The sequence below is a fragment of the Strongylocentrotus purpuratus genome, unplaced genomic scaffold (genome assembly GCF_000002235.5).
Source record: "Strongylocentrotus purpuratus isolate Spur 01 unplaced genomic scaffold, Spur_5.0 spur5_scaffold_16, whole genome shotgun sequence".
Classification (NCBI taxonomy): Eukaryota; Metazoa; Echinodermata; class Echinoidea; order Camarodonta; family Strongylocentrotidae; genus Strongylocentrotus; species Strongylocentrotus purpuratus.
Window position 1 is genome coordinate 2,579,323 of NW_022145601.1, and position 144,179 is coordinate 2,723,501.

At 37.8% G+C, this 144,179-nt stretch overlaps 6 protein-coding genes and 2 long non-coding RNA genes across 8 annotated transcripts; 1 reads left to right on the top strand and 7 right to left on the bottom strand.

Annotated features, from left to right (window-relative positions):
• Nucleotides 1-9,175: 9,175 nt before the first annotated feature.
• On the bottom strand, nucleotides 9,176-20,606 carry LOC115924452. The gene is made up of 5 exons (XM_030986531.1): nucleotides 20,427-20,606; nucleotides 19,802-20,038; nucleotides 19,454-19,480; nucleotides 10,394-10,556; nucleotides 9,176-9,631 (listed from the first exon to the last, which is right to left on the bottom strand). The coding sequence occupies exons 1-5, from the start codon at nucleotides 20,506-20,508 to the stop codon at nucleotides 9,382-9,384; spliced, it is 759 nt and encodes a 252-aa protein (XP_030842391.1). The 5' UTR covers nucleotides 20,509-20,606; the 3' UTR covers nucleotides 9,176-9,381.
• A 316-nt stretch (nucleotides 20,607-20,922) lies between these two features.
• Nucleotides 20,923-39,388, bottom strand: LOC115924803 (contactin-associated protein 1-like). Its single transcript, XM_030987646.1, has 7 exons — nucleotides 39,363-39,388; nucleotides 38,933-39,051; nucleotides 38,363-38,473; nucleotides 37,836-37,964; nucleotides 35,999-36,156; nucleotides 21,086-21,206; nucleotides 20,923-20,954 (listed from the first exon to the last, which is right to left on the bottom strand). The coding sequence occupies exons 1-7, from the start codon at nucleotides 39,386-39,388 to the stop codon at nucleotides 20,923-20,925; spliced, it is 696 nt and encodes a 231-aa protein (XP_030843506.1).
• Nucleotides 39,389-39,531: 143 nt separating this feature from the next.
• Nucleotides 39,532-44,189, bottom strand: LOC115924763. Its single transcript, XR_004064425.1, has 3 exons — nucleotides 44,092-44,189; nucleotides 42,308-42,334; nucleotides 39,532-39,715 (listed from the first exon to the last, which is right to left on the bottom strand). It is a non-coding gene; the product is annotated as an uncharacterized LOC115924763 (long non-coding RNA).
• Nucleotides 44,190-45,218: 1,029 nt separating this feature from the next.
• LOC115924804 (contactin-associated protein 1-like) lies at nucleotides 45,219-64,365 on the bottom strand. The gene is made up of 9 exons (XM_030987647.1): nucleotides 64,336-64,365; nucleotides 63,689-63,719; nucleotides 58,053-58,242; nucleotides 57,461-57,579; nucleotides 56,891-57,001; nucleotides 56,369-56,497; nucleotides 54,496-54,653; nucleotides 45,383-45,503; nucleotides 45,219-45,250 (listed from the first exon to the last, which is right to left on the bottom strand). The coding sequence occupies exons 1-9, from the start codon at nucleotides 64,363-64,365 to the stop codon at nucleotides 45,219-45,221; spliced, it is 921 nt and encodes a 306-aa protein (XP_030843507.1).
• Nucleotides 64,366-65,514: 1,149 nt separating this feature from the next.
• LOC115924805 (contactin-associated protein 1-like) lies at nucleotides 65,515-78,507 on the bottom strand. The gene is made up of 5 exons (XM_030987648.1): nucleotides 78,417-78,507; nucleotides 77,355-77,465; nucleotides 76,811-76,939; nucleotides 74,882-75,039; nucleotides 65,515-65,679 (listed from the first exon to the last, which is right to left on the bottom strand). Exons 1-5 carry the CDS (start codon nucleotides 78,505-78,507, stop codon nucleotides 65,515-65,517), a joined length of 654 nt encoding a protein of 217 aa, XP_030843508.1.
• Nucleotides 78,508-88,944: 10,437 nt separating this feature from the next.
• Nucleotides 88,945-90,125, top strand: LOC115924453. Its single transcript, XR_004064310.1, has 3 exons — nucleotides 88,945-89,015; nucleotides 89,610-89,696; nucleotides 89,977-90,125. It is a non-coding gene; the product is annotated as an uncharacterized LOC115924453 (long non-coding RNA).
• A 3,236-nt stretch (nucleotides 90,126-93,361) lies between these two features.
• Nucleotides 93,362-99,945, bottom strand: LOC100892096 (contactin-associated protein 1-like). The gene is made up of 6 exons (XM_030987649.1): nucleotides 99,854-99,945; nucleotides 98,719-98,837; nucleotides 98,150-98,260; nucleotides 97,560-97,688; nucleotides 97,277-97,434; nucleotides 93,362-93,583 (listed from the first exon to the last, which is right to left on the bottom strand). Exons 1-6 carry the CDS (start codon nucleotides 99,943-99,945, stop codon nucleotides 93,362-93,364), a joined length of 831 nt encoding a protein of 276 aa, XP_030843509.1.
• Nucleotides 99,946-116,520: 16,575 nt separating this feature from the next.
• LOC105441346 lies at nucleotides 116,521-117,967 on the bottom strand. Its single transcript, XM_030987577.1, has 2 exons — nucleotides 117,669-117,967; nucleotides 116,521-116,938 (listed from the first exon to the last, which is right to left on the bottom strand). The coding sequence occupies exons 1-2, from the start codon at nucleotides 117,829-117,831 to the stop codon at nucleotides 116,532-116,534; spliced, it is 570 nt and encodes a 189-aa protein (XP_030843437.1). The 5' UTR covers nucleotides 117,832-117,967; the 3' UTR covers nucleotides 116,521-116,531.
• Between the last annotated feature and the right edge of the window lie 26,212 nt (nucleotides 117,968-144,179).

Here is a 144,179-nt window from a genome sequence, read left to right on the forward strand (position 1 = left end):
ACTGTGTGGAAAGCTTTTACTGCTTTGTCGATCTGGCGTAGGGTAGCATACTGTTGCGTAGGCATGTAGCGTAGTGTTGCGTAAAAAGGCGTACTTTCTGCGTCAAGTTTCTACGCCGAAAGTACGCAAAAAAAATTAAACATGTCGAATTGTTTTCGTTCATCTTGCGTACCCCTTTCCGTCCCTCAGCATATAGTAACGCAGGCCAGCGTAGTTGGTACGCAACACTACGCAACTCTACGTATTGACCCCACGCCAATTAGTGACCCGCAAGTGTCACAAATAAAGTATTAAAAATATGCTCATCTGACCCTAATTAAACGCCTAAAACCCCCGAGCTTTCGGGGGTTTATGGCCCCTTGCAACCCGTGGACCCCACGCCTATATTCAACTCAGGACCCGCGGAAATCGCGGGATTCTAGAGGGGGGCGCAGGCAAAAAAATTAAGTTTTTCATTTCGGGGGCTCTATTTCAAATTTTTGGGAAATTTTCGTGGGCTACTTTTTGAACTTTCGGGGGCTCTTTTTTCTGGGGCTACTTTTTCATTAATTCATAAAAGGATAGGCCTACACTTTGTTGAGATTGTTTAGTAGGCTAAGGTTTCAGGCTTCCTACTTCATAATTGCCTATTTAAAAAAAAAAAAAAAAAAATTCTAGTTCAATAACTAAGTTTTCATGCATTGATTTGATGCAAGAACTGTAACAAAATAGACCCTAGATTGTGATTATTTCTGACTATGAATTTCGATAATCATTTTTCAAAGTAAAATTTTCACAAGAAAATCAGACAGTCGTTTAAAAACGTAGACATTAGTAATACTTTTACTAATTCTAAGCTCAGGTTTCGTAAATCTATTCACGAAACTATATTGAAATCGCGGCAATAATCATGCAAACCAACAGATAACAATTTCAAAGTGTCAAATCTCTTCGACTCGAGCTCAGCTCAGCTGAACTCACACACACTACAGCGTAACTTCATGAAGCTCGAACACCGGCGCCGCAGGCGTCGGACGCCTGCGGTGCGGGGTGCCGGTGTTGGAGCTTCCCGGAGTTACGCTGCACTGTGTGTACTGTATTTGTGTTGACTGAAGGCAGCTTGCGACTGAACTGTCAGTCCAATGGTTTTCTTGGGAAAACTTTCCTTTAGAAAATGATAATCAAAATTCAGTATACATGGCCGTAGTAATCACAAAATAAGCTTTGATTTCATACCTCCATTCAAGAAAACTATATAAAAATCGCGGCAATCATGATGGAAATATGTCTCTAAGTTTGGACGTCGACGGGAATTAGCCCCGTGTATCTCTCTGGCTTATGGGGCCCGTACAAAGCAGACCCTATAGCAAGAAGGATTACTCGGGGGGTAATCCCGCCCTTTGCATAGAGCATTTCATACGCAACATAATGTGAGTTGCTCGTCGTCTGTCGTGTCTCTCTTTGATACGGATGTAATGTTGAATATGCATGAGGTATCTCTGTCGCATATCCTGCATTATGCATATCGCGTCTGTTTTCGCCCTGGACGTCGACACGGAGGAGGACCTCGGGCGGAGTATAGCCAATTCCACAGAGTAGACTCTCCCGCGGACGATGGCACCGGGCACGGGTACCCCGAGGGGAGGGTTCAGGAGGAGATAGCTGCACCAACTTCGGTCGGCGATCTCATTAAAAAACAATAGAATACAAAGGCTCGCCGAGACGTCGCGCCCCCCGCGGAGCCTTAGCGTATTATTATTATAGATAGCCCTAGAATCATCATAACTAGAGGAATAATGTGATATGAATAATAATTATAACGTTCGTAGACCTATGATTTTATAAATTTGCATTCAATCATATAATATGGATAGTTACTGTAGCGCACACATCATATGACAATAACTGTACAAACTAAAATAACTATAGGCTACTTTTAAATAAGTTATTGTGATCTAAAAGGACAGTAAGTATTGCTGCATCGTCTAATAAAAAAGCAGGTTCATCAGACTGATTGTATTTGATACGAGTCTGTAAATTTATTATACACATGATACATACATACTTGATTATATCAAGCATAATTAATATTACATTTAATTAATTAATTTTTAATTAATTTGATATGTGTCGGGGCCGGGGCCATCATCAACTCATCACACGCATTGAAAATCATCAATCTCAAGATTTATTTAACTTTATTTTGAATTTCAGGCCCTGTTTGCATTATAAGAAATTATGTTCTGGAAAATTATTCCCTCGCCTCCCTCCCGTCATCTCCGTCAGCGTATAGCAACAGATCTGTGTAGGTTCCTGAACCCATAATCCCGGTTTAGGAGACCGATCTGAGTGGCGGATCTAGGGGGGGGGGGCCCTCCCCTCGAGAAAAAAACGTGTAAAAACACGTTAGTTATTTTATTTTTGGAGATGGCCCCCCTAGCATTCAAGAGGGGGGGGGTGCGATTTTTCAAATTTTCGAGGGCTCATAAAAAAAATAGGGCTCAGTCCCCACTGAGCGAATTATCGGCCGGCGCGATTTTCAATTTTTTGGGAACAAAAAAAGAAAAGAAAAGTAGTGCTCACTACCCCCCCCCCCCTCCCGTACTGAGCGAATTATCGGCCGGCAGGATATTCTCATGCTAATACCAAATTATTCGGCAACCATAATATCTGCATACTATAGGGCTATACTTTGTAATAAAACACTGTAATAACTGCATATCAACTAATAGGTACATATTTTCAAATTTTAGATATAAACGATTAGTAGGCTATTCAAAATATATTTTTATCATATTCTACAAAACGGCATAATATGAAGTATAGTAAGCTTGGCTATATAGTATCATATCCTGCATCAAAAATTTGTTGGCTTTTGATTCAATTTCAATTTATCTATTCATCATCCATAAAAATTATAACAAATATTGACAATATTTGACGATGCATAACAATAATAACAATAGATGAAAGGATACCTTCAAAAAAAAGCACGGGGCTTGTACAATAGAAGGCACCTGAACAAAGTTAAATAATACATTTATAATTGCAAAATAATTCACCCAGCCACAAAACACAATAGTCACACACAAAAATGCGCCGACACACAAACACACACACACACACACACAGAGAGACACACCCTCACTCACAAACTAACTAACTACTAACCGAAATGTAACGCAAACAATCTTTTGAAAATCATTGTTGGAGTACATCAAGTATTGTAACTGTTAACGAAATGCTGGTTAAGTTTACGTTTGAATACATTGAGTGTGGTTGCATCGGAAGTACAATTTTCAATTTCGTTTAAAATTTTGGGACCAGTATACCGAATGGATCTTATATCTAACGAATTTTGAGGTTTTGGCAGTCGAAATTTCATTGAATTGTGGGTAAAATGTGAATGAATATCTGAATTTAGCTGAAACATATCATGAAACGAAAGTGGAAGAGTATTGTTTATATATCGATACATGAAAATACCAACAAGATATTTATATATGTCAAAAATGTTTAAAAGATTTAACGAATGAAAAATAGGACTAGAATGGGCAAGATAATGCGAAAGAGTACAAATTCGAATAGCTTGTTTCTGTTTCTTAAAAATACTTACTAATCTGGTTTTACACGCTGAACCCCATACAATATTACCATACATGAGATACGGCAAGATAAGAGTATTGTATAATAGAATTAATATATGTGGGGGTACTGTATATTTCAATTTATATAAAATTCCAATGGTTTTACTTATTTTATTACAGACATGTCTGACATGAAAATCCCATTTTAGATAACAATCAACATGTATACCAAGGAAATTATGACAGTCGACGAAATCAATCAACTCTCCGTCCAATTGTACTTTGGGTAAAGCGATACTCCGTGAATTGTTCAAACAAAAATATATACATTTAGTTTTTTTAACATTGAGACATAGCTTGTTTGTTCTTAACCATTCAACAACCTTGATAAGTTCTGTATTTGTTTGACATATTAAGTCATTCTGATTATAATTTGAGGCAATCAAACAAGTATCATCTGCGTATTGAATAAAGTGAAACAATTTTGAAACACAATATAAATCATTAACATATAATAGGAACAATAGAGGACCTAGAATTGATCCTTGAGGAATACCTGTTTTGATCAAAAGTTTTTTAGAAATATGAGTTTTATACATTGTACATTGATTTCTGTTTGTTAAATAATCTTTAAACCATAAATAGGGTATACCACGAATACCATATCTAGATAACTTAGAAAGTAATATGTCGTGATCCATTACATCGAAAGCTTTCGACAGGTCTAAAAATATACCGATAACAAACTTATTTGAGTGCAATGCGTTACATACTGTATCATTAAAATCAATAAGAGCATGATCAGTTGAATGGTTTGGCCGAAAGCCATATTGATGCATGTATAAAATATTGTTATGTTCAAGAAATTTATATAGACGAACGTAAACTAATTTTTCTAGTAACTTTGAAAAACAAGGAAGTAAAGAAATTGGACGATGGTTGCATATATCATAAGGATCCCCTGTTTTTGGTACAGGAACAATTTTTGCAGTTTTAAGCCGGTTTGGAAATTTTCCAGTCGAAATTGATAAATTCATAATGTGCATCAACGGACGGGCTATAGCGTGAATAGATTTCTTTGCTATATTTTGACTAACATCATCAACTCCAGTGCTATTTGTATTCTTTAAATTCCTAAAAATATTTATAATTTCGTTTTCAGATGTAGGGCACAAAAATAACGAATTTGGATTTGATGCGTTCATGTAATCCAAATGGTGTTTATAAGAGCGAGGAATCTGGGCAGCTGTTTTGGTTCCAACGTCATTAAACATTCTATTGAACAGTTCGGATATTTCGCACTCATTGTCTACTATCACACCGTTGACTTTGAAATGATTCGGCAGGACTTTAGCTTTTCTATTTAAAATACCATTGATAATGCCCCAGGTTTTCTTCAGGTTATTAGAGTTGTATTTAAGCATATCACCATAGTATTTTGTTCGTGCTTGTCTTAGAAGAAAAGTAACTTTATTTCGATAAGATTTATACTTCCTACTCAAATCTGAAGAAAATTTCAACTTCAATTGCTTATATAACTTATTTCTCCGATTGATACAAGAGAAAAGAAAATTATTTATCCACGGTTTTCGAATTGATTTTTTCTTCCTACTTTTCTCCTTGAGGGTAAAGTGTTTATCATACAATTCAGAATAGATATCTATAAATATATTATATGCCTGTTCGACATTTGTGGATCTATAAACACACGTCCAATCATATAAATGTAGACCAATGCAAAATTGTGCAATGTTTGCCTCCGTAAAATGCCGTGTACGATTATTTAAGATAGGAATAGAAACCTTTAATTTGTAGTTAATTTGAAAAATTGGAAAATGGTCTGTAATATCACAATATAGAACTCCAGAATGAATATCATCGATAACGTTTGTGAATATGTTGTCGATCAATGACATTGATTTCGATGTTATTCTGGTGGGTTTGTCTATCAAAGGATATAAACTATTAGAGTGGAGAATACTCAAGAAGTCAGAAACATGAATATTTTGTGAATTATGTAAGTTTATATTAAAATCACCCATTAAATATATGCTTTTATTTTCTTTACTAATCTTAATGAGAAGTGCCTCGATTTCTTCAAGGAAGCAGGGAATATTGGAAGCAGGTGGACGATATATGGTTCCAACTATAATATTTTTTCTTTCAGATATATTTATCTCAATAAAAATGGATTCGATGTTATCATTGCACATTTTTAAGTCATCTCTGGTCTTGAACTCGAAGCAATCTCTTACTAACATAGCAACACCCCCACCCTTCTTTTGTATTCTGTTGGAGTAAACAAAATTATATCCAGAGAAATCGAAACAATGTGGTGTATGTTCTTGAAGCCATGTTTCCGTGAAAGCAATAATGGAAAAAGGATAGTTAATTGCTGATAAAAAATCTGAAATATCATTGAAATTTTTGGACAAACTTCTTGCGTTAAAATGTATAGTACTAAAGAAATATTCTTCTCTTGTGACATATTTAGAAACAAATTCCTGAGGTATGTAATAATTGCATTCACTGTTCTTAAAAATATCGCAATGTAAATCAGGGTCAATGTCATCAAGTGCATTCAAATTATCTTTTAACAACTCAAGTCTGATGGTATTGAAATTTTGTAACGAAATTGTAGAATCGGCAGTAAACATATTAGATTTGAAATCTTCGTCGCTAATCAGACTAAAAGGAAATATGCATATTATACAATCTTTGCACATCCAATCAGAAACATTTTGAATAACATGACATGATTCATCGTGAAAACAGTCACAGTTTATACAGCAAACGGAAGAGTTTGTTTTGACGGTGCACCCACAACAATTAGTATTTGCTCTGTATCCAATCATACAATAACGAATCAAACACTCATACAGACACACATACACTCACTCCAAGATAGCAAGTTCAGTACTTTGTATTCTCTATACAGATAGGTTTCACAGTCCAAAAATGAAGGAAAACCCCCCACCCCCAATCCGCCAAGTTGTTGACATGCTTGACGATTGCATAATAGAACATGTTACATAATCAACTAAACTGTTTACATTCTTGGATTACTGAGTGCCGAAGTATTAATTCAAAGAATTTGGAATCGCATTCTATGAATAAATGAATTAAATCATTTTGTTAAATGGTTGACATGGGAACGGGCTATGCACATGTAGATGGTACTGTAATAAGGCGTGCTTCAAATCAAGATATTTCGATTGAAAGAGTGTAAAATAAAGAATATAAATGGCATATAGTTACATAAAATAGTATTTTTTTAAAAAATTACAAAAAGAAAAACGGTGACGTGTCGTAAAACGAAATTCCATGTATAGACGCATCAGTTGAGAGCTCGTCACATGACCAGAAATATTTGACCTATTTTTAGAAAGTACTATATGAGAGTACTATTTTGGTTTACTATTTGGGAGTTGAAAAAAAAAAAGTGAAATTTTTCTTTGAATTGAATCAATTTTTTTATCAAATCTTAATTTAATGAAAAAAAAATATCTTAAATCTTTTTAGATAAAAATTGACATTTTTTTTGTTCTAAATTTGTTTTTCCCAAATTTTGTTGTTGTTGTTGTTGTTGTTTTTTAAAATAAATTTTTGATGCAGGATATAAAACAAATATACCATGCCTTCTATTCGAGGTACTGGTTAAACTATGGGCCTCGATGACTCCAAAAGTACCATTTGCTTCGCAAATAGTACTATTGGAGTCACCTCTTGCGCATAGTTTTAACCAGAACATCTCAAGGCAGTGTATATTTGTATAATATTTACATTTTTAAAATATGTTTTTATTATTTTTTAAAATTCTATTTCTCATTATTTCATTATTTTTAAAATGCAAATATACTTTTGATCATTAACTAATTTGAGAGAGAGCATATTTACAAACAATGATACAATCGGCGGTTGCAGGGTAGTAAAAGAGTTACTAAAAGGTAATCTGTAATAAAATATAAAAACGCAACAAATACAAAACCAAACAAAAACACACACAAGATAAACACATGAACAGCGGACATAAAAAAAAGCAGTTAAAACAATACAATGGGTTTTAAAACTTATTTAAACACATTTCTAGAATATCACGTTCAATGATGCGTAGTTATTTTATCCAATTTTTTAATGCACTGTGTTGTCTTAACTTGTGTTATGGTAAATCAAACTGTACATTACCTACATGGTTGTATGATTATTATGATTATGTAAATATCGGGCAGTACTAAAATCTTACAAGTAAATTCAGTACAACACAATTTTTAAACCAATGTTTAGAATTAGCAATAGAGTCGAATCAAATCGAGTAATTTTGCATTTTATTGAATTCTGGGTAGGTTATATAAATGTATTTGAAATAATATTTGCTAGAGACAGCTATTTCGAATACTATACCTAACAGTAATCATAAACCTAACTCAGTACAGAAAAGGGAGATATCACCCCTACTCTGTATCATGTTTGTCTTTGATTAAAATGTCGGAAAGTTTTGCCTCTAAAGTATTATGACGCACTTTTCAAATTCTATGGACATTTATTCTTGTAATTTGAATTTCACAATGATTTCTATGAGTTTAATAATTGATTTAAATAATGTACACATAGCTCTACATGTGTTTGTCTAGATATGTTCCATTATAGTCTAATAACTGTGATGCCCCAAATTGCTTCAACAATCTACCAAATAACTGAAAGTGATATATTGAACATTATTGAATAATATCTACTTGATTTTGAAATGAAATGACTCATCGTCTCCAATTTATTCTCAAAAGCATTAAAATACCACTCATGATTTCATTCCTAGAGCAAAAAATGTAAACCCACATGCCCCAGGTCTACAAGTTTTGTTATTTCAGATCCATTCACATGCAGATTCAAAGAATGTGATTAAAAAAGAAAAAAAAAATCGGCATTATTTTATTCTTGAATAATGATACATTTTGGAGAAGTGGAAACAAATGAAGCTAGCCTCAGAAAGAATGAATTTAATATGAATAAATTGTTGACGCCAGATGAATTATGCCTTTGCTGCTACACGTTAATACTATAACTCATCTGTACCTACGTGAAAGTCATCAAACCTTCACCCCTTTTCATTTTCTTCTATTCTTTTATTATTTTCATGATTTTTTTGATTGCATAAGTTCCTTTTATCACGTTTATTTTGTCATGTTTTCAATGCGAGGACTTAAGATTGTCATTTTCCAGTGATCTTGTAATCCCGATTAGATTTATCTGAATAAATGAATGAATGATTTTTTTTGTGTGTGGTGAATTCAACATTGCACCCTAAAAAGTCATAAGTATTATATATCAAATGTATCCAAACGGTCCTCTTACTTATTTCAAAAGGAATTATTTTATTTGATCCCCGATATCAACAGATTTCAGAATACCGTGAGTAGATATTGTAAATGAAAACGAATAAAGAGGAGCACAGGACGAAGAAAAGGAAGCCATTATTAGTTTCTGACAACTTTTCGTCATGGTATTTAAATTGGATACATGACGGTGAGAGAAAACGGTCAAGTCCATCAGCATAGTTTTTCATTCAGTTATTAAGATACACTTTATTATTTCACGATAAAATTTTAAAGCATGGTTCCATCTTCACGGAATAATTGATACTTGGGCATGAATATTTAATAAGTCAAGACTCAAAATATTTTGTCTCTCAACTTTTTTTCTTGATAACTCAAAATCATTTTGATTGACTTGGATCTTTCTTCTCCTCATGTATTCAATTCTTAATCAGCATATTATTAAGACTCTATTTAATTTATTTAAAAAAAAATCATATCACTTTTTAGAAGCCTGGCACGTTGAAGTAATCTCTCTTAATGGCGTCATTCGATTCTTCGGAGTTGGCTTCTTGATCTTCATAGGTATGAGGGTCGGCAGTATCATCGTTATTACGATCTTGGTAGGTATGGGGTTCAGTTTGCGGGTCTTGGTAAGTAAGAACGTCTGTCTGTGACTGATCAAATACAGGGTTCTCATACTGTGGAGATGAATCGGACTCTTTCCCCTCAGACTTAGTAGTGGCTGATTCATTGCTGAAAGTTAATATTATGAAAGCACAGCATCGAATAAATAGATGAAACAATAACAAATAAAGTCCAACTACAATATAAAAATGATGCACAGGTTTGAGTGCGTCGGTAGGGATTGTGTGCACAAGGTACCTTTGAATGGTTTTAGACCAAATTCAAAGGTACCGCGTGCCCACAATTCCACCGACCCACGAATTACACCTGTGCATCATCTGTTTTATAAGATGGGGCCCCAAAAATTGTCAAAAAGACAAAATGTTGTTATTTTACAGATTTACCGGATGCATGGCAAAATCATGCGTCCAGTAATTATCGGACGCATGATTTTCAACTTATCATGAAATAAAAAAAAACTAAAAATAACTGTCAGTGCACATTTTTTTTAAATTATAGATTTTTAATTTTTTTTCAAAACAGATTATAATTATCAAAAAACATGAAAAACAAATAATTATCACCCCAAACAAAATATTAAAAAAATAATTAAAAAAAAAAAAATTATTATTATTATTATTAAAAAAAAGGATATCGGTCGTATCGATCGCCGATATCGCGTGCATCCAGTAAAAATAAATACATGGTAATTGAACAATCAGATTGAAGGGATTCTTCTACCCATCTCATAATAATTTTAAGTATAAAAAAACAATCATAATTCAGCTTTTATTTTCATGACCATACGGTTTTATCATCTTGCGTGGAGGAGTTCGATGAGAATGGACTACTAATAAGAGGGACAAGTTAAGGACAAGGTATCTCTCTAACCTTCTTCGCTTGTAAAAGACGATGATGAGAACTATAACGATAACAATCACAACAATAGCACCAACAGCGCTTCCTACGACAGTTGCTATGGAGCTTGAAGAACCTCCAGCTGAAGTTGATTTTGGTGGAGAAGAGGTAGTAAGTGAAGAGGATGGTGTGGGACCTATATGTGTTAGTGGAGAGGATGGTGTGGGACCTGTATGTGTCAGTGAAGAGAAATGACAGAAGTTAGAATTACCAAGGAAGCATCAGAGTTAAAAGAGAAAATAAATCATATACTAGAATCGAAATACCAAGGTAGCATCAGTTGATAGATACATGGTAAATAAGTCAGGTACTAGAATATGATCATAATGAATACTGGCATGTGAACAGACCGGTCCCGGTGCCAGGTAAAAATGTCAGAGGTAAAACTATCAGAGGTACAATTGTCAGAGGTAAAAATATCAGAGGTACAATTGTCAGAGGTAAAAATATCAGAGGTACAATTGTCAGAGGTAAAAATGTCAGAGGTAAAAATGTCAGAGGTAAAAATGAAAAAACAGTCCGAGCGGACGAGCGGACGTGCTTTTCAGAAGCTCTCTAGGAGCTTGTAGATTTCTTGTAGAATTTTGCCAATATTGTTAAAAAATTGCCTCAATACCGGATATTTTGGGACTGTTTTGCTTCTTTACACTGATGAAATACAGGCCTATATACTTAGGATCAGAGTCAAAAGGCGCAAGTCCTGTGGGCTACTAACACATACCGCACCCTTAATTACACGGTAGACTGCACACAATGGAATTTCCCGCCCTTTTCAGGCAACCAACCAGGGCGTGGCCGGGGTAACACATACCGGCCAGGGCGAAGAGCCACTTCTTTTACGACCCAATGACGAAGATGAATTCCGAACAGTAAAACACTCCCGTAGGGAGCAAAAACCTAGAAATACACGCAGGCGCGAAGGAAGCATTGCAATTGAAAATCTTTCAATAAGAACAAAATCTTCTTCCTCAGAAGACCCAAAATACAACCCAGAACCGCCAATCGGAACTAAAAGTATTAATTACCCCCATTGATAAATCAAAATCGCTAAAGAACTAGAAATATCCGTGAAGCTTGTCCGAACCCTGGGGAATTTATAAAACCCACAGCACAAGGTCTCCTTATCAAGTGTAAAAACCAGAAACAAGTAAAAGCACTATCTCAAATTAGTAACATAGGAACCACCGCAGTAAAAGTTGCAGAAAAGCAGCAGGTTGTGAGAGGGGGTCATATATTGAGTACCTACATAAATGACAGATAACGAAATTAATTGATGTAAAAAGAATCATGAAAAGGTCAATATCAAATGTAAAATCAATTGAAATTGAAGAAAACAGGCCCAATTTTATCCCAATGAGAAGTGTTATCATCGCATTCAACTGCACAAACCTCCCCAGCAACATAACAATTTGCTATCAAAAGTTTGAGGTTAAACAATACATTCCCCCGTTTTTCCAGGGCAAAAATGAGATGCGTCAGATGCGGAGAGAACCATAAATTTGAGGAATGTAACCGAAAAGATAGACCGATATGTATAAATTGTGGCGGGAACCGTTCGGCGGCCTTTGACGGTTGTCTTGAAGCAAAGAAAGCCAAAAGATACAAATAGTAAAAGTCAAAAACAATCTTTCATACGCATAAGCTGCAAAAATACAGTCGGAGCAAGAAAAACCACAGCCGAAACCACGAACCAATTTCCCTGAATCACATCCCTCCCACGATGTTAACTCAGATAACCTCCCTCTTCCTCCCCGACCAGTGAGGCCATCCACATCAATCGGCCCTGAAAACGCCACCCCGCAACCAGATCCCCAGCCCTTGAACACCCCGCTGCAAAAAAAAAAAACGCACAGAGAAGTAAATTAATAGGTAACGATGAAAAAACTGAAGTAGAAGCCCTCCCTCGAGGTAACCTAGTAACATTGATGAGTGATGAGCAATTAATCTCTTTCATTACGCAACTTATTCTCACTTTTACGGATGGAAAATCTGAGAAGGAGATTTCATCCTTATTAAAAAGTGGCAGCTGAGAGGCTGCTCAAACAAAGAGTAAAACATGACGCTAAAGATGTACTGGTATAACATAGTAACAATGATGACGGCGCTAACCATAATATGGGAAGCGCAGAGACTTCTTAATCACGGTCCTGAACTTATAAAATACTTAGATTCATATAAAGATGTAAAGTAGCATTTAATTTGTGTTCAGGAAACATGGTTCATGATAGAATATTGCAAATCCCTGAATATACATGTTTTAATAGAAACAGGGAAAATCAATCTAAAGGACAGTGTGCTATTTATGTACATGATTCCATCAACTATGAATATCATGTCAATGACAAAGAATTCGAAATATAGCATATTAAAATACATGCTGCTGGATCGAAAATCTCCATAATCAATTTCTATAACCATTGCAAAAAATTAAACGAGTTTATTTTAAACAGGATGATTAACAAACTAGAATACAATCTATTCCTTATAGTTGGATATTTCAACTCTCATATTCCTGTGTGGGGTAGTGCGAAGATAGACCAAAATGGACACATAATTGAAAATTTCACACATGACAATAACTTTATAATTTTGAACGACGGAAGAGGAACCAAAATAGATCCACGTACTGAGAAAACTTCATGTTTGGATCTTAGCATCACCTCCCCCAAACTATCTTGCCTATGCTCGTGGGAAGTTTTGCAGCACACCCTTGGTAGTGACCATTTCCCCATCTCTACCCAGATATTACTGGACCGAGCAGGGCCAGTGAACAGCAACAGCGTGAAGATAAACGAGGAAACAACCTGGTCTTTAATTTGTTTTATTGGAACACTTTTGTGAACATAAAATTGAACATAGTGGCAACTTTTCCGACCCTACGAAAATGTATAAATGTTTTATGAAAAGTTTATCACAGACTATTAAAGACATAATGCCCAGAGGAGAAAGAAAAAACATGACCCTGTACATTGGTGGAAAAAAGAAAGAAACAGGGCAAATAATAGATTAAAAAGACACATTCAATAGAAAATCTAAATACATATTTGAAGAAAAAATCAGAGGTACAAAAAACTCTGCGCCAAGCAGAACGAAAATACTGGCAAGAGTTTTCCTCAAGACTCAACCGCTTTGTACCAGAATCAGCGGTATGGTCGACCATCAAACGGTTAAAGGGGGTATCTGTCAACAACAAAAACAACATGTCAGCCGTGATAGAAAATGAAAAAGAAATCACATGTAACAGTGAAATAACTGAGGCTTTCTCTAAGTTCTTCCAATCAATAAGTAATGTTAAAGAATGTCCAGAAATAAAAGAAAACAAAAATGTGGAGCAACAAGTCATGAAATTACTGAAATTACTGAAAATTAGAGATATTTATCACTTTATGGCTGAATGAGCACAGATTAAAGACAAAATGGCCCAATTCAAATGTCACACTACATTGTGCGTGTCTGTACATTGTTGTGAAACAGCTCATGACTGAATGCATCGATTGTGGTTTATGAAACAATGCTGATGGTATTTCATTCATTTTATTTTTGATTTGATTTGATTTGATTTTATTCAGACAATATAAAAATATATACATGTCTTGGGTTACAAAACAAGGTTTAGAAAAACCCATACAGGTTTGCATCCCAGATATGGACAGTAAAATGGCATACATAATTACACAGTAAATACTGATACATAAAATATCGAAGTATGACATAGATTTGACATTTTTGAATGGCACATGTGGTTAAATGCATTATTTGCAATTGTAAAACAGTGCATTTTGAATTGTTTTAATACTCAGTAATCTGCAATGATAATATTACTTTTGCGATTTTTTAAATATGAAAATAAAAATTCATTAATGTGTGCTTACTCAACCACGGATTAATGATAACTTCTTGTTACACATTGTTACCTAATTACCTTTGCAAAATTGCTAATAATTTTGCAAGACGAAATCTTGAAACGACTCTAGGGTAATTCTAAAATTATGAGCACTTATTGTGTAGGAGCGTAGTTACTTTTTTGTGACAATCAACCCTCGATTTTGTTTTCTTCCAAGGTGGCTCTTTTGTTAATTTACAAAAAAGAGCACCCCTTCAGGTCTCTCATGGGATATTTTTTCATGATGATGGAGGCTACTTTTTGGAATTTCATTTGTTTTCTTAAAAAAAAAACCCTTTGTGAAGCTTATTTTTTCTTCTTCTAATATAACATAAAAGTTCTGGCGTAATCCAGGGTTTGCGGATAAGTGGTTTCTTTACTTTACGTTTTAATATATCGTAAGTGTTTATCGAATGCATTAAACGGATAGTTAAGTTTTGTTGCAGAGGGCGCTACACAAAATAATGTTTTTGTGAGATGATGAAAAACTAAGTGTCAAATTTGAAAGAACATAACATTTAAATGACAAAATCATCTTTGTTTGATCAAAATCGGTTCAGAGACGGCTAAAATATAACGATTTCTAATACTTGTGTACCACCACAAATATTAGATATTTTGAAAAAGTTGAAAAAAACGTTGAAAAAAACGAAATAACGCCTTTTACGTCGTGTTTCAGCCAATGCCGATCTTGGCTTTTTTGTTGGCATTTTCGTGTTGCTTATATTACCCACAATTAGCCGGCTCATGTGCTGTTAATTCTAATTAAATAATTAATTAACGGTCACCTTTTTTTTAAAAGTGGAGCTGAATTGGTATGATCGTATAGGCTAAATTTGACACATTTTGGGGTCTAAAATTACCTTCATAGCAATTTTAGGTTCTAAAAGGGCACTATAAATGTGAAAACAGAACTCAACTATCCCTTTAAGTAGCTTTGATAAAAACAATTTATAAGACTCATTCACATCAGAGCAACAATAAATTGAGGACCAATCTGTAACATGCAGTTCCGCAATTAATTCATTAATGCCATCATTTGTAATTTTGCGAGATAATTTTTGAGTGTTTGATACATTATTTACATTACATTCAATTTGAGAAAGATGAAAAATAGGCAGGTGGTCAGAAATGTTCACACACAAACTTCCACCATCAACTGTAGAATTTATAACATTGGCAGATATATTATCAATTAAGGGAGCAGTATTTACAATAATACGAGTAGGATTTTGTATGAGTGGTACGAGGCCATACGAAGAATTGATACTTAAAAAATTGGCAGCATCAGAACTACTTAAATGTTTAAGGATATCAATATTAAAATCCCCAGTAATGTATAAGTTCGAATGTTCACATTTGAGCTTACATAACATATCATCATAACAATTTAAGAAATCATTAGTATTATCACTTGGCTTTCTGTATATAACACCAACTGTAGTTTTGGTGTGACAATGATTGATGATATCAATAAATATATATTCATAATCATTTATCTCATTATGATTACAAATAATATGATCATTTCTTACTCGATATTTCAACTGATTTGATACAAGAAAAGCTACAGCTCCTCCTCGACCAAAATGTCTACTGGAATTCAAAAATGTATAACCTTCTAGCTCAAAGGGTAAAAGTGGTACATCAGTAATCCACGTTTCAGGCACTGCAATAATTGAAAATGAAATTTGAATTGATGATATAATTTCAGAAATTCTTTCGAAAATTGTCTGAAGGCTACGAGCATTGACATGTAATATACTGAGACCATGATGTTTATGAAACTTTATTTTAAACTCATTTGGTGTGTAAGAGCAAGAATCTGTATTCAATAGGTTATATAAATTTGAATCTGGATCAATATCAGCTAACGGATTCATAAATACATTCAATAATATTTATATTTTCCAATGCATCAGGGTATATATAAAGATTAAATTGTAAATACATGAATACTGGCTGCTGAAAGTTACAGTTAACAGTATACAATTGTTTCTGTTCCTCTGACATACATTCAAACATACTAAAATGAAAAGAAAAAAAGAACATACTTTGTAAAAAAAGAAAAAGAACAATTTAAATATTAAAAACAGTGCATTAAAACAAAGAAGAGGAATATCCGAAAATATTCACTGATCAAAGTCCAGTTAGGAGGACATAACAAACAACTGTGTGTCATCCATCCAGGTAAAAGTTAAAATGAGATTATCCTATAATTATTATCCTTCGTATCTCTGCTTCCTAATTACAGTCACTTTAGTAGATCTTTGTTATGAATGACTTTAATGCCCAAATTTTTTATCTTTGGACAGGGCAAAGATGCGACCGTCTGAACTCCAAACATGTTGTTCCGTGGGACAAGCTTTTGAATGATTAAGTAGTTCCTGGTTACTAGACGTGAGGTCTTCGACTATTGACTTATTTTGACCTTTCAGTCTGCGCCTTTTCCTAAGGATCTCCTGCCTTTTCTTGTATGTTTTAAGCTTTACTATAATACCACGTGGTATCTGTCTGTCATTCTTTCTCCTTCTTTTTCCCTACTCTATGACTGATATCGATGTCTTCTAATCGAAGGTCTACATGTATAATTTTATTCGCTTTGTCAATTATGATCTTATCAGCGTTTTCTCCATTTCTTTCCGCGCAGCCAAATACCCGAATACAGTTTCGTTTGGAGTATTGCTCCTGATCATTCACCTCGTTGTCTATTCTAGCAAAGTGATTTTGATGAGTGCTGACTTTGTCTTTGAGAATCGTAATTTCCTTTGATTTGTTGTCGTTGCTAGTCTGCAAGTCAAATATATCTGCTTTCAGCTTATGAATAGACTCTTCCATTTCATTCATTCTTTTTTTAATAGATTCCTCAACCTGCTGAATAAAGCCTGCATTATGTAGAATGTCTTTGATGATGTCCTGCACTAAAGCAGGGTTGATACGCTCCTTGGTAGATCTAGCTCTGGTTACAGGTGCTTCTTTAGAGATATGAGTGTGTGCAGTAATGTGAATGAATATTGTAAAAGCGTGTTCACTGATCACACAACATAACTCTATTTGTATTTTAGCTACGAGGAAGTACTCCCTTTTCGTTATTTTATTGAGGTACTGAATAGAATGCACACTTACAAAGTGTAGACAAGTCTAGCAAATAAATGATTCAGAATAAGAATCACATGAATGAGAATTGATAATATTGCTGTTGTTGTTGTTGTTTGGTATTATCGGCGTTTCATTCTTTTTACGGAGATTAAATGGTCATATAATAAGATGGACATGAATAAATGCAGTGAATGAATATAGCTAACGACAATGATAGAAATGAAATCGACAGTCCAATGAAGATGATGACGGATGAAACGAAGGAAGGGGCTCACGCGATGAGGATGCGGCGGATTGAAGGCGGAGATGCAGCTTCGTTGTCGTGGCTGAAAAGCCGTGAAGGATGTCAACGCTGACGCTCATGATGATGATGATGATGAAGAAGCTCTCAGGCGAGAAGAGAAGAGAAGAATGTGGCGCTCGACGATGAAAACAGTGAGTCGTTTGATGTCAGAGATCAAGGTAGAAAATGCAGGCATCAAAGCCGGCAGTGGTGTTGAGCAGTGAGCCGCTTGATTGATGCACCGAACTTTGATGGTGAAATTCATCAGAGTTGCAGTGAGTCGAACTCGTAGATGAGGTGGCAAACGAACTACGGTGAGTCGAGTTTGTGTGTGAAAAGCTACCGGAGACGAAACTGGCAGCTCCCGGCGGAGAATCAAGCGCTATGTTGGGTCCTGATTTAAACGTTCCACTGGGAAACTGCCAGCCCATTGAAGACGGCAGAGAAAGAGTTGACGTGCCGTAAAAGAGGTGATAGGCACGGAAGAATCTCGAATGTAGAGAAAAACTCATAGAGACGTCTGGACCCAACTGAGATGTAAGCAGGAGTGAAGAAATTAACCTCGTGGTGTTGAAAATACGCGGGTGAACGATGCACGGAACCACGATGCGTGATTGAAGGAATAAACACACGTGGTCCGAATAAAGAATATAAATAAGTACCGTGATGGAAAATTACTGGAACATGAATGTACAATAAAAGTAAGGTGAATGGATTAGTCGCTACACTTCCAGCTTGTTTGCCATTATTTGAAGAAATCAGGTTAGGGACCTCACATGAATGATCAAGAGGGGCATCAATGGTACAAAACCAGCTGAAACTTTGGAAAGTAGCAATGGCTTTCTTGAAGAGACAATACACAAGTTACATAAACAAATACCGAAGCTGGGAGTATAATAGAGCAAATTCAATCCGACGTAGGCAAGTAGAGTAGTCGCCACAGTGCAGATGTGTACCAACTTTAGGAAAGATACACCACAACTTTGAATACATGGGGCTGTAGTAAACACATCACTTAGAGAGTAAATCTCAAATATTAAAAAGTCACCTAAAATATGACTCCAAGCTGTGACATCATAATTCCAAAAGATTCCTGGAGGATTTCAGTTGTGCAAAGAACTTTTACATGGTAAAAAGTAAATCAATATATTATCCAAAAGGTAGAATTTACAACTGCCGGGCAGCGACTCTACCACCAGTCCATCACTGGTCCATGGCACAGTCCCGCTGGTTCCAAGATTTTTATTGACTTGATTTTCAATTACAGATCGCTCAATCGATCTTATTTATTGGGTGTAAGCAACAAATATGTTTAAATAATTAAAATTTCTCCCAGGAAGCATTACATTTATAAAAGTTATTGACCTGTGGCGGACTAATGAATATTAATCAGTCAGAATGAATCAGTGAAGCTTGGGTATTTGTTTCTAGTTCATCTTGACTGTGCCATAGACCAGTGATGGCCTGTTGGTAGAGCCGCTGCCCGGCAAGTAGTAGATGCAGGTTCAAGTCCGGCTGGTTCCAAGATTTTTTCTGACATTTTTAAAAATTACAGATCGATCAATCGACCTTATTTACTGGGTTTAAGACACCAATATGTTTAAATAGATGAAATTTCTCCCATGAAGCATAACATGTATAAAAGAAATAATCATTGATGAAAATAAACTTCATGGTACCAAACGGTAACTAACATTAAAATACATTAATACATATCACTATCAATTTGTATCTTGCTGAGGAAAAAAAAGTAAGATGATTTACCCACCAGTAAATGGGTCTTCAATGCGGTCCACTGAGGAGACAAAGGTGAGAAAAAAGATTGGAATTAATATAAAAATTAAATCTTGTTTAAATGCAAAGTGTACCACAGTCAGGTGGAATTGTGCCTAACTAGGAGTTGGGGGAACATTTCGGAATAGTTTAAGAAGCGAACGGTAAATCCAGCAACATCGAGTACATTAATTTGCAAACGATTGTTTAATGAATGCCTGGGTTTATTGGCTGTGGACAGATTAACCGATTGAATGAGTGTTGAATTGAATCGAACGGCTGTTGTAAATCAAATACAATGTCACCACATCAGCGCCCTCTGAGCCAAGTAAGAATAACTTACTGATCCGAACAAACAGGTGAAGAGGAGGATCGCTAGATGGGACAACAGTCAAGTCATTCTCCTCACTGAGATAGCACGTGGATGGAGTATAGTCAAACGATCTACATATGAAGCTGGAGGCTGACACACAGGCCGTGGCACATTCTTCAACCGTGACGCTAGACAGGACTGCGTTGTTGTAACCTGTAAGATGCCTTTCTTTGATGAACATAAAATCTGTACGACCCGTCACAAGGACTAAGGAATGGAAGGAAAGGACGAAGCACAAGGTCAGTGTCATTTCGCCAAATATTCTATCTGAATGGTAAATAATCCCTGATTTTTATATTATCGGGATCATTATCAGTATCATCTGCATTGTCGGCGTCGTCGTCATCATTATCTCCATCATCATCATTATATTCATCGTTTAAATCATAATCTGCATTGTCAACGTAACCATCATCTCTATCATCTAACAAGTATGATAACCAACATTTCTCGGAGCGCAAATTTAATTTTGTTTTATACTACTTCTCTTTCTGGGAGTCATAATGCCAGATACGTTTACTGCCAACCTCTTTTAGAATAACAATTTTTTACGAAGCTATGTGATAATAAGTAATCATTTTCATATAAAACTTACAAGATTCATCTCCCTTGCAGTATAATGGTCCTAGTGTATAATACCCGTACTCGTTTGCTAGTCCTGTCACACCGAACCTCATTTCAGTAACAGGTAAAGTAGTCTTATCGGTAAGATACCCCGAGTCCTCTCTCCAGTTATTGTCATTAGCATCGCAGTTGCATTGGTGACCGTTGTGACATGAACCTGAAAGACAAAGATAAAGATCCATTCGTTCATAGCTTATCTCGATGGGATATATAGGATTTTCATTTAAAATTAAACGTATTTACATGTTTTTCCGAGGTGCTTGGTTTTTGGTTTAGTGCGCAGAAAGCTGCAATGTTTACAACTTTTGCAACGCCAATTCTTCGGTTTATGTTATGGAATAATACTTCACTATTTGAGATAATGTTTTACAAGGACAGTACTGCTGTTGCATTCAAGTGAGATAATCCCATTCCATTCAGTGCAGATTAATCAATATACAGAGTTTGAGCAACACGGTTCTAGTTGGTTACACTATTGCGAATACTGCTTTGTCGAGGGCTAGCACAAAAAAAAATGAATAAGAATACGTCATGTTGTAACCAACTGATGCCAAGTTGGCCAAACTCTGTACATGGATAGCTCTGATCATGTAAGCCAAGGATGCCCTCTAAGATGACCTACAATCATACCTGAGATTCCACAAGCGCACTGTCCGCTGTCTACCGTGGCTCCACCCCAGTAGTTCTTTTGTTTTCCGTCTCTGTCATACCAAGCAGTAGAGCCAGTCATTTGGAAATGATGGCATTCGTACTTAGACGGTAATGGAAGAGAAAAAAAGAAAATAAATATCACCTTGGGATTGCTGAATATCTGCGATCACAGGAAAATAGGTAATGTTGAACCCTAGATATGATGTAGCATGTCATAGTATAGTATTAATGACTGATTTGAGATAAATAGTTGTTTTTATGCTCTCAAGGGAAAGTTACAATTGTGCTATTGCCCGAGGCGTGCCGAGGGCAATAGCCTAATTTCCCGAGAGCGTATACAAACAACTGTTTCTCGAATATTAAAGCAGTCATTAATACTTTTATATGCCGAAAAAATAAAGAGTCAACTTATGACACCACCTTGGCCTTTCTCTAGTTTATCTGCACGGTTGTCGTTTATGAGTGTATCTTTGAGAGTAGACTAGATCTAGATGCTAGTCTAAGCAAGATATTTTTACAATTTTGGGGGTGGGCCGGCCCTGTGGGGAATATGGAAAAAAACCTGCGCTTTCATATGACACCTCACTTATTGAGTATCACCTTCAGGATCACGAGCAATATCAGTTTGAATCTCTGGTAATTAAAACATCGACCAATTTAGCATGAGTGCGCAATGGCCAATTCATAGGGATGTGTGCAATCTCTACGGGAAGGATTTTAGCACTACTAGAATCTAGGCCTAGACCTACTAGATCTATTTTGAAAAAATGAATGGAGAATTTCACGTACCCTTTTTGGTGTTCTTGCTGTCAGCAAGTCTTGCATTTGATCATCATCAAGAAGTTGACATCTTGGGAGAGTTTCTTCAGCCATTTTTGCCTTGTTTGTACAATCGTGATTGCCGTATTAAAAATACCGACCAATTCTCCTCTTCTTCTTCTTCGTTTGATATTATAATGGCTATTAGTCAAATTTGACTATTGTTGCCAATTTCATTGCATCTCTTTCTTTTAATTTCTTGGTAAAATTATTATTTTTTCTTTCTTTTTCCAATCTCATTTTGATATAATATTAGTCATAGTCTACAAAAAACAAAAACAAAAAGTTATTTCAAATTAAACTACGATCCGCACCCAGTTCCAACTCACGCTGGCCCTGTCCTTTCTATGATGCCTTCTTACCAGCCCAGCGAGTTACGTTACGCCGTACGCTTCTCGGTTAATACACTCAACCTATGTCACTCTGGCATAGACAAGGGGGCGTCGTGTCCCTGTATGTTTAGAGGGTTTATTTATTTATTAGGAGAAAAACAAATGCATATTAAGCAAAACACTTTTGGGCTTTATTAGTTTATATGAGTTAGTTCATGAGATTATTTATATAGTGCATGACTTTTAACCACTATAATAATTGGGGTGGGGGGGGGGGTGACAAGCTTTCGAGTAAATAGCAAGTTTTAATTGCTTTTGTCACCCTGGCCAGCAGATTGTATCCTTCTCTCTCTCCTCTCCACTTCCCTAAAGTTGTGTGTATGTATTAAGATATGTTTTCCTATTGGTCAAATAAATAATAATAAATTGTTTCAATTATTTGTTTGTTTTTATTTTTATTTTATTTTTTAATTAATAGGCCTATATAAGGTTAAACACAAAATACCTCTTTTCTCTTCTATTCAGTTCAAATTAATTGCGGTTTCTGTTTTTCATCTATTTTTGATTTTACTCTATACATAATCGCTTCGTTCTAAAAACGAAGCGAGCAATTGCCATTTGTACACGAGAGTCACTGTTTCGTAAACATATCATAATTTCCTCTTCCTTGGAAATATTAACTTCTGACATTAACATGGCCCTTTCTATTATATACTTTGGACATTGTATCAAAAAGTGTCTGACCGTTTCTAATGTTGGACAGCTGTCACAGAAACCTGTGGAGTGGATGCCCAAACGTAGGAGGTCTTGATTGAGTCCAGACACTCCCAGGTGTAGTAGCCTAAGAATAGTTTCAGTTTTTCTTCCTAATTTACAAGAATATTGTGTGATAACATTTGGCTGAAGGATTTTTAATGCCGATTGGGTATCATTCCACCTTTATGGTCAAAGTAACTTTGAACTGTACAAAATTAAACTTGTCTTTTCAAATAACGTCAATTTATTATGCATTTCAATTTCCAGAGTTAGAGCTTTTTTTGCGTAGAAGTCTGCCTTTTCCTTTCCCACTATCCCACAGTGGCCTGGAATCCATTCCAAAGCGATTTCGATCCATATATATTTCAATCGGGTCGTTATTATAAATATTTCTGTGACAAAGGATTCGTCACTAAAATGTTTCAAGGCTGTGAGGGCACTTAAGCAGTCGCTAAAAATGACTGCACCTGTATAGATATTTGTTTCTTCGATCCATTGAAGGGCAAGAACAATGGCAGCCAACTCGGCTCTATACGATGAGGTAAAATTCGCTAATCTTTTACATTGGTGTACAAAAAAGTGTTGGATATAGAAAGCATCCGAGCATTGGCCCTTCTCCGGAAACCTAGATCCATCTGTATATATATATACAACTGGTTCGACCATTTTGAATTAATCAATTCTAAGCTTTGTTGTTGAAGATCATTCGGATGGTCGGCTTTTGAAATCCGAGAGCTCAACTCGGTCGAAACCAGTGGGGGTTCAAAAAGCTATGGCGGGAATGGGGATGGTACGGCAGTTTCTGTCATGAAGTTTTTTTTTTTTTTTTTTTATTTTACTCTGGGTTCTATACCCGAAAGGTTTACTAAGAAAGTCTTTTCCCTTGAGATAATCAAATTGCCAACATGGCCCTATGTTTTGTGATAATGGGTGGTTTGGGGATCTTTCGATACTTTGTGTATATTTACTTGACACAATTTGTCTCCTTAGATCCAAGGGAAATTCACCCATTTCCACTTGTAATGATTGTAGGGAAGTGAGAGGTAGTCCTCCCGCACAAATCCGTAGCGCCTGGTATTGCATCGAATCAAGTGCCTTTTTTGTGGTGGTAGTAGCGCTATCGTGAGCCTCACATCCATAGTCGAGTAAAGATCTTATGAATGCCCTGTAAACCTTTACGAGGGATTTAGAAGAGCTCCCCCATTTAGTTCCCGTTAAACATCTTAGGATATTCAATTTTCTTTTACATCTCTTTACAACATTTTCCACATGTGGCTTCCAGGTCAATTTCTTATCAAAAGTTACCCCCAGAAAATGATGAGTATTCTGAAAGGGCACTTTATTCCCGTCTAATTCTACTTGCGGTGGTGAGAGATTCATTGTACTTTTTGTAAAAAATATAGGGACTGTCTTATCAGCCGAAAGCCGAAATCCCCATCTGCGAAACCAAGTCTGGAGCCTATTCAGGTATTCCTGTAGTTTGTTTGATATTTGAAGGATATCCCTACCTGATGCCCATATGTCAAAATCATCAGCATATACAGCTAAAGGCACTGAAGGATCTGTAGGGATATCACTAATCATTAAATTAAATAGCAGTGGACTCAAAATACTTCCTTGTGGGAGTCCATTATGCATATCATATGTTTTTGATTCAGTATTATTAATTCTTACCTGACAGGTACGTCCTGTCAAATAATTTTGTAGATATTGTGACAAATTTCCTTCTATTTCTTTTTGGGCGAGTTTGAATAGTAGTCCATTTATCCATAATTTATCATAAGCTTTCTCAATATCTAGGAACACAGCTATTATGTGCTCATTACAATTTATACTTTTCTGAATATCGTTTTCTAGGAGAACTATGTTGTCTATGGCACTCCGCCCTTTTCTAAACCCGCTAATAAAATTAGGTAGTATCTCATGTTTTTCCACATACCATTGCAATCTTTCTTTGATCAAACGCTCGATTATTTTGACGAAGCATGATGTGAGTGAAATGGGTCTATATGATGACGCTTTCCGGGGATCTTTTCCAGGTTTCAAAATTGGTATCAAAATAGAGTGCTTCAGTGGAAGGGGTATTTCCCCTGTTCCCCAAATCCTGTTTATTACATCTAACATAACCTTTTTAGTTTCTTTAGGAAAGTTTTCATACACCTCATAAGGAATGTTATCTTGACCAGGGGCAGTCCGCTTTTTTGACTGTACTGCCTTTTCTAAATTCAATGAGTAAAAAGGGTTCATTGATAACACTCTCCTGAATATTCATGCTATTCTTTACTAAAGCTAAATACTGTTCATTTACCCTATCTTCTGTCATTCCTAAAGATTGAAAGTAGCGTCCAAAAAAAACATCCACCTTTTCATCCTCCCGAGTTATTTCTTTGTCATTTTCTGTCAATGATGACATATTTTTTGACCTCGCACCAGAAACACCATTTAGTCGTTTTATGCAGGTCCAGATTTTTGACTCAGGCATGTAATGGTTCAGTTTCGTGCAAAAGGCTTGCCAATATTTTTGTTCTGCTTGGCGGAGAACTCGTTGTGCCATTGTTTTCTTGTTACAATAATCATCTATATTCTCCAGTGTTATCATTGTACCTTTAGAGAGCTTGTTACTCGCTTTATTTATTTCTTTAATTTTAGCAGAAGATTCTTTTGTCCACCATGGGACCGGGTTTTGTTTCTTTTTACGCTTTTGGGGAACAGTTTCCTTCATAAATTATTTTAAGTACTCCATAAATTGGGTGTACATTTCCTTTACATTTGTGTTTTGTAATGTAATCTATCCATTTAATACTTATTCACATTTCTTTGCAAAATTGGACCAGTTTATATTCTTAAAAGAAAAAGGCTTTTCTACCACATTTCCATTAAGCATACCTGCATTTGCTCTATGCGAATCTGTACTTTTTTCGAGAGACACTTGGAGAGAGATTGGGAAGTGGTCACTACCAAACGTACTCCGCATGACTCCCCATGTAGACTTACACGCTAAAGAAGGAGATGTGATACTTAGATCCAGACATGATGTTTTCCCCGTTCGTGGGTCTAATCTGGTCCCCTCTCCATTGTTCAAAATAATCAAACTGTTCTTATTCAAAAAATGTTCTATAACTTCATCGTTTTTGTCTGTTTTCTCGCTGCTCCATAAAACATTATGAGCATTAAAATCTTCCATTATTAGGACGTTTTCATTTTAGATACATTTTCCATTAACTTATTCACAATATTTTCATTCAGTTTATTACAAGGGTTATAATAATTAATGATTGACAATTCCCTCCCCCCCCCCCTATGTAAACATTCATTTGCTGTAATTCTAAGTTTGCATCTGTGAAAGGACCCTCGTACTTAATCCTTTTATGAACATATATAGCACAGCCTCCTCTAATGTTATATTGTCTGTTTCTAGGAAAGCATGTATATTCTGGAATATTCAAAATTATGTTATTATGAAACCAGGTCTCCTGTATGCAATTAATATCATATTTAAAATCCTTGTGTAAGTTTAAATAATTTAATAATTTATTGCCGTGCCCTAAGAGTCCCTGGGCGTTCCAGTGTAAAATGGAAAGTGACATGAATAAATTAATCACTATCATTTGTTCTATCATATGTACTATTTTGTTGCAGCGCCTTTTTGGCTGCAACGCAAACAAGAGTATTCAATTCTTTTTCAGTTCTACCTTCTGTGAATTTAAAAATTAGTTGGCAAATAAAATCTATAATTTGTTCATCACTAGCCGAGGCTATGAAGTTGGTCATAGGTGGAGTGCCTTGTGGTGTTTCCTTTGACGTTCGTTCGTTTGTTTTTCGGTTTCCTTACTCAATATTTTGTTGGCTTTATTTTTCTGTTGAATAGGCTGTGGATTTGATTCTTTTTTTATTTTGTTGCCGCCAGGACTGAGTTGCTTCTGCGTACGTTAGCCCCTTTGTATACCTTATCTGCTGCACCTGCTTTGCCTTTTTGGCTTGTCCGCAGCCGCTGTAGGCTGCAGAGTGGTTTTCCCCGCAATTTACGCACTTTCGGTCTTTTTTTTTTTACACTCATCGAACGAGTGGTTTTCTCCACATCGGACGCATCTTTTTTTGGAATTACATTGTGAATCATTGTGTCCGAATTTTCTAATTACAGGTGGGACATATTGTTTTACGCGCTTGATTTGGAAACATAAGTGGATTTCAGGGGGGGGGTGGTGACTTTACTGAAGGTTAAAATAACGCAGCGCTTGGGAATTTGAGAGATTTGGCGCTTTCCTTCTGTTGTTTCATCTGTTCGGACTCTTTTCACCATCCTCTTCACCCCATCACATTCTGAGTTTTCAATTCATTAAGAATTTCCTCTTCCTTCATTTCCAGTGGGATATCATTAATGACTCCCTTTGCTCCGTTCACTCCTTCTCTGACTTTTACATCAAACTTCCTATTTTGTTAATCTCTGAGATAGCCTTCACCTGCTTAGTATTTTTACACTTGATTAAGAGTCCCGTATTAGTGGTTTTTGATAAAATCTACAGGGTTCACGCGAACTTCCCGAATTGCCTTGGCTATTTGTATGGGATTTACATTGTTCAATGATTTTGTCCTATCTATTGGGGTTATGAAAATGTTATGCCCTATGGGTTTGGGTTTGAGGAAGTGTTGTGGAAAGTGGTGTTCGAAGAGTATGATTCTGAGGCGTGTTTTAAGTTCTCTATATTAGTAGAGCTTCTCCCACGTTGCCTTTTTGCAGGATTCCTGTTTTGCACAGTTTGAAATACCATTTCATCCTCGCTCATCATGGATCTTTCCGGCTCGGAGGCGTGAGCCGCCATGATTGGCTTTCGAAAAAAAAAAAAGCGAAATATGAATAGCGCGTATCGTGCAGCTAATTATAATGAAGTGGAATGAAATGGAATGAAAAGCCCACAGTGTTTGCTTACCTTACGAAAAATATCTACTCCAAAAGTGGTCACATAAATCCAAAACAAAAAACTTCAAAAAGAACAACCCAATTTCCATATGAGAAACAAAGTCCCTGGTCAAAGATATAATCCAAGAGAAAGGCGAGAGTGCGACCTATCCGGGATAAGACGTGGCAGCGTACCTCTCTTCTTCTTCGTTTTCGAACGGTATCCGCGATCGCTCAAACCATGTGTTAACATGTGAACCTTTGGGTATTTCATCATTTAGGCGCCTTGGATTAATTCTCATGTGCGAGAAGCTGCGTGTTTTTAACCTGAGAGCGCATGCATGAAAGCCGTATTGAGTTAATCCCGGATGCACGATTTGCCCACGAGAAGACGCATTGTGTGTGTCCGAACACCGTGACGTCCTTTTCAAGCCAGAAAATTTTCAACCCATTGAAAGATTCGTAATACTTGTTTAGCTCCCTCTACGGCTAAACTAAGTTATTTAGCTTAGCTTGAGTTCGTGTCTAATTAACACTGTACTCTGTGGCCCGAATTCACAAAGCAAGGTTTGAGCTCAAACCTCCTTTTGTTTCGCGAATCCTCCCTTTGTTATTTACAAACCAGGTTTGTAAATAACAAAAGGAGGTTTGGCGAAACAAAAGGAGGTTTGAGCTCAAACCTTGGTCTGAGCTCAAACCTTGCTTTGTGAATTCGGGCCCATATGTTTGGAATGGATCATTATGCACAATAAAAACACCGTTTAAAAGGGTTGTTTACAAGTAATAAGACCTGTTTAAAAAATTCAACAAGCTGTTGTATTGTAATGAACTGTTAGCATTTTAAACAATTACGTTTTATCTGTGGATATATAACCGAATTATTTTTTTTAAAGTAGATTTTTTTTCGGGGAGGTAATTTGGAGGTGTCAATCTAGACACACGGGTTATGGGCGCCCCATTCATTCTAATCATTCTATATACCGGTAGTTCTAAAATCTTTCAAATATTTTGTGTCGTTTTTGTTTGTATATACTTTGTTAATTTATTTACAAACTATTATTGTCAAAATTTGCCAATACTACCAAACTATTACGTTTTCCCCATCATCTTCCGCTCTAGAATCTTCTTATGTATTTATTTTTATTTGTTGGGTCCTTTTAATATTTTTCTTGTCTCTCTCTCTTCAAAATTTATTCTGTTTTTGTAAGGATATTTATGCTGTTAATGTTTGTATAAATAAAAGAGAAATCGTTATTCTTTTTCTTATAATGTTGTCCACCTTCTTCTATAGATAACCCTTTTGTGCTTTGGTATAATGTCCGATGTATATTATTACTTCTGTCAATAAGCTTTTGGAGCTTTGTTGGAGTACTTGTATGAAAAAAAGCGTTATGAACTATATAATGCACATGATATGTATGACTTGATATTGATCGCGATCACTTTGCCATTCAGTCAAGTAATGAATAAAATTATAGAAATTCAAGTATTTATTATGTTTTTCTATTCAAGCTTGTATTATAGAAAACAATATAATATAAAGAAAGTACAAATTCAATTCATTATGTCTGTACGATGAACACAGTACAATCATAATCTAGTTCAAGCAAAGCGTGACCAAAGAAAATCATTATAATAATATATCTTATAAATATATATATTTGTGTAGAATATTCATGTTTATTTATACAAGCATATAATGTAAGTATAAATACTTGAATTTGAATTCAAAACAAATTGTTCATAGTATTCGGCAATAATGGTCATAAACTGACTTGCTAAACAACAACAACAAAAACCCATTCATCGGCCTGTTTTTGTGTGAAGATGGAGCTGGGGGATTATTCCAATGAAAGAAAACAATAGCCGGATTATCTGAACTACGGTCTGCCCACATTGCATTCGCTTTGTCATGATCTGCAATGTTTTGTATGCATCCACTTAATACTAGCTTCAGGTGTTTGTATCCCGGGAGGGGGCACTGTATCTAAGGACCGGGTATTTTGTAACGCTTACAAGTATTGAAGGGATAGTTGAGTTCTGTTTTCAGACCGCAAATGCCTTCAACGTGCATGGTTATTGCTCTTACTCTTATCTACATGTATGACTTTTTAGTGCCCTTTTAGAACCTAAAATTGCTATGGAGGGAATTTTAGACCCCAAAATGTGTGAAATTTAGCCAATATACGATACCAATTCAGCTACCCTTTAAAAAAAAAAACACGGTGACAGTTAATTAATTGTTTAATTAAAATAACAATACATGGGCCAGCTAGTTGTAGGTAATAAAAGCAACATGAAAATGCCAACAAAAAGGCCAACATCGGAATTGGCTGAAATACGACGTAAAAGGCGTTATTTCGTTTTTTTCAACGTTTTTTTTCTTCAAATTTTTCAAATATCTTATATTTTTGGTGGTACACAAGTATTAGAAATCGTTATATTTCAGCCGTCTCCGAACCGATTTCGATCAAACAAAGATGTTTTTTTTTTTCAAATTTGACATTCAGTTTTTCATTATCTCATTACCTCTGTAACAGAACTGAACTATCTCTTTAAGCGCTATATAAAAGCTAAATATGATTATTATTATTACTCAGATTTGGTTTTTTGGGGGGTGTGCCCGCGCTGAAGCCTCGAAACCCCTTCCCATTTTCAAGTGTATTATAGAGCCTATTTTTCGCAATTTTCTGGTGTTTGCATGGCAAATTGCATGAATGGTGAGGTAGGAAGTACTTTCATACATTTTTGTTGGATATGGAAGTAACTTTCAGCATGATACATTGTCTATACATATTTTTCATATATTTTTTTCGTAAATATATCATTCCTTAGAACTCGCATTATTCATATACATGTACATTGTTTCATTTGAAAATATTTCATAGTTAAACTTAAAATCCCTTGTATCTATATAAACCTCTAATAATTAATATAGAAATATGGCAACGTTATTCATCAACAGTATAAGCAGATATTATTCGCAAGACAACATGATAGTGTTTTGAAGCATATTTGAATTATTCTTTCTATTTCATTATCACTGTCTTCTTTCATTTCATTTTGTTTTGTTGACCAGTTATTGACTCCTTAGAAATCAGTTATAGATTACTCAGAAATGACAAATTTTGTTTCTCGTTTGTTTTGCCTTGTCGTTTTGTTCTTTAAGTTTTAAGTTTAACGCTGTTATTATATTAAATATTATTTATATTCCATTGCCTGATCCTTGCCGCATCTATACCCTGTATACGTGCTGTATTTATTGAAATCATCAAAATGTTTTGGGTGCGTGGGATTTATCCTTCCTTTGGCTTTTCTAGTGCATGCCCCACTTCCATTCATTCTCTCCACCTTATCATAATAATGTTATCCCTGTATGTCGTACCACCTCTACATTTATCATTGCTTTTGTTTGTTTTGCTGTTTATGTTAATGTTTCATTGTCAAGTTCTTAATTTCTTTGACTTGTTTATTTGTATTATTTGTAATTTATTTGAAATAAATACTGAGCTGTTATATTTGTATGATCATTGATCTTCTGTGGATTAACGAGGTAAGGTAAGCCCGGCCCATTCATTCTGTGTTGTTATTCATTGCTCATCGTCGCGTGCCAATTAGTGCCACGCTTGCGAGAAAAAAAACCCCATTGTCTGTTAAATCTCTGTCAATGACAATGGCGAAACATTGATTTGATTATGTGTGCAAGCGGTCCTCCAGAAGAGTATAAATACCCTGACACTTTTGTTAAAGTTAATCATAGTAGTACAATGGACAGCGATAGTGATATACGAAGCAGCGACGACGAGAGTTTAAATCTGAGGATGAGTCTATCTGAGACGTCATGGAGGGATGAAGACATCGGAGCAGCCTCTATAGTCAGCAGACCAACGATTCTAAGCTGAACGCTATTGAAGCCGAACTCAACTCTCTTTCTCTCTCTCTCTCTCTCTCATCTCTCTCTCTCTCTCTTTCTCTCTCATCTCTCTCTCTCTCTCTCCCTCTCTTTCTGTCTGTCTGTCTCTCTTTGTCTATATCTGCCAATGTCGTTTCCATCTACATCTTTCATATTGTTTTCTATTCAGCCATTTGCTTGCAATTTAATATAATGAAAATACACATTCAATTCATTCTGTCCGTATCATGGACATAATCAGAATCTATTTTAAGCAAAGCGTGACCAAGGAATGTAATATATAATTATATATCTTAAAAACAAATATTATTTATATATTATTCATAATATACACGCATATTATGTGAGTGCATATACGTAAATTAGAATTTAAAACAAAATTGTTCATATTATTCGGCAATAATGGTCATAAACTGACTGACTTGCCTAAATAAAACAACAACAACAACGACAGTCCATTCACCGGCCTGTTTGCGTGAGAAGATGGAGCTGGTGGATTATTCCAATGATAGAAAACAATAGCCGGATTATCTGAACTACGGTCTGCCCATTTTCATTCGCTTTGTTTTGATCTGCAGTGAAAAAGCAGGAAGTCTATTCATGTTTTTGATTTTCGAACCCATCAGTTGCAAAGTTTTGTTTGCATCCACTAAATACTAGCTTCTGGTGTTTATATTTCATCAAGAGAGTAAGGAATTTAACGTAAACATTCAGAAGAAGCTAAAATGAACGGAGAGAAGAATATAACAGTACAATAATAATTATCAGAAGTAAACTTTTGGATATAAATCTCTGTTGCATCAAACTGATATGACAAAAAATGTTTATTATGCTATATTGAAGGTGTTAATATACGTCGGACATTATACTTAAGCGAAAATACATAAACAAACAGAACAGAAAGAAAGAAAAAAAGAGCCCAGGGGAGGGGGGGGGGGGTGATTAGAGAGACAAATATCATAATGATGAATACAGTACAGACTTCGTCCAACTTTCTGTCTCTCCAACCCCTCTCACTCATATTGTTTATTTCTGAACTCTAAATATGAAAGCCATCTTCCTTCACTTGCTTTTATGTCAACCTCAACTGGCAATATGATTTCGTGTGTCTTGTTTCCCTGTTTAATACTTTTTTCCCATCTAATTACCATTCTTCGCTCAAAATCTATCACAATCACTAACATAATGGCGCATAAAATGTTAACGCAACGTATTACCATAGCATGAAAGGCGAGTTTGATAGAGAGGGGAGAGGGGAAGGGGGGGGGGTGGGGACTGGGGAGGGTGTTTATTTAATAAACTACTGTTTAATGCGCGGAGTTGGGCAAAGGCAACGTTGAATGTCCGAGATAACATCATTAGGAGCCAGAGCAAATAACACTGAGTTCCCATATAAAATATATTTATTCAGATGGTCAAAATTGAGAAATTCAAAACATAGATTATTGATGACGTCACACTTCACCACTTATTTTAAATTTGTTTATTACCTGTGTAACTGTGTTAGATTCTTTTCATTTCATATACCTGGGGACAAACCTTTGATTTTTCCTTCCTCTCGATCACTCCTATTGTTTCATTTCATATTGTTTATTTCTGAACTCTAAATATAAATCCATCTTTCTTCGTTGATAAAATGTTACGTTAAAACGATTGTCTAGTCTAAGTCGTTGGTAGGATTTTTTTTAGGCATGATTGTGCAATCAAAGAAAATAATACTAAGCTGGTAGAATTGTTGTGTATACTTTATTTTTGTATGTAATGTTTCACTCGTTTCACTCAATCATTGAGTAATTAATGTAAATATGTATTGAAATTATGGAAATAAAAACCTCGCTTGAGAACAAAAGAAAAAATGAAGTCTGCTGCTGTTGTTGTTGTTACTTATTTTTTTACGGCGCTTTCATTTAAAAAGCTCATATTTTGCGCCATTCATTTATAGATATTAAACAATCTTTTCATGATTAGTCAAGCGTATTGCCCATAAGTTTATAAATGTTCCAGAAGTCAAATATTGTTTAAGATAACCCAACACAGATTAATGAAGTTTGGAAACGAAAACGAGACAAATGAAGCTACAACAAAGCGAAACATATCAAAGAAAGAAAAAGCATTAATGTATGACTTGTATAAATGTGTGATAAATAATTTGTATTAATAAGCTATCCCTTTCAGGAAGGGAATCTGAATTCTGACCCTAAATAGCAGGGGCCGCGGAGCGTTTTTGAGAGTAGGGGGGGGGGGAGGTCTGAACATGAAACGTGTCTACTAAAAAAAAAAAAGACCAAGCCACCCGCTTCCGCGGCCCCTGCATAGTTTGAGAGTTACATGGCAGACTATAGAGGGCGGTCAACTGGTATCGGTTGAAAACATTACGAGTAGGTCGCGGTCGTTGAAGCGGACGCACCTTTTATACGGGATTTTCGCATCCGGCTTTTGAATAGAGGGGTGCGGACGATTGTGGCTTTCACGCAAACTAGTCCGCGTTGCATAAAGCCGCGTGTTTACTGCCACTCGAATTAATCCAAGGCGCCCAAGACTGAACTATTTTCCCGGTAACCATGGTAACTAGAATTTAGCCTGGATTTTACTCTAGAACTATTACATGGGGTTGGCATTTTTCGTTTATTTACCGGAATGGTTAAAACCATGACTGCAATTTCGACCAATCAGATAGCTGGATTTCTTAAGGTATATAACACGTACTATGCGACACAATCGTCTTCTAGGCCATTATCAATGTCTACAGGTACCTTCTGAACATGCGCGCCGAATGCAGTTTGGGATGGGGGGGGCAAACATTCCAGGGGGCTCACTTTCCAGGGGCAGTGACGTAATGAGAAAAAAAGTTCGGAAGGGGGAGGGAGCAGACGAAAAATCTGCATCACCACCAGTCTTACACGTTACATGCAGGTCAGGTAGAGCGTAAATTGGCGTGGGGTCCAGGTCATGAGCCTCGGCAGGGGGTCAAGGGGCTGAGCCCCCCGGAAGCTCAGGGGTTTTAGGTATTTGATTACGGTTAGATGAGCATCCAGGGGCCCGCCTTAGGTCCCTTGGTGGGGTCCGGGGGTGGAGCCCCCGTAAAGCTCTGGGGTTTTAAGCATTTAATTACGGTCAGATGAGCATTTTTTATACCTTATTTGTGACATTGGCAGGTCACTTATATTTTTCTCCGTCTTTCTTTCTTTTTCTCTTTAACATTCTTTTTTTAAAAAGGAGGGGGGGGGGGCTCGAGCCCAGCCACTTTGCAGACCATGACATAAAGGCTTCTAAATAAGCGTATTTCGCCTGACTGTAATGCGGGAATTTCTTATTTTCCAACAAAAAGGTATGACTTACAAAAAATATGGAGAAAAAATGCCAGAAAATCATGTCACAACATCAACATTTGTAAATCACTTGTTTCGAATAAGAAATACATTACCCCCCCCCCCCATAAGTACGCCAGCGTTCAGGGGCTCATGTCCTCTCACCTCTATAACAAAAAAACGAACACGCTTTTCCATTCTCGCACAATATGTTCACGATATGCGCGTATCGGTATTATAGAGACCTCCATTTAAAATACCGTATAGGTGGCATGCGCAATGTTTATGAAATGTGAACTTTCCTTTTTCTTTGAATGGAATTGTATATGTGATTTAATTCAGGGTTTTATTATTGTTGCGTTCTTTTGGATTAAAAATACAAACCGTGTTTACTCCTTTACTGTTTTTTTTTTTTTTTTTTGGAGGGGGGGGGGGCGTTTTTTTTTGTTTTTTTTTTTTTGGGGGGGGGGCAAAAATGCGTTTTGCCCCCCCCCCCCCCACTTTTTTGACTGGGGGGCAACTGTCCCCCCCTGCCCCCCCTCCCCCACTTCCGGCGCCTATGCTTCTGAATGATCACTGTTCTTCCCTCTTTCAGTTTCCCCCCAAAACCGACTACCATTATCCTAATGCCACTTTGTTTCTGTCCTTTGCTATTCCACAGACCTGCCCCATCATTAGTTTACATATTATCTGTGATATACATTTTTGCATTGCTCTTGTTCTCCCGCCCTCATTACCATGATAAGTGTCATGTTACTATTGTTTGCAATTTCTCATAATTTATATATATACATAAATATATATATATATATTGTTTATACCATCGAGGAACTTTGAAAAAAAGTAGAACCCTCGGTGTTACCCTACCTTGATATATTGGTAGCACTCCCCGCTGATATCGGCACCGGTAGCCACTTGATCAACCGACTTGGCACCATAGGTAATGTTTCGGATGAAACTAAAAGCCACTTGTGCACCTGCTACTAAAGATCGATTCGCCTCCTGGTGCTCGAACGTCGTAATACCTAGCCAAGATAACCACGAAAAATTGTAAAAATAATGAGTAAACACACTGATAATTTCTTCATGAATAGTAACAAATATTTGATTTGATTTGATTTGATTTATTTATTTTTGTTTGATTTTTCTTTTTCTTTGCATTGTTAAAAATATATAACAAACAAAATATTGCAAATTTTACACATTTCAAAAGAATATAATGTCGAATAAAGTAAAGCTGGCTGTAACTTATCGAAAACACCAAACAGGAGGGTTGACAAAGTAAGCAAAGTTTGATAGCATGGCTACCCTCAATGGATACATACTAATACTAATATGGAGGAACGAATATTAGCTAAAAGGGGAAAGAGAGAGAGAGAGAGAGAGAGATAGGAGAGAGAAAAAAAAAAAGGTTTATAAAGACTGTAAACCTTTGTATACAAAACATTGTTTAGTCAGTATCCCAAGTAGACCACTCTTCTATTCATACGTTTATGCATACTAGGTCATGGAAGGTTATAATCAAAGTTTCAATGAATGGAAGCGAAAAGGTAGGAGTACTGAAAATTATTCAGTTTTGTATCGACGGGTATACGAGGGGTACTTATGAAGATTGAAGGTAGGCAAGTTTTGATGGTGGATTTTAACATAATACGCAATAAAAAAAACGTTAAAATTATGAATAGTTTATTTTCTTGAGCTTCTAAAGTAAAGGTACTTAGTTCAATGTTCATGGTTGCGATCAGCGAATTTGAATCAGAATGTGAATAGAACACCTTCGTATCATCGGCAAACAATACATACTGTAGAATTGGTGAAACTTTTTAGATATATCATTGACGAATATCAAAAATAATAGTGGCCCAAGTATGGGACCTTACGGAACTCTACATTTAATAGACGATACGTTAGAAGTAACTGAATTGAATAAAGTATATTGTTTTCTTGATGATAAGTAATTTTCGAACCAATCAAGTGCTTTACCTCGTACACCGTAATGCTTTAATTATACAATAATATAGTATGATCAAGAGTATCAAATGCCTTGCTGAGATCCTTGAATATGCCTATGGCATATTTATGATCAGCCAAGGCATTTGATACTCTATCAAATAGTTGGGGTAGTGCTAAATCAGTTGAATGAAACTTCCTGAAGCCAACTGATCTGGGTTCGGCGAGTCATTTTGAGTTAAAAATGTATATAATCTGTTTATATAAACAAAATTAGATTTGCGCTCCGAAAAATGGTGGTTATTATACTTCTTAGATCATAGAGATGATGGTTTCGTTGACAATGCAGATAATGATTTTGACGATGAATATAAACAATTCTTTCAAGGATTTTAGAGAAGCTTGGTAATTTGGATATTGGTCGATAGTTCGAGATAGAAGAGGGGTCATCTTTTTTATAGATTAGTATGATATTGGTGTTACTCATGAATGTTACTGAGAATACTGCGCCGTGTTTTTTCCTCAAATTGAGAGATAGGCAAATAAATGAGAGGTAAAAGTAAGTCAGATCCCTGACCGTCATAATTATGATGTACGTTTCATTTTCCCTTTGTTTCCTGATCCCTGTCAATGCAGTACATTTCAAGAAAACGGCGTTTTAGGACTGTGGTATCGTAACTTTGTTATGTTTGTCACTATTGTACATGACCGATTCGTGGTTACTTTAACTAATAATTTGTGGTTGATATGTTACCTGTGCTAGCATCCGTAGTCATATCACAGTATACTTTGTATGGATCGACTCCATTATTTCTCCCATCAGGATCTATTGTGTAGTATACATTAGATGTATAGCCTTTACGCTTCCATTCAGCACAGGAAACTGATCAAGAGAAAGGAAGAGGAAGGGAGAGTAAATAATTATATCAAGGATTTCTTTTTTCTTCGGTCCTACTCGGACATGAATTTAAGTCATCATGGTATAGTGACTGAACCTCTTTACTGAACGTAATAAATGACGGTGATCCTGGATTTAGAACAAACAATATAATTATGACATAATTAAATAAAAAACATATTATTTCATTTTATTTTAACGTATATCATAATAATTCAGCAGATAGGTTACACTAAGCAATACAGCTAGTCTATAGCCAAGAGACCTTGTTTTACAAGGTGGAAAGTTCACTAAAGCAATTTCTATGTTAAACGTTGAATTATATTCGAGCCCTGAGTCATAGAGACCATATATTTATTATAAACATATGGAGTGTGACTTACTGGTGTTTAGCGGGTATTTACAGATGTAGCCGTATGTTGACGAGCAGCTTGCATCATACCATGTGCCGTCTGAACTCAATCGTAATACACCACAATGTTCAGATCCACCAGCTAAATAAAGAGATAACAATATCAGAAATGAGGAGCTTAGCTTATAAGCTATATTTCATATTTGATTTAAGAACTGTCTTCGTTGCGAAACATTCTCCAGTAATAACTACTCCACGATCAACATCCTACCCTCACCGAACCCTGCAACAAAAATAAACACTCGACCTAACATACAAGTAACCCTTACAATAAAATGTAAACTAACATTCTAGTGCAACGCAAACCTAAGCTATTATTCTATATCTTTGACGAATCACAGTGCGGATAAATTTCGTAGGAGCGCCACGATGGTACCTTCAGAATTGTGTTCAGTGATCAGTAATGTATTATTATGAACGGAAAGAAGTTCAGCTTGAATAAATTATGCTTATAATTCAGTCTCTATCGGAGGGACATCCACGCCTAACATGCCTAGCACTTTTACTTTTCTGCGAAATGAATTCGTTGTTATTTACTTACATGGTTCTCCAGAATACCAGTTGGTATATGATGTAACTGAGCCATCAGTCCAGGCCCAAGTTCCCTTTCCATCGAGGTCATTGAACCCAATCCAGTAAGAACTCGTATCAAAGGTACGTCTGTGTTTTTGATAAATAAAAATTGAAACATATTTATACAATCTTTTCATAGTAATACCCTTAAAGGGCCCATGATACAGTACTGATCAAAACGTGTGGTAGCATAAATTTGTAGCGCGTTGTATTTAAAAACAGAAATCTTACCAAATTTAAATGGCTTTATATCATGAATCTAAAAAGGAATTTTGTTCTTGAACAATGAATTTGACGTTTAAATATGTCAAATTGAAAGCAAAGTGCAATTTGGTGCCCTAGCATCGGCTCCGATTTGGGTGATAAAACTGTGATGGCGTTTGAGCCCCTGAGCATACTCGTCCACAGGCCACGCTCTGCGCATGCTTATAGGTGGAAGGTGGCATGGGAGGGTACGCGGCTAAAGGTGTGCCTGTGCGTGTGGGTGAGGGTTTCTGCCAACGGAGTATTCCATGATGTGGCTCCTGTATTCGAGGGGTGGGGTCGGGGGTAGGGGCTTACCTCGAATAAACGGAAAGAAAGTTGCTTTCGTCTTGATCAGCTACGCTCGCCAGATCACCGTAGTCATTGAGATTTCTGCACGCATCAAGGGCTGTACTATAGTCGACGGTAGATTCAACTAGTTGGTAGCATGCATTACCGTTACGTGTCCAACCAGCGTCACACAGATCCTGATCGCTTGTATCATCATCTAGATGATATATAATTGTACAAATTTAAATCAAGTTTTCTAAATAGTAATTGCGTAAGTTCTGTAAATCGCTACGATTCCTTTGATAAGGGACCAATCTTTAATTTCTATATCTTCATCTTTATATAGGTAGCCCAACCTTTTCCACAATGCATTTCATTCGCAATGGCTTTCCAAAAGAGGATTGTGTCCTTCAAATGAATTTCCGTTATGAAGATATGATCATAAGTTGATTTTCTCAAAATGGCGCTTGGATGACGTCACAAGTACCTGATAACCTTGTTCCTGTCATGTCTTACGACAATGACCTATGACCAGGGCTCAAATTAAATTTTTGTCCACGGGGGCTCTTCCAAAAAAAATAGCCCCCGTGAACCTTTTCACGGGGCTCTTTTAGTGCTGACGGGGGCTCTTTTTTTAATACAAATTTCCATTGGATGAAACTCCTAAATTCCTTGGTATTTTATCATTATCATTTATTTAAGTCGGCATTCTCCCTCTTAGAAATTTACTTGTTACATAGCTGTATACTTTTATCCCCGTGATCAGTGGCGGATCCAGGGGGGCGGGGGGCCGCCCCACCCCCCTCCCCCCTGGGAAAAAAGAAGGGGGAAATAAGGGGAATTTTCTTCTTTCTTTTTTTTGAAAAAAGAAGTGTTCCTTTCCCACTTGTATCACAGAGAAACAACAGTTTAAGTTAAGTCTAACGTTAACATTAATTTGTTATTAAAATGTAGAGTACAGCCCTTGGCCTTAGGCCTAATTTAGGTCGTAACTGTTTGAAAATCTAAAGTAAAATTAGACGTTTTTCATGGTTAGACCAAGTAATTGAGAAAAAAAAGTTTACCCGTCACTGAGACCAGGTCAATCAATCTTCTAGATCCATTATTAGGGTCTAACGTTAGTAGATATAAGGTAGATGCAGGCGCGGATCCAGCGGGGGTGAGCGGGCCTTGCCCCCCCCCCCCCCCTTCCGCAAGAGAGAGAGAGAGAGAGAGAGAAAGAGAGAGAAGGAAAAGAGGGAAAGGGAAAGAGGAGAGAAAGGGAAAGAAAGAAGAGGAAGAAGAAAAGAAAAGGGGAAGAAGGAGATGGGGGGCGAAAGGGCCTTGCCTCCTAGGCTGTTGCCTCCCCCCAATAAAACAAAATAAGAGAGAAGGAAGGAAGGAAATGGAAAGAAAAAAGGGAAAGAGGAGATAAAGGGAAGGAAAATTGAGGAAGAAGTAAAGAAAAGAAGGGGGATATCACTTGCAATTTTCCCGCCAACAAGTTGCGCTACTGTCGGGAAAATGAGAAAGTGAGATGGAAAATGAGAGGGAAAGAAAAAGAAAAGAAAGGCAAGAAAGTAAGAGAAGAGAAGAAAGAAAGAAAGAGAAACAAGAAAAAGAGGAAGAAAGGAAAAGAAAGAAAAGAAAATAAGGAGAAAAGGAAGGAAAAAGAGAAGAGAAAAATGAAAAAAGAAGAAAAAAAAATGGGGGGGGGTGAAAGAGAGAAGAGAGAGACAGGAATAAGAGCCGGGTGCAGTAGAAGAGAGAGGGAATTATTGGGTGAAGTCTTGCTCGATCCTCGTGTGCTATATCAATGCAGAAGTTTGAAGCTGGTGAGATGTATTATGTCGGTCGGCCAGCAAAAAAATTTCCCCTACGAACTCTGACTTTTTATCAGACAAAGAAACATTTTTGAAAATTCAGACAATGAGTCCGACGAATCGTCTTCTTTCTCAAATACTTTAATGAAACGTCAAAGCCATCACTATTTGAAGATCGCCCATCATCGAGATCGAATTAGAACAACTTATAAATTTGGCGCGAAATTTATCACATGACATTACACTAAGAACTGTTCCTACGTCTCGTCTCGACGAGACGTAGGCTACGACCTGTATGCAACTTAGTTAAATGGGTACTAAGTACGGTACGCGTCTTAGTGGGCTTTGTGAAACTCCCCCTAAGATGCATCTTACACTAAGTCCTATAACGGGACTTAAGGCCGCTTAAGACGCATCTTAGCGCTTAGTGAGACAGGCCCCAGTCATCACTGGTCCATGGCACAGTCCCAATAAAAGTTAGTTTATGATTTTGTTTTCTTCATCTTTCATAGATGGAGTGATCGATCGATCTTATTACAGGGTGTTAGCCACAAATATGTTTAAATCATTGAAATTCCTCCCAGGATTCCAGGAAGCATTGCATTTATAAAAGTTATTGTCATATGGCGGACTAATGAATGAATCAAGAGAGCTTGGGTATTTTTTATAGTTCATCTTGACTGTGTCATGGACAGGTGATGGCCTGGTGGCAGAGTCGCTGCCCGGCAAGCAGTAGATTCAGGTTCAAGTCCCGCTGGTTACAATATTTTTTTCTGACTTGTTTTTCAATTACAGATCGATCAATCGATCTTATTTACTGAGTGTAAGCCACAAATATGTTTAAATAATTGAAATTTCTCCCAGAAAGCATAACCTTTATGAAGAAATAATCATCAATACAAATACACTTCATGGTAACAGACGGTAACGAACATTGAAATACATTAACACATATCACTATCAATTCGTATCTTGCTGAGGAAAAAAAAGTAAGATGATTTACCCACCAGTAAATGGGTCTTCAATGCGGTCCACTGAGGATACAAAGATGAGAAAAAGATTGGAATTAATATAACAATTCAATCTTGTTAATGCAAAGTGTACCACAGTCAGGTGGAATTGTGCCTAACTAGGAGTTGGGGGAAACATTTCGGAATACTTTAAGAAGCGAACGGTAAACCCAGCAACATCGAGTACATTAATTTGCAAACTCAGGAGGTTTCTTACGATTGTTTAATGAATGCCTGGGTGTATTGGCAGTGGACAGATTGACCGATTGAATGAATGAGTGTTGAATTGAATCGAACGGCTGTTGTAAATCAAATACAATGTCACCACATCAAATACCATAGGGAATCTTAGATTTACATGACGAGAGTGTGGACTGCCGCGTGTGACATTGTGTTAAGGCACTGGGGCCGTGCCCGGCAGCTAATTTTTTTTTCCCAAACAGGTTTGCCAATGCTAATATTTCCGGTCATCTGATTGGCTGATATGTTACGTCATTAGCAATGACGTAACCGTTAGGGTGAGTGAAAGGGGTATAGAAATCATGCAGTATCACTTTTCATCAACCCATCGTTGGCTCAATCGGTAAGGTCAGCGTAACACAATCATTGAGGCTGTTCACACCGGCAGAGATAGCGCGGTCTAGCGCGCGCTAGACCGCGCTATCTCTGCGGTGTGGAAGGTACAACGTCGTTTCGGTCCGCCCAACAGCGAGCCACGGCGAGCCACTGCGAGCCAACACTGGATCACCTCTTGGGGGTGGTCCACGAGAGAGAGCGCGGTCTAGCGCGTGCTAGACCCCGCTATCTCTGCCGGTGTGAACCCGAGCTACGAAAGCACGCCGGATTTTATCGTTCTACACGCGGGGAATTTTATACTCATTCTATTTTGGTGCGATCTGAATCTGAATCGGTACAATAGGCCATTTTCGTAATGTAACCAAATTTAATGCATAAGTGTTTGTGAGGTGCCTCAATACAAATTATTTCATTCACCTGATAGTATTTCAATAGTCAGAATGCAACTGCATGTATTAAGTGTTGCTATATAGGTAGGTCAAGCCATAATGCTTGTCCAACCTGACAACAACTAATGTATGCATTTTGGATTCTGTCTATTGAAATACTATTATTCTTATCAGGTGAACGAAATAATTTGTATTGAGGCACTTCACAAAGACGTATGCATTAAATTTGGTTACATTACGAAAATGGCCTATTCAACACTCCTAGTTCGTAATAGCGCGCGAAATCTTTGACCGCTCTGACCTCATGACGTCACGCGTCATGACAACAGGACCTCTTAAAAAAGGGGGTGCTACGATAGACCGCGCTATCTCGCTGCGGTGTGGATCCGGCGAATGCCAGTGGGCGGACCGTGGGTCGCGCTACAATAGCGCGATCCACGGTCCGCCCACGGTCCCCCCTTGCGGTGTGAACACGCCCATAGAGTCATGGGTTCAAGTCACAGTTTATTCCGTATTTTTGCCTTTATAAATAGTGAGGCAAAGCAATAAAAAATCAAAGTCTAATTGTTTGTGACCTCTTTCCAAGCTGCTAATGACGTATCAGCCATTGAGAAGAACGGAAATATAAGAAATTGCAAACCTGTTTGGGAATAAAAATTTCGCTGCCCGGCAGTGCCTTAAAAGGACGTCACAAGGATGTCACACGTGGTGGTCCACGTTCTCGTCGTGTAAATCTAAAAGTCCCTAGTGTCACCACATCAGCGCCCTTTGAGCCAATTAAGAATCCAGAAGACTGACATGGAACTGAAAACTTACTGATCCGAACAAACAGGTGAGAAATAGAAGGGCCGTATGGGTCAACAGTCAAGTCATTCTCCTCACTGAGATAGCACCAGCTGTAGAATGGACCATAGTCAAACGATCTACATATGAAGCTGGAGGCTGACACACAGGCCGTGGCGCATTCTTCAACCGTGATGAGAGACATGATCGCGTTGTTGTAACCACTAAGGTGACTTTCTTTGATGAACATGAAATCTGTACGACCCGTCACAAGGACTAAGGAATGGAAGGAAAGGACGAAGCACAAGGTCAGTGTCATTTCGCCAAATATTCTATCTGAATGGTAAATAATCCCTGATTTTTATATTATCGGGATCATTATCAGTATCATCTGCATTGTCGGCGTCGTCGTCATCATTATCTCCATCATCATCATTATATTCATCGTTTAAATCATAATCTGCATTGTCAACGTAACTATCATCTCTATCATCTAACAAGTATGATAACCAACATTTCTCGGAGCGCAAATTTAGTTTTGTTTTATACTACTTCTCTTTCTTGGAGTCATAATGCCAGATACGTTTACTGCCAACCTCTTTTAGAATAAAAAATTTTTACGAAGCTATGTGATAATAAGTAATCATTTTCATATAAAACTTACAAGATTCATCTCCCTTGCAGTATAATGGTCCTAGTGTATAATACCCGTACTCGTTTGCTAGTCCTGTCACACCGAACCTCATTTCAGTAACAGGTAAAGTAGTCTTATCGGTAAGATACCCCGAGTCCTCTCTCCAGTTATTGTCATTAGCATCGCAGTTGCATTGGTGACCGTTGTGACATGAACCTGAAAGACAAAGATAAAGATCCATTCGTTCATAGCTTATCTCGATGGGATATATAGGCTTTTCATTTAAAATTAAACGTATTTACATGTTTTTCCGAGGTGCTTGGTTTTTGGTTTAGTGCGCAGAAAGCTACAATGTTTGCAACTTTTGCAACGCCAATTCTTCGGTTTATGTTATGGAATAATACTTCACTATTTGAGATAATGTTTTACAAGGACAGTACTGCTGTTGCATTCAAGTGAGATAATCCCATTCCATTCAGTGCAGATTAATCAATATACAGAGTTTGAGCAATACGGTTCTAGTTGGTTACAATATTGCGAATACTGCTTTGTCGAGGGCTAGCACAAAAAAAAAATGAATAAGAATACGTCATGTTGTAACCAACTGATGCCAAGTTGGCCAAACTCTGTACATGGATAGCTCTGATAATGTAAGCCAAGGATGCCCTCTAAGATGACCTACAATCATACCTGAGATTCCACAAGCGCACTGTCCGCTGTCTACCGTGGCTCCACCCCAGTAGTTCTTTTGTTTTCCGTCTCTGTCATACCAAGCAGTAGAGCCAGTCATTTGGGAATGATGGCATTCGTACTTAGACGGTAATGGAAGAGAAAAAAAAGAAATGAAATATCACCTTGGGATTGCTGAATATCTGCGATCACAGGAAAATAGGTAATGTTGAACCCTAGATATGATGTAGCATGTCATAGTATAGTATTAATGACTGCTTTGAGATAAATAGTTGTTTTTATGCTCTCAAGGGAAAGTTACAATTGTGCTATTGCACGAGGCGTGCCGAGGACAATAGCCCAATTTCCCGAGAGCGTATACAAACAACTATTTGTCGAATATTAGAGCAGTCATTAATACTTTTATATGCCGAAAAAATAAAGAGTCAACTTATGACACCACCTTGGCCTTTCTCTAGTTTATCTGCACGGTTGTCGTTTATGAGTGTATCTTTGAGAGTAGACTAGATCTAGATGCTAGTCTAAGCAAGATATTTTTACAATTTTGGGGGTGGGCCGGCCCTGTGGGGAATATGGAAAAAACCTGCGCTTTCATATGACACCTCACTTATTGAGTATCACCTTCAGGATCACGAGCAATATCAGTTTGAATCTCTGGTAATTAAAACATCGACCAATTTAGCATGAGTGCGCAATGGCCAATTCATAGGGATGTGTGCAATCTCTACGGGAAGGATTTTAGCACTACTAGAATCTAGGCCTAGACCTACTAGATCTATTTTGAAAAAAATGAATGGATAATTACACGTACCCTTTTTGGTGTTCTTGCTGTCAGCAAGTCTTGCATTTGATCATCATCAAGAAGTTGACATCTTGGGAGAGTTTCTTCAGCCATTTTTGCCTTGTTTGTACAATCGAGATTGCCGTATTAAAAATACCGACCAATTCTCCTCTTCTTCTTCTTCGTTTGATATTATAATGGCTATTAGTCAAATTTGACTATTGTTGCCAATTTCATTGCATCTCTTTCTTTTAATTTCTTGGTAAAATTATTATTTTTTCTTTCTTTTTCCAATCTCATTTTGATATAATATTAGTCATAGTCTACAAAAAACAAAAAACAAAAAGTTATTTCAAATTAAACTACGATCCGCACCCAGTTCCAACTCACGCTGGCTCTGTCCTTTTTATGATGCCTTCTTACCAGCCCAGCGAGTTACGTTACGCCGTACGCTTCTCGGTTAATACACTCAACCTAGGTCACTCTGGCATAGACAAGGGGGCGTCGTGTCCCTGTATGTTTAGAGGGTTTATTTATTTATTAGGAGAAAAACAAATGCATATTAAGCAAAACACTTGTGGGCTTTATTAGTTTATATGAGTTAGTTCATGAGATTATTTATATAGTGCATGACTTTTAACTACTATAATTATTGGGGGGGGTGACAAGCTTTCGAGTAAATAGCAAGTTTAAATTGCTTTTGTCACCCTGGCCAGCAGATTGTATCCTTCTCCCTCTCCTCTCCACTTCCCTAAAGTTGTGTGTATGTATTAAGATATGTTTTCCTATTGGTCAAATAAATAATAATAAATTGTTTCAATTATTTGTTTGTTTTTATTTTTATTTTATTTTTTAATTAATAGGCCTATATAAGGTTAAACACAAAATACCTATTTTCTCTTCTATTCAGTTCAAATTAATTGCGGTTTCTGTTTTTCATCTCTTTTTGATTTTACTCTATACATAATCGCTTCGTTCTAAAAACGAAGCGAGCAATTGCCATTTGTACACGAGAGTCACTGTTTCGTAAACATATCATAATTTCCTCTTCCTTGGAAATATTAACTTCTGACATTAACATGGCCCTTTCTATTATATACTTAGGACATTGTATCAAAAAGTGTCTGACCGTTTCTAATGTTGGACAGCTGTCACAGAAACCTGTGGAGTGGATGCCCAAACGTAGGAGGTCTTGATTGAGTCCAGACACTCCCAGGTGTAGTAGTTTCAGTTTTTCTTCCCAATTTACAAGAATATTGTGTGATAACATTTGGCTGAAGGATTTTTAATGCCGATTGGGTATCATTCCACCTTTCTGGTCAAAGTAACTTTGAACTGTACAAAATTAAATTTGTCTTTTCAAATAACGTCAATTTATTATGCATTTCAATTTCCTGAGTTAGAGCTTTTTTTGCGTAGAAGTCTGCCTTTTCCTTTCCCACTATCCCACAGTGGCCTGGAATCCATGCCAAAGCGATTTCGATCCATAAATATTTCAATCGGGTCGTTATTATAAATATTTCTGTGACAAAGGATTCGTCACTAAAATGTTTCAAGGCTGTGAGGGCACTTAAGCAGTCGCTAAAAATGACTGCACCTGTATAGATATTTGTTTCTTCGATCCATTGAAGGGCAAGAACAATGGCAGCCAACTCGGCTCTATACGATGAGGTAAAATTCGCTAATCTTTTACATTGGTGTACAAAAAAGTGTTGGATATAGAAAGCATCCGAGCATTGGCCCTTCTCCGGAAACCTAGATCCATCTGTATATATATGCAACTGGTTCGACCATTTTGAATTAATCAATTCTAAGTTTTGTTGTTGTAGATCATTCGGATGGTCGGCTTTTGAAATCCGAGAGCTCAACTCGGTCGAAACCAGTGGGGGTTCAAAAAGCCATGGCGGGAATGGGGATGGTACGGCAGTTTCTGTCATGAAGTTTTTTTTTTATTTTACTCTGGGTTCTATACCCGAAAGGTTTACTAAGAAAGTCTTTTCCCTTGAGATAATCAAATTGCCAACATGGCCCTATGTTTTGTGATAATGGGTGGTTTAGGGATCTTTCGATACTTTGTGTATATTTACTTGACACAATTTGTCTCCTTAGATCCAAGGGAAATTCACCCATTTCCACTTGTAATGATTGTAGGGAAGTGATAGGTAGTCCTCCCGCACAAATCCGTAGCGCCTGGTATTGCATCGAATCAAGTGCCTTTTTTGTGGTGGTAGTAGCGCTATCGTAAGCCTCACATCCATAGTCGAGTAAAGATCTTATGAATGCCCTGTAAACCTTTACGAGGGATTTAGAAGAGCTCCCCCATTTAGTTCCCGTTAAACATCTTAGGATATTCAATTTTCTTTTACATCTCTTTACAACATTTTCCACGTGTGGTTTCCAGGTCAATTTCTTATCAAAAGTTACCCCCAGAAAATGATGAGTATTCTGAAAGGGCACTTTATTCCCGTCTAATTCTACTTGCGGTGGTGAGAGATTCATTGTACTTTTTGTAAAAAATATAGGGACTGTCTTATCAGCCGAAAGCCGAAATCCCCATCTGCGAAACCAAGTCTGGAGCCTATTCAGGTATTCCTGTAGTTTGTTTGGTATTTGAAGGATATCCCTACCTGATGCCCATATGTCAAAATCATCAGCATATACAGCTAAAGGCACTGAAGGATCTGTAGGGATATCACTAATCATTAAATTAAATAGCAGTGGACTCAAAATACTTTCTTGTGGGAGTCCATTATGCATATCATATGTTTTTGATTCAGTATTATTAATTCTTACCTGAAAGGTACGTCCTGTCAAATAATTTTGTAGATATTGTGACAAATTTCCTTCTATTTCTTTTTGGGCGAGTTTGAATAGTAGTCCATTTATCCATAATTTATCATAAGCTTTCTCAATATCTAGGAACACAGCTATTATGTGCTCATTACAATTTATACTTTTCTGAATATCGTTTTCTAGGAGAACTATGTTGTCTATGGCACTCCGCCCTTTTCTAAACCCGCTAATAAAATTAGGTAGTATCTCATGTTTTTCCACATACCATTGTAATCTTTCTTTGATCAAACGCTCGATTATTTTGACGAAGCATGATGTGAGTGAAATGGGTCTATATGATGACGCTTTCCGGGGATCTTTTCCAGGTTTCAAAATTGGTATCAAAATAGAGTGCTTCAGTGGAAGGGGTATTTCCCCTGTTCCCCAAATCCTGTTTATTACATCTAACATAACCTTTTTAGTTTCTTTAGGAAAGTTTTCATACACCTCATAAGGAATGTTATCTTGACCAGGGGCAGTCCGCTTTTTTGACTGTACTCATGTTTTTCCACATACCATTGTAATCTTTCTTTGATCAAACGCTCGATTATTTTGACGAAGCATGATGTGAGTGAAATGGGTCTATATCATGATGCTTTCCGGGGATCTTTTCCAGGTTTCAAAATTGGTATCAAAATAGAGTGCTTCAGTGGAAGGGGTATTTCCCCTGTTCCCCAAATCCTGTTTATTACATCTAACATAACCTTTTTAGTTTCTTTAGGAAAGTTTTCATACACCTCATAAGGAATGTTATCTTGACCAGGGGCAGTCCGCTTTTTTGACTGTACTGCCTTTTCTAAATTCAATGAGTAAAAAGGGTTCATTGATAACACTCTCCTGAATATTCATGCTATTCTTTACTAAAGCTAAATACTGTTCATTTACCCTATCTTCTGTCATTCCTAAAGATTGAAAGTAGCGTCCAAAAAAAAACATCCACCTTTTCATCCTCACGAGTTATTTCTTTGTCATTTTCTGTCAATGATGACATATTTTTTGACCTCGCACCAGAAACACCATTTAGTCGTTTTATGCAGGTCCAGATTTTTGACTCAGGCATGTAATGGTTCAGTTTCGTGCAAAAGGCTTGCCAATATTTTTGTTCTGCTTGGCGGAGAACTCGTTGTGCCATTGTTTTCTTGTTACAATAATCATCTATATTCTCCAGTGTTATCAGTGTTATCATTGTACCTTTAGAGGGCTTGTTACTCGCTTTATTTATTTCTTTAATTTTAGCAGAAGATTCTTTTGTCCACCATGGGACCGGGTTTTGTTTCTTTTTACGCTTTGGGGGAACAGTTTCCTTCATAAATTATTTTAAGTACTCCATAAATTGGGTGTACATTTCCTTTACATTTGTGTTTTGTAATGTAATCTATCCATTTAATACTTCTTCACATTTCTTTGCAAAATTGGACCAGTTTATATTCTTAAAAGAAAAAGGCTTTTCTACCACATTTCCATTAAGCATACCTGCATTTGCTCTATGCGAATCTGTACTTTTTTCGAGAGACACTTGGAGAGAGATTGGGAAGTGGTCACTACCAAACGTACTCCGCATGACTCCCCATGTAGACTTACACGCTAAAGAAGGAGATGTGATACTTAGATCCAGACATGATGTTTTCCCCGTTCGTGGGTCTAATCTGGTCCCCTCTCCATTGTTCAAAATAATCAAACTGTTCTTATTCAAAAAATGTTCTATAACTTCATCGTTTTTGTCTGTTTTCTCGCTGCTCCATAAAACATTATGAGCATTAAAATCTCCCATTATTAGGACGTTTTCATTTTAGATACATTTTCCATTAACTTATTCACAATATTTTCATTCAGTTTATTACAAGGGTTATAATAATTAATGATTGACAATTCCCCCCCCCCCCCTATGTAAACATTCATTTGCTGTAATTCTAAGTTTGCATCTGTGAAAGGACCCTCGTACTTAATCCTTTTATGAACATATATAGCACAGCCTCCTCTAATGTTATATTGTCTGTTTCTAGGAAAGCATGTATATTCTGGAATATTCAAAATTATGTTATTATGAAACCAGGTCTCCTGTATGCAAATAATATCATATTTAAAATCCTTGTGTAAGTTTAAATAATTTAATAATTCATTGCCGTGCCCTAAGAGTCCCTGGGCGTTCCAGTGTAAAATGGAAAGTGACATGAATAAATTAATCACTATCATTTGTTCTATCATATGTACTATTTTGTTGCAGCGCCTTTTTGGCTGCAACGCAAACAAGAGTATTCAATTCTTTTTCAGTTCTACCTTCTGTGAATTTAAAAATTAGTTGGCAAATAAAATCTATAATTTGTTCATCACTAGCCGAGGCTATGAAGTTGGTCATATGTGGAGTGCCTTGTGGTGTTTCCTTTGACGTTCGTTCGTTTGTTTTTCGGTTTCCTTACTCAATATTTTGTTGGCTTTATTTTTCTGTTGAATAGGCTGTGGATTTGATTTTTTTTTTATTTTGTTGCCACCAGGACTGAGTTGCTTCTGCGTACGTTAGCCCCTTTGTATACCTTATCTGCTGCACCTGCTTTGCCTTTTTGGCTTGTCCGCAGCCGCTGTAGGCTGCAGAGTGGTTTTCCCCGCAATTTACGCACTTTCGGTCTTTCTTTTTTTTACACTCATCGAACGAGTGGTTTTCTCCACATCGGACGCATCTTTTTTTGGAATTACATTGTGAATCATTGTGTCCGAATCTTTGGCATTGATAGCATCTAATTACAGGTGGGACATATTGTTTTACGCGCTTGATTTGGAAACATAAGTGGATTTCAGGGGGGGTGGTGACTTTACTGAAGGTTAAAATAACGCAGCGCATGGGAATTTGAGAGATTTAGCGCTTTCCTTCTATTGTTTCATCTGTTCGGACTCTTTTCACCATCCTCTTCACCCCATCACATTCTGAGTTTTCAATTCATTAAGAATTTCCTCTTCCTTCATTTCCAGTGGGATATCGTTAATGACTCCCTTTGCTCCGTTCACTCCTTCTCTGACTTTTACATCAAGCTTCCTATTTTGTTAATCTCTGAGATAGCCTTCACCTGCTTAGTATTTTTACACTTGATTAAGAGTCCCGTATTCGTGGTTTTGATAAAATCTACAGGGTTCACGCAAACTTCCCGAATTGCCTTGGCTATTTGTATGGGATTTACATTGTTCAATGATTTTGTCCTATCTATTGGGGTTATGAAAATGTTATGCCCTATGGGTTTGGGTTTGGGGAAGTGGTGTGTAAAGTGGTGTTCGAAGAGTATGATTCTGCGGCGTGTTTTAAGTTCTCTATATTAGTAGAGCTTCTTCCACGTTGCCTTTTTGCAGGATTCCTGTTTTGCACAGTTTGAAATACCATTTCATCCTCGCTCATCATGGATCTTTCCGGCTCGGAGGCGTGAGCCGCCATGATTGGCTTTCGAAAAAAAAGCGCGAAATATGAATAGCGCGTATCGTGCAGCTAATTATAATGAAGTGGAATGAAATGAAATGAAAAGCCCACAGTGTTTGCTTACCTTACGAAAAATATCTACTCCAAAAGTAGTCACATAAATCCAAAACAAAAAACTTCAAAAAGAACAACCCAATTTCCATATGAGAAACAAAGTCAAAGATATAATCCAAGAGTAAGGCGAGAGTGCGACCTATCCGGGATAAGACGTGGCAGCGTACCTCTCTTCTTCTTCGTTTTCGAACGGTATCCGCGATCGCTCAAACCATGTGTTAACATGTGAACCTTTGGGTATTTCATCAAGACTGAACTATTTTCCTGGTAACCATGGTAACTAGAATTTAGCCTGGATTTTACTCTAGAACTATTACATGGGGTTGGCATTTTTCGTTTATTTACCGGAATGGTTAAAACCATGACTGCAATTTCGACCAATCAGATAGCTGGATTTCCTAAGGTATATAACACGTACTATGCGACACAATCGTCTTCTAGGCCATTATCAATGTCTACATGTACCTTCTGAACATGCGCGCCGAATGCAGTTTGGGATGGGGGGGGGGGGGGGCAAACATTCCAGGGGGCTCACTTTCCAGGGGCAGTGACGTAATGAGAAAAAAAGTTCGGAAGGGGGAGGGAGCAGACGAAAAATCTGCATCACCACCAGTCTTACACGTTACATGCAGGTCCCGCGGAACGTTTTGGAGTATTATCGATCAGGTAGAGCGTAAATTGGCGTGGGGTCCAGGTCATGAGCCTCGGCAGGGGGTCAAGGGGCTGAGCCCCCGGAAGCTCAGGGGTTTTAGGTATTTGATTACGGTTAGATGAGCATCCAGGGGCCCGCCTTAGCGCCCTTGTTGGGGTCCAGGGGCAGAGCCCCTGGAAGCTCGGGGGTTTTAGGTATTTAATTACGGTCAGATGAGCATCCAGGGGCCCGCCTTAGGTCCCTTGGTGGGGTCCGGGGGTGGAGCCCCCGTAAAGCTCTGGGGTTTTAAGCATTTAATTACGGTCAGATGAGCATTTTTTATACCTTATTTGTGACATTGGCAGGTCACTTATATTTTTCTCCGTCTTTCTTTCTTTTTGTCTTTAACATTCTTTTTTTTAAAAGGAGGGGGGGGGGGGGCTCGAGCCCAGCCACTTTGCAGACCATGACATAAAGGCTTCTAAATAAGCGTATTTCGCCTGACCGTAATTTGGGAATTTCTTATTTTCCAACAAAAAGGTATGACTTACAAAAAAAAAATGGAGAAAAAATGCCAGAAAATCATATCACAACATCAACATTTGTAAATCACTTGTTTCGAATAAGAAATACATTACCCCCCCCCCCCCCATCAGTACGCCAGCGTTCAGGGGCTCATGTCTTCTCACCCCTATAACCAAAAAACGGACACGCTTTTCCATTCTCGCACAATATGTTCACGATATGCGCGTATCGGTATTATAGAGACCTCCATTTAAAATACCGTATAGGTGGCATGCGCAATGTTTATGAAATGTGAACTTTCCTTTTTCTTTGAATGGAATTGTATATGTGATTTAATTCAGGTTTTTATTATTGTTGCGTTCTTTTGGATTAAAAATACAAACCATGTTTACTCCTTTAATGTTTTTTTTTTTTTTTTGGAGGGGGGGGGGGGGTTGTTTTTTTTTTTTGTTTTTTTTTGGGGGGGGGGGGGGGGGCAAAAATGCGTTTTGCCCCCCCCCCCCCCACTTCCGGCGCCTATGCTTCTGAATGATCACTGTTCTTCCCTCTTTCAGTTTCCCCCCAAAACCGACTACCATTATCCTAATGTCTCTGTGTTTCTGTCCTTTGCTATTCCACAGACCTGCCCCATCATTAGTTTACATATTATCTGTGATATACATTTTTGCATTGCTCTTGTTCTCCCGCCCTCATTACCATGATAAGTGCCATGTTACTATTGTTTGCAATTTCTCATAATTTATATATATATATACATAAATATATATATATATATTGTTTATACCATCGAGGAACTTTGAAAAAAAGTAGAACCCTCGGTGTTACCCTACCTTGATATATTGGTAGCACTCCCCGCTGATATCGGCACCGGTAGCCACTTGATCAACCGACTTGTCACCATAGGTAATGTTTCGGATGAAACTAAAAGCCACTTGTGCACCTGCTACTAAAGATCGATTCGCCTCCTGGTGCTCGAACGTCGTAATACCTAGCCAAGATAACCACGAAAAATTGTAAAAATAATGAGTAAACACACTGATAATTTCTTCATGAATAGTAACAAATATTTGATTTGATTTGATATGATTTATTTATTTTTGTTTGATTTTTCTTTTTCTTTGCATTGTTAAAAATATATAACAAACAAAATATTGCAAATTTTACACATTTCAAAAGAATATAATGTCGAATAAAGTAAAGCTGGCTGTAACTTATCGAAAACACCAAACAGGAGGGTTGACAAAGTAAGCAAAGTTTGATAGCATGGCTACCCTCAATGGATACATACTAATACTAATATGGAGAAACGAATATTAGCAAAAAGGGGAAAGAGAGAGAGAGAGAGAGAGAGATAGGAGAGAGAAAGAAAAAAAATGGTTTATAAAGACTGTAAACCTTTGTATACAAAACATTGTTTAGTCAGTATCCCAAGTAGACCACTCTTCTATTCATACGTTTATGCATACTAGGTCATGGAAGGTTATAATCAAAATTTCAATGAATGGAAGCGAAAAGGTAGGAGTACTGAAAATTATTCAGTTTTGTATCGACGGGTATACGAGGGGTACTTATGAAGATTGAAGGTAGGCAAGTTTTGATGGTGGATTTAAACATAATACGCAATAAAAAAAACGTTAAAATTATGAATAGTTTATTTTCTTGAGCTTCTAAAGTAAAGGTACTTAGGTAGTTCAATGTTCATGGTTGCGATCAGCGAATTTGAATCAGAATGTGAATAGAACACCTTCGTATCATCGGCAAACAATACATACTGTAGAATTGGTGAAACTTTTTAGATATATCATTGACGAATATCAAAAATAATAGTGGCCCAAGTATGGGACCTTACGGAACTCTACATTTAATAGACGATACGTTAGAAGTAACTGAATTGAATAAAGTATATTGTTTTCTTGATGATAAGTAATTTTCGAACCAATCAAGTGCTTTACCTCGTACACCGTAATGCTTTAATTTATACAATAATATAGTATGATCAAGAGTATCAAATGCCTTGCTGAGATCCTTGAATATGCCTATGGCATATTTATGATCAGCCAAGGCATTTGATACTCTATCAAATAGTTGGGGTAGTGCTAAATCAGTTGAATGAAACTTCCTGAAGCCAACTGATCTGGGTTCGGCGAGTCATTTTGAGTTAAAAATGTATATAATCTGTTTATATAAACAAAATTAGATTTGCGCTCCGAAAAATGGTGGTTATTATACTTTTTAGATCATAGAGATGATGGTTTCGTTGACAATGCAGATAATGATTTTGACGATGAATATAAACAATTCTTTCAAGGATTTTAGAGAAGCTTGGTAATTTGGATATTGGTCGATAGTTCGAGATAGAAGAGGGGTCATCTTTTTTATAGATTGGTATGTATTGGTGTTACTCATGAATGTTACTGAGAATACTGCGCCGTGTTTTTTCCTCAAATTGAGAGATAGGCAAATAAATGAGAGGTAAAAGTAAGTCAGATCCCTGACCGTCATAATTATGATGTACGTTTCATTTTCCCTTTGTTTCCTGATCCCTGTCAATGCAGTACATTTCAAGAAAACGGCGTTTTAGGACTTGTAAATATCGAAAAGATTACAATATTCATGTGGTATCGTAACTTTGTTATGTTTGTCACTATTGTACATGACCGATTCGTGATTACTTTAACTAATAATTTATGGTTGATATGTTACCTGTGCTAGCATCCGTAGTCATATCACAGTATACTTTGTATGGATCGACTCCATTATTTCTCCCATCAGGATCTATTGTGTAGTATCCATTAGATATATAGCCTTTACGCTTCCATTCAGCACAGGAAACTGATCAAGAGAAAGGAAGAGGAAGGGAGAGTAAATAATTATATCAAGGAGTTTTTTTTTCTTCGGTCCTACTCGGACATGAATTTAAGTCATCATGGTATAGTGACTGAACCTCTTACTGAACGTCATAAATGACGGTGATCCTGGATTTAGAACAAACAATATATGACATAATTAAATAAAAAACATATTATTTCATTTTATTTTAACGTATATCATAATAATTCAGCAGATAGGCTACACTGAGCAATACAGCTAGTCTATAGCCAAGAGACCTTGTTTTACAAGGTGGAAAGTTCACTAAAGCAATTTCTATGTTAAACGTTGAATTATATTCGAGCCCGGAGTCATAGAGACCATATATTTATTATAAACATATGGAGTGTGACTTACTGGTGTTTAGCGGGTATTTACAGATGTAGCCGTATGTTGACGAGCAGCTTGCATCATACCATGTGCCGTCTGAACTCAATCGTAATACACCACAATGTTCAGATCCACCAGCTAAATAAAGAGATAACAATATCAGAAATGAGGAGCTTAGCTTATAAGCTATATTTCATATTTGATTTAAGAACTGTCTTCGTTGCGAAACATTCTCCAGTAATAACTGCTCCACGATCAACATCCTTCCCTCACCGAACCCTGCAACAAAAATAAACACTCGACCCAACATACAAGTAACCCTTACAATAAAATGTAAACTAACATTCTAGTGCAACGCAAACCTAAGCTATTATTCTATATCTTTGACGAATCACAGTGCGGATAAATTTTGTAGGAGCGCCACGATGGTACCTTCAGAATTGTGTTCAGTGATCAGTAATGTATTATTATGAACGGAAAGAAGTTCAGCTTGAATAAATTATGCTTATAATTCAGTCTCTATCGGAGGGACATCCACGCCTAACATGCCTAGCACTTTTACTTTTCTGCGAAATGAATTCGTTGTTATTTACTTACATGGTTCTCCAGAATACCAGTTGGTATATGATGTAACTGAGCCATCAGTCCAGGCCCAAGTTCCCTTTCCATCGAGGTCATTGAACCCAATCCAGTAAGAACTCGTATCAAAGGTACGTCTGTGTTTTTAATAAATAAAAATTGAAACATATTTATACAATCTTTTCATAGTAATACCCTTAAAGAGCCCATGATACAGTACTGATCAAAACGTGTGGTAGCATAAATTTGTAGCGCGTTGTATTTAAAAACAGAAATCTTACCAAATTTAAATGGCTTTATATCATGAATCTAAAAAGGAATTTTGTTCTTGAACAATGAATTTGACGTTTAAATATGTCAAATTGAAAGCAAAGTGCAATTTGGTGCCCTAGCATCGGCTCCGATTTGGGTGATAAGACTGTGATGGCGTTTGAGCCCCTGAGCATACTCGTCCACAGGCCACGCTCTGCGCATGCTTGTAGGTGGAAGGTGGCATGGGAGGGTACGCGGCTAAAGGTGTGCCTGTGCGTGTGGGTGAGGGTTTCTGCCAACGGAGTATTCCATGATGTGGCTCCTGTATTCGAGGGGTGGGGTTGGGGTAGGGGCTTACCTCGAATAAACGAAAAGAAAGTTGCTTTCGTCTTGATCAGCTACGCTCGCCAGATCACCGTAGTCATTGAGATTTCTGCACGCATCAAGGGCTGTTCTATAGTCGACGGTAGATTCAACTAGTTGGTAGCATGCATTACCGTTACGTGTCCAACCAGCGTCACACAGATCCTGATCACTTGTATCATCATCTAGATGATATATAATTGTACAAATTCAAATCAAGTTTTCTAAATAGTAATTGCGTAAGTTCTGTAAATCGCTACGATTCCTTTGATAAGGGACCAATCTTTAATTTTTATATCTTCATCTTTATATAGGTAGCCCAACCTTTTCCACAATGCATGTCATTCGCAATGGCTTACCCACAGAGGATTGTGTCCTTCAAATGAATTTCCGTTATGAAGATATGATCATAAGTTGATTTTCTCAAAATGGCGCTTGGATGACGTCACAAGTACCTGATAACCTTGTTCCTGTCATGTGTTACGACAATGACCTATGACCAGGGCTCAAATTAAATTTTTGTCCACGGGGGCTCTTCCAAAAAAATAGCCCCCGTGAACCTTTTCACGGGGGCTCTTTTAGTGCTGACGGGGACTCTTATTTTAATACAAATTTCCATTGGATGAAACTCCTAATTCCTTGGTATTTTATCATTATCATTTATTTAAGTCGGCATTCTCCCTCTTAGAAATTTACTTGTTACATAGCTGTATACTTTTATCCCCGTGATCAGTGGCGGATCCAGGGGGGCGGGGGCCGCCCCACCCCCCCCCCCCCCCCTGGGAAAAAAGAAGGTGGAAATAAGGGAAATTTTCTTCTTTCTTTTTTTGGAAAAAAGAAGTGTTCCTTTCCCACTTGTATCACAGAGAAACAACAGTTTAAGTTAAGTCTAACGTTAACATTAATTTGTTATTAAACTGTAGAGTACAGCCCTTGGCCTTAGGCCTAATTTAGGTCGTAACTGTTTGAAAATCTAAAGTAAAATTAGACGTTTTTTATGGTTAGACCCAAGTAATTGAGAAAAAAAAGTTTACCCGTCACTGAGACCAGGTCAATCAATCTTCTAGATCCATTATTAGGGTCTAACGTTAGTAGATATAAGGTAGATGCAGGCGCGGATCCAGCGGGGGTGAGCGGGCCTTGCTCCCCCCCCCCCCCCCTTCCGCAAAAGAGAGAGAGAGAGAGAGAAAGAGAGAGAAGGAAAAGAGGGAAAGGGAAAGAGGAGAGAAAGGGAAAGAAAGAAGAGGAAGAAGAAAACAAAAGGGGAAGAAGGAGATGGGGGGGGGGCGAAAGGGCCTTGCCTCCTAGGCTGTTGTCTCCCCCCAATAAAACAAAATAAGAGAAAAGGAAGGAAGGAAATGGAAAGAAAAAAGGGAAAGAGGAAAGGGAAGGAAAATTGAGGAAGAAGTAAAGAAAAGAAGGGGGATATCACTTGCAATTTTCCCGCAACAAGTTGCGGATGGGGGTGGGGCAAAAGGCCTTTGCCTCCCCCGCCCCCGCTAAAAAAAAAAGAGAGAGAAGGAAGGAAAAGGAAAAAAGGAGAGCTAAAAGGGACCAAAAAAGAAGAAGAAGAATAAAAAGGGTGAAAAGAATTTCGATGCGGTGTTCGAGTAGAATTCTGTGAGATGATGATATACTTTCTCGTAGCTTGATGTGACGAAGTGTCTCTATCCAAATATCTGTTGATAGTATTATAAAATATAGAAGCCTGATATGACCTTCTGCTCGTAACCGACACGTCACCGCATTAAAATTAAATTGCAAATAGTGTTCAACAACACGATGGTGGATGAAACTTTCTAATATTCGAAGATATATGACCTTCAGACCATATTGTTTCATTATTTTTTATTCAATCAATCAACGTCAAAGAATTGATTCATCATCGGTCTTCAATTTATTATTTCACCTTTTAATGTACTTTCATTCTTATGCATCACGAAAGAACACTGAATTGGATTCTTCAATGTTTGTTTTGATTAATTTCCTCCCCTTCCTTCTCCCTGTTTAATACTGATAACATTTTTTAATATTTCTTAATCAAGGCAAAATATTATTTTCATATTTTCTTTATGCAAGACAGGGAGAGAGAGAGAGAGAGAGAGAGAATATGTTAAGTGAGTATTATCGAGTACAACTATGAATTTCATCCTTTTCAATATTATTCAATTCGCTGAAAATCTTTATTTTATTTTATAATAATGGGGGCGATTATGGAGCTCACGTGTATTTTGAGCGCTGCCTATGACTGTGCCAAAATTGAAAGAAATTGACAGAACCGATCTTGAGTAATCGCTTGTACGAAAAAGTGGAGAAATAAAAAAATAAAAATAAAGAAAAACATGTCTGGCGAAATTAAAAAGTGATCTGTCGCTAACAGACCACCTAATGAACAAAGAAATTCTGACGAAATCAATAGTTGATCTGTCGTTGCCAGACCACCTAATTCCCACATGAGCTGGACAGAGGGATACAAGAGGAATCAGAATGCATGCACTTGGAAGGAGAGAGGAAAGTAAGGAAACATGGTAGGGGTGAAATATGAATACAAAGGGCGATGGGAAGAGTTAGAGAAAGTTCAGGAACATTAACAGACATAATAGAGGTAGAACAAAAACCAGAGGCGGGAAAGGGAGAGGGTGAGAGAGAAGAATAAAGACCTGATGACCTTGAAAAGGTTGCTGTTACGTATTATGATAATGACCTATGACTGTGCCAAAAGTGAAAGAAATTTGCTGAACCGAGTTTGAGTAATCGTCTGCACAGAAAAGTGGAGAATAAAGAAAAAAAAAAAGAAGAAAATTCGGACGTAATTAATAGCTAGTCTGCCAATGACAAACCACCTAATAAAGCATCATCTTTTTTGTCTAGGGGAGGGGGGGGGGCTTCGTTCTTGAAAAATATTTATTTTCTAACGTTTTTAATTTTCAGTTTTTTTTCTTTCATTTTCTACCATTAACTATATTTTATTGTTATTCTGTTTAATGAATTTGTTTCTAATTATTTGTAAATGAATTATTTTGATTTTCCAATAAAAACACAAATAAAAAAATGAAAAAAGGAATAGAGAAGGAGAATTCGGACGAAATCAATAGATGATCTGTCGAATACGAAAGACTACATAAATATAACATGATGACATTTTCATTAAAATTGTGACTAGTTTTGATTTAAAAAATATATGTTTATGAAATCACTATAGCTGTAGCTACTTCATAACAGGGTGGTAGAAGTTTCGGCGTTACCAGATTACCAAATTATACTGTTATTATTCTCTCGTAGTACTCATATAACTTCATCTTCACGACAGAAAATGGTTCTAATGCCATCGTGACGACCTCATGTAAAGGAATCATTCAGAATTTAGTGTTCTATAAAAACCCTCCTAAAAACATATTGTACAAAACGCATATTTACTGATTTTCTGTCGGGCAAGTACAGCATCCGTCTTTCATATTACATGTTGTTGATGTTTTTCTTCTTCTAAACGCATAGAGATGCTACGGCGGTGATACGAGCTATAAAAGCACTGAAGTATTACATCATTCATTTGTAATTTGGTAGGAACTTATTCAAAGTTTCTAAAATGATATGCTTATCATGAATTTATAAGAATAATAATATCAAAGGATAAAATGTTTCGTAAGTTTCCATGATCTGCTGCTGACTACTCTGCCTCTCGCGGTATAAGATATATTGATATCCTTTAAACATAAGTTTTGTTAAACAATATAATAATTTATTCAAAGATATTTGTGGCTTACACCCAGTAAATAAGATCGATTGATCGATCTGTAATTGAAAAACAAGTCAGAACAAATTAATGTAGAACTAGCGGGACTTGAACCTGCATCTACTGTTTGCCGGGCACCGACTCTACCACCTGGGGCCTGTCTCACTAAACAGTACTTAGTGTAACGGGACTTAGTGTCGCTGCGACGCGTCATGCACTAAGACGGGTCTTACTGACATCCTGTTGGTGTTTCAGTTTCACTAAACCGTTCTTTACAAGTCCTGTGTGCGGCGCATCTTCAACAATGAAACGTCTGGATTTTGATTCTACGAAGCCGAATTTCGTGACCTTCGAACTTGTGCGGAGATAAAAGTAATTTTTCCTGTAAGTTTTCGTCTGCATCGTGTCGTTTGGGGCGAAAAAGTGAAAGGAGGCTGAATGTTATCACTTTAAGTGATTGTTTAACATTACTTCGACTCTGTTGGGTACACATGGGGAAGGTATGGTATTAAAATTTTTCTTAAGACAACATTGAAGTAAAATATTGAAAGCGAAATGTATGGATATTGTCGGTAAAATTGCGCAACTGTCAGGAAAATGAGAAAGGGGGATGGAAAATGAGAGGGAAAGAAAAAGAAAAAAAGGCAAGAAAGTAAGAGAAGAGAAGAAAGAAAGAAAGAGAAACAAGAAAAAGAGGAAGAAAGGAAAAGAAAGAAAAGAAAATAAGGAGAAAAGGAAGGAAAAAGTGAAGAGAAAAATGAAAAAAGAAGAAAAGAAATGGGGGGGGGGTGAAAGAGAGAAGAGAGAGACAGGAATAAGAGCCGGGTGCAGTAGAAGAGAGAGGGAATTATTGGGTGAAGTCTTGCTCGATCCTCGTGTGCTATATCAATGCAGAAGTTTGAAGCTGGTGAGATGTATTATGTCGGTCGGCCAGCAAAAAAATTTCCCCTACGAACTCTGACTTTTTATCAGACAAAGAAACATTTTTGAAAATTCAGACAATGAGTCCGACGAATCGTCTTCTTTCTCAAATACTTTAATGAAACGTCAAAGCCATCAATATTTGAAGATCGACCATCATCGAGATCGAATTAGAACAACTTATAAATTTGGCGCGAAATTTATCACATGACATTACACTAAGAACTGTTCCTACGTCTCGTCTCGACGAGACGTAGGCTACGACCTGTATGCAACTTAGTTAAATGGGTACTAAGTACGGTACGCGTCTTAGTGGGCTTTGTGAAACTCCCGCTAAGATGCATCTTACACTAAGTCCTATAACGGGACTTAAGGCCGCTTAAGACGCATCTTAGCGCTTAGTGAGACAGGCCCCAGTCATCACTGGTCCATGGCACAGTCCCACTAAAAGTTAGTTTATGTCTTTGTTTTCTTCATCTTTCATAGATGGAGTGATCGATCGATCTTATTACAGGGTGTTAGCCACAAATATGTTTAAATCATTGAAATTCCTCCCAGGATTCCAGGAAGCATTGCATTTATAAAAGTTATTGTCATATGGCGGACTAATGAATGAATCAAGAGAGCTTGGGTATTTTTTATAATTCATCTTGACTGTGTCATGGACAAGTGATGGCCTGGTGGCAGAGTCGCTGCCCGGCAAGCAGTAGATTCAGGTTCAAGTCCCGCTGGTTACAATATTTTTTTCTGACTTGTTTTTCAATTACAGATCGATCAATCGATCTTATTTACTGAGTGTAAGCCACAAATATGTTTAAATAATTGAAATTTCTCCCAGAAAGCATAACCTTTATAAAGAAATAATCATTAATAAAAATACACTTCATGGTAATAGACGGTAACGAACATTGAAATACATTATCACATATCACTATCAATTCGTATCTTGCTGAGGAAAAAAAAGTAAGATGATTTACCCACCAGTAAATGGGTCTTCAATGCGGTCCACTGAGGAAACAAAGATGAGAAAAAGATTGGAATTAATATAACAATTCAATCTTGTTAATGCAAAGTGTACCACAGTCAGGTGGAATTGTGCCTAACTAGGAGTTGGGGGAAACATTTCGGAATAGTTTAAGAAGCGAACGGTAAACCAAGCAACATCGAGTACATTAATTTGCAAACTCAGGAGGTTTCTTACGATTGTTTAATGAATGCCTGGGTGTATTGGCTGTGGACAGATTGACCGATTGAATGAATGAGTGTTGAATTGAATCGAACGGCTGTTGTAAATCAAATACAATGTCACCACATCAAATACCATAGGGAATCTTAGATTTACACGACGAGAGCGTGGACTGCCACGTGTGAGATTGTGTTAAGGCACTGGGGCCGTGCCCGGCAGTGCCTTAAAAGGACGTCACATTACATTAAAAGGATGTCACAAGTGGTGGTCCACGTTCTCGTCGTGTAAATCTAAAAGTCCCTAGTGTCACCACGTCAGCGCCCTTTGAGCTTATTAATAATCCAGAAGACTGACATGGAACTGAAAACTTACTGATCCGAACAAACAGGAGAAGAGCAGAATTGATAAGTGGGTCAACAGTCAAGTCATTCTCCTCACTGAGATAGCACCAGCTGTAGAATGGACCATAGTCAAACGATCTACATATGAAGCTGGAGGCTGACACACAGGCCGTGGCGCATTCTTCAACCGTGATGAGAGACATGATCGCGTTGTTGTAACCACTAAGGTGACTTTCTTTGATGAACATGAAATCTGTACGACCCGTCACAAGGACTAAGGAATGGAAGGAAAGGACGAAGCACAAGGTCAGTGTCATTTCGCCAAATATTCTATCTGAATGGTAAATAATCCCTGATTTTTATATTATCGGGATCATTATCAGTATCATCTGCATTGTCGGCGTCGTCGTCATCATTATCTCCATCATCATTATATTCATCGTTTAAATCATAATCTGCATTGTCAACGTAACCATCATCTCTATCATCTAACAAGTATGATAACCACCATTTCTCGGAGCGCAAATTTAATTTTGTTTCATACTACTTCTCTTTCTGGGAGTCATAATGCCAGATACGTTTACTGCCAACCTCTTTTAGAATAACACATTTTTACGAAGCTATGTGATAATAAGTAATCAAATTCATATAAAACTTACAAGATTCATCTCCCTTGCAGTATAATGGTCCTAGTGTATAATACCCGTACTCGTTTGCTAGTCCTGTCACACCGAACCTCATTTCAGTAACAGGTAAAGTAGTCTTATCGGTAAGATACCCCGAGTCCTCTCTCCAGTTATTGTCATTAGCATCGCAGTTGCATTGGTGACCGTTGTGACATGAACCTGAAAGACAAAGATAAAGATCCATTCGTTCATAGCTTATCTCGATGGGATATGTAGGCTTTTCATTTAAAATTAAACGTATTTACATGTTTTTCCGAGGTGCTTGGTTTTTGGTTTAGTGCGCAGAAAGCTGCAATGTTTACAACTTTTGCAACGCCAATTCTTCGGTTTATGTTATCGAATAATACTTCACTATTTGAGATAATGTTTTACAAGGACAGTACTGTTGTTGCATTCAAGTGAGATAATCCCATTCCATTCAGTGCAGATTAATCAATATACAGAGTTTGAGCAACACGGTTCTAGTTGGTTACACTATTGCGAATACTGCTTTGTCGAGGGCTAGCACAAAAAAAAAAATGAATAAGAATACGTCATGTTGTAACCAACTGATGCCAAGTTGGCCAAACTCTGTACATGGATAGCTCTGATCATGTAAGCCAAGGATGCCCTCTAAGATGACCTACAATCATACCTGAGATTCCACAAGCGCACTGTCCGCTGTCTACCGTGGCTCCACCCCAGTAGTTCTTTTGTTTTCCGTCTCTGTCATACCAAGCAGTAGAGCCAGTCATTTGGGAATGATGGCATTCGTACTAAGACGGTAATGGAAGAGAAAAAAAAGAAAAGAAATATCACCTTGAGATTGCTGAATATCTGCGATCACAGGAAAATAGGTAATGTTGAACCCTAGATATGATGTAGCATGTCATAGTATAGTATTAATGACTGCTTTGAGAAAAATAGTTGTTTTTATGCTCTCAAGGGAAAGTTACAATTGTGCTATTGCCCGAGCCGTGCCGAGGGCAATAGCCCAATTTCCCGAGAGCGTATACAAACAACTATTTCTCGAATATTAGAGCAGTCATTAATACTTTTATATGCCGAAAAAATAAAGAGTCAACTTATGACACCACCTTGGCCTTTCTCTAGTTTATCTGCACGGTTGTCGTTTATGAGTGTATCTTTGAGAGTAGACTAGATCTAGATGCTAGTCTAAGCAAGATATTTTTACAATTTTGGGGGTGGGCCGGCCCTGTGGGGAATATGGAAAAAACCTGCGCTTTCATATGACACCTCACTTATTGAGTATCACCTTCAGGATCACGAGCAATATGAGTTTGAATCTCTGGTAAATAAAACATCGACCAATTTAGCATGAGTGCGCAATGGCCAATTCATAGGGATGTGTGCAATCTCTACGGGAAGGATTTTAGCACTACTAGAATCTAGGCCTAGACCTACTAGATCTATTTTGAAAAAAAATGAATGGAGAATTACTCGTACCCTTTTTGGTGTTCTTGCTGTCAGCAAGTCTTGCATTTGATCATCATCAAGAAGTTGACATCTTGGGAGAGTTTCTTCAGCCATTTTTGCCTTGTTTGTACAATCGAGATTGCCGTATTAAAAATACCGACCGATTCTCCTCTTCTTCTTCTTCGTTTGATATTATAATGGCTATTAGTCAAATTTGACTATTGTTGCCAATTTCATTGCATCTTTTTCTTTTAATTTCTTGGTAAAATTATTATTTTTTCTTTCTTTTTCCAATCTCATTTTGATATAATATTAGTCATAGTCTACAAAAAACAAAAACAAAAAGTTATTTCAAATTAAACTACGATCCGCACCCAGTTCCAACTCACGCTGGCCCTGTCCTTTCTATGATGCCTTCTTACCAGCCCAGCGAGTTACGTTACGCCGTACGCTTCTCGGTTAATACACTCAACCTAGGTCACTCTGGCATAGATAAGGTGGCGTCGTGTCCCTGTATGTTTAGAGGGTTTATTTATTTATTAGGAGAAAAACAAATGCATATTAAGCAAAACACTTGTGGGCTTTATTAGTTTATATGAGTTAGTTCATGAGATTATTTATATAGTGCATGACTTTTAACTACTATAATTATTGGGGGGGGGGTGACAAGCTTTCGAGTAAATAGCAAGTTTTAATTGCTTTTGTCACCCTGGCCAGCAGATTGTATCCTTCTCTCTCTCCTCTCCACTTCCCTAAAGTTGTGTGTATGTATTAAGATATGTTTTCCTATTGGTTAAATAAATAATAATAAATTGTTTCAATTATTTGTTTGTTTTTATTTTTATTTTATTTTTTAATTAATAGGCCTATATAAGGTTAAACACAAAATACCTATTTTCTCTTCTATTCAGTTCAAATTAATTGCGGTTTCTGTTTTTCATCTCTTTTTGATTTTACTCTATACATAATCGCTTCGTTCTAAAAACGAAGCGAGCAATTGCCATTTGTACACGAGAGTCACTGTTTCGTAAACATATCATAATTTCCTCTTCCTTGGAAATATTAACTTCTGACATTAACATGGCCCTTTCTATTATATACTTTGGACATTGTATCAAAAAGTGTCTGACCGTTTCTAATGTTGGACAGCTGTCACAGAAACCTGTGGAGTGGATGCCCAAACGTAGGAGGTCTTGATTGAGTCCAGACACTCCCAGGTGTAGTAGCCTAAGAATAGTTTCAGTTTTTCTTCCCAATTTACAAGAATATTGTGTGATAACATTTGGCTGAAGGATTTTTAATGCCGATTGGGTATCATTCCACCTTTCTGGTCAAAGTAACTTTGAACTGTACAAAATTAAACTTGTCTTTTCAAATAACGTCAATTTATTACGCATTTTAATTTCCTGAGTAAGAGCTTTTTTTGCGTAGAAGTCTGCCTTTTCCTTTCCCACTATCCCACAGTGGCCTGGAATCCATTCCAAAGCGATTTCGATCCATATATATTTCAATCGGGTCGTTATTATAAATATTTCTGTGACAAAGGATTCGTCACTAAAATGTTTCAAGGCTGTGAGGGCACTTAAGCAGTCGCTAAAAATGACTGCACCTGTATAGATATTTGTTTCTTCGATCCATTGAAGGGCAAGAACAATGGCAGCCAACTCGGCTCTATACGATGAGGTAAAATTCGCTAATCTTTTACATTGGTGTACAAAAAAGTGTGGGATATAGAAAGCATCCGAGCATTGGCCCTTCTCCGGAAACCTAGATCCATCTGTATATATATGCAACTGGTTCGACCATTTTGAATTAATCAATTCTAAGCTTTGTTGTTGTAGATCATTCGGATGGTCGGCTTTTGAAATCCGAGAGCTCAACTCGGTCGAAACCAGTGGGGGTTCAAAAAGCCATGGCGGGAATGGGGATGGTACGGCAGTTTCTGTCATGAAGTTTTTTTAATTTTACTCTGGGTTCTATACCCGAAAGGTTTACTAAGAAAGTCTTTTCCCTTGAGATAATGAAATTGCCAACATGGCCCTATGTTTTGTGATAATGGGTGGTTTGGGGATCTTTCGATACTTTGTGTATATTTACTTGACACAATTTGTCTCCTTAGATCCAAGGGAAATTCACCCATTTCCACTTGTAATGATTGTAGGGAAGTGAGAGGTAGTCCTCCCGCACAAATCCGTAGCGCCTGGTATTGCATCGAATCAAGTGCCTTTTTTGTGGTGGTAGTAGCGCTATCGTAAGCCTCACATCCGTAGTCGAGTAAAGATCTTATGAATGCCCTGTAAACCTTTACGAGGGATTTAGAAGAGCTCCCCCATTTAGTTCCCGTTAAACATCTTAGGATATTCAATTTTCTTTTACATCTCTTTACAACATTTTCAACGTGTGGCTTCCAGGTCAATTTCTTATCAAAAATTACCCCCAGAAAATGATGAGTATTCTGAAAGGGCACTTTATTCCCGTCTAATTCTACTTGCGGTGGTGAGAGATTCATTGTACTTTTTGTAAAAAATATAGGGACTGTCTTATCAGCCGAAAGCCGAAATCCCCATCTGCGAAACCAAGTCTGGAGCCTATTCAGGTATTCCTGTAGTTTGTTTGATATTTGAAGGATATCCCTACCTGATGCCCATATGTCAAAATCATCAGCATATACAGCTAAAGGCACTGAAGGATCTGTAGGGATATCACTAATCATTAAATTAAATAGCAGTGGACTCAAAATACTTCCTTGTGGGAGTCCATTATGCATATCATATGTTTTTGATTCAGTATTATTAATTCTTACCTGAAAGGTACGTCCTGTCAAATAATTTTGTAGATATTGTGACAAATTTCCTTCTATTTCTTTTTGGGCGAGTTTGAATAGTAGTCCATTTATCCGTAATTTATCATAAGCTTTCTCAATATCTAGGAACACAGCTATTATGTGCTCATTACAATTTATACTTTTCTGAATATCGTTTTCTAGGAGAATTATGTTGTCTATGGCACTCCGCCCTTTTCTAAACCCGCTTATAAAATTAGGTAGTATCTCATGTTTTTCCACATACCATTGTAATCTTTCTTTGATCAAACGCTCGATTATTTTGACGACGCATGATGTGAGTGAAATGGGTCTATATGATGACGCTTTCCGGGGATCTTTTCCAGGTTTCAAAATTGGTATCAAAATAGAGTGCTTCAGTGGAAGGGGTATTTCCCCTGTTCCCCAAATCCTGTTTATTACATCTAACATAACCTTTTTAGTTTCTTTAGGAAAGTTTTCATACACCTCATAAGGAATGTTATCTTGACCAGGGGCAGTCCGCTTTTTTTACTGTACTGCCTTTTCTAAATTCAATGAGTAAAAAGGGTTCATTGAAACACTCTCCTGAATATTCATGCTATTCTTTACTAAAGCTAAATACTGTTCATTTACCCTATCTTCTGTCATTCCTAAAGATTAAAAGTAGTGTCCAAAAACATCCACCTTTTCATCCTCCCGAGTTATTTCTTTGTCATTTTCTGTCAATGATGACATATTTTTTGGCCTCGCACCAGAAACACCATTTAGTCGTTTTATGCAGGTCCAGATTTTTGACTCAGGCATGTAATGGTTCAGTTTCGTGCAAAAGGCTTGCCAATATTTTTGTTCTGCTTGGCGGAGAACTCGTTGTGCCATTGTTCTCTTGTTAAAATAATCATCTATATTCTCCAGTGTTATCATTGTACCTTTAGAGAGCTTGTTACTCGCTTTATTTATTTCTTTAATTTTAGCAGAAGATTCTTTTGTCCACCATGGGACCGGGTTTCGTTTCTTTTTACGCTTTTGGGGAACAGTTTCCTTTATAAATTATTTTAAGTACTCCATAAATTGGGTGTACATTTCCTTTACATTTGTGTGTTTTAATGTAATCTATCCATTTAATACTTCTTCACATTTCGTTGCAAAATTGGACCAGTTTATATTCTTAAAAGAAAAAGGCTTTTCTACCACATTTCCATTAAGCATACCTGCATTTGCTCTATGCGGATCTGTACTTTTTTCGAGAGACACTTGGAGAGAGATTGGGAAGTGGTCACTACCAAACGTACTCCGCATGACTCCCCATGTAGACTTACACGCTAAAGAAGGAGATGTGATACTTAGATCCAGACATGATGTTTTCCCCGTTCGTGGGTCTAATCTGGTCCCCTCTCCATTGTTCAAAATAACCAAACTGTTCTTATTCAAAAAATGTTCTATAACTTCATCGTTTTTGTCTGTTTTCTCGCTGCTCCATAAAACATTATGAGCATTAAAATCTCCCATTATTAGGACGTTTTCATTTTAGATACATTTTCCATTAACTTATTCATAATATTTTCATTCAGTTTATTACAAGGGTTATAATAATTAATGATTGACAATTCCCCCCCCCCCTATGTAAACATTCATTTGCTGTAATTCTAAGTTTGCATCTGTGAAAGGACCCTCGTACTTAATCCTTTTATGATCATATATAGCACAGCCTCCTCTAATGTTATATTGTCTGTTTCTAGGAAAGCATGTATATTCTGGAATATTCAAAATTATGTTATTATGAAACCAGGTCTCCTGTATGCAAATAATATCATATTTAAAATCCTTGTGTAAGTTTAAATAATTTAATAATTCATTGCCGTGCCCTAAGAGTCCCTGGGCGTTCCAGTGTAAAATGGAAAGTGACATGAATAAATTAATCACTATCATTTGTTCTATCATAATTATGTACTATTTTGTTGCAGCGCCTTTTTGGCTGCAACGCAAACAAGAGTATTCAATTCTTTTTCAGTTCTACCTTCTGTGAATTTAAAAATTAGTTGGCAAATAAAATCTATAATTTGTTCATCACTAGCCGAGGCTATGAAGTTGGTCATAGGTGGAGTGCCTTGTGGTGTTTCCTTTGACGTTCGTTTGTTTGTTTTTCGGTTTCCTTACTCAATATTTTGTTGGCTTTATTTTTCTGTTGAATAGGCTGTGGATTTGATTCTTTTTTTTATTTTGTTGCTGCCAGGACTGAGTTGCTTCTGCGTACGTTAGCCCCTTTGTATACCTTACCTGCTGCACCTGCTTTGCCTTTTTGGCTTGTGCGCAGCCGCTGTAGGCTGCAGAGTGGTTTTCCCCGCAATTTACGCACTTTCGGTCTTCTTTTTTTTTACACTCATCGAACGAGTAGTTTTCTCCACATCGGACGCATCTTTTTTTAAAATTACATTGTGAATCATTGTGTCCAAATCTTTGGCATTGATAGCATCTAATTACAGGTGGGACATATTGTTTTACGCGCTTGATTTGGAAACATAAGTGGATTTCAGGGGGGATAGTGACTTTACTGAAGGTTAAAATAACGCAGCGCATGGGAATTTGAGAGATTTGGCGCTTTCCTTCTATTGTTTCATCTGTTCGGACTCTTTTCACCATCCTCTTCACCCCAATCACATTCTGAGTTTTCCATTCATTAAGAATTTCCTCTTCCTTCATTTCCAGTGGGATATCATTAATGACTCCCTTTGCTCCGTTCACTCCTTCTCTGACTTTTACATCAAACTTCCTATTTTGTTAATCTCTGAGATAGCCTTCACCTGCTTAGTATTTTTACACTTGATTAAGAGTCCCGTATTCGTGGTTTTGATAAAATCTACAGGGTTCACGCAAACTTGCCGAATTGCCTTGGCTATTTGTATGGGATTTACATTGTTCAACGATTTTGTCCTATCTATTGGGGTTATGAAAATGTTAAAACCCTTTGGGTTTGGGTTTGGGGAAGTGGTGTGGAAAGTGGTGTTCGAAGAGTATGATTCTGAGGCGTGTTTTAAGATCTCTATATTAGTAGAGCTTCTCCCACGTTGCCTTTTTGCAGGATTCCTGTTGTGCACAGTTTGAAATACCATTTCATCCTCGCTCATCATGGATCTTTCCGGCTCGGAGGCGTGAGCCGCCATGATTGGCTTTCGAAAAAAAAGCGCGAAATGTGAATAGCGCGTATCGTGCAGCTAATTATAATGAAGTGGAATGAAATGAAATGAAAAGCCCACAGTGTTTGCTTACCTTACGAAAAATTTCTACTCCAAAAGTGGTCATATAAAACCAAAACAAAAAACTTCAAAAAGAACAACCCAATTTCTATATGAGAAACAAAGTCAAAGATATAATCCAAGAGTAAGGCGAGAGTGCGACCTATCCGGGTGAAGACCTTTCTTCTTCTTCGTTTTCGAACGGTATCCGCGATCGCTCAAACCATGTGTTAACATGTGAACCTTTAGGTATTTCATCAAGACTGAACTATTTTCCCGGTGACCATGGTAACTAGAATTTAGCCTGGATTTTACTCTAGAACTATTACATTAGGTTGGCATTTCTCGTTTATTTACCGGAATGGTTAAAACCATGACTGCAATTTCGACCAATCAGATAGCTGGATTTCTTAAGGTATATAACACGTACTATGCGACACAATCGTCTTCTAGGCCATTATCAATGTCTACATGTACCTTCTGAACAGGCGCGCCGGAAGCAGTGTGGGATTGGGGGGGGGGGGGGCAAACATTCCAGGGGCAGTGACGTAATGAGAAAAACAGTTCGGAAGGGGGAGGGGGCAGACGAAAAATCTGCATCACCACCAGTCTTACACGTTACATGCAGGTCCCGCGGAACGTTTTTCAAAGTGGAGTATTATCGATCAGGTAGAGCGTAAATTGGCGTGGGGTCCAGGTCATGAGCCTCGGCAGGGGGTCAAGGGGCTGAGCCCCCAGAAGCTCAGGGGTTTTAGGTATTTGATTACGGTTAGATGAGCATCCAGGGGCCCGCCTTAGAGCCCTTGTTGGGGTCCAGGGGGCAGAGCCCCTGGAAGCTCGGGGGTTTTAGGTAATAATAATAATAATAATAGTACAGTTCTTATAAAGCGCATAATACATTTGTTAACATCTCTACGCGCTGTAGGAAAAATGAAAAAGAAAAAGTAAATACTAGTAAGGAAAAAGAAGAAAAAAACACTGCATGGTATTTAATTACGGTCAGATGAGCATCCAGGGGCCCGCCTTAGGTCCCTTGGTGGGGTCCGGGGGTGGAGCCCCCGTAAAGCTCTGGGGTTTTAAGCATTTAATTACGGTCAGATGAGCATTTTTTATACCTTATTTGTGACATTGGCAGGTCACTTATTTTTTTCTCCGTCTTTATTTCTTTTTCTCTTTAACATTCTTTTTAAAAAAGGAGGGGGGGGGGGCTCGAGCCCCGCCACTTTGCAGACCATGACATAAAGGCTTCTAAATAAGCGTATTTCGCCTGACTGTAATGTGGGAATTTCTTATTTTCCAACAAACGCCTAAAAAGGTATGACTTACAAAAAAAATGGAGAAAAAATGCCAGAAAATCATGTCACAACATCAACATTTGTAAATCACTTGTTTCGAATAAGAAATACATTACCCCCCCCCCCCCCATCAGTACGCCAGCGTTCAGGGGCTCATGTCTTCTCACCCGTATAACAAAAAAACGGACACGCATTTCCATTCTTGCACAATATGTCCACGATATGCGCGTACCGGTATTATAGAGACCTCCATTTAAAGGTAAAGACCAGTATTGGTAACGCCCCAATTTCAAAAAATGAAATGGAAGCTCTCATTACCAATCATGTGAAAGAATATGTTTTGACTAATACATGTTGATAAAAAATTTGCCGGGAAACCGCCTACTAATTCATATATTTGGTCAATTTGTTTCTCTCATGGTCGTGTGAGAGATATAGGGTAGTCCCGTATACATCTTTCTGTGTATAGTGCTTGTAACTTTACGAAGAATGGGCCAAATTTCTTATCATTTTGATGATTCCAGAACCTTGCAGATGCTAGATGCTAGATGATCAACCTTTTCTGATCGATTCCACAACGTTTCTTTCACAATGCAATCGCATGACCATTACTGGTCTTTACCTTTAAAATACCGTATAGGTGGCATGCGCGATGTTTATGAAATGTGAACTTTCCTTTTTCTTTGAATGGAATTGTATATGTGATTTAATTCAGGTTTTTATTATTGTTGCGTTCTTTTGGATTAAAAATACAAACCATGTTTACTCCTTTACTGTTTTTTTTTTCGGAGGGGGGGGGGCATTTTTGGGGGGCAAAAATGCGTTTCCCCCCCCCCCCCCCCCCCCCCACTTTTTTGACTGGGGGGCAACTGCCCCCCTGCCCCCCCCCCCACTTCCGGCGCCTATGCTTCTGAATGATCACTGTTCTTCCCTCTTTCAGTTTTCCCCCAAAACCGACTACCATTATCCTAATGTCTCTGTGTTTCTGTCCTTTGCTATTCCACAGACCTGCCCCATCATTAGTTTACATATTATCTGTGATATACATTTTTGCATTGCTCTTGTTCTCCCGCCCTCATTACCATGATAAGTGCCATGTTACTATTGTTTGCAATTTCTCATAATTTATATATATATACATAAATATATATATATATTGTTTATACCATCGAGGAACTTTGAAAAAAAAGTAGAACCCTCGGTGTTACCCTACCTTGATATATTGGTAGCACTCCCCGCTGATATCGGCACCGGTAGCCACTTGATCAACCGACTTGTCACCATAGGTAATGTTTCGGATGAAACTAAAAGCCACTTGTGCACCTGCTACTAAAGATCGATTCGCCTCCTGGTGCTCGAACGTCGTAATACCTAGCCAAGATAACCACGAAAAATTGTAAAAATAATGAGTAAACACACTGATAATTTCTTCATGAATAGTAACAAATAATGGATTTGATTTGATTTGATTTATTTATTTCTGTTTGATTTTTCTTTTCCTTTGCATTGTTAAAAATATATAACAAACAAAATATTGCAAATTTTACACATTTCAAAAGAATATAATGTCGAATAAAGTAAAGCTGGCTGTAACTTATCGAAAACAACAAACAGGAGGGTTGACAAAGTAAGCAAAGCTTGATAGCATGGCTACCCTCAATGGATACATACTAATACTAATATGGAGGAACGAATATTAGTAAAAAGGGGAAAGAGAGAGAGAGAGAGAGAGAGATAGGAGAGAGAAAGAAAAAAAAAATGGTTTATAAAGACTGTAAACCTTTGTATACAAAACATTGTTTAGTCAGTATCCCAAGTAGACCACTCTTCTATTCATACGTTTATGCATACTAGGTCATGGAAGGTTATAATCAAAGTTTCAATGAATGGAAGCGAAAAGGTAAGAGTACTGAAAATTATTCAGTTTTGTATCGACGCGTATACGAGTGGTACTTATGAAGATTGAAGGTAAGCAAGTTTTGATGGTGGATTTAAACATAATACGCAATAAAAAAAACGTTAAAATTATGAATAGTTTGATTTCTTGAGCTTCTAAAGTAAATAAAATTAATATTCTTTAGGTTCAATGATAATATGTTGTTTTTGAAACATTTCGATAACTTAGGTAGTTCAATGTTCATGGTTGCGATCAGCGAATTTGAATCAGAATGTGAATAGAACACCTTCGTATCATCGGCAAACAATACATACTGTAGAATTGGTGAAACTTTTTAGATATATCATTGACGAATATCAAAAATAATAGTGGCCCAAGTATGGGACCTTGCGGAACTCTACATTTAATAGACGATACGTTAGAAGTAACTGAATTGAATAGAGTATATTGTTTTCTTGATGATAAGTAGTTTTCCAACCATTAAGTGCTTTACCTCGTACACCGTAATGCTTTAATTTATACAATAATATAGTATGATCAAGAGTATCAAATGCCTTGCTGAGATCCTTGAATATGCCTATGACATATTTATGATCAGCCAAGGCATTTGATACTCTATCAAATAGTTGGGGTAGTGCTAAATCAGTTGAATGAAACTTCCTGAAACCAACTGATCTGGGTTCGGCGAGTCATTTTGAGTTAAAAATGTATATAATCTGTTTATATAAACAAAATTAGATTTGCGCTTCGAAAAATGGTGTTTATTATACTACTTAGATCATAGAGATGATGGTTTCGTTGACAATGCAGATAATGATTTTGACGATGAATATAAACAATTCTTTCAAGGATTTTAGAGAAGCTTGGTAATGTGGATATTGGTCGATAGTTCGAGAGAGAAGAGGGGTCATCTTTTTTATAGATTGGTATGATATTGGTGTTACTCATGAATGTTACTGAGAATACTGCGCCGTGTTTTTTCCTCAAATTGAGAGATAGGCAAATAAATGAGAGGTAAAAGTAAGTCAGATCCCTGACCGTCATAATTATGATTTACGTTTCATTTCCCCTTTGTTTCCTGATCCCTGTCAATGCAGTACATTTCAAGAAAACGGCGTTTTAGGACTTGTAAATATCGAAAAGATTACAATATTCATGTGGTATCGTAACTTTGTTATGTTTGTCACTATTGTACATGACCGATTCGTGATTACTTTAACTAATAATTTATGGTTGATATGTTACCTGTGCTAGCATCCGTAGTCATATCACAGTATACTTTGTATGGATCGACTCCATTATTTCTCCCATCAGGATCTATTGTGTAGTATCCATTAGATGTATAGCCTTTACGCTTCCATTCAGCACAGGAAACTGATCAAGAGAAAGGAAGAGGAAGGAGAGTAAATAATTATATCAAGGAGTTTTTTTTTCTTCGGTCCTACTCGGACATGAGTTTAAGTCATCATGGTATAGCTATTGATCGATGAGTTAAGTGTGACTGAACCTCTTACTGAACGTCATTAAATGACGGTGATCCTAGATTTACAACAAACAATATATGACATAATTAAATAAAAAACATATTATTTCATTTTATTTTAAAGTATATCATAATAATTCAGCAGATAGGCTACACTAAGCAATACAGCTAGTCTAGAGCCAAGAGACCTTGTTTAACAAGGTGGAAAGTTCACTAAAGCAATTTCTATGTTAAACGTTGAATTATATTCGAGCCCTGAGTCAAAGAGACCATATATTTATTATAAACATATGGAGTGTGACTTACTGGTGTTTAGCGGGTATTTACAGATGTAGCCGTATGTTGACGAGCAGCTTGCATCATACCATGTGCCGTCTGAACTCAATCGTAATACACCACAATGTTCAGATCCACCAGCTAAATAAAGAGATAACAATATCAGAAATGAGGAGCTTAGCTTATAAGCTATATTTCATATTTGATTTAAAGCTTATCTGCCATAGTTTACAGGAGGGATTAGACCGCTCTGCAAGGTCACTGGACAGGTGGTTATGTCATCAACTCAGCTCTTAGTTAACATAAGACAAAGAGGATCATGGGGGACCAATGGTCACCGATTAGGCATTGTATGTTATATAGAGGGCGCAAGTAACTACCAGTAGTGCAGTGGGCCTTTAAGAACTGTCTTCGTTGCGAAACATTCTCCAGTAATAACTGCTCCACGATCAACATCCTACCCTCACCGAACCCTGCAACAAAAATAAACACTCGACCCAACATACAAGTAACCCTTACAATAAAATGTAAACTAACATTCTAGTGCAACGCAAACCTAAGCTATTATTTTTTATTTATTTATTTATTTATGCATGTTCACAATTTCACAATTCATTGAAGTTAACATCACATGAAAATTAATATAAGATGACAAATCATTTTCAATTTTACAATACATTTGAATTAACTTCACGTGAAAAAGAATATAACATTGTTTTATCAAAGACAAGTTGCAACTTATATACAGTTTGAAGAATGAACACACAAAGGTGATGAAACATAAGCAAATAGAGCTTGAATCGTTACAACACCTTTCAAATATATAATATATGACAAATAAAATTCCTAAAGTTTTGTAGAGAACTATTTACATTATTTACAAAGTTTTTTAAAAAAAGAAAGAAAGAATTTTTTTTTTCGTTAGGCCTAGTAACAAAATTAAGTTAGATTTAATTAGAACTGATAAATAGATCATAATGTAAGTAATATCTTACATCTGTGAAATGATAATACATTTGAGTGCTCTTTTAAAAGAGTTTGTTGATTTTATATTTCGAATATCATTAGGTAAAGAATTCCATACATCTGGACCTCTGTGTCTGATTGATTTCTGGGCTAATGTAGTGTGAGGGTTGACCACATGTACATTCGATGACTGCCTTGTTGAATACGAATGAACCATGTTATTAGGTTGGAACATTGAAGATAATGACGTAGGTAATAATTTGATATTAAAACGGAACATAAATATGGCAATTTGGAGGAAGTTAATATCATCAATCTTTAAGCATTTCAGTTTAACAAATAGTGGGGTAGCATGGTCACGATAACCAGCTCGGGTACACATGCGTACAGCTTTCTTTTGTAACAGAAGAATATTATTAGTCACACACTTGGATGTTGCCCACAAAATATTACAATAAGAAATGTGTGGTAAAATTAGACTATTATATAGCATAAGTAATATTCTATCAGAAACAAAACATTTTATTTTATACAGTACGCCAATATTTCTGGAGATTGGTGTAACAATGTGTTTTACATGGTCGCTCGAGTCAAGTTTTTCATTGATATAGACACCAAGGAATTTTGTACATGTCTTTCTCTCTAAAGAAATATCATCTAGTTTAATATTAAGAGCAAGGTTGTCATTAGATTTTCTACCTCTAAAATGAATATAATTTGTTTTAAGAACATTGAGAGAGCGCACATTACTTCTAAACCATAAAGTCAACTTTGGTAGTTCCGAATTTAGTTTCTGTTCTAGAGTGTTGATTTCACGATGAGACAAGAAAACACTCGTATCATCTGCAAATAAGGTATAATTTACAGTTTTAGATACATTACAAATATCATTGATATAAATAAGAAATAATAATGGGCCCAGGATGGATCCCTGCGGAACACCACATTTAAGATACAGAATGTCAGAGTTAACAGAGTTATAATAAGTGTACTGTCTTCTCATAGATAAGTAACTCGCAAGCCATTGTAAAGCTATGCCCCTTATTCCATAATGCTCTAACTTAGAAAGAAGAATTGAATGGTCAAGTGTGTCAAATGCTTTACTCAGATCCATAAATACACCAATGACATGCTTGTGAGCAGCGAGTGCACTTGAAACGCGATCATAAAATTTCAGTAGCGCAAGATCTGTAGAATGAGACCGCCGAAATCCAAATTGATCAGGATTCAATGATTCACATTTATTTTTAAAAAACTGTAGAGCCTGTTATAAACTATTCGTTCCAAAACTTTAGAAAAGCTAGGCAGTAATGAGAATGGTCTATAGTTAGAAACGACCATCACGTCATCTTTTATTCATCTATTATTCTATATCTTTGACGAATCACAGTGCGGATAAATTTTGTAGGAGCGCCACGATGGTACCTTCAGAATTGTGTTCAGTTATCAGTAATGTATTATTATGAACGGAAAGAAGTTCAGCTTGAATAAATTATGCTTATATTTCAGTCTCTATCGGAGGGACATCCACGCCTAACATGCCTAGCGCTTTTACTTTTCTGCAAAATGAATCCGTTGTTATTTACTTACATGGTTCACCATAATACCAGTTGGTATATGATGTAACTGAGCCATCAGTCCAGGCCCAAGTTCCCTCTTCATCGAGGTCATTGAACCCAATCCAGTAAGAACTCGTATCAAAGGTACGTCTGTGTTTTTTATAAATAAAAATTGAAACAAATTTATACAATCTTTTCATAGTAATACCCTTAAAGGGCCCATGATACAGTACTGATCAAAACGTGTGGTAGCATAAATTTGTAGCGCGTTGTATTTAAAACAGAAATCTTACCAAATTTAAATGGCTTTATATCATGAATCTAGAAAGGAATTTTGTTCTTGAACAATGAATTTGACGTTTAAATATGTCAAATTGAAAGCAAAGTGCAATTTGGTGCCCTAGCATTGGCTCCGATCTGGGTTATAAACATGTGATGGCGTTTGAGCCCCTGAGCATACTCGTCCACAGGCCACGCTCTGCGCATGCTTGTAGGTGGAAGGTGGCATGGGAGGGTACGCGGCTAAAGGTGTGCCTGTGCGTGTGGGTGAGGGTTGCTGCCAATAGAATATTCCATGATGTGGCTCGTGTATTCGAGGAGGGGGTCGGGGTAGGGGCTTACCTCGAATAAACGAAAAGAAAGTTGCTTTCGTCTTGATCAGCTACGCTCGCCAGATCACCGTAGTCATTGAGATTTCTACACGCATCAAGGGCTGTACTATAGTCGACGGTAGATTCAACTAGTTGGTAGCATGCATTACCGTTACGTGTCCAACCAGCGTCACACAGATCCTGGTCACTTGTATCATTATCTAGATGATATATTGTACAAATTCAAATCAAGTTTTCTAAATAGTAATTGCGTAAGTTCTGTAAATCGCTACGATTCCTTTGATAAGGGACCAATCTTTAATTTCTATATCTTCATCTTTATATAGGTAGCCCAACCTTTTCCACAATGCATGTCATTCGCAAAGGCTTACCCACAGATGATTGTGTCCTTCAAATGAATTTCCGTTATGGAGATATGATTATAAGTTGATTTTCTCAAAATGGCGCTTGGATGACGTCACAAGTACCTGATAACCTTGGAAATGTTCCTGTCATGTCTTACGATAATGACCTATGACTGTGCCAAAATTGAAAGAAATTGACAGAACCGATCTTGAGTAATCGCTTGTACGAAAAAGTGGAGAAATAAAAAAATACAAATAAAGAAAAACAATTCTGACGAAATTAAAAAGTGATCTGTCGCTAACAGACCACTTCTGACGAAATTCTGACGAAATTCTGACGAAATCAATAGTTCATCTGTCGTTGCCAGACCACCTAATTCCCACATGAGCTGGACAGAGTGATTCAAGAGGAATCAGAATGCATGCACTTGGAAGGAGAGAGGAAAGTAAGGAAACATGGTAGGGGTGAAATATGAATACAAAGGGCGATGGGAAGAGCTAGAGAAAATTATGGAACATTAACAGACATAATAGAGGTAGAATAAGAACCAGAGGCGGGAAAGGGAGAGGGTGAGAGAGAAGAATAAAGACCTGATGACCTTGAAAAGGTTGCTGTTACGTATTATGATAATGACCTATGACTGTGCCAAAAGTGAAAGAAATTTGCTGAACCGAGTTTGTGGAGAATAAAGAAAAAAAAAGAAAATTCGGACGTAATTAATAGTTAGTCTGCCAATGACAAACCACCTAATAAAGCATCATCTTTTTTGTCTGGGGGGGGGGGGGCTTCGTTCTTGAACAATATTTCTTTTCTAACGTTTTTAATTTTCTGTTTTATTTCTTTCATTTTCTACCATTTACTATATTTTATTGTTATTCTGTTTAATGAATTTGTTTCTAATTATGTTAATTATTTGTAAATATTGTGAATTCTTTTGATTTTCCAATAAAAACACAAATAAAAAAAAATAAAAAAAGGAATAGAGAAGGAGAATTCGGACGAAATCAATAGATGATCTGTCGAATACGAAAGACCACATAAATATAACATGATGACATTTTCATTAAAATTGTGACTAGTTTTGATTTAAAAAATGTATGTTTATGAAATCACTATAGCTGTAGCTACTTCATAACAGGGTGGTAGAAGTTACCAGATTACCAAATTATACTGTTATTATTCTCTCGTAGTACTCATATAACTCCATCTTCACGACAGAAAATGGTTCTAATGCCATCGTGACGACCTCATGTAAAGGAATCATTCAGAATTTAGTGTTCTATAAAAACCCTCCTAAAAACATATTGTACAAAACGCATATTTACTGATTTTCTGTCGGGCAAGTACAGCATCCGTCTTTCATATTACATGTTGTTGATGTTTTTCTTCTTCTAAACGCATAGAGATGCTACGGCGGTGATACGAGCTATAAAAGCACTGAAGTATTACATCATTAACTTGTAATTTGGTAGAAACTTATTCAAAGTTTCTGAAATATGTAATAGTGCTTATCATGAATTTATAAGAATAATAATATCAAAGGATAAAATGTTTCGTAAGTTTCCATGATCTGCTGCTGACTACTCTGCCTCTCGCGGTATAAGATATATTGATATCCTTTAAACATAAGTTTTGTTAAACAATATAATAATTTATTCAAAAATAATTGTGGCTTACACCCAGTAAATATAGATCGATTGATCGATCTGTAATTGAAAACAAGTCAGAACAAATTAATGTAGAACTAGCTTGACTTGAACCTGCATCTACTGTTTGCCGGGCACCGACTCTACCACCAGGCCATCACTGGTCCATGGCACAGTCCCACTAAAAGTTAGTTTATGATTTTGTTTTCTTCATCTTTCATAGATGGAGTGATCGATCGATCTTATTACTGGGTGTTAGCCACAAATATGTTTAAATCATTGAAATTTCTCCCAGGATTCCAGGAAGCATTGCATTTATAAAAGTTATTGTCATGTGGCGGACTAATGAATAAATAAGGAGAGCTTGGGTATTTTTTATAGTTCATCTTGACTGTGTCATGGACAGGTGATGGCCCGGTGGCAGAGTCACTGCCCGGCAAGCAGTAGATTCAGGTTCAAGTCCCGCTGGTTACAAGATTTTTTTTCTGACTTGTTTTTCATTACAGATCGATCAATCGATCTTATTTACTGAGTGTAAGCCACAAATATGTTTAAATAATTGAAATTTCTCCCAGAAAGCATAACCTTTGTAACGAAATAATCATTAATAAAAATACACTTCATGGTAACAGACGGTAACGTTGAAATACATTAATATATATCACTATCAATTCGTATCTTGCTGAGGAAAAAAAAGTAAGATGATTTACCCACCAGTAAATGGGTCTTCAATGCGGTCCACTGAGGAGATAAAGGAGGGACAAATATTGGAATTAATATAAATATTAAAAACTTGTTAATGCAAAGTGTACCACAGTCAGGTGGAATTGTGCCTAACTAGGAGTTAGGGGGAACATTTCGGAATTGTTTAAGAAGCGAACGGTAAATCCAGCAACATCGAGTACATTAATTTGCAAACTCAAGATGTTTCTTACGATTGTTTAATGAATGCCTGGGTTTATTGGCTGTGGACAGATTGACCGATTGAATGAGTGTTGAATTGAATCGAACGGCTGTTGTAAATCAAATACAATGTCACCACATCAAATACAATAGGGACTTTTAGATTTACACGACGAGAGCGTGGACTGCCGCGTGTGACATTGTGTTAAGGCCCTGGGGCCGTGCCCGGCAGTGCCTTAAAAGGACGTCACATTACATTAAAAGGATGTCACACGTGGTGGTCCACGTTCTCGTCGTGTAAATCTAAAAGTCCCTAGTGTCACCACGTCAGCGCCCTTTGAGCTTATTAAGAATCCAGAAGACTGACATGGAACTGAAAACTTACTGATCCGAACAAACAGGAGAAGAGCAGAATTGATAAGTGGGTCAACAGTCAAGTCATTCTCCTCACTGAGATAGCACCAGCTGTAAAATGGACTATAGTCGAACGATCTACATATGAAGCTGGAGGCTGACACACAGGCCGTGGCGCATTCTTCAACCGTGATGAGAGACAGGATCGCGTTGTTGTAACCACTAAGGTGAATTTCTTTGATGAACATGAAATCTGTACGACCCGTCACAAGGACTAAGGAATGGAAAGAAAGGACGAAGCACAGGGTCAGTGTCATTTCACCAAATATTTTACCAGAATGGTAATTCCTGATTTGTATATCATCGGGATTATAATAATAATAATAATAGTGAACATTTATAATGCGCCTTGTCTGTCAAAAATGACACTTCTGGCGCAGTTGTGTGGAAAATTGTATAATTGTGGGCATAGGACCATCAATTAATTCAAGAAAGAAAGTAAAATACACATAAGTTAAAGTTTAACATACTTCAGGACATAATTTGCAATAATAGAATAATACAATACAAAGCATATTACAGTAATAAAAGTTATATAAGGGTATTGCAATGTTACAATGTAAGACATAATTAAACAAACTAATATGTTGAGAACAGAAACGTTTTAACAGAGATTTGAAATGTGAGTAGGGGTTCACATTTCGGAGGTGAGGAGGGAGTGAGTTCCACAGTTCAGGGCCAGAACTTAAAAATGATCGCCTTCCCCAGGAGTGCCGTGAACGTGGGATGCAAAGAAGTTGAGTGTGAGCAGAGCGGTGTCATCGTGGTGGTTCATAGAGGTGTACTAGGTTTTGTATGTATGAGGGTGCAGTTCAGTGAAGTGCTTGATAGACGAGAAGAATGACTTTGAAGATGATGCGCTGGCGGACAGGAAGCCAGCGCAGTGCCTGAATGATGTGTGAGATGTGAGTGGTGCCTTTAGTGAGCGTTACAAGTCTGGCCGCTGAGTTCTGGGCGGTGTTTCATCAACTAAAATCGATTTCGATTTTTAAAATCAATTTTAAGGCCGAATCAGTTTTAGCTTAAAACCGATACTTGTGAGCTGTTTCATCAAATCGATTTTAAGCTAAAATAGATTTTTAGATGTCTGCAATCAAGGCTAGTCAATTTGGGGTAAATCGATCACAAAATGGCCTTGCTTGACTACAGTGAGAGTTCTTGAAAAGTAAGTAAAATCCGTTTTTTCTTTGAAAATATCAATTCTGTTGATAACAAATCTGTTATTTTGGAAGAAGAAAAGAGTTCCTCTCATTATTATGCAATTTCATTTTTGTGTAACTGAACGAAATCTTAAATAAAATCAATTTATATCTCCAAGTGGACGAATTGCACCGGTTCAACCATTTCAGTCCCATTCATATAAATTCATGCAGTCGGACCAAGACAAGGCGGAGTTACTTGGAGGTTTCTTTCATACAATTTTTACTACAGAAGCGCCAAAATCAACAGAGAAAACCCGAAGTTGGCAGCCGAATCAGGAAATTAAGGATAATACATTAAAGGAAAGTAAAGTACATACTCTGAACGGGGCTTTCGGACTAGCAGAATTCAATAGAGCCATCGAAAAGAAAAGAAATTCTGCTCCTGGAAAAGACAGAATACCGTATTTAGTTTACCAAAACTTGCCCCTTGTGGCGAGAGAGTACGTACTACATTTCATTAATTTAATCTGGGAATCCAACCAAATCCCTCCCCAACTTAAACACGCGATAATGGTCCCAGTCCTCAAACAGAACGGTAATGCAAGTGAGGCATCATCGTATCGACCCATAGCGTTATCGCCATGTCTCATAAAAATCATGGAAACGATGATTAAAACAAGACTTGATTGGTTTCTAGAGAAACATGAGATTTTACCTACTTTTATGAGTGGGTTCAGAAGAGGCCGTAGTATAACAGACAATATAGTAAATCTTGAAAACGATGTCCAGAAGAGTATAAATAATAAAGAGCATACTTTAGCCGTTTTCTTAGACATAAATAAGGCATATGATACAGTATGGATAGAAGGCCTAATTCACAAACTAGGAAATATAGGTATTCAAGGAAACATGCTTAGATTTCTTCGCAACTTTTTAAAAGACCGCACTTATCAAGTACGCGTTGGTAAACAACTATCGCACGAGTTCAAGATGGAGAGAGGTCTCCCGCAAGGTAGCATATTTAGTCCCACACTCTTTAACATAATGCTCAACGATATCCCAACAGACCCTTCGATAAAAATATCCTTGTATGCCGATGATTGCGCGATATGGATCTCACGCAGCAATATTCCTTTCATTACCAAAAAAATACAAAATTATATTGATGACCTACATAGCTGGTTCACATCCTGGGGTCTCCAACTGTCGTTAAAGAAGACTGTCCCCCTACTTTTCACCAAAAGTACCAAAAACCATGAGATAAACCTCACTTTAAACAAAATACCACTAAAATGTGAAAATACACACCGATTCCTAGGTATGTTATTTGACAAAAAACTTAACTGGACCAAACATATAGAGTATGTATCCACCAGATGCAAGAGAAAAATAAATATATTAAGATGTTTAACTGGTACGTCATGGGGCAGTTCATCTAAGTCCTTAATAATGGTTTATAGAGCTTATATTCGCCCCCTTTTGGACTTCGGGTGTGAAGCCTACGACAGTGCATCGGAAAACATAAAGAAGGTGTTAGATCCGATTCAATACCAATCCTTAAGGATATGTGCAGGTGCCCTACCGTTAACTTCACTAGCGTCTCTCGAAGTAGAAATGGGAGAAGCCCCATTAGATCTTAGGAGACAACAACTAGCCCTAAAATATAAGCACAGCATAGAACAACAACCTAAGCATCCAGTTTTTCCAAGTTTACAACCTTGTTGGCAGTATCAGTATATGAAAGGAAAACAGTGCAACAAACCGTTTGGTTATCGAACAGAAAACTCTAACAAACACCTTTCTGTAGAAAAATTAAAACCCCTAAACTTCCCCCCATGGTTACTAACGGAGCCTGTTATATCAATTGAATTGGCTAGTCAGATAAACAAATCTGATAATCCACTGCTTTTGCAACAGAGAAGTTTAGAGATAATAAACACAAAATGGTTTAGCCAACTTCACATATTCACAGATGGGTCCAAACTCCCTAAAGAAGGACGTTGTTCTGCAGCTTTCTATGTTCCTTACTTCGCGTGTAAACAATCAAAGAGATTGTCTGACGGAACATCCTCATATAGAGCTGAGCTGGCGGGGATAATGCTGGCCCTCAATTGGTTACACCAGTTAGATACTTTATATGTAGGATCAGTTATATTCAGCGACTCATTAAGTGCCTTAGTAGCAATAAAGAATAAAAAAGAAGAGAATTTTATTTCAGAAATACTTGTAAGCTTATCCCACCTCAAATTAAAAAATATAAATGTTAGCTTTGAATGGATTCCCTCCCACTGTGGAATAACAGGAAATGAATGTGCGGATTTTCATGCCAAGGCAGCCCTCAGCAAACACATTGAAATAACAAACAGCCTTAATATCTCAGAAGTTAACAGCATTTTAGAGAGGCATTTTACCGAGCTGTGGCAAATAAGATGGCAGGTTTCTCCAAATACACACTACAAAACAATCCAAAAATCGGTTTCACAAACCTTCAATTGCAAACTAGAGCGAGCAAAAGAAAAGATAATACGTCGTTTACGACTTGGACACATCGGTCTTAACGTGGATCTAGGCCGAATGGGAATACATCCCAACTGGACACTGTAACTCGTGTCGAGAAGTAGAAACCACTGAACACTTTATAGCAAAGTGCCAGAAATATTTAATTGAAAGATCCATGCTACTCGCTGAAACAGATTGTATAAATCCCGACGATATTTTAAGGCTCTTAAATTCATCAGAAGCTAACATTCAAAACGCTTTATACCGTTTCGTTGTAAGAACGAAACGTTTCAATTAACCCAAAATAATCGAGCACTTTTTTTTTTTTTTTTGCACCACTACTCACAAAAGCCCACATTTTGTTTGTTTCCCCTAAACATTTTAATTATCCAATGCAACATGTATTATAAACACCACTCTATCACAAAATTGTTTTTCTTTTAATCGAAGGTTCATTAAAGTCTGCGAAGTCGCTCAAAGCCAATTTCCCCGGAAAAGTACCCTCTTGATTTTAAAATTGTTGATTAATTCCTTTCTTCTTTCGAGTTTCCAGATTATTAATGTTTTCCCAAAGGGAGCCCCCTGTCTACACCTGAGAGACAGGACGGTGTCTGGACGGTGTCTTAGAACGGACAGGACTACGCGGTAACCTACAGGATACAAAAATCTACATTTTGTCGTACTTTTATTTTTATTTTTTTCTTCATCTATTTTCTCTTTCATTTCATTTTAAGGGGGAAAAGAAGAAGAAAAAAAAAGAGAGAAGCCTATATTTTTTTTTTTTTTTGATACTCTATTTAAAAAAAAAAGAAAAAGAAAGAAATTAATATTAAAAAGAAAGGCGTTGGTGATAATAGTCAGGTCTTGACTGATTGCTATTACAAAAAAAAAACAACAACAACAGTAGTTTCCTTACAACGTTTATTATTCGGTTAGGACAGACAGGTACAAACTTATTAGTCTAGTTTATTCTTGCAGTAGTATTGTGGTTTTACTAGTTATGCTACTAGTTGTAGATTTGGGCTTAGAATCAAGATCTAGGCCTAGATCTAGGCCCTATCCCTTATTTATTTTAGCATTGTCTTGTTTTTGTTGATATAGAGACTAGTCTAGGTCTAGGAGGTAACACTAATTTTTTTTTATTTGGCCGGGGGCACGTCCCTGTTGGTCAGTACATTTTTGGCAAATTTTGCTGATTTTAACATTTTTTGGGGGCCAGGGGGGGCACGTGCACTGTGCCCCCCCCCCCCCAATCCGTCCCTGGTATTAGGGTCCCTAACACAGTCCAACTCCAAGCTCTAGACTATCCTAGAATTAATTTTTTTTTTAAATTTCAGAGTCGGACTAAAAGATGGAGTGGACCACAAGTCGTATCCACCAAATAGATTTGGCTTTAGTCCAAGACTCAAAAGTTCTCTTCTGCCGTGTCTCTACAGTCTTGGACTTCTCATTCTTCCTTGGCCTCAGGCTCAAGGAAAGGGTTTGGATATGCAGAATGTACTCAAGCTCAATGTCTAGGTGTACAGATATAGATCCTACTGTGCAAAGCGGCCTTGTGGAGTGATCTTCTTACTAGTAAAATTTGCACACCAATAATAAAACGAAGGTAAGTTTTTTGTGTGGTTCTTGTAGACCTATGTATAAATAGATTACTTATTTGTTGTTGAGTGTGTAAATCTTGATTTTCATTAATTTTCTACGTACAATCGAAAACTGATAAATCCATGTGAGGGGGAAGTCAACTATGACATGTCTAAATCATTGATAAATTACTTCATCAGCCAGCCTGATTAATATTGTACAAATAATAGGGCAGCAATTAATGTATAAAGAGGTGATTGAACAAACTGTAATGAGAATATATGTATGATGAAAGCTGCTCTGTTTGTTTTATACCTCTTTGCCTTCTACTCACGACAGGGGAATGTTCATTGAATCTGTGTACAACAGTGTTTGGTTCAAGAGCAGGGTATCCGAGATCAAGATTAGACTCCATAGTCAATCTTCCAAATGTCTAAAAACCTTACAATTTGGTTGGTAACAATGTCTTGGACCGAATACATGTAAATTACTGTTGTAATTACTGATAAAAATGTACTTATGTTCTTTTGAACACATTTGATACAATGACAATTACTTTTCCGAAAAATAGATGTGCTCTCTTCATAACAAATATATGTATCTCTGTCTTAAATCCTAGGTTGCAAAATAAAGAGCTATGGCATCTGCATGTACTGCTAGTTCATGACAAATGAACATTTATTGTCCATCTCTTCAAATTGAAAAGGTAAGCAGTATTTATTATCAAAATTGATCTATCATTTTTCATAATCCTTGTAAGAAGTCTAATACCCATCTTATCCATTCTGTTATATAAAAAATACACAAATGGTAATGAAAGGATTTTTTTTTTTTATCCAAAGCAAACAATTAATCATTTATCTTCTGTAACTATTTTTTATTCTCCTACTTTATTTATTTAGCAATTAAAGTATTTGAAATAATCATAAATACAAAAGTTGTAGTAATTGATTCATTTATTTCATAACTTTCAATTCCTATTCTAGACTGCAGAGCCTGAATTACCTGCAACGTTATGCTTCTTATGAAACATCAGCCAGCCTACAGATAGAAGCTCCCTTTTCCAGCTTTAAGCAAGAGGAACCACAATGAGATACAGATCTTGGTATCATGGACTGTTCACTTTTTACAACCAACACTGCTTGTAAAAAAAGATTTACAAAGTAATTCCTATAAGCTATTAAAAATGCTCAAGTCAAGGTACTAAAATTTTGCCATCGAGTTTGAGGTTTTGGGTTTGATAAAATGTTAACATAAAATATTTTAAAGGAAGTAAACGTTTTAATGATAATTCCAAGATTTCCTCTATTTTAAACAGAATTTAGAATCTTGCAGAAGAAAAGAGAAGAAATAAAAAGCTATAATTCTGTCATGGAGGTTATTGTTACCAAACTCACATTACATAGATAATTTTGTTCATGGCAATAAATCTTAAAATATCAAATTGGAATTTCTTAATTAGCAATTCATCTGAGCAGCAGTTTGATGACCTATTTGGAACTCTTCCTTGAGGCACTTCTTGCATGACTATGTATCGATAATTACCTGTTGGTGCTTAAAGTGCTATTGTAGCGATTGCACAACAACAAATACAAAATAAACAACAAAACATTGTGATTGAGGGAAAACAGATTTTTCCTGCAGGAAATATATTAACTCTGACTTATGTTGTCCTTAGAATTTTTTGTCAAAGCTGATAGAAAAGAATTGATGATTAATTTCATATAGACAAACTATTGCATCAAGAAACCACATTCTCACCGACTGCGTGACCTTACATGACGATGTATATCGTCCTTAGATTAACATCCATATGAGTAACAGAAATATTTGTGACAAGTATTACTCTTTTAATCCCCTTAAAGGTAACTCGAATAGAGAGTGGCAGATATCAGCTGCAGTAGTTTTAACAACTGGCTGATACTTTCATAGGAGCACTTTTATTTGTGTCATTTAAAATATTGTAATTGTATCCCTTGAATGTGTTTGCTATGCTCATCATTTACAAAATGTAGATTTCATTCATTAAAGCATAAACATATTGATTATACGTTAAAATCTGTGTTAATTTTATTTTGTATGTATTTTTTGTCTTTTAAGAACATAAAAGGGGGGGGGGGATGAATAGATGAGATTGTACGCTAGCGCATGGTGATAATAATTACATGATGATAAAGGGCAATGATGTAATTCAAGAATGGTATGTTTGTATGCTGGTGAGTTATTGTTTATTCATTTTTGTTCTTTATTTTTTTGTGGGGGAAGGAGGGGGGGGTGTGTTCATGAAGAAACAAAATTACGGCAAGCAAAGCGTTGTGATGGGAGTGTCGTTTTATGTTAATGAGAGAGAGAAAGAGAATATGAACGAAATAAGGACACATAATTGTAAGCACATATGGTAAAAAAAATATATAGAAAAAGGGGCACATAACAAAATGGAAAAGGGTCACTTCTAAGAAGAAAACATAAAAAGTTATTAGAAATAATAAGAGGAACTTTAAAACAAAGTGAAACGGGACAAACTACATGAAGGAAAAGTGCACTTGTAATAAACAAAAAGGGATGTTAATCAGATGTAAAAGGGGCACTTTAACCCTATCTAGCATGGGTTATTATGAAACTGCATAGCCTCGGGGGTCCGGGCCCCCTCCTCTGGGGTTAAAGGGGGGGGGGTGCGATTTTTCAAATTTTCGAGGCCCCCCCCCCCCCAATTTTTTTTTTTTTATTGTTCACTACCCCCCCCCCCCCCCCCAAAAAAAAAAAAAAAAAAAAAAAAAAACTGAGCGAATTATCGGCCGGCTGTTTCGCTGCTAAATATTGTCTCACGAATTGGGCCCCCTCCCGTGCCGCCGGCTGGATAAGCCCCCCCCCCCCCCCCCCCCAGGCTAGATAGGGTTAAGAGGAAAACGGGCCGCCCATGTATTTTTGAAGAAAAAATGGGCCATTGTGCTCCCCCTACCAGAGTGCCACATTTGGTATTAATCATGCCTAATTATGATGATTTTAAAAAAAAATGGTTATGAACAAAGATTTGTTCCCCCAAGAACAGAATTCTTCATTTTCAGATGTATGTTCAAATTGAAGCTAGCCGACACTTGCGCCTTTAAAACCAATGAATGCTGAACATAGCATATCAATAGTGCAATGAATAAGGATAAAATTGATTTAAAATTGATATGGATCACACTTTAACTTAAAATCGATTTTAAGGCCAAAATCGATTTTATTTATTTAGTGAAACAGCTGCTAAAATCGAAATCAATTTTAAGCCCTTAAAATTGATAAAATCGATTTTTAGATCGACTTTAGGGCTTAGTGAAACATCCCCCTGGAGTTGTTGGAGGCGTTGCAGTTAGTAGTCAGGAAGATGTATCAGAAGAGAATTGCAAAAGTCTAAGCGAGAAGAGATGAGGGAATGAACCATGGTTTCAGTAGCCATACGTGTCAGGAATCTTTAGATTTGCGAAAGGTTGCGGAGTTGGATTATAATGGCTCTAATTATCAGTCTGCATTGTTGTCATCGCAGTTGTCATCATGGACCTCATCATCAGCATAATAATAAAAATCATCATTATCGCCATCATCATCATTATATTCATCGTTTGAATCATTATCTGCATTGTCAACGTAACCATCATCTCTATCATCTAACAAGTATAATAACCACCATTTCTCGGAGCGCAAATTTTGTTTCATACTACTTCTCTTTCTGGGAGTCATAATGCCAGATACGTTTATTGCCAACTTTTTTATGGATTAGAAATTTTTACGAAGCTATGTAATAATAAGTGATCGTTTTCATATAAAACTTACAAGATTCATCTCCCTTGCAGTATAATGGTCCTAGTGTATAATACCCGTACTCGACGGTGTCTCCTGTGTCACCAAACCTCATTTCAGTAACAGGTAAGGTAGTCTTATCGGTAAGATACCCCGAGTCCTCTCTCCAGATATTGTCATTAGCATCGCAGTTGCAGTCCTGATCGTTGTGACACGAACCTGAAAGAAAAAGATCAAGATCAATTCGTTCATAGCTTATCTCGATGGGATATGTAGGTTGATCATTTGAAATTAAGCGGATTTACATGTTTCTCCGATGCGCTTGGTTTTTGTTTTAGTGCGCAGAAAGCTGCAATGTTGACAACTTTTGAAACGCTAATTATTCGGTTTATGTGGACTAGTACTTCACTATTTGAGATAATGTTTTACAATGACATCACTGCTGTTGCATTCATGTGAGATAATCCTATTCCATTCAGTGCAGAATAATCAATATACAAAGTTTGAGCAACACGGTTCTAGTTGGTTACAATATTGCGAATACTGCTTTGTCGAGGGCTAGCACCAAAAAAATAAATGAATAAGAATTCGTCATGTTGTAACCAACTGATACCAAGTTGGCCAAACTCTGTGCATGGATGGCTCTGATCCAGTAAGCCAATGACGCCCTCTATGATGACATACAGTCATACCTGAGATTCCACAAGCGCACTTTTCGCTGTCTACCGTGGCTCCACCCCAGTAGTTCTTCTGCTTTCCGTCTCTGTCATACCAAGCAGCAAAGCCAGTTATTACGGAAAGATAGCATTCGTACTAAGACGGTGATGGAAGAGGGGAAAAAAAGAAATATCATTACCATTACCGAGGGTAAACAAATTTTGTTCAATGTTTTTTATTATGAATTTTTTTCCCCCTTGAAATGATTTTGTCCACAATTTTTTTTCTTCCCCAAAATGATTTTTGAGATGAGAATGTTTTTTATAATTTTTTTTTTTTAAAGATCTTTTCTCTTTTTTTCTTGATTTATCTCGAAATATAATTCTTCCCATTTTTTTTTCTTTACTTCTTTTTTAAAATTTTTGATTGTCCCGTCCCCCCGACAAAAGAAAAAAAATTCGGGCAAAAAAAAAGAAAAATCAAACCAAGACCAAGCTACGCGCCTTGTGAAAATATAACCACTTGGGAAATGTAACTCCCTTTCAGGCGCGTACGCAGGGGGCGGGGGGGGGGGGGTTGAGGTTAAACCCCCTTGATTTTTTTTATATTTTTTTATGTGTATGTTTTGTGTATGATTTTTGTGAACCCCCCCCCCCCCTTTTGAATTTGTTTTTGTTTTTTTAGTAATAAAAACAAAAAAAACAAAAACAAATTATGCCAATGGCTGACCTAAAAAAGGTGACCTTACCCCCCCCCCCCCCCCCGACGGAACAAAATGTCAAATTTTCAAATTTCGAGACAAAAAAAAAAGAAAAAAAGTGTCCTCTTACCCCCACACTGAGCGTCTTTTCAGCTGGCTAAGTCGGTGCGATTTTTTTTTGGACTCCCCTCCCCCCCCCAAAAAAAAGGTGTCCGCTTAACCCCCCCTCCCCCTCACCCCCCTCACCCCCCCCCCCCCCCCCCCCCCCCCCCACTGAGCGACTTTTTGGCCGGCCCGATTTTCAAATTTTCCTGAGTCGTTGCGAAATTTTGGGCCCGATTTTAACCCCCCCCCCCCCTTGAAAAAATCCTGCGTACGCCACTGCTCCCTTCGAAGGTCCAAATAATGTTTTATAAAATGGCTCTAGTATTTTAAGCATCGTGATTGGTCAATACGCGTCACATGACATTGACAATTTTTTGATGCAAGCACGATTTTGCAGAAATGAGTGCAGAAAAAGCGCAACAAAAAGTTATAATGCACGTGACCATGGAGATCCAGTGCGCGCGTACGTGTAGTACGCGCTCCCTCAAGTGCATTGCAATTATTGTAGGCTACGCGTAGCTAATATTGTACGCTCCACCATGATCCCCAGCGCAACGTACGCGTAGCTTAGCTCTAGCTAGCTAGCTAGAGCGGCCAGCGGGGTATGATTAAAAAGCAAATATTTATTTTACTTTTGCCTTGGACTTAGGCCTGTTTTGACTTTTGGATTTTATAATGAAGCCAGATATTTCAGCTGTCTGATGTAGACTCGTCTCTAGACCCACTGTATGGATTTTATTTTTAATCAAGGCAATGAATCCCATTGACTTTTTGGTAAGCCTGCAAGGTCTTAGTCAGAACCAACATAACTCTAGATCTAGATCTAGATCGAACTCTCGTAGACTCTAACTTATTAGATCTAAAGTTTCGTTTGTTGCTATTTGTGTCGCTATTTTATAAAACAAATAACGCACTTGACCCTGTTGTGCGAAACGTAAATGCAGTGTACACTCGGTTTCTTCAGATGGTTCGCACTGTCAACTCGCCGCAAGCGGCTCGTTGCACAGAGCGGCACCAATCTAAAGAAACATCGCGCGTACTGCATTCACCGCTATTGCACTCTGGGACGTGCGTTATTTGTATAATATTACACCCCCTGCCAGTCAATAACTGTATAATATTCGACATAATCATCTTATAGGTCATTATCAATATCTACAGAAACTAACAATTTACTGACATTGTTAATTGCACAACACAACGCCACTAGGCTATCGTCGATCCAACAGTAAAAATAATAAGAGAGGACCAGTAACTACGCCCTCTCATATTGCCTGGCGGAAATCATCGAATGACGATGGAAACGCCATTAATCGCAACAACAACAACAACATGTATCTTCTGAATGATCACTGGTCTTCCCTCTTTCAATTCCCAAAGAAAAGCGACTCCAATTATCCTAATCTCCCTGTGTTTTTTTCCTTAACTATTCCACAGACATTCCCCTTGAAGTTCATTATGTTACATATTATCTGTTGTATACGTTTTGGATTGCTCTTATTCTGTCGCCCTCATTACCATGATACATGTAAGTGGCATGTATTGTTTGCAATTTCTCACTATTATATATATATATATATATATATATATATATATATATATACATACCATCAAATGATATACAATACAGGTCATATTCCTAAAGATCTGAAAAAAGTCAATATTTGTGCCAATTTCAAGAAGCCTAAGGCAAGTGTATGTGAATATGTCCGGACAATTAGCCTTACTGGCCATGTAACCAAGTTGCTCTTAAAAATAATTCTCAACAGAATAAAAATTCAAATTGACAATAAAGTAGGTAAGGAACAGTTTGGTTTTAGACCTCAAAGTGGTACTAGAGACGCAATATTCTGTATGAGAATGATGACAGAGAGGTATATTGCAGTATAAAATAAAGAAATATATGTGTGCTTTATTGACTACTCTTAAAGCATTCGACAAAATTCACCACGACAAATTGAAAGCTTTAAGAAAATAAATCTAGATGATAAGAACATACGTCTCATATCTAAACTTTACTGGGAGCAGACAGCTGCAATCAAATTTTACAATGAAATTACAGGTTATACAAAAATCAAAAGAGGATTACGTCAGGGATGCGTAATGTCCCCATCTCTGTTCAACTTGTGCACAGAGTTGGTATTTAGGGAAATTTCAGATATGAAAGGTGTTAGTATTGGGGGTGTAAATATTAATAATTTACGTCATGCCGATGACACTGTACTTAGCGCAGAGAATGAAGCAGATTTGCAACATGTACTAGACATTGTAAAAGTCAAGAGTGAAGAGTTTGGTCTAAGCATGAATGTCAAGAAAACTAAGTCACTGATTTTTAGTAGAACAGAGAATAAGCCTAGAATATGTTTGGAACTTGATGGACATATCATTGAGCAAATCAGTAATTACATCTACTTAGGACAAAATATTACAGAAGATGCCAGATGCGAAGCAGAAATAAAAAGAAGAATAAAAATTGCTCGGAATACATTTCTGGGAATGAAAGGATTATTCACAAATAGAAAGGTGAAATTTGCGCTTAGGTTGAGACTAGTAAACTGTTATGTATGGTCTGTCCTATTGTATGGAGCAGAAACATGGACAATAAACAAGGCCATGGAAAATAGAATAACATCTTTTGAAATGTGGATCTACAGAAGAATGATGAAAATATCCTGGAAACGAATGAAAACAAACACAGTGATATTGCACATGGCAGGGCGTAAACAAATTGCACTAGTAGGGTTAGTTAAGGAGAGAAAAATCAAATACTTTGGTCATGTTTAAAGGTACCAAAGCCTCTTAAAAAATGTATTGGAAGGAAGAGTGGAAGGAAGTAGACCTAGAGGGAGACCCAGAATCAACTGGGAAGAGAATGTCAAGAACGAGAGTGGACTAAAACTGCAAGAGTGCACCAGAATGGCAGAAGAGTGAAATGGAGAGATGTTGCAATCAACCTCCGAACCAGGAGAAGATACTTAGATAGATAGATAAATATATCATCAAGGAACTTTGAGAAAAAAGTAGAACCCTCGGTGTTACCCTACCTTGATATATTGGTAGCACTCTCCGCTGATATCGGCGCCGGTAGCCACTTGATTAACCGACTTGTTACCATAAGTAATGTTTCGGATGAAACTAAAAGGCGCCTCTGCATCTGTTACCAAAGATCGATTCGCCTCCTGGTGCTCGAATGTCGTAATACCTAGCCGAGATAACCAAGACAAATTGTAAAAATAATGAGTACACACATGGACAATTTCTTTATGAATAGTAATACATGACCGATTCTTGACTTCTTTAACTAATAATTTATCGTTGATATGTTACCTGTGCTAGCATCCGTAGTCATATCACAGTATACTCTGTATGGATCGACTCCATTATTTCTCCCATCAGGATCTATTGTGTAGTATCCATCAGATGTATAACCTTTACGCTTCCATTCAGCACAGGAAACTGATCAAGAGAAAGGAAGAGGAAGGGAGAGTAAATCATTTTATCAAGGAGGTTTTTTTTCTTCGGTTCTACTCGGACTTGAATTTTAAGTCATCATGGTATGATTTGATTTGATTTGATTTGATTTATTGGTTTGTTATTGATCGATGAGTTAAGTGTGACTGAACCTCTTACTGAACGTCTTCAAATGACGCTGATCCTGGATTTACAACAAAAAATATATGACATATTTAAGTAAAAAGACATTATTTTATTTTATTTTCACCTATATCATTATAATTCAGCAGATAGGCCACACTAAGCAATAGAGCTAGTCTCGAGCTAAGAGACCTTGTTTTACAAGGTGGAAAGTTCACTAAAGCAATTTCTATGTATAACGTTGAATTATATTCGAAACCTGAGTCATAGAGACCATATATTTATCATAAACATTCTGGATCTGAATATAGAGTGTGACTTACTGGTGTTTAGCGGGTATTTACAGATGTAGCCGTATGTTGACGAGCAGTCTGCATCATACCATGTGCCGTCTGAACTCCATCGTAATACACCACAATGTTCAGATCCACCAGCTAAATAAAGAGATAACAATATCAGAAATGAGGAGCTTAGCTTATAAGCTATATTTCATATTTGATTTAAGAACTGTCTTCGTTGCGAAACATTCTCCAGTAATAACTGCTCCACGATCAACATCCTACCCTCACCGAACCCTGCAACATAATTAAACACTCGACTTAACATACAAGTAACCCTTACAATAAAATGTGAACTAAAATTCTAGTGCAACGCAAACCCAACCCTTATTCTATATCTTTGACGAATCACAGTGCGGAGAAATTTTGTAGGAGCGCCACGATGGTACCTTCAGAATTGTGTTCAGTGATCAATAATGTATTATTATAAATGAAAAGTAGTTAAGCTTGAATAAATTATGCTTGTATTTCAGTCTCCATCGGTGGGACATCCGCGCCTACCATGCCTAGCGCCTTTACTTATTCTGCAAAATGAATTCGTTGTTATTACTTACATGGTTCTCCAGAATACCAGTTGGTATAGGATGTAACCGAGCCATCAGTCCAGGCCCAAGCTCCCTCTTCATCGAGGTCATTGAACCCAATCCAGTAAGAATTCGTACCAAAGGTGCGTCTGCGTATTTGATAAATAAAAATTGAAACAAAGTTAAACAATCTTTTCATAGTCATACCCTTAATAGGAATCATGATACAGTACTGATCAAAACGTGTGGTAGCATAAATTTGTAGAGCGTTATATTTGAAAACAGAAGTTTTACCAAATTGACATGGCTTCATATCATGAATCTAAAAATGAATTTTGTATTTGAACATTGAATCTGACGTTATGTCAAATTTAAAGCAAAGTTCAATTTGGTGCCCTGCTTGTGGGTGAAAGGTGGCATGGGAGGGTACGCGGCTAAATGTTTGCCTGTTCGTGTGGGTGAGGGTTGCTGCCAATAGAATATTCCATGATGTGGCTCCTTTATTCGAATAGTGGGGTCGGGGGCAGGGGCTTACCTCGATAATACGAAAAGAAAGTTGCTTTCGTCTTGATCAGCTACGCTCGCCAGATCACCGGAGTCATTGAGATTTCTGCACGCATCAAGGGCTGTACTATAGTCGACGGTAGATTCAACTAGTTGGTAGCATGCATTACCGTTACGTGTCCAACCAGCGTCACACAGATCCTGATCACTTGTATCATCATCTAGATGATATATTGTACACATTCAAATCAAGTTGTCTATACATTAATTGAGTAAATTCTGTAAATCGCCATGATTCTTTTGATAAGGTACTTCTATATTTTCATTTTTTTTGGCCGTAGCAACAAACAGAGGTGACAAAAGTTGCGATCAGCCATGGATCAAGTCTTTCGTATACTTTGTGCATGGGGGGGGGGGGGGTATCATAATTGACTGCTAAGGTAATTGGTGGAGGTCATCTCACCGATTTCGTTTTATTTTCTACTTTTTAAAATGTTATTTGTTCGTTTGTTTCCCAGTTGCTTTTTATTTGGTATTTGTAACTGGCTCCCCCTCCGCCTTTTTAAAATTTCATTCATGGGATTGACCGTCCCCTCTTTTCGGGTTCTTTGCAACTAAGTCGGAAGCAAGTAACCGCACCTCTAATAATATTCAATCTTACTTTTTGGGCAGTCTATTCTCAAGTTTGTGATGCCTGTAAATGACATGTAATGTCGTACTCTGGTCAAATACAAAGAGGGACAGACGAGTCATCTGGAGATATGGGAAATGGCCTGAAAGCCGTTTTTTAAGGGTGGCCAAACATTAATTCTCGACCCTGCTCCCCAAAGTTCTCTTTTCTGTGGTTGGACAATTTGAACAAAGCGTCATTTTTTAAATGTCCGTAGAATGTCTGTATCACTTTAGAAATGTCCGTGTCTGTCTTATTATTAGCATTTGTCACCGGTTAGCCGCGTAGATATCAAGGGGGTGGGGTGTCATATAAGGGCCGGTCACATTACAATTTTGTCCGATAAATATAACGATAACGAGATTTTTCGTTAAAGGTACACCCGACAGCTGCCCTACTCTTAACAGACATGCACGTGCTCACACAAATAATAGTGTGTACCTTTAATTCAGATCTCGTTATCGTTATCGGACAAAAAATATGATATGGGCGTGACACCATCCCCACTCAATAGTTTTGTTGGAAAAATGTGTACATTATTGGAATTTTACCACTGTGCATGCAGTGGCGTAGCTACGAATGTACGGAGGGGGGGGGGGGGAGGGGCGGCACGGCACGTCAATTTGATGGCCAAAAAATATGAAAGAAAAAGAGAAAAAGAAAACAGAAGGGAAAAGGGAGAAAAAAAGAAAACAATTTGACCCCATTTCGCATCATCCCCTAACTAGCGACCTTGTATATTCGCATTGAATTTTCTGAGTAAGACCGGTATGTATGTGAAGCTCCTTTACCTCCCTCTCTTTTTTCGGCGGGGGGGGGGGGGGGGGGGGCAAGGCTTGCTCGCCTCCCTTGTATCCGTGTAGGTCAGCTAGTGCTTTGAACCATACTTTAACCTTTTTCTTATAAATGTAATGCTTCCTGGGAGAAATTTCAATATAGTTTGAACATATTTGTGGCTTACACCCAGTAAATAAGATCGATTGATCAATCTCTAATTGAAAAACAAGTCAGAACAAATCTTGGAACCAGCGGGATTTGAACCTGCCATAAACTGCTTGCCGGGCAGCGACTCTACGACCAGGCCATCACTGGTCCATGGTACAGTCACGATGAATTGGAAACAAATACCTAAGCTCTCCTGATTCATTCTGACTCATATTCATTAGTCTGCCATAGGACAATAACTTTTTTTTATAAATGTAATGCTTCCTGGGAGAAATTTCAATAGTTTGAACATATTTGTGGCTTACACCCAGTGAATAAGATCGATTGATCGATCTGTAATTGAAAAACAAGTCAGAAAAAAAAAATTACAGGGGTGCTCAGTCGTTCCGGTTTTCCCTCCCTCCTTTTTAGGCAACTTATTTCATTTTCGGAATTATGAACCTTATTTCATTTTCGTTAATGAAATATATATCGAATGAAATCATACTGAGTGATGTTATCGAGCAACTTAGTTTGAAGCCACGAAAGAATAAACTGTCATAAAAATAATCACTATGATATTTACAAAACTAGCTAGATTAGGGAGCGTATGCCACTCCGAGGAGCGTCCGAGGAGCGTCCGAGGACCGTATTGCTATTTTGTACTTGGCTTCGTGGAGGAATTTTTCCATTAAATAGTGATTCTCTTCATTCCGCAGCAACGCAGTGGCGTAATGAGAAAAAACGCTTATATATATATATATATATATATATATTTTTTTTTTTTTTTTGGGGTGGGGCTGAAAAAAAAAATCCGCATCACACCACTCTTACATGCAGGCCCTGCTGAACGTTTTTCAATGTGGGGTCCAGGGGCAAAGCCCCGGCGGGGGTCAAGGGGCGGAGCCCCCGAAGCACAAGGGGTATGTTAGGGACTTTTAAATGTGCACGTCGACAGCTTTGACTGCAACGTGTGACGTCATGCGCATGCGTCACGTCGTCTCAGTCGGCGATCGAGAATGCGTCAACCTTGATTTTCCTAAATCTAGTACATACATATGTACATATTGATATTTTTTATAGCGCCTTTACATACACATGCTCAACAGGTGTCACATGAATATTCACCTATTTTACACATTTTTACGTAATAGCAGTAAAGGGATGTTCTTTTGTCTACGTACCACAGCAATTGTTGAGGGTAAAATGAGGAACTGTATATTTTGTCCTCTTTTTTTGTCCGTCATGTTCATAGTGTTACTTCCTGCATGCATGTATATCGTCGAGTGCAATCTGAAAGATTTCTAATTGTAGTCAACATGAGCAGTTGAGTACGTTGACACGCATGATCAGTCGGCGTTCGTCGTGTTCTCGTCCACTCAATTTAAAAGTCCCTATTATCTTTAATACACGACAAGGAATCAGTATACTATCGGTATTCCTGTCTCAAATTGTATTACATTGTTTGTGATTATATACACATTATGTTATAATAGTCGAAGAAGGTGATGAAATCAAATAATCAAAGAAAGCACAACACAAATTGACCCACCAGGAATCGAACCTGGGTCACCGGAATGGGAGTCGACTGCTCTAACCACTATACCAAAATATGTCCCATAGACATAACATGCAAAGCAGACAAACCGCCTCGGCATAGTCGCAATTTGAACTTTCAATTGAAAATTTCGAAATGATCCCAACATCTGATTTAAAAAAAAAGGCACACTAACGATATTTCATAGTATCAGCTGTCACATACTTAAATTGGGGGGGGGGGGGTAGAAATTGTCACTTAGATGACGTCATCAAAATGAAAGATAATAATACTTGATCTTGTAGAGAATTGTTTCAGCTACAACATATCATAATTATTTGGTAAAAAATCGATCATTATTTACAGAGATACGCTCAACGTTCTATAAATATGCTGACGTCATAATATGCAAATGTGTTTGTTGAGTTCAAAGCCATTATGATGACGTCAGAATAAATTTAATGGCTAAATGAGACACAAAATCACATTTTCGTCAGGAAAAAATGGCGGTCAGCTTGCATCCTAAAGAGCTACAATGGATTTTGTATAGGCATGCTTTGCGCGCACGGATATTTATCTTGAACAGACGCTCATCCCATTATTAATGGTAATAAAGAGATAAATATGGTATCAAATTGTTCGGAAAAGTTTAAAAAATATCATGAAAATATCATGCTTGTGTGGACGATTTTGGGGAAATGGTCATAGTGGCTTAGAACGTGTGAAAAATGAATTTGAGACGATTTTTAAAAATATTTTGCGCGCGCACTGACGCACGGACGTACGCGTACGCGTGCGTTTTAAATTGGCCGGACGGATATTGACCTTGATAAATATGAATGAGAAATGACATTCCGTAATGAAGATATGATAATGATTTGATTTTCAGAAAATTTCACATAATGGCGCCTTGATGACGTCACGATTACTTGATGAACTAGAAAATGTTCCTGTCAAGTCCCAGGGAGTGACCTATAACTGTGCAAAAATTCAAAGAAATTGACTTTACGAGATTTGAGTTTTTTGAGTGTTAGAAAACGAATGAGCAAAAAGGAGAAGGGCAAGATAAAGAAAGAGGTGGAGAAGTATAAGTGGTAGAGGAAGAGGAGACAACTGTGACATTGGCCATGGAAGATAAATTGCAGTCATTAAAAAAATAAAAACATATATGGTTAAAACAGATTTCTTACTTCGATACAGAAGATGTAGTGTTTCCATTATAAAGATACAAAGATTATACCCAAGTCTGAATAAAAAAAGAGGTACGGATATTAAATATAATCTATATAGACACACACTTGATTTCATTCAATAGTGTTTATCAGTTAATTGAAACCATTCAAGTATTGTTCTTATGGGAGTATATTTTATAATTTTGTCACATTGTACTAAAAGTTCTGGAATGTAAAAATATTCAGATCCCTACTATAATATTGGCAATATTGAAAAACATCTGTTTTCGTGTTGCGTTTAAGTGATGGTATAGTGCTGTTTTGCACTCTGTTTGTTCGGCAACGAGAAACCGAATACGCCATGGCTGAAAAGGATATATTTTGTAAGTGCATTATTATTATTAGTGAGTACAACGACCAATCTGATCTCTTCACATGTGAATGATGTGACTCATAACGAATGTATGTTAAACAGTCTGTAGACCTCTATATGTATTATGTACGCTAGAGAAAATCATTAGTTTTCTTAGGTTGATTCTGGGCCCCAGAAGCAACCCACGTTTGTTTGTTTTTGTTGTTACTTGTTAGTTTTTTTCCTCTGTAAATGAGTCTTTTTTCCTTACTCATTTTGAGGAAGTTTGTAAATATGTTAACACATCACATTTTTGTACACGTGATGCTTGGCCATGCGGAAAGGATGGCTTTTAACATCTCTATCAATTGTGTGAATGTCTTTTTTTCCCCTTTTGTGCTATTGCTAAATCCAGTTACTTACTTTATAACCACAGATCTATGTGCAGATTTTAGTCAAGGTTATGATGCCTCAGGTTAATGCTACTCAATTGATTCACACTCAGTCTGATGATAATATTGTTGCAGAGTTGAATATGAATGCAACACATTTTGAATATATGTTAAATGACGAGGTTGAAACTACAGTGTACGACTCAAAATATTTTACTGAAAAACAATTTTCTGAACATTTAAAAAACTGTCCTGTCAATGAAACGTCCTTTTTGCACTTTAATGTGCGTAGCATGAATGCAAATTTTGACAGGCTTTCCTTGTTTTTGGACACTTTTCAGGATAAGTACCCAATAATTGGAATCACTGAAACTTGGTTTTCTAGTCATCCAACTGCCATGTACGATCTTCCTAGGTATCAACTAGTCACTAATGATCGACAAAGCAGATCCGGTGGTGGTGTAGCAATGTATATTCCCATTTCATTTGAGTGTCATACGAAAAAAAGAATTGTACATTATGAATGATTCATTAGAATCTCTATTTGTTGAGATTATAATTCCTGGAGAAAAAAACTTGTTAGTGGGAGTAGTCTATAGGCCACCAAATGGTGATGTGAATGAATTTATTGAAGAATTGTCTAACACTCTTTCAAACCCATTATTCAGAAATAAAAAAATAATTATTATGGGTGATTTAAATATAAATTTATTAAGTTATGATCACGATAACTCTGTTAATAATTTTGTTGATACTTTAAGTACATTCTCTTTGATTCCTCTGATTAATAAGCCAACTAGAGTAGCAGAAAACTCACAAACCTTAATTGACAATATTTTCCCCAATTTGCACCCTATTCCCACTGCTGGTATAATAGTGGCCGATATATCGGATCATTTCCCTATATTTGCTAGAACATCTTTAGCATTAAGGAGTTCTTGTAATGAATCCTGTGATAAGTTAACACGGAAATTCTCTCAGGGAAATATAGCAAAATTTAAGAGAGAATTGGAAACTGTTGAATGGAACGAAGTTTTATGTGAAACAGAAGTTGATAAGTCTTTTGATAAATTCATGGATATAATGGTGTTATTTTATGACAGATGCTTTCCCTTGGTGCAAAGAAGTAAGCAAGATATAAAAGAGTACCTCGAATGCCATGGGTCACTAAGCCTTTACTCAGGTCAGTAAATAAAAAGAATCGTTTGTTTTGTAGATACAAAGCAAAGCAGACTGGTGTAGCCAAGTTTAAGTATACTAACTATACAAATATATTGACTTCTGCTCTGCGCCAAGCAAAGAAAGACTATTATCATTTTCAATTCCAGTCTACGTGTAATAATGTTAAAGGAACATGGAAATTTATTCGAAATGTCTTGAAAACCAATCCTAAACTACAGAGTATTACAAAACTCACCTGGAAGGATGGTCTTATTGAAGACAAGAAACTTATGTGTGAAGCATTTAATGAATATTTTTCTAACATTTCTGCTACTCTGTCTAGCTCCATACCTGATATACAGGAAACCTATGGAAATTATTTAACCAGTCCAAATGAAAAGACTTTATTTTTTGTTCCTGTAGTGAATTCTCAGGTTATAGATGTTGTAAGTGGCTTGAAAAGGAAAAAGAGCCCTGGATACGATGGTATTACTAATGATTTGATAAAAGAAGTAATTTTATTTGTAGTCGTACCTCTCACTCACATTTATAACTTGTCTTTAATGCATGGAATTGTTCCTAAAAAAAAATGAAAATAGCTAAAGTTGTGCCTATATATAAAAAAGGGAACCCTGTAGAAACGGGTAATTATAGACCAATTTCTCTACTTACTGTCTTCTCCAAGATTTTGGAAAAACTTGTATATATTAGATTGATAAAGTTTTTGAAGTCGTGTCAAGTTTTCTCAAATTCTCAGTATGGTTTTCGCAAGAAACACACAACTTCTCATGCTGTTTTATGTCTTTTAGACAAAATATCTTCGGCACTTGATAAACACCTCCATACGGTTGGTATATTTTTGGATTATTTCAAAGCTTTTGATACGGTGAACCATAATATTTTGTTGCACAAGCTCTCTTATTATGGGGTAAGAGGACCTGCACTCGAATGGTTTAGAAGTTATCTTAGTAACAGACAGCAATTTGTGCAGCTCGGCGAAATTTGTTCAGATATGTTACCCGTCACGTGTGGAGTACCTCAAGCTTCCCTTTTGGGTCCCCTGCTTTTTATTTTATATGTAAATGATTTTCCAAAATCCTCAGAGACGTTTTCTTTTTTGCTATTTGCAGACGATACAAGTGTATTCTGTTCTCATAGAAACTTAAATACTCTTTTAGAAACTGTAAATAGAGAGCTTTGTGTATTGACTAAATGGATTCATGCAAATAAACTGTCACTAAACTTATTAAACACTAAACATATGTTATTCAGTAATAGTGAAACAGTAATGCCTGGTAATGTAGTCTTTGATCAGGTAAATATTGAAAAGGTCTCATTTATTAATTTTTTAGGTCTCCACATTGATGATAAATTGACTTGGAAGATGCATACTACTCATTTAAGTGAAGTGCTCTCTAGAAATGTTGGTATGATCAACAAATTGAAGTTTGTATTCCCAAGAAATGTACTTGGCATGTTGTACTGTTCCTTAATTTTGCCATACCTAAATTATGGTGCGCTAGCCTGGTGTGCCTCATCCAAATCCTACTTAAATAAAATTCTGCTCATTCAAAAGAGAGCAGTGAGAATTATTTCGGCAGCTGATTGGCGCGCTCACACTGACAAGCTATTTTACGAAAATAAAATGCTGAAGGTAAAAGATATATACTTTCTATATCTGGGATATCTTATGTATCAGTTGGAGAAGTGTGAAGCTCCCATGGCAATAGCATCTATTTTTGTAAAGAATAAACAAATACACAAATACTCCACTAGGCAGGCTGCCTTATACCATGTATCATCAGCTAGAACTCAGCTTAGGATTAATACACTTGCACATACTGGACCAAAGTATTGGAACTTTTTAGACTGTACCATTAGGCAGTCTGTAAGCTCTTCTGTCTTCAAACGTAAGCTGAAATTTCATCTACTGTACACCTACAGTGAATATATCTGATATTTAGTAGTATTCAATATAGGTAACTGGATTAGCATTGTCCCTCCCCCCCCCCCCCCTGTTGTACATTATCCTCCTTCCCCTATTTCTTTACTTTTCCATTATCTTTATTCTGTTTTCTTTTTTAGTCTACCATATTTTGTAAATTAGTGGTAGATCTGATATTTATTTATAGTCTGTATAGGTAACTAGATTAGTATTAGTCCCCCTCCCCCTGTAATATAACCTACTTCTTTAAAAAAAAAAGGTTGTTTCTGTAAAGGTGATCTGTGTTTTAACAAGCTGTGCTTTTTTAACAGACCACCTCTTTTCCACATTTGTTTAAGTCTTTATAACTGTTTCATTGTTAATGTATTTATGCTAGTTGACGATGAACTTGTTACTACTGTTCCTGAATGACATGTTTTTTATGCAAGTGGAAAGAAATAAATAAATCTTGAATCTTGAATCTTGAATCTTGAATCTTGAATCTTGGGGATATAGCTGGGTTAGTTCAGGACCTGATCCCAGTGAATTGAGTTATGGGTGAGACATAAAAAGGGAAGCTAGATAAGTTTTGGAGAATCAAAGGAGGAGTACGAATTTAAACAAGACTTGCAAGTCTTATTGTCTTTGCTTACAACTGGAACTGGTGTATGAGTTTTTAACCCAGGATAAAGTGAGGATATTTTTGTATGGCATGTGATAAGTGCAATGATTTGAGCTACCATGTGAAATTAGTACGATGAGAAAACTAATACATTTTAAGAATAATATACAGATCTAAGCATGATTATAATACTACTACTACTACTAATCATGATTAATATCTTTCCAAAGGGCATTTTTGCCCGGTTTGGATTAAATTGGACCCTCAACCCTTGGATTGAGAGTCAACTGAATGAACCAATGAACCACGACACCTTCACAAAACATCCTCCTCTTCTACAGAATACAGGCGATGTCACACAGAAAAATCCCGACCCATCTTGAATAAACCATTTTAGAAATCTATTTTTTTTTTCATTTACGTCGGTGACAGACGGATTTTTGGGCTCTGTGTGACACCGCCTTACACATCCACGCCTACATAAAATACCCTAGATTATTAGATATGGTTTGCTTGTAGTTATTTGTGAATTAGGGAGTAAGTAAAGTTGAAAAACGGAGACATGAACGCCATGAAGGAGCCTATTCAAAAAGGTAATATTAAAGCCATCATAACTGTAATAAGTGCATTATAGGCTCTCGTTTCACAATTCGTTTATTTTTACCTTGCAATGTATCTCCGTGAAGGCTGATCACCAGCACCAAGATGACCAACATCTGCATAAACACAGACATGATTCGATGAAGGATGTCCATCATACCATGACACGAGGCTCATCTAAGATATTGCCCCTCTTGCTTCCACTTCCTGTACACAGGTAGTTTGACGTTCCTAGATATTCTTAACGATGTTCCAAGCAAAGTAAAATACTTATTCTAATTTTCCACCAAGCTGTCGTTCCCAGAATGTCAATTGGTAGGTAGACGTTGTCAGGTAGTGGTGTTTTAACCGTACCAAAACTTGAGGCATGGCTTTCTTTTCCTCGTTATAAGTCGAAACAGTGCACTGTTTTTATTGCGGCAAACTTCCTCAAAGTGCAATGAAAGGTGTAAATCGTTCGTCACAAGCCCGTGAAATGTATTGAAATGCACTTGACTCGTTTCGTATTACATTGATACTGGTGTGTTGTCACGCTTATATTTGGCATTGTCCTCGTACCTGACACAATGTAGCATTCAATCGATACGAATGAGATCCTTTGAACTCAAATTCAATTCTTGGGAGCTTGGTTCATTGCACGTTAACACATATTATTTGCAAGTCACCCACTCAACTTGAAGCAATTTACTTTTTTTAAAGTTGATTCTTGCCTCATGTAAAAAACGTAAAGCTATTATGTTAACCGTTCTGGGATAGATGCAGCTAAAGCACTGATGAGATATTAATGTTCGAATCGGTCAAATCGAGATAATATGGTTCTCCCACAACAAGGGAAAACATGATTTGACTGATTTAGAATAATTAATAATAAAATGAGGCATTGGGGCGCGCCACGTAAATTTAATTTTGCTTGTCTTTTCTTTTGAAACTTCAGATTCTAAATCGTGTCCCAAACGAAGAGCGTACGCTCAGCACGTTAGTGGATCGTTAACAGGTCGCTGGTATACGTGTAGCAATCACTCTTTTTCAGTTATAAGGTAGTTTTTTTTTGTCTTTTAAAGGTATTTGCCAGTTCGTTCCGTCCAAACTCCAGTAAAATAATTCGTCGGGAAACAGTGCGCGTCTATGTGTATTCTAACTTTTACAATTCGTTCATGTTAGTTTCTTCAATATGTTATAGTGTGACGGCCCCTTTAACCACAATGATATTGCAAACTTTCCGGTCGTCCACCCTACTAATAAACTATTTCGGTTATATTTTTCATGTACTTTGGTTTGTATCCTTTATTTAAGTTTCCTTTCCCCTAGTTCTCATTTGTTTCCCTTCTATAACTCACTCTTTCTATAATTATGCATCAATTTCTTTGTTGTTGCTTTCAGATCCATGCGGTGGTAAAGAGCTATTGAATTAGCCTTCGGAGGTATTGGTATTGGTATTGGTATTTATTTTCCATATCACAATATATTTATCAACAATACAAAGAAAATACTTGTACATATAAAATCAAAGGTATATTGAATGGCTGGATAACCCTTTCAACTTTGTTAGTATAACAAAACTGTTCTTCCTTGGGGTCCAGGAATTAAGATATTAACACTTCTTATACAACATACAATACAACATGAAATAATATCATTTGAATACATATAAAACCTAAAACATATTAGAGAAGCAAAAACACCCCCCATCCCAAGCACGTTCCATTACAGATCAGAGCAAAACTGATTTCTTAAATCTAGATTTTTTCAAAAAGTTTTAAATCTGTTGGATAGCCTTATAGTTAACGGTAGGTCATTGTACTCTGACACGTGAGCCGTTATACACAAACATTTTACGGCAGCATTCACTCTTTGGTTTGGGGAGTTTAATATTTCTTTGTGATCGCAGAGAATATGTATATAGTTACAGTATTTGAGGGACTCCTCTAAATAAGGAGGAGCCAAATTGTTCAGGAATGTACAGACCAATATATTTAAAGGTTAAGACCAGTTTTGGAAACGCCCCCTCTCAAAAAATGAAATGGAAGCTCTAATTACCAATCATGTGAAAGAATATGATTTGACTAATACGTGATCATACAAAATTTGCCGAGGAACCGCCTACTATTTGATATATTTGGTAAATTGTTATATCTTGTTTGACCTGATAGATATAACGCACGTGTGCGGGTAGTCCCATATTCATCTTTCTGTGTACAGTGCTTGTAACTTTAACAAGACTGGGCCCTTGCAGTACACACCAATACAGTGGCGGATCCAGGGGGGGGTTGGGGGGGTTGCAACCCCCCCCCCCTTGGGCGGCCCCAAAAAAAAAAAAAAAAAAAAAAAAGGGAAAAAAAAGAAAAAAAGAAAGAAAAAAAGAAAGAAAAAAGAACGCACGCTTGAGAGAAACCCTTTCAAGTGCAAATATTGTGAGAAGATATTCAACTCATCTGGTAACTTAACCAAACACATGATAACTCTGGATATAACTATGTATTAAACTGTTACTTGATTTAAAAAGACGTTATCATGCACTGCTTTTTATGGTCTCCATTGTGTTAATAGATGCCAGGAAAACATCACTTACGGGGTTCAAATAAACACCCCAAAAAAAATCGGCTCGCCGCTTCGCGGCTCGTGGACGATGCTCCGCATCGTCATTATTTTGGTCAACCCCCCCCTTAGCAAAAAGCTAGATCCGCCCCTGCAATACTTATTTGCTACATGATCAACCTTTTCTGATCGATTCCACAACGTTTCTTTCACAATGCAATCGCATGACCATAACTAGTCTTTATCTTTAGATGCAATTTACGTCTTTAATGGAGGTAACTTAATTACATGTACAAGCCAACCAATATGATCAGCCACTGCATACTATAGGGCTATACTGTATACTATAAAATATTGTATTAACTGCATATCTAATAATAGGTACATATTTTCACACTTTAGATATAAACGATTAGTATTCAAATTATATTCTTCTCATGCTCTTTAAAACTTCATAACATGAAGTATAGTAACCTTGGCTATATATCATTATGTACATTATTTTAATATGTTTTTAATACATTCCATTTCTTGTTAATTCATTATTTTTAAAATCCAAATATACTTTTAATAATAGATTCATTTGAGAGAGAGTAAACTTACAAACAATGATACTATCTGCTATTGCAGAGTAATGAAAGAGTTACTAAAAGGTAGAATGTAAGGTAGAGGTGTCGTGGACGATTGGATATGTCACCGGACTGTGGATCACAAGGTCCGCGGTTCAAGTCTCACCGCGGCACTAATGTCCTTTGGCTAGTCATTGATCTACATTTGCTACTCTCCACCCAGGTGCTAAATGGGTACCCTGTAGGATGCGAAAGCTAAATGTGCTAAGATTAGCAAGTGTGCGCTTGTAAAAATGACGCCTGGCTGGAATGCTCCCCAGGGAGAGGACAATGTGCATACATTGTGTGCGGGTAAGCCTGAATCCAATGACCGGGGTAGTAATATATATCTGTAAAGCGCTTTGATAGGGCCTTCGGTCCGGAAAAGCGTTATATAAGAACTAGCTATTATTATTACTAACAAAATATAAAAACGCAACAAACATACAAAAACAGACAAATTGAAGTAAAAGTGAGACAAATGAAAAGCGGAGGTAAAACAATAGCGGTTAAAACAATGCAATGGGTTTTAAAACTTGTTATAAACATATTTTTAATATCAAGTACAATGATGCTTAGCTATTTTAACATATTCTTAATGCAATATGTTGTCTTAACTTGTGTTAATGACTAATCAAACTCTAAATAACCTACATGGATTTTATGATTATCATGATTATTTAAATATTAAGCAGTACTAAAATCTTACAAGTAAACTCATTACGACAATGATTATTTAACCAAAGTTTATAATCAGCAACAGAATTAATTATAATCGAGTAATTTTGCATTTTATTAAATTCTAGGTAGGTTATATAAATTTGTTTGAAATAATATTTGCAAGAGGCACCTACTTTGAGTACTTTGCCTAACATTAATCATATGTTGTTTCAGATCCATTCACATGCAGACCCAAATATCTAAATGAAAATCGACATTATTTCATTCTTTTGAAAAATTCTTCTCAAAATTTTGAAGAAGTGGAAACAAGCGAAAGAATGTATTAATATTAAAACATTATTGACGTCATTATTGACGTATGCCTTTGCTGGTACTCAAACCCACCTGTACCTACGTGATAGTCATCAAACTTTACACTTTTTCCATTTTCTTCTCTCCTTTTATTATTTTCATGATTTTTTGTATTGCATGAGTTCATTTTGTCATGTTCTTAATGCGAGAACCAAGATTGTGATTTTTCAGTAATCTTGTAATCCCGATTAAATATATCTGAATAAATGAATAAACAAAAAATATGCCATCGGAAAAAATGTTTCAGTGAATGCACCCTAAACAGTGATTAGTACTCTATATACGTATAAATCTGAGACTAGGACTTACCCTATGAATAATGTATTTTTAAAAGGTAAAATAATTACACAAAATGTTGGTAGTAAGTCCACTACGTAACACTCATACGCAAAGTTATCATAGAAAGTCTCCTCTTCTGTTGTATTTATGTTGGCCCAGAAGAGACTTTACGAATCATGACATTGCGAATCTGTGTAGTCCAGAATCTGGTCTATTTGATATTGGTCTCCACCACACCAACGCAATGCGACCTCCCACTACTTATTTGCTACCAGCCGAAGATGGCATGTTCCTTAAACTAGGACAACCGGCGAAAAAATGTTTGGCTGGGCTTGTGAGCATAATTATGAGTTCGTTGATAACGCCATCTTCGGCGGTTTGAGCCAAGTGCAGTGTAGGGAATATAAAGGACCGGCAAGATTCTGGACTTAAATTTTTGTCGTGAAATTGTCGACGAAATATATTCGTCAGGCATCAGCGCACCCATCGCTACCAATTAAAATGGGCATGATGGATAAAATAGGGGAGGAGGAGGGGGGAGGGGGTACTAAACAACAGAACCTTCCTCTTTCTTTGTCTTAAATTTTCCCCTTTTCCGCCCATATGCACCCCATCAGCTGAATTTTCATCGGGTCCTAATTTATTATATTTTTGATTTATCTGATCGTAAACTGCAATATTCTCCAAACCTAGCTGTAATCATGTATGCGCTTATGGCGGGCTAAACAAGCCAATTATGTACACATATACGACTATATGTCTCTCAAGCCACCGGATAGACGAATAGTCGTATAGTTGTACGAATATTGTCCTGTTTAGCCTAAATAACCTTTCTGATCCTCTTCAATCCTCATCTTTAGTAAATACTTCATATCTATCAAGGGTTTTATGCACAGACCCACAAGATTCAAGAACCGTTTCTGATCAAGGATAATTACCATTACTCTATATCGTCTCTTGTGGTTTACGAACCAACACATAATGAAGTTTTCTCTAATAAGCTTTATAGGTCAACTTTGAATTCAAGCGATTCACGAGTAATTTAAGTAAACTAGTTATTAATTCACTAATGATCATGAGTTGCCATTGATGTAGTCTTTCAAGAAGGCGTGATTAAAATGAAATACAACACCGTAATTATACATCCCTTATCTTCATGGTACTGAAAATGTCTGTTTTGTGAGCCCGCTCTGCCAGGTATCCATACATTTTGTTCTAAATGATTCTGCTAGGATTATCTCGAGAGTCAAAAAATATATTTGTCAAACTGCACTTATTCATGCAATCATATTACTAAAATATTTCTTCACTGTGATATGATGTGAATTTTATATATTGGTTTAGGAATAACAAAAGCTATTTCATAACAGAATTATACATGTTAATGAAGTGTAAAAAATATACATTATGTGAACCAAATATTAAAAAGCATACAAACAAATACAAACAAAATATGGTAAATAAAGAGGTCTATCATGTTTAAAGAGGAAAGGATACATAACACAATACAGGTATATGATTATCATGATTACATACATTAAAATACAGGACATAATATTAATTGAAGGTATTGCTTTTTCAAACTAGTAGTAAAGCACCCTCATCCGTTACTTTTATTTAGAAAATTACTATTTCTTGTCAATGAATTGAGATATGTACATATTTTATCATTGAAATGGACACATTAACGTAATAATTTGAGACTATAAATTATTACAAACTTTGTGATGGACTTGGATCTTTCTTCTCCTCATGTATTCAATTCTCAATCAGCACATTAAAGGTAGTGTTTCCCTTTTCTGCCAATATCGAATTTTATCGAACTTTGCAGGAATTATGAATATGTCACGCATGTCGTATGTGTGACAATTAAACGTTATCAGTGAGACTCCTAGTATCAAAATTATGTAAGGAACCAATTATCCTCTAGACTTCACTGTCAGACACTATTGAGTGACTGACTGAATGTTTTTTCCTTTGGTAATTACATACATAAAATGAGCTGTAAAGGGTACATAAGCTTTTGTCTACATCTATAACCAAATCTTGTAACGATCAAAAAGTAAACTGATTGAATCTTTGCGCAACACAAAGGGTACCAGTATTCATTACAATGGGTCTGAAAATCAGACTATTTGATTGAACGACCGCGATCGCTAAATTCGAGTTCTAAATTAGTATTATCTTTCAAATGCCATTTGGCCTGCAAATGGGACAATGTTTTATCATAGTCCTGTTTAAATGCCTGGCACGTTGACATAATCTCTCTTTATGGCGTCATTCAATTCTTCGTAGTTAGGTTCTTGATCAGGTTTCTGAAGATCTTGGTAGGTATGAAGGTCAGCGAGATTTTCGTAGTTCTGAACATCGGTATCAAGATCTTGGTAGGGATGGACGTCTGTCTCTGACTGATCAAATACAGGGTTTTCACACTGAGGAGACGAATCGGACTCCTTCCCTTTAGACTTAGTAGTGGCTGATTCATTGCTGAAATTTATTATTAGGAAAGCATAGATCAATTGCATCGATTAAATGGATAAAACATTACAAAATAAAGTCCCACTACATGGCATGGTATTGTACTTTTAAAGTACATGTCATTAAAATAATAAGTCTTTCAAGCGGGTTGTATTAATATTTAAAAAGGGGTATGCTTTAGAATATCAACATTGTGTCCCAATAAATAGGTATATATTAACAAGTCAACATGACAATTGGCATGTGGAAATCGGTATGGCACTTTTAAAATACATGTCATTAACAAAATAGATCTGTCAAACTGGTTGCCCTAACATTAAAAAGTGTTATGCTTTAGAATATTCACATTGAATAGCATTTAGAACAAAGTATTAAAATAGTTTTAATTAAAGAAAAAATAATAATTCAGCTTTTATTTTCATGACCATATGGTTTTATCTTCTTTTGTGGAGGAGTTCGATGAGAATGGACTGATAAGAGGGACAAGTTAAGTACAAGGTTACTTTCTTACCTTCTTCGCTTGTAAAAGATGATGATGAGAACTATAACGATAACAATCACAACAATAGCACCAACAGCGCTTCCTACGACAGTTGCTATGGAACTTGAAGGACCTCCAGCTGAAGTTGATTTTGGTGGAGAAGAGGTGGTAGGTTAAGAGGATGGTGTGGGAAGGCGGATGTTAGTGAAAAGAAATGATAGGAGTTAAAAATACCAAGGTAGCATCAGTTGATAGATACATGGTAAATAAGTCGGGTACTAGAATAAAATCTTAATTAATTGTATTGGCAAACAGATCGGTCGCAGTAGGTTGCTTACTAGCACAGCTAGACATTGATGATTCGCGTATGAAAATTTGTGTGTGTGTGTGGGTGTGTGTGTGTGTGTGTGAGCACGCGCTCTACAGGGTGCGTGCGTGTGTGGGTGTGTGATTATGGTTTAACAAATGGAATATATATATTCTTCTTCTTTTTTCGAAATATACTTTAGTTGTTCCATTTTGAATTTTGGTTCATGATGTTTCAAGCATTTCTATATATTTCTCATGGGCCATCATATAACGCGTATTTTACATTTCATTTCTTTGAGATGCCAACCTTGTTTTGTTGTAAATGTCAATGCTGGTCCTTGTTCTCCTTCGCCGGTGATGCCATCCCGTATCGCTGCAATCTGAACAGAGTACGTCGATCCTTCTTCAAGTCCACTGACGTTATACATGGCCATCTCAGTAGCATTCTCAGCAGACCTCTTCGATACGGAACGGTCCATATTGTTCACCATGCTTGGAGGCTGTACTTCTTTAGCCAGTACGACATTGCTACCTGATCGCACGTATATCTTGTATCCAACGATAGGTCCATCCCCGGTATCAGAGCTAGAGTCCCATTGTCTCCAACCAATGGCTGCATGGTAATATCCCAATTCAAGTAGTTCTGGTACACCACTAAAACTTGGTAAAACTGCAGAAATAACATTATAATAATAATAGTGAAACAATAATAATGATAATCTCGATCATTTAGGAGCGGAATGAAGGGTGATATACCCATAAAAGCTACTTTAATTAACCGTTCGCTTAAAAAAAAGATCTATTAGAATTTGTCGTTTTTTTTTGAAGAATTAAGAATTAAAATAATATTAACATGTTTATGTATTTCTGAAAGTAAAAAAAGGGTTTATATTTCCAAAAGTTAGAAAAGGGTTTGTAATTGTGAATAATAGAAAGGGTTTATAAGTCTGAATTATAATGGGATTTTTAAAATAATTGTTCAGGTTCTTAATTTCGAAAATTAAAGTTGTTTATTAGTTACATTTTTTGCTTCTCAGTTTCTCAATCACACAATTATAACATTGAGACAGTTCATGGTCTCTTTTTTTAATAAGTTTCATTTCTTTTCTAATCGCTTATTAAAAGACCTTTTGAATTCGGCCGCCTTCTAACGATTGGGAATTAAGGCGTGTACTGACCAGGCGATTAATGTATTCTCTACATTTTCTTTTCTCTCATTTTCTGCTTTTCGCGTTCTAACAGAGCTATAGAATTTGCCCTTTTTTTCGAAGAAAACCCCTTTTCCCCCTGACTGTTATCGATCCTTTTTTAATGACAGGAGGCACATCAGACAGTGCCTAACAATGTCAATAATATTACCTCAATGTTTATCATTCATTAATCACATTAAACATACTCACCATAAAAAGCAGCAGACGCCAACCTTATAAAGCCGAACTCAGACGATTTATTGAAAGGGTCTCCGATGAAACAGTAAATAGGAATGTCATCCCGCAAATCTTGGATGTAGAACGTAAAATTGAGTAGTGTTGAAGAGACGTTTTGTGGAGGATCTTTTGCCATTTTCCAGTTGTCCGTTGAGAAGTCCCCTGTAGTAGCTTTCACAACGTCAGGTTCATAGTTCGTTGGTAAATCGAACGAGATTGTACAGGAAAATACAGCAATACCCGGGTTTGTCTTCTCACGTGCAGATTGAAAGCGGTCTATTACCATAAAGGATACAAATAGGGGAAAGCATCTTTAAACTTATCAAATCAGAAGTATTAGACAATTATATGAAAATTAGCACAATAGGTTAGGCCTGAAGGATCTTCATTGTAGTTTCACAGCAAAAATTAAATGATAAAAGTTATCACACAGAAAAGACCGATACAGTATGAGAGATGAGGGATATGGTGAGTTCACAGTAAAGAAATAGTGTGGCAACGAGAACACAAACGATATTAATAATACTACTATTAATAACCTAATAACCTAATGTGGACACAACAATGTGAATGCATGTGTGCGCTAATTAAATTCTCTATCGAAGTAAATGAAAAACATGAATAAAGCAGAGATGGTAGTTACCTGTTTGGCAGCTTTCCCCTGTCCATCGTGGATGGCATCCACCAGAGCTACAAGAACCATTCACCGAGTTACAATCATCCTCCCCATCTTGACAGTGACATGTACCGGAACACTGATTGTAACATCCAGTAACTAAAAACAAAGGGGAAAGATTGTGTATTTAATGATTTATATAGAACGGAAGGCAGAAAATGATAAGAAAACTTATGCATGAAACCAAAGAAACATTTACAAAATTAATTCGATACAGAAATGGAGTCTCACATGAGTTGCAGCTATCGGGCAAGTCCACTGAGTCTGATGTGAATCCTACTTCACATTGACCTTCTGTTGTGATACAGAATCCAGATACCCTGTCACAACCAACATTATCTGGACAGTTGCAATGGTCAGTGCAGTTGATACCAAAATAACCCACCGGGCAAACGGATGGCACTGTAAAACAAGGACAACAATACACAACAAAAATCGCATTAAAAAGCTTTATCCAAATATTTAAAGGTTCCTGTATTAAATAATAGGCCTATTCATTCGTCACTATTACATATTATTTATATTGGTCTCGATTTATTGGTTATAATTATCAAGCTTCTTAGTTGCAACGGTGACATGGAATATCGTTGAAACTTCAAAATCCAAAGTAAAGAAACCTTTCTTTCTATCTTTCTTTCGACTCTTTATCCTTCTTTTTCTTTTCTCCTTTCTTTTCTTCTTCTTCCCACGTTCCTTCTTTTACGGCCGACATGGGCGGATATTTCCGTGTCTGTCATTGCTTATAGAAAGTCCTTACTATTATCTGAGGTCATGTGGATGATATGGCAGCGGTGGGATACCACAATGGCTAACAAAATTCTCCCCCAAAGAAAACGAAAAAAATTGAATATTTGAACTTTGAAGTTTCCTCGGAGATTTATTCATCCCCCATTTAAGGCTCATAGCAGTAGTTTGACGATAGACAGGGGTCAGGGCAGCTCACCGACAGATATAATACGAATATTTGGTTTTGTTATTTGTTTGTCTTTAGCGGTGTATCCTCTAATTATTTTGTATTTTTAAAAATGCATTTTTTTTACAATTTGACATAGACAAAATACATCATCTGTTCACCTACTACTTTGTATATTTATATTTGAAATAAATGTATTTGAATTTATTTTAATTGAAACCCTCCCTTGTCTCTAGAAAAGCCCAGTATGATACTTTACCTTGACAACCTTCTCCTGACCATCCATTCTTGCATCCTCCTTCACATCTTCCAGTAAACACATCACACGGCATTCCATTTTTACAGTGACAATCCTGGAGACAGTCAGAGCCAAAATTTCCATCGCGGCAGGCTAAAAATACAGAATAATGTAATTCCATGTATAAACAATTCTTTGAAACAGAAGATACTTATACAATTTAAATTGATATAATGAATCAGAACATAGGCCTTATTCATTCAAATGATTTGACTTCGAAAAACACAATTCCTGCATGATGCATCAAATTCACAAAGGTAAAGGTGGAGTCTAAACGGAAGAGGATATATTTTGCAATATGATGTATTTAGTCTTCTATTTTCTATTAAATTTCTGTCTACACATATATTCGATTATAAAGCAAGAGAGATAATAATAAAGGAAATACTTGTAAGGTATTACTGTTGAAACTACATGCTCTCATTTGACAAAGAAGAAATATTCAGTTTAAGATACGAAAACAAACGAAAAAAACGAAGATTAGAACAAACTAATGGATGGAAAACATATCAAAGGTAATCGAATTATTAATAAAGGATTCTGACTGATTTATAACTATTATTTTAATACACCTCATGAAATAAAATTTTCCAGGTTTATAACTGATCATGCCCCGTGGCAGCAATGTTACTGGCTATGTTCATAGTAATATTCAACAACCTATATCAAGGCAATCTCACTTTTATACTGGATTACTTTTAAAACAATATTTTGCTACCTTACTTTCATTACAGAATGCTCCTGCATAGCCAGCTGTACAGCTGCATTCATTTGGACCCGAAAGGCAAACCTTGTTGCCAGTGCAAGAAGAATCATCAGCTACCGAAGAACCGCATACAAGTTCACACTCAGACCCAAACCATTGGTCGCCACATGCTGTTATTGATAATTGATAATTGATAACTGATCATCTTTTCAAGCATGCATATTTATGTGCCTAATTGTGACATTTAATTTTGATTCATTTGCATTTGATGTCATAGGAGTGCTACAGCGTATAAAAGCATGGTATTGACGCCCTCAGTTTAACTAAAATATAACTATGAAAGGAAGAGAGTGAATTGCTATTAAGAATGATAAAATAAGAGGAAGAACGCTGGGTTCATAACTACAACAATAACTGAATAATAATAGCTATTGACATACTAAGACGTAGGTTATAAAATTAAGATGCCAGATATAATGGCATACAATTAACATAACACATCCTAGACAATGATCTTTCCTTAAGAATAGTTAGTGTAGAGTTTACATCGATTTTTTTAGGAATCGTTTACATGAAGAAATAAAACATACACAAAGAAACAGTAACAGTAATTCTTGGTAATGTTGTAATTAGAATGTAGAGGTATGCATCATTCTCTCAAAACTATATTTTTTTTTCGATTTGAGGTTACCCTTTATGGGTGCCCGTTTTTTCTCCAAAGAAGTTCCCCCTTTTATTGGCGCTTCCCCACTGTGAAAGACACTCCGCCGCCCATGATTATATCAACGTGAATATATAAGGATGTACGACTTACCTGTAAGGCAGTTTTTACCACTAAACCCAGGAGTACAGATACATGCTCCTGTCTGTGGGTTACATACTCCTCCGTTATAACAGTTATCACACAGACGATCACAGATAGGCACATTCCATTTTCCAGGAGGACACCCTTAATGAAAACATAAATATCTTAAGGTCAATATATGAAAATAAAAAAACAAATTTGTACGACGAATGTTTTCAATTCATTCATTTGAATTTTAACAAATCTTACACTTTTTAATTTTGACAAAATGATACTACACTACTTTCAGAAAGTAAACCTTATCAAAATGTATGACAAACTACCAAACATGTACAAACTCATTCATTAACCCTAATAAGGCCGGGGGGAGGCATTATGCCCCCCCCCCCCCTCCACGATTTTTCCGATTGCTCGGGAACGCACATGGATGGCGCCCCGCCGCTCGCTGACTTTTTTTTTTTGAGTCTTGCGCAACTTTTAAAAGAATCTTTTTGAAAATCGGACCTACGGTTACAAGGTCACGTGATATTTTGTCTTTGCATGTCAGCCCGAAAATTGCTCATTTTCGTGATTTGTGTACAAAACATATGGAAAAGTCATTTTTCTTAAAAACAGATCAATCATGGGTTATTGGGTCTTGTTTGAAATTTAGGTGGTTGTTTTTGGAGTCAAAATAGTTGAATTGTAGTAAGAAATGAAATAAAACAACAAAAACAATGAAATACATAAGTTAAAAAAACAATAAAATACATAAGAAATTATCAAAACAAGGGATAACATAAGGAATAAGCGTATTATTCAGAATGGTTGAATGAATATATGTAGTGAATAAGAATGCTTAAATATGAATAATATATGATTAATGGGTAAAAATGTGATTTTTATGACTTTTTTGCATAAATTACCATAAATATGCAAATGAGTGAATTTTTCAAAAAAATTGAAATTATCATATTATTCTATACACTTCACTTGACATGCGTGCACATTTTCTTAAGGGGGGGGGCATAATGCCCCCCCCCCCCCCCGGCCGTACTAAGACCTCAAATAGCCCGGCCTTTTTAGGGTTAACCATCATATCTATCGTATTGAAAGGGAGTTTTGTGTGGCATACAAAGATCTAAAAGAACTTGTCATAAAATCATCGATAGCAATATTCCTTTGACTCATGATTAATCAATTGGTTCTAATCACTTCACTTTTAATGTACATTATATATTATCAATATTGTTAAATATATCATATTTTCTTCCTTTTCTATTGATGTGAATTTTGACGCACATAGTATTTTTTACATTGATGATAAATACATACATACCCTTTGATATCTCGCAGACAAATCTTAGTAGTTCATTGCAAAACTGATCACCCCAGCCGTCAATTAAGCGTGCTACACAGAACTGGTACCCATACAAGTTATCAGGTGCACCCGACATCCACATGGTAAACCTTCAAACAAAGAAAGAATGATTACAAGTATTTAATGTTATACTGTTATACAGTAGGTCCCTGAACATTGGTTTCTTTTCATTTTCGGGGATGAATGTATCGTGAGTGTATCTGTGTGTGTGAGTGTAGCTGTGTGGGTGAGTGCGTTTGATTGTCTGTGTGTGATAATCTATGTAGTCTTGTTTGATTATTTTAAATCTTTGAATGTTTTTCACTTGTTCTTCTTTTGGGATACAATGTTACAAGCATTTTGCTTTTCGGCGTTCCTAACCATAATTTTATATACTGTTTTGAATTGATATACTGTTATTGTTTTCAATTGATGTTATTTTATGGTTGAATCAATAAATACAAATACAAATAGATTTGTTTCATACATGGGTTGTATCAAATTCATATTTGGAATAGTTATATTTAGGATGAATGTAGGAATGACAAATTTCTTTAGGGAAAATATAGATTTTTGACTTATTTTAGTACAGGGCAAATGGGAGAGGAGCTCGCAAGATACGTCACAAAGTTCCCAACTTGAGTCTTACTGATTGCATCTTCACAAATTCATAGCTTTTAAATTTGCAATCGCTTTTTTTTTCCCCACTAATCTGTTCCTCTCATTTTCTGTTTCTATCAAAACTTAGTATTAGGATGGGCTTCCCCTTTAACATTAAATAACTTAGAGTGTAAGTACCTTGAGTTTCGAAGCAAAGTGTCATCCGCCCAATGAAAGACGCCTTCCTTGCCAAGTGAATCAAGCCCGAACCAGAACTCGTACCCACCGAAGCTGTTCATGAGATTTAGCTGTTTATAGTGATAAGAGAAACATGGCTTCGTGATGTATCTTGCCTGAATGTCAAATGTATAGGTTCTAAGTTCTACAAAGGCGAGTAAAGCGAGTGACCATGATGATCACAGGAAAAATATGAGGACAGCTTGCCATGGAAAAATGTATTTCCTTGGACAAAATTCACTATAGAATATATAAATATTACACATTCACACAACTCGGTACAGGCCGCCCCAACAAGCTTTCTTCTTTTTAAATATTTCCTAACTATGCAGAGGGCTGGACTGATTGAATGGTCAGTTTGCATGATGACCTCTTATCTCCAAAATGAAATAGGAACTGTCCTAATCGTTTAAACTGGCGGAGCCTCGTTTTTAAAACACAAAACGGAGTTTGTGTATTTTTTCAAGGCATTCGGGGAGGAGAGGGAGGTTTATGCCTCTTACCTGAATTTCAACTTTCCAGTTTCACATTACGTGAGCGGATGCATTGAGTGAGCATGAAGATATTTTCTTTTTTAGGATTGTATTTCATCACCAAAACAAACTAAACAAATATGAAAATTAGAGAAATTCCGATATTCGCTCCAGGAGTTGGAGGATGTGAAAAACGGTCGGTGTTTGGAGAAAGTTAACTCATTGTTAACAAACAACAGGTGTACCTACAGACCTTACATGATGATATGATACAGGTTTGTCTATTACTTTACTGGAACCAGTGCTAAAACTGCAACCCCTTTATCAATCGGAATATTATCCATTGCTTTATTCATTTTAATACACAAGACCCCCTTCCAGTGAATATAAACACAGTAGGATTGTTTAGTATACTCACGTCTATTTCTGAGGTCTTCAGTTGAGCCAGCGATCCTCCAAAGTTTTGGCAGTATTCCATTGCATCAAAATAACTTGCTGAGAAGGATGGCATATAATACCTCACATTTGGATAATCAGTCCACTCGTCATTCTTAACTGAAATGAAAATTGTTGTATTTCTTACCAGTCAATTTGGATGAGGCTTTAATGTGTCAGATATAATAATGTCATCTAAAAACACAACAAAACAAACAAAATCATGATAATTAGTAAGTTAACGCTACGCAATTATACCAATGCAAAGGCGTCTCTTATAAGGATGTATTAGGGTTATTATGGTTTCATCAAGATTAAAATAAACACTTAAAACGATAATATCGAAAACTATCTTATACAATTCTAGGAAAACACAAGACATTGAGTAAGTTCAATATCTCGCTCTTTACATAACCCATAACATTCAATCGAAATACTCATCTTTCCTATAGCAGATTTAACCTACCCTGAGGCCTCTCACAGATGTATGGTCTTGCATATGAACACTCGTTGTCATTCCATTCCCCATGACGACTATTTCCCATATTTACTGAAGAGTTCATGCAGGCGCAGTCTTCCGTCTCATTGTAATTGTTAGGTTCTCCTGAAGCCCAAGAAGACTCCTCTCTTCTATGATACCAAATGGTTGATTTGGAAAATGAGAAACAATATAATCATTGTTCAATATCACAAGGCGTTACCCTCAGCACATCGGACACTCAAAAAACAAAAAAGACCTATTAGTATATGGAAATGCATTATAATCCTTATACAAAACCATATATTGTTTTCAATAATGCTTTAAATGAAACAAATACAGATATTTCAGTGAAGTTATGATTGATTGTTTTATATATATATATATATATATATATATATATATATATATAAGACTGGTTTGTTATTGATTTATTAAAACAAACAGAAGGAGCTATTCGAAAGAAAAATGAAAAGAGAATGATATGAAATCACCTTTCCACAGTGCCATCAACCCATACAAAACTGCCACCAATGTCCCTCCTAAGTCCTAACCAATAGCAAGTGTCCGGCGGGTTTGAAGTTGTCATGATTCCTACCAGGAAATTCTTTAAAAGGAACGCGGGAAAAGAAGACACACACACAAAAAATTAGACGTACTGAACACAAATCTTTTTTTCCCTCTCGTCTGAAAATTGATGGTCATGTACGTTACCGATAGTAAGTACTTTCCAACTAGTTTTGCCTTCATTGGAGTTTTTATTGAAAAAGGCTTTTACATTTTACAGATGAGTTATGAATAACATTTCTGGGCTATCATAACATCGTAGGCTGCAGTCTAAATACTTCTTGATATTAATTTTCAATCATTTGAATCCAGGCTAAAGGCTCAGTTCCAATATAAATCATTTTTAGAATCTTGACTTAAACATTATCATATTATGAATTGTATTAATACCTACGGTTAAAGAAAATGCCCCAATGTCATGTTCCTTTACAAAGAAAAAAATAAATGACATGTTTAATAAATGTGAAAGCGTAGTTTATATTCTCTTACATTGAGTTCTTCTGATTTGATAATGGCCAGGTCACCGCCATTGCTCACACAGTGTGCTCTAGCATCATCATTAGACATTGCCTCTCCGTAGAACCGATATAACGATTGGCCGAAAAGATGCCACGAACAACGAGAATCTGATGATGTAAATATGACACAGGTTAAGTTCAATTCTTTCATTTCATATATTCAATTTAAACAAATCTTGCTTTGTTTTATTTTGATGTTTTTATATTATCTATTTTATTTTATGTATATGTTTCATTCTATTATTAATTATTCATTGCATTAGGGTGGTGGTGACGAACTTTTTAGTGACCGAGCAACATGAATGATACATATAATGGAAGTAGATGTCGATTACCGATGAGGTTACTGTTGCACTGGCCTCATAGATATTCATATAACATGTATATATTTACCTTTCGGACGTTGACAAATGTAGACGCGCGAAGATGAACAGGAACTTGTTTGCCATTTCCCCTGGTCTATAACGCTGTATGTAGATCTCATGCGGACACATTCATTACTTGCTGACGGTTGTGAAGGCGACCAATTTGAGTACCTATAATGGATAGAGAATATACATAGTGTATTATCGACTCGCTCTTTGAAACCAAGTAAATTCCTTTAAATCCCCCAAATGCCTTGTTTTATACACTTTATAACGGACAAGGCCTTCATATTAGAAGTCCACATAAGGAACATCGAAGACGATCGCAACTACTCCCAATCAACTCAAGGGCTAGTTCTGTACCTTATTGTAAATTCCCCTAAAAGTCATTTTCGGATTAGGTAATGCGTTTATTCGAATGTTCGCAAACATGGGCGTATCCAGGGGGATGTAATGTACAAAATTGCGAGCGCGAAGCGCAAACCTTTAAGGCGTGGGGTCCGGGGCCCGCTTAAGGACCTTGGAAATTTTTGAACATGGAATGCGTAAACTGAACATTTATGTGAATATTTTTTAGTTTTTTTTTTCCTGCTATTTCTTTCGGAAAATGTATAAAGGGGGAGGGGGGGACGTGCGTCCCCATACTCCCCTGGCAAATATAAAATGGTGATGGACAGGGCTGATGAAATTACATAAAGTTGAATTTTAGAAAGGAGATGCGATCGTTTAGAGTAATTTCAAAAGATTTGTGTGAAAATGAACTTAGCTATATTTCCTTTGGATATAATCACAAAAGAAATGTGATTATAAGAATAAACGTTATACACACAAAGCCTTACAAACCGAATTGGCAGACAGTAAAGTTGCTGTGTAGGACAATTATTTCATTTTTTAATGTAAATATTTAAGGTCAGCTTCAGACCTAGTTGTTATCAATGTGATCATCATCATTCTTATCACTACCATTATTAGTATGCTTATTTTTACAATACTCATTATCATCATGGTTAATTATTTTTATTTTTATTAAGTCAGGCTTGAATAGTGACATGCACTTTTATCTGATCGTTTTACCAGCCAATACCTATATTATATTATCATGTAAATATCATTCCATGATGATGATGATAATTGCTATTATTAATATTATTATCATCCTTATCACTATTATTGTTAGTAATATTATTAGTGGTATTATCATTGTTATTGTTATTACAATGTTGCACATAAATGCGGTTAAGTTCTTCGTTCCTCATTTCATGAATTTATTGTTACTATATAGTTTATTTGTTATAGATAAGGTTTTCTCAGAACTTAATTCATCAATCTCTATGACGCTTTAGATTGATCAGCAAAGTTCTGATAAGATATCTATCCATCGTATCCTAATAATGAATTTGTGAAAAGAGGTGAACAGTGTATCATTATTATCATTATTATTTACTCTGGTTGTGTGTTGTCTATCCATGTATACAGTCCATCACCGTCTTGGTCACGAAGCCCTATCCAGTAGTTATATCCTCCAGTACTTTTCGATGCGATAGTGACCAGAAAATCCTGAGAAGTGAAAAAAGGGCAATTGTTTCTAAAAAGAAATTATTCACAGAGCAACCTTATATATATGCATTTCTAAGTATAATCTACTTTGTTCTGAAATAAGTATAAATTATTTCTTAAGACACCCGTAAACTATTATATGGTCGGATTAAAATTGGTTGATTGAGCATTCGAGTAATAATTATCTGCAGTTACCATGTTCATTTACCTAAGGTACACATTGACAAACCAAGTATGATAAGATGTTAGGGACTATAATTTTGGTTGTTACTGTCATTTAACACCCTTGCAAAATAAAATGAGTTTACAAAAAAAGAATGAAAACTGAAATACACATTTTACAAATAACATTGAACTTGGTGAAAATTGTTTTAATATCCCAACCAAAAAATGCCAGACATCTTGAAATGTCCAACATAAATCTACGTGATTCATGCTAATATCTTGAGCATTTTTTTTAATTAAAGATACTATGTCCCTTTTGCAACCAACATAAAATTTTGTGGAACTTTTCAGGAATCATGAATATGTCATGTATGTCCTATCTGTGAAATGTTAACGTTAGCAGTGTCCTAACATTCGAATTATGCAAGGAAACCCGTTTACTGTCAGGCACTATTGCGTGAGTGGCTGGCCCTTTTTCTTCTTTGGTAATAACATACATGCAATGAGCTGTAAAGGTTACATGAGCATTTAACGGTATTTGAAAGTAAATACTAATTTTGAACTTCCCTAAAAAAAAAGGGGGGGGCTTGAAAATGTCTTTAAGTGGGAAAATAACGACAATTAGTTGTGTCGAATTGACGTAAGAGCTATAGAGCCAGTAAGTAATAGTCTGATTTTCAGACTATTTTACCGAATGGTACCGAATCGTATGTTTTATGCTGCGCAAAGATTCAATCAGTTTAATTTCGGCCATTACAAGAAGTTGGTTATTAATGTAGACAAACCTTTTCATTTTTTGGCATGTAAATGGGACATAGTACCTTTAACAAGTAATAGCGTATTTTACAACGGTTAAACATGGGATAAAACAAAAAGGAAATATTAGTGATGAAATCAAGTTGGTGAATCTTATTTCACTTACATTTAGTTCATGAGAACTAATGATAGGGAGATCTCCACCGTTGTGTTGGCAGTTGACCCTCGCATGGCGATAGATCCTTCCATAGTTCGAGATGAAGTACTGTGAGTCACCATAGTCTTGCCAGCCTGGAGAATTACATATCTGCCCATCGACTGAATATGAATGTAATAACAATATTAATAAATGTTGTATTTGTACTTTCTTGGAACTTTTGGCATAAGAACTCATCTATGAGGCTGATTAAGGTTTGTAATAGCTAAAGAATGCAATTACATGGATGATTTTTTATTAAGATTGCATAGATATTAGTGGATTCGTTTGGTTCATCCAGGCAAGAATTGAAGTTGATGGTGCAGACTGGTCCCATATACTTGTTTTCATGTTGATTGCTTTAAGCATACATGTTCTCTGTTTTGAAATTTGATTTTTTGGAATTTTGATTGTTTTTGTATTCCATAGCATTGTCACTCATTTTTCTTATCACCAACCTACGTCAACACCTTTTCAATTTTGGGTACTATTTGGTCACAGAAGTCAGTAACGTTTTGTGCCAATAGTCATTAATCTCTTTCCAAAATCATGCTTTCTACTAGGAATTCTGGTAACGCCGATAAGGCACAAGCTAAATAAGCCCCGTTAGTCACGTTTGAACAAATAACTGAGTTATTGCAGAATGAAGAATTTAACTCAGTTTTATATAGGGTAGTCAGCAAAGTTATTAATAAAATGATGCCCACCATCAAAGAGGAACTTTCTAAAATATTGGAGAAATGTGAAGGACACATCTTTGATCTTCAAGATGAAGTTAAATATCACAAATATGATAATCATATGCCGGTATTGTTTTATAATATATCCTTTCATCTTTGAACATGATAGACCTATTTATTTACCAAGTGCGGGATACGATAACATAGATCCAACATTTGTTAAAAATACCTGTGTTGTCTTTTGAATGAATCCTTTATCATTGTAGAAATACCGGATCAACTAAAGATTGCCAAAGTAGTTCCTATATATAAAACTAAGGGTAAAAAGTGTTTAGACAACTATCGACTAATATCTATCTTGCCAGTATTTCCCAAAATTTTAGAAAAACTTGTCTACAAAAGACTCATTGACTATATTGATAACAATATTTTGTTCTCAAAACAATTTGGGTTCAGGCAGAAATATTCAACCTCAATGGCTTTAATAGAATTCATGAATTATGTATCCCGTGCAATAGAAAGCAAACTGGTTTCAATTGGTATCTAATTCCTTGATCTTTCGAAGGCTTTCGATAGTGTCAATCATTGTTACAAAAACTTTAATTTTACGGTTTTAGAGGTATTTCCTTGAATTGGTTTGGAAATTATTTAAGTAATCGTAAACAATTTGTTATTATTGATCAACAGTCTTCTGATTTATGTAACATTGTGACTGGAATTCCTCAAGGGAGTATCCTTGTCCCCCTCATTGTTTCTATTTTTTTTAATTAATGATCTTCATTTTGCTTCTAGTAAATTGTCCTTTATATTATTTGCTGATGACACAAACATGTTTTTGTCTGGTAAATCTGTTCAGCAACTGAATAGGGATTTGAAATAGAATTGGAAAAGGTTTCTTGCTGGTTTTATGCGAATAAATTAAAGGTCAACATGACCTTTATAAAAATATCAATTTTCGATGTTGATGAATTACATGTGCAATTAAATGATGAATATTTATCCAGAATCTGTTCAACAAATTGTTTAGGAATATAAGTAGATGAAGGCTTAAACTGGAAGGCACGTGTTACATTGCCTCCAAGATATCAAGTGCAATAAGTATTCTTTATGTTGTGCATAAATTATTTCCTTTACCAATGTTATGTAACCTTTATAATACATTGCTGCTTCCTTACTTGTCGTATGCAAATTTTGTTTGGGGCAACTGCTCAGTAACCCTTCTGAATAGACATTTAGACCTTTAAGAAAGCCATATGCTTAATAACCAAATCTTCTTACCGAGCACATACTGCACCCCTATTTAAACGGATGAATATTTTAAATCTTAATTCTATATATATTATGCAGCTTGGTCACTTCATGTTCCAGTACAAACATAACAACTTGCCACCTGTCTTTGATGACCTTTTTATACTGAACTCTACTGAATTCATATGCTACAAGAAATGCAAGCAGGGGCGTCGCTAAACCTTTTTCAGTGGGGGGGGGAGGGGGGAGGGGTGTAGAGGTCAACGATTACCAACAAAACTAGCCACTAATTACCGACAAAATTAAATGTCCAATATCTACAAATTTAACCCTATAAACCTGGGGCCGAAGGCTAAATTGTTTTTCCTATGGACTATCTATAGTACTTGCGTATGCGCAAATGGTCATTTTCCTCGACGACAAAAATATACGAATTATTTCGTCAACTTAGTCAGCATCATAGCTATATATTTTAATGCAGGCGCGAAACTAGGATATTGTTTAAGGGAGGGGTGGTAGTGAGCAAGCAAATCACTTTAAAAAGCGGATATGCCTCTCGCGCGAAATCTTAGACGTTTCCTTAAACTATTAGGAAAAAAAGACGATTTTATTGTACCGTTCTCGACTGTTTATCCTTATCTGAATGGAGTCCCCCCCCCCCCCTCCCGCGCGAAGCGCGGAAGTTTTGACGTTTCATTAAATTATTAGAGAAAGAAGACGATTCGTTGTACCGTTTTGGACTCTTATTAAGCCCAATTCATCTGAATTCAGTTTCTCCCTCTCGCGCGAAGCGCGAAACCTTTCACGTTTCCTTAAATTATTAGAAAAAGAAGACGATTCGTTGTACCGTTTTCGACTCTTAATGAGCCCATTCATCTGAACTCAGTTTTTACCTCTCACGCGAAGCGCGGAACCTTTGACGTTTCCTTAAATTATTAGAGAAAGAAGACGATTTGTTGTACCGTTTTCGACTCTTAATGAGCCCATTCATCTGAATTCAGTTTTTACCTCTCACGCGAAGCGCGGAACCTTTGACGTTTCCTTAAATTATTAGAGAAAGAAAACGATTTGTTGTACCGTTTTCGACTCTTAGTAAGCCCTAATTGTCTGAATTTAGTTTTCCCCTTTAGCGCGAAGCGCGGAAGCTTTGACGTTTCCTTAAATTAATAGAGAAAGAAGACGATTCGTTGTACCGTTCTCGACTCGTCTAAATGACGTTTTCTCCTTCCGCGCAAAGCGCGGAATTTTTGGCATTTTGTAATAATGAAAGGAAGACGATTCGTTGTACCGTTTTCGACTCTTAATGAGCCCTATTCATCTGAATTCAGTTTTTACCTCTCACGCGAAGCGCGGAACCTTTGACGTTTCCTTAAATTATTAGAGAAAGAAGACGATTCGTTGTACCGTTTTCGACTCTTAGTAAGCCCTAATTGTCTGAATTCAGTTTCTCCCACCCGCGCAAAGCGCGGAACCCTTGACGTTTCCTTAAATTATTGGAGAAAGAATACGATTCGTTGTATCGTTCTCGACTCTTAATAAGCCCCATTAATTTTGTCTTAATTCAATTTCCCCCTCTCGCGCGAAGCGCGGAAGCTTTGACGTTTCCTTAAATTATTAGAGAAAGAACACGATTCGTTGTACCGTTCTTGACTCGTCTAAATGAAGTGTTTTCCTTCCTCGCAAAGCGCGGAATTTTGGGCGTTTAATCACAATATAGAGAAAGGAAGACGACTCGTCGTACCGTTGTTGACTCTTAAACCTTGTTTGAATTTAGTTTCCCCGAAAATGTTAAACCTCTGATTTCTTTAGCTGATATTATAGGAAAGTAAAACTACGAGAAAATACAAGTATTGTAATTGTAGTCACTCTCAAAGTCGTCACAGCGGATAAGAAGTCACAGTTCGTAGGGAAAAAACGTGTCGGCCGACCGACAATATACATCTCACCGACTTCAAACTTCTGCATTGATATAGTACACGAGGATCGAGCAAGAATACCGACACAGCAGCATATTTACCCATGTTTTTCTTGCTCCCTCGACGAGACGACTCCACCCAACAACCCCCTTCTCTCTTACCTCCCATCTCATTCACCCCCGTTTCTTTTGTTTCCCTTTTACTCTTTTTTCTTCTTTTTTCCTTTCCTTTCTTTTCTTTCTTTTCCTTTCTTTCCTCTCCTCCCTCATTTTCTTTTTTCTCTTTTTTTCTTCTCTTTTTTGTTTTGTTTTGTTTTGTTTTCCTTTTCTTTTTTTCTTTTCTTTCCCTTTCCCTCTCTTTTTTTCCCTCCCCCTTTTCTCTTTTTTCACGACGGTAGCGCAATTTTACCGACAATATCCTGACAGGTGGGGGGGGGGTGTCGCACCCCTACACCCCCCCCCCCCTTTGGCGACGCCCCTGAATGCAAGTAGTTTCCATATACCCATAGCTAAGACTTCTTTTTTTAAATACAAAAACGGATACCCTTCAATGGACCTATGTTATGGAGTCATCTTCCGCCTGATATCAACAATTGTTCTTCCTTGTATTCATTTAAGGCTAAGTTAAGATTATTCCTGATATAAAGTAATCCATCCTTTACAACATTCACATATAGGTAGATGCACTTTTTCCCTGTCTTTGATATTTTTCTCCCTCTTCTTTCTCGTTTATTGGTACCACCTCATCATTTTACCTTATATTTACTTTAAATTTTTAATTGTATAACTTGTTTGTGTTATTGGGGGTAGTCCTCGACAAATCATTTTAGATTTTTGACTACCCTTTCCACATTTGTTGATTTTTTTCTTTTAAAAACATACATTGCTCCAACTGGGGTTGTTTTATATGTGATGTACATCTTCTATTTGTGTATTGTATGTATGTTTAATATTTAATGTAGCTCCCTATGTTGTGCATATGTGGAGAAATACAGATGAACAGTTCTGTTTAGTTCGATCAATTAATTTAATTTCTCGCATTTCAAGTCACACGCGGTCATTTTTTTCTTCTTCTGAATGTCACTTTGAAAATGTTCATAAATATACATTCTTGTTGTTGTATGTATAATGTGCCAAGGTTAGCATAGTACATGCTAGAGGAAAAAAAACGAATACGCCATGGCTGAAAAGGATTCACTTTGTAAGTGCATTATTGGGGGATATAGTTAGGTTTAAGTTCAGGACCTAATCCCGGTGAAATCAGTTACGTGCGAGACATAACAAAGAAAGCTAGAGAAGTGTGGGGGGGAATGTAGGTCAATTACAGGACCAAGTTCCAGAGAGTCAAAGAAGGAGAGGAGAGGAGGAGGAGTAGGATTGAAAATCTGAATTAGATTTTATATTTGAAGGGTAACCCTCGAGGTTAACTTTGAGTGCTCTTACATATTTGTGCTGGACCTTGTTTATATTTCCTTGTTGAAATATCAGAACTTATTGTATTCTGCTACATCAGGGATAGGTGTATGTGTTTAAACTGAGAATAAAGTGAGGATATTGATGTCTGGTAAATGACATGTGTATTAGTGCAATTATTTGAGTTACCATGTGACATTAAAACAATGAGAACAATAATACATATCAAGAATAATATACAGATCTAGGCAAAATTATTATTATTATGGTACTAATAGTAATACTACTAATAATACTAATGATAATAATGATAATAATAACAATAATACAAAATATGAACATGTTTCTTGAGGGCCCTGTAATTATTATATCTCAACAATTGTCAGGTACCCATCTGTATCTGGGTGTAGAGTATTAAATGAGGATTAATATCTTGCCAAAGGACATTAGTGCCGGATCTGGATTCGAACCCTCAACATTTGAAATGATCAAGTGAATTATTATACCACGACACATCCACGCATACACAACATACCCTAGATAACTTTGGTTTGCTTTTAGTTACTTGTTAATTGAGGAATAGGGAAAGTTGGAAAATGAAGACATGAACACGGTGGGGGAATCCTATTCAAAAAGGTCATATCAAAGCAAGCAGGATTGTAATGAGTGCATTATAGGCTCTCGTTTCACAATTCGTTTATTTTACCTTGCAATGTATCTCCGTGAAGGCTGATCATCAACACCATGATGACCAACATCTGCATAGACACAGACATGATTCGATGAAGGATGTCCATCATACGATGAAACGAGGCTCATCTAAGATATTGCCCCTCTTGCTTCTACTTCCTGTACACGGGTATGTTGATGTTCCTAGATATTGTATTTCTTAACGATGTTTCAAGCAAACTCAAAATTTTATTCTAATTTTCCACAAAGCTGTCGTTCCAAAAATGTCAATTGGTAGGTAGACGTAGTCAGGTAGTGGTGTTTTCCCCCGTACCAATAACCTGAAGCAAAGATTGCTTTTCCTCGTCGTAAGTCGAAAAGGTGCACTGTTTTATTGATACCAACTTCCTCAAAGTGCAATGAAAGATGTAAATCGTTCGTCACAAGCCCGTGAAATGTATTGAAATGCACTTGACTCGTTCCGTTTTAATTGTTACTGGCATGATGTCATACTTAAATTCGGCTTTGTACGCGTACCTGACAAAATTTACCATTCAAATGATACGAATCAGATTATTTGAACTCAAATTCAATGCTTGGGAGCTTGGTTCATTGCACGTAAATACATGTTATTTGCAAGTCACCCTACTCAACTTGATGCATAATTACTTTTGTTATGGATTCTTGCTTCATGTAAATAACATAAAGCTACTATATGTTTACAGTTCTGGGATAGGTGCAGCGGAAGCACCGAGGAGATAACTATGTTCGAATCGGTCAAATCAAGATAATATGGTTCTCACACGACAAGGACAACAATTATTTGACTGACTTAGAATAAATATTAATATAATAAGGCATTGGGGCCCGCCAGGTAAATTTAATTTGTTTGTCTTTTGTTTTGAAACTTCAGATTCTAATTCGTTTGTTAAAAGATTGCTGGTGTACGTTTAGCATTCAGTCTATTTCAGTGATGAGGTCGTTTTGTAGTATTATAAAGGTATTTGCCAGTAGGTTCAAAACTTGGTTGGTCCAAACTCCAGGAATATATTCGTCGGGAAACAGTGCGCATCATTCTATGTGTATTCTAACTTTTGCAATTCGTTCATGTTAGTTTCTTCAATGTGTTATAGAGGGACGGTCCCTTTAACATTTATCCATCTGTACCAGTGAACAACTCATTTCCATTTTGTATGGAAAATTAATCAATTGAATTCAATTCAATTCAATGATATTGCAAACTTTCCGGTCGTCCAGCCATCACATACTAGCACGAGCACACGCCCACACTAATTTACGCAAGCGTGCGCAATCGCGCGCGCACACACACACACACACACACACACGCACACGCACGCACACACGCACGCACACCATGTATTTATGCATGTATTAAAAGTATAAAATGGTCTACGTAAGGGTTATATAAGGATTTATACAGAGAGGGAGTAAGAGGTAAAGCGAAAGAGAAGGAAATGGATAGGGAAGAGAGAAAATGACGAGAAATTAAACTCCTAGACCGCTTCCAACACCTCTTAGGGAAGTCAATTTAAATTTTCAGAGTAAAACCAGAGGTTGAGGTAGGGTTGAGGGGTGGTGGAGGGGTGGTGGAAGTAGGGGTGAGGGGTGGTGGAGGTAGGGTGGAAGTGTGGTGGATGTAGGGTGGAGTGGTGGTAGAGGTAGGTTGGAGTGGTGGTAGAGGTAGGTTGGAGGGATGGTGGAGGTAGGGTAGATGGGTGGTAGAGGGAGGGTAGAGGGGGGGGTCGAGGTTGGGTGGAGAGGTGTTCGAGGTAGGATTGAGAGGTGATAGAAGTGGGGGTGTAAGAGGTAGGGTAGATGGAGGGATGGTAGAGGTAGGGTGGATGGAGGGGAGGTAGAGGTAGGGTGGATGGAGGAGAGGTAGGGTGGATGGAGGAGAGGTAGAGGTAGGGTGGATGGAGGAGAGGTAGGGTGGATGAAGGAGAGGAAAGGTGGAAGGGGAGAGGAAAGGTGGAAGGAGGAGAGGTAGGGTAGAGGGAGGAGAGGTAGGGTGGATAATAAAGAGGTAGGGTGGATGGAGGAGAGGTAGGGTGCAAGGAGGAGAGGTAGGGTGGGTGGAGGAGAGGTAGGGTGGATGGAGGAGAGGTAGGGTGGATGGAGGAGAGGAAAGGTGGAAGGAGGAGAGGTAAAGTGGATGGAGGAGAGGTAGGGTAGAGGGAGGAGAGGTAGGGTGGATAATAAAGAGGTAGGGTGGATGGAGGAGAGGTAGGGTGCAAGGAGGAGAGGTAGGGTGGGTGGAGGAGAGGTAGAGTAGAGGGAGGAGAGGTAGGGTGGATAATAAAGAGGTAGGGTGGATGGAGGAGAGGTAGGGTGCAAGGAGGAGAGGTAGGGTGGGTGGAGGAGAGGTAGGGTGGATGGAGGAGAGGTAGGGTGGATGGAGGAGAGGAAAGGTGGAAGGAGGAGAGGTAAAGTGGATGGAGGAGAGGTAGGGTAGAGGGAGGAGAGGTAGGGTGGATAATAAAGAGGTAGGGTGGATGGAGGAGAGGTAGGGTGCAAGGAGGAGAGGTAGGGTGGGTGGAGGAGAGGTAGGGTGGATGGAGGAGAGGTAGGGTGGATGGAGGAGAGGTAGGGTAGATGGAGGAGAGGTAGGGTGGATGGAGGAGAGGTAAAGTGGATGGAGGAGAGGAAAGGTGGAAGGAGGAGAGGTAAAGTGGATGGAGGAGAGGTAGGGTAGAGGGAGGAGAGGTAGGGTGGATGGTAAAGAGGTAGGGTGGATGGAGGAGAGGTAGGGTTGATGGTAGAGATGTAGATTGGATGGTAAAGAGGTAGGATAGATGGACGAGAGGTAGGGTCTAGGGAGGTGAAATGGGTTGGTGGTGGAGGTAGGGTGGATGGAGGAGGGGTTGGGTAGATGGAGGAGAGGTAGGGTGGAAGTGTGGTGGATGTAGGGTGGAGTGGTGGTAGAGGTAGGTTGGAGTGGTGGTAGAGGTAGGTTGGAGGGATGGTGGAGGTAGGGTAGATGGGTGGTAGAGGGAGGGTAGAGGGGGGGGGTCGAGATTGGGTGGAGAGGTGTTCGAGGTAGGATTGAGAGGTGGTAGAAGTGGGGGTGTAAGAGGTAGGGTAGATGGAGGGATGGTAGAGGTAGGGTGGATGGAGGGGAGGTAGAGGTAGGGTGGATGGAGGAGAGGTAGGGTGGATGGAGGAGAGGTAGAGGTAGGGTGGATGGAGGAGAGGTAGGGTGGATGAAGGAGAGGAAAGGTGGAAGGGGAGAGGAAAGGTGGAAGGAGGAGAGGTAGGGTAGAGGGAGGAGAGGTAGGGTGGATAATAAAGAGGTAGGGTGGATGGGGGAGAGGTAGGGTGCAAGGAGGAGAGGTAGGGTGGGTGGAGGAGAGGTAGGGTGGATGGAGGAGAGGTAGGGTGGATGGAGGAGAGGAAAGGTGGAAGGAGGAGAGGTAAAGTGGATGGAGGAGAGGTAGGGTAGAGGGAGGAGAGGTAGGGTGGATAATAAAGAGGTAGGGTGGATGGAGGAGAGGTAGGGTGCAAGGAGGAGAGGTAGGGTGGGTGGAGGAGAGGTAGGGTAGAGGGAGGAGAGGTAGGGTGGATAATAAAGAGGTAGGGTGGATGGAGGAGAGGTAGGGTGCAAGGAGGAGAGGTAGGGTGGGTGGAGGAGAGGTAGGGTGGATGGAGGAGAGGTAGGGTGGATGGAGGAGAGGAAAGGTGGAAGGAGGAGAGGTAAAGTGGATGGAGGAGAGGTAGGGTAGAGGGAGGAGAGGTAGGGTGGATAATAAAGAGGTAGGGTGGATGGAGGAGAGGTAGGGTGCAAGGAGGAGAGGTAGGGTGGGTGGAGGAGAGGTAGGGTGGATGGAGGAGAGGTAGGGTGGATGGAGGAGAGGTAGGGTAGATGGAGGAGAGGTAGGGTGGATGGAGGAGAGGTAAAGTGGATGGAGGAGAGGAAAGGTGGAAGGAGGAGAGGTAAAGTGGATGGAGGAGAGGTAGGGTAGAGGGAGGAGAGGTAGGGTGGATGGTAAAGAGGTAGGGTGGATGGAGGAGCGGTAGGGTTGATGGTAGAGATGTAGATTGGATGGTAAAGAGGTAGGATAGATGGACGAGAGGTAGGGTCTAGGGAGGTGAAATGGGTTGGTGGTGGAGGTAGGGTGGATGGAGGAGGGGTTGGGTAGATGGAGGAGAGGTAGGGTGGATGGAGGAGAGTTAGGGTGGATGGAGGAGAGGTAGGGTTGATGGTAGAGAGGCAGGGTGGATGGAGGAGAGGTAGGAAGGAGAGGAGGTAGAGGTAGGGTGGATGGAGGAGAGGTAGGGTAGATGGAGGAGAGGTAGAGTCGATGGAGGAGAGGTAGGGTGGATGGGTGGTAAAGGTATAGTGGATGGAGGAGAGGTAGAGTGGATGGAGGAGAGGTAGGAAGAAGGGGAGGTAGAGGTAGGATGGATGGAGGGGAGGTAGAGGTAGGGTAGATGGAGGAGAGGTAGATAGGATGGAGGAGAGGTAGGTTAGATGGAGGAGAGGTAGGGTGGATGGAGGAGAGGTAAAGTGAATGGTGGAGAAGTAGGGTAGATGGAGGAAAGGTAGGAAGGAGAGGAGGTAGAGGTAGGGTGGATGGAGGAGAGGTAGGGTAGATGGAGGAGAGGTAGGGTGGATGGGTGGTAAAGGTATAGTGGATGGAGGAGAGGTAGAGTCGATGGAGGAGAGGTAGGAAGGAGGGGAGGTAGAGGTATGGTGGAAAGAGGAGAGGTAGAGTGGATGGAGGAGAGGTAGGAAGAAGGGGAGGTAGAGGTAGGATGGATGGAGGGGTGGTAGAGGTAGGTTGGATGGAGGGGTGGTAGGGTTTAGTGAGGAGAGATGGGTACGTGGGAGGTAGGTTGGATGGAGGAGAAGTAGGGTGGATGGAGGTAGGGTGGATGGAGGGGTGGTAGAGGTAGGATGGAGGGAGGGGCGGTATAGGTAGGTTATAGGAGGAGAGGTAGGGTCTAGGGAGGTGAAATGGGTTGGTGGTGGAGGTAGGGTGGATGGAGGAGGGGTAGGGTGGAGGGAGGAGAGGTAGGGTGGAGGAAGGAGAGGTACAATGAAGAGTGGAGGGAGGTGAGGAAAGGTGGAAGGAGGAGATGAAAGGTTGAGGGAGGAGAGGTAGGGTGGATGGAGGAGAGGTAGGGTAGATGGAGGAGAGGTAGGTGGATGGAGGAGAGGTAGGGTAGATGGAGGAGAGGTAGGGTGGATGGGCGGTAAAGGTATAGTGGATGGAGGAGAGGTAGAGTCGATGGAGGAGAGGTAGGAAGGAGGGGAGGTAGAGGTAGGGTGGAAAGAGGAGAGGTAGAGTGGATGGAGGAGAGGTAGGAAGAAGGGGAGGTAGAGGTAGGATGGATGGAGGGGTGGTAGAGGTAGGGTGGATGGAGGGGTGGTAGGGTTTAGTGAGGAGAGATGGGTACGTGGGAGGTAGGTTGGATGGAGGAGAGGTAGGGTGGATGGAGGTAGGGTGGATGGAGGGGTGGTAGAGGTAGGATGGAGGGAGGGGCGGTATAGGTAGGTTATAGGGAGGAGAGGTAGGGTCTAGGGAGGTGAAATGGGTTGGTGGTGGAGGTAGGGTGGATGGAGGAGAGGTAGGGTGGATGGAGGAGGGGTAGGGTGGATGGAGGAGAGGTAGGGTAGATGGAGGAGAGGTAGGGTGCAAGGAGGAGAGGTAGGGTGGATGGAGGAGAGGAAAGGTGGAACGAGGAGAGGTGAAGTGGATGGAGGAGAGGTAGGGTAGAGGGAGGAGAGGTAGGGTGGATGGAGGAGAGGTAGGGTTGATGGTAGAGATGTAGATTGGATGGTAAAGAGTTGGATAGATGGACGAGAGGTAGGGTCTAGGGAGGTGAAATGGGTTGGTGGTGGAGGTAGGGTGGATGGAGGAGGGGTAGGGTGGATGGAGGAGAGGTAGGGTGGATGGAGGAGAGGTAGGGTGGATGGAGGAGAGGTAGGGTGGATGGCGGAGAAGTAGGGTGGATGGAGGAGGGTTGGGTGGATGGAGGAGAGGTAGGGTGGATGGAGGAGAGGTAGGGTGGATGGAGGAGGGGTTGGGTAGATGGAGGAGAGGTAGGGTGGATGGAGGAGATGTAGGGTGGATGGAGGAGAGGTAGGGTTGATGGTAGAGAGGCAGGGTGGATGGAGGAGAGGTAGGAAGGAGAGGAGGTAGAGGTAGGGTGGATGGAGGAGAGGTAGGGTAGATGGAGGAGAGGTAGAGTCGATGGGTGGTAAAGGTATAGTGGATTGAGGAGAGGTAGAGTCGATGGAGGAGAGGTAGGAAGAAGGGGAGGTAAAGGTAGGGTGGAAAGAGGAGAGGTAGAGTGGATGGAGGAGAGGTAGGTTGGATGGAGGAGAGGTAGGGTGGATGGAGGAGAGGTAGGGTAGATGGAGGAGAGGTAGGGTGGATGGAGGAGGGGTTGGGTAGATGGAGGAGAGGTAGGGTAGATGGAGAAGAGGTAAGGTAGATGGAGGAGAGGTAAAGTGAATGGTGGAGAGGTAGGGTAGATGGAGGAAGGTAGGAAGGAGAGAAGGTAGAGGTAGGGTAGATGGAGGAGAAGTAGGGTGGATGGGTGGTAAAGGTATAGTGGATGGAGGAGAGGTAGAGTCGATGGAGGAGAGGTAGGAAGGAGGGGAGGTAGAGGTAGGGTGGAAAGAGGAGAGGTAGAGTGGATGGAGGAGGGGTAGGGTCTAGGGAGGTGAAATTGGTTGGTGGTGGAGGTAGGGTGAATGGAGGAAGGGTAGGGTAGATGGAGGAGAGGTAGGATAGATGGACGAGAGGTAGGGTCTAAGGAGGTGAAATGGGTTGGTGGTGGAGGTAGGGTGGATGGAGGAGGGGTAGGGTGGATGGAGGAGAGGTAGGGTGGATGGAGGAGAGGTAGGGTGGATGGAGGAGAGGTAGGGTGGATGGAGGAGGGTTGGGTGGATGGAGGAGAGGTAGGGTGGATGGAGGAGAGGTAGGGTGGATGGAGGAGGGGTTGGGTAGATGGAGGAGAGGTAGGGTGGATGGAGGAGAGGTAAGGTAGATGGAGGAGAGGTAGGGTTGATGGTAGAGAGGCAGGGTGGATGGAGGAGAGGTAGGAAGGAGAGGAGGTAGAGGTAGGGTGGATGGAGGAGAGGTAGGGTAGATGGAGGAGAGGTAGAGTCGATGGGTGGTAAAGGTATAGTGGATGGAGGAGAGGTAGAGTCGATGGAGGAGAGGTAGGAAGGAGGGGAGGTAAAGGTAGGGTGGAAAGAGGAGAGGTAGAGTGGATGGAGGAGAGGTAGGAAGAAGGGGAGGTAGAGGTAGGATGGATGGAGGGGAGGTAGAGGTAGGGTAGATGGAGGAGACGTAGATTGGATGGAGGAGAGGTAGGGTGGATGGAGGAGAGGTAGGGTGGATGGAGGAGAGGTAGGGTAGATGGAGGAGAGGTAGGGTGGATGGAGGAGAGGTAGGGTGGATGGAGGAGAGGTAGGGTGGATGGAGGAGAGGTAGGGTAGATGGAGAAGAGGTAAGGTAGATGGAGGAGAGGTAGGGTGGATGGAGGAGAGGTAGGGTGGATGGAGGAGGGATAGGGTGGATGGAGGAGAGGTAGGGTGGATGGAGGAGAGGTAGGGTGGATGGAGGAGGGATAGGGTGGATGGAGGAGAGGTAAGGTGGATGGAGGAGAGGTAGGGTGGATGGAGGAGAGGTAGGGTGGATGGAGGAGGGATAGGGTGGATGGAGGAGAGGTAGGGTGGATGGAGGAGAGGTAGGGTAGATAGAGGAGAGGTAGGTTGGATGGAGGAGAGGTAGGGTGGATGGAGGAGGGGTAGGGTGGATGGAGGAGGGATAGGGTGGATGGAGGAGAGGTAGGGTGGATGGAGGAGAGGAAGGGTGGATGGAGGAGGGGTAGGGTGGATGGAGGAGGGATAGGGTGGATGGAGGAGAGGTAGGGTGGATGGAGGAGAGGTAGGGTGGATGGAGGAGGGGTAGGGTGGATGGAGGAGGGGTAGGGTGGATGGAGGAGGGATAGGGTGGATGGAGGAGAGGTAGGGTAGATGGAGAAGAGGTAAGGTGGATGGAGGAGAGGTAGGGTGGATGGAGGAGAGGTAGGGTGGATGGAGGAGGGATAGGGTGGATGGAGGAGAGGTAGGGTGGATGGAGGAGAGGTAGGGTAGATAGAGGAGAGGTAGGTTGGATGGAGGAGAGGTAGGGTGGATGGAGGAGGGGTAGGGTGGATGGAGGAGAGGTAGGGTGGATGGAGGAGAGGTAGGGTAGATAGAGGAGAGGTAGGGTGGATGGAGGAGAGGTAGGGTAGATGGAGAAGAGGTAAGGTAGATGGAGGAGAGGTAAAGTGAATGGTGGAGAGGTAGGGTAGATGGAGGAGAGGTAGGAAGAAGGGGTGGTAGAGGTAGGATGGAGGGAGGGGCGGTATAGGTAGGTTATAGGGAGGAGAGGTAGGGTCTAGGGAGGTGAAATAGGTTGGTGGTGGAGGTAGGGTGGATGGAGGAGGGGTAGGGTGGAGGGAGGAGAGGTAGAGTGGATGGAGGAGAGGTAGGAAGAAGGGGAGGTAGAGGTAGGATGGATGGAGGGGTGGTAGAGGTAGGTTGGAAGGAGGGGTGGTAGGGTTTAGTGAGGAGAGATGGGTACGTGGGAGGTAGGTTGGATGGAGGAGAGGTAGGGTGGATGGAGGTAGGGTGGATGGAGGGGTGGTAGAGGTAGGATGGAGGGAGGGGCGGCATAGGTAGGTTATAGGGAGGAGAGGTAGGGTCTAGGGAGGTGAAATAGGTTGGTGGTGGAGGTAGGGTGGATGGAGGAGGGGTAGGGTGGAGGGAGGAGAGGTAGGGTGGAGGAAGGAGAGGTACAATGAAGAGTGGAGGGAGGTGAGGAAAGGTGGAAGGAGGAGATGAAAGGTTGAGGGAGGAGAGGTAGGGTGGATGGAGGAGAGGTAGGGTAGATGGAGGAGAGGTAGGTGGATGGAGGAGAGGTAGGGTAGATGGAGGAGAGGTAGGGTGGATGGGTGGTAAAGGTATAGTGGATGGAGGAGAGGTAGAGTCGATGGAGGAGAGGTAGGAAGGAGGGGAGGTAGAGGTAGGGTGGAAAGAGGAGAGGTAGAGTGGATGGAGGAGAGGTAGGAAGAAGGGGAGGTAGAGGTAGGATGGATGGAGGGGTGGTAGAGGTAGGGTGGATGGAGGGGTGGTAGGGTTTAGTGAGGAGACATGGGTACGTGGGAGGTAGGTTGGATGGAGGAGAGGTAGGGTGGATGGAGGTAGGGTGGATGGAGGGGTGGTAGAGGTAGGATGGAGGGAGGGGCGGTATAGGTAGGTTATAGGGAGGAGAGGTAGGGTCTAGGGAGGTGAAATGGGTTGGTGGTGGAGGTAGGATGGATGGAGGAGGGTTAGGGTGGAGGGAGGAGAGGTAGGGTGGATGGAGGAGAGGTAGGGTAGATGGAGGAGAGGTAGGTGGATGGAGGAGAGATAGGGTGGATGGAGGAGGGGTAGGGTGGAGGGAGGAGAGGTAGG

What these genes read in the sequence shown, in the direction of transcription:
- LOC115924452 (XM_030986531.1), bottom strand. Translation starts at nt 20,508, where the DNA reads ATGAGGTTCGGTGTGACAGGACTAGCAAACGAGTACGGGTATTATACA. An exon ending in TCACCTGTTTGTTCGGATCA is followed by an intron (nt 19,481 to 19,801) that starts GTAAGTTATTCT and finishes TTGTCTCCTCAG; the next exon opens with TGGACCGCATTGAAGACCCA. An exon ending in GTCTTTTACAAGCGAAGAAG is followed by an intron (nt 9,632 to 10,393) that starts GTTAGAGAGATA and finishes ATTAACTTTCAG; the next exon opens with CAATGAATCAGCCACTACTA.
- LOC115924803 (XM_030987646.1), bottom strand. Translation starts at nt 39,388, where the DNA reads ATGCGCAGAGCGTGGCCTGTGGACGA. An exon ending in GACTACGGATGCTAGCACAG is followed by an intron (nt 36,157 to 37,835) that starts GTAACATATCAA and finishes TATCTTGGCTAG; the next exon opens with GTATTACGACGTTCGAGCAC. An exon ending in AGTGCTACCAATATATCAAG is followed by an intron (nt 21,207 to 35,998) that starts GTAGGGTAACAC and finishes TTACCGTCTAAG; the next exon opens with TACGAATGCCATCATTTCCA.
- LOC115924804 (XM_030987647.1), bottom strand. Translation starts at nt 64,365, where the DNA reads ATGGTCCATTCTACAGCTGGTGCTATCTCA. An exon ending in GAAGACCCATTTACTGGTGG is followed by an intron (nt 58,243 to 63,688) that starts GTAAATCATCTT and finishes TATATCATCTAG; the next exon opens with ATGATGATACAAGTGATCAG. An exon ending in TTTCTTTTCGTTTATTCGAG is followed by an intron (nt 57,580 to 58,052) that starts GTAAGCCCCTAC and finishes TTAAAAACACAG; the next exon opens with ACGTACCTTTGATACGAGTT.
- LOC115924805 (XM_030987648.1), bottom strand. Translation starts at nt 78,507, where the DNA reads ATGGTTCATTCGTATTCAACAAGGCAGTCATCGAATGTACATGTGGTC. An exon ending in GACTACGGATGCTAGCACAG is followed by an intron (nt 75,040 to 76,810) that starts GTAACATATCAA and finishes TATCTTGGCTAG; the next exon opens with GTATTACGACGTTCGAGCAC. An exon ending in AGTGCTACCAATATATCAAG is followed by an intron (nt 65,680 to 74,881) that starts GTAGGGTAACAC and finishes TTACCGTCTTAG; the next exon opens with TACGAATGCCATCATTCCCA.
- LOC100892096 (XM_030987649.1), bottom strand. Translation starts at nt 99,945, where the DNA reads ATGACTCGTCTGTCCCTCTTTGTATTTGACCAGAGTACGACATTACAT. An exon ending in CTGGTATTCTGGAGAACCAT is followed by an intron (nt 98,261 to 98,718) that starts GTAAGTAATAAC and finishes CTCTTTATTTAG; the next exon opens with CTGGTGGATCTGAACATTGT. An exon ending in AGTGCTACCAATATATCAAG is followed by an intron (nt 93,584 to 97,276) that starts GTAGGGTAACAC and finishes TCACCGTCTTAG; the next exon opens with TACGAATGCTATCTTTCCGT.
- LOC105441346 (XM_030987577.1), bottom strand. Translation starts at nt 117,831, where the DNA reads ATGGCAAAAGATCCTCCACAAAACGTCTCTTCAACACTACTCAATTTT. An exon ending in GGCGTCTGCTGCTTTTTATG is followed by an intron (nt 116,939 to 117,668) that starts GTGAGTATGTTT and finishes TTATTTCTGCAG; the next exon opens with TTTTACCAAGTTTTAGTGGT.